The sequence below is a fragment of the Myotis myotis genome, unplaced genomic scaffold, assembly GCF_014108235.1.
Source record: "Myotis myotis isolate mMyoMyo1 unplaced genomic scaffold, mMyoMyo1.p scaffold_m19_p_10, whole genome shotgun sequence".
NCBI lineage: Eukaryota > Metazoa > Chordata > Mammalia > Chiroptera > Vespertilionidae > Myotis > Myotis myotis.
In genome coordinates, this window is record NW_023416314.1 from 54316466 (window position 1) to 54460644 (window position 144179).

Genomic DNA, 144179 nt, shown 5'->3' on the forward strand with positions numbered 1-144179 from the left:
GTACCTATATAATTACCTGTACTCCACCAGAGGGCGGGGACATCTGTTTTGTTCACTACATCTTTCATTGCCTAGTTCCTGACATGTAGTAGCTACTCAATGTATGTTTGTTGAATGAAAGATTGTTCTTCTTGGCAAAGAAGCTATAGAAGGGATTCCTGGTTTGGGCCCTTGTCACCTCTGAGACCAGACTTCGGATAAGACACACCCTTTCCTACCCTTAAATAATATGTTATCATGTGCAACAGGGATTTCCGATGTTCATTTCCTGCTTCAAACAGAAATTCACTCGAGGCTGTGATGCAAGAGGCAGCAGGAGTCTCCTCAGGGATCCTGTATGAACAGTATTTAATTGCACAATAGGATTGCAGAAGGAAGACTCACTGATGAAATGCTTGGTTTCCATAGCATCAAGCTTATTCTAGATACACCTGTAAGGGTGATTACTTTTCTGCAAGGGACTGTTCAGACATCCCACCTCCCTGAGTGCTATCTTACCTCTGGGACTCCTGTAGAACCTGGTGCTCTTCTCTCACTTGGCAGAAACAAATGGATAGGACATCAATAGCCAATAAAATGAACCTTGACCTATACTCCTCAAACCTTATACAAAAATAAACTCAAAATGGACCAGAGATCTAAATTTAAAATATAAAACCATAAACTTTCAGGAGAGGACATAGGAGAAAATCTTCGTGGTCTAAAATAACAATTCATTTAAAAAATTAACTGATTGGACTTTATTAAATTAAAAGTTTTTCTCAGTGAAAGACGTGGTTAGGTTAAGAGAATAAAATATGGACTAGGAAAACACATTTTCAAATTACATATCTGACAAAAGAGTTGTTTTCAGAACCAAGAACCCTTTAAGCTCAACTGTAATGAAACAATCCAATTAGGAAATGAGCAAAAGATTTAGACACATCACCAAAGAAGATATGCAGATGGCAAATAAACTTCAAAAGATGATAAACATCACTAGTTATCAAGAAAATGCAAAGTAAAACCACAACATGATACCACAATGCATCTATTAGAATGGCTAAAATAAAAAAATTAAAAAAAACATTGAAAAAACAAATGCTGGTGAGGATGTGGAGAAACTGGATCTTTCATATGTTCTTGGTGGGCATGTAAAATGGTACAGCCACTCTGGATACCTGTCTGGCAATTTCTTAGAAGTTAAACATATACTTGCTATATGACTCATGAATCTTAATCCTGGGCGTTTATTTCAGAGAAGTGAAAACTTACGTTCACAGCACAATTTTTTTCACACAAACTTATTTCACACAAAATGTTCACAGCACATGGTTCACCAAAAATGTCCTTTACACAAGGGCTTATAGCAGCTTTATTTGTAGTAGCCCCAAGGTGGAAATAACCCAAGTTCTCTTCAGTGGGTGAGAATTAAATAAACTGTGGTACATCCCGACCATGGACACTACCCAGAAATAAAAAAGAATGAATTATTGATACATGCCAACAACTTGGATGTGTCTCAAGGGCATGTGCCTTAAGTGCAAAAAGTGAATGTTAAAAGGTTGGATGCTGTATGATTTCATTTATGAAATGTTGCCAAATTGACAAAATTGTAGCGATGCAGAAGGAACCTTTAGTTTGTGCTAGGTGCCCTTAGTTTGCTCATTAATTCAGTGCATTTATTGAATGCCTTCAGTATACCAAGCACTGTGCCTGAGAAGAGAAGAGTAAACAAATGGCCTTTGTGATACAGTTTAGCTCAGAAGTGGTTAATTAACTAGTCCAAGATCACACACTGGTAAGTGATGAAATTGGATTCAAACCTATGGCCCTGATCTCAAAGAGAATGTTGCCTCCAGAGTTTTCTTTTTTAAATTTGTTTATTGATTAAGTTATTACATATGTCTCCTTATCCCCACGTTACCCCCTATCCCCCCCACTCATGCCCTACCCCCCTGTTGTCTGTGTCCATTAGGCCTCTAGAGTTTTTTAAGTGCCATGTGACCATCATATGTTTATGCTATTGGTTATGTCACTTAAAAATAAAACTATCTAGCCCTGGCTGGTTTGGCTCAGTGGATAGAGCGTCGGCCTGCGGACTGAAAGGTCCCAGGTTCGGTTCCGGTCAAGGGCATGTACCTTGTTTGTGGGCCCATCCCCAGTGGGAGGTGTGCGGGAGGCAGCTAATCAATGTTTCTCTCTCATTGATGTTTCTGGCTCTCTATCCCTCTCCCTTCCTCTCTGTGAAAAATCAATAAAATATATTTAAAAAATAAATAAATAAAACTATCTAGAAAGCAATTACTGGGAGGTGATTATTAATTAAACCTCTAGAGCAGTGGTTCTCAACCTTCCTAATGCCGCGACCCTTTAATACAGTTCCTCATGTTGTGGTGACCCCCCCAACCATAAAATTATTTTCGTTGCTACTTCATAACTGTAATTTTGCTGCTGTTATGAATCGTAATGTAAATATCTGATATGCAGGATGTATTTTCATTGTTACAAATTGAACATAATTAAAGCATAGTGATTAATCACAAAAACAATATGTAATTATATATGTGTTTTCCGATGGTCTTAGGAGACCCCTGTGAAAGGGTCGTTCGACCCCCAAAGGGGTCGCGACCCACAGGTTGAGAACCACTGCCCTAGAGGCTGTTTTGGCTCTGTTAGAAGACTTGATAAAGGCTTTCTGATTTTAAAAAGTATTGAGTTATTGAAAAATTATTCAGTATATCATCCTTTTTGTTGTTATGGACTCAATAACAAACACAGAGAGAAAGAAAATTTAAAAAAGAGAGAGAAAAGAAGGGTAAATTTTCTCTTTCTCCTCCCAGAAAGTTCATTCAAGTGTTCAGTTTTAAGACCTGGGCTCCCCCTGACAAGGATGGTTGTGGGAAGGTGACAACTTCTCTGTTTTAGCTCTAGGGTGGGGGAGTAAGGTACATGGGTCCATAAGAAAGGAGTTAGAGCCTTCAAAAGCACAAAAGCCTAGCCTGGGGAGCTGGGGTGACAGGACTGGGATAATGGAGGATTGAGAAGCCCCACCTCCTTCCATTCCCTGGAGGTAGAAGGGGGAGGAGGGCTATGGGGCTGCATGGTGGACTAGGCACAGAGCACCATGGCTTGGAGCCACGTGAAGGCCCAGCAGCCAAGTGTACCTGAGGTGGTGTGATCACCACCAACAGAGCCACCACCTTGAAATGGATGACATGCACTGGCTTGACCAGCAGCATCTGCGTGGTTGTCTGAGGATCTAGGCCCCTCCTCAGAATTTCTGGATTGTGCTGCCGGGAGTCCATTTGCCAGGAGCCGGTCCATGCTTGCTGTTTCAAGGGACCTGGCATATATGGCATACTGTTTTTAATATGTTTGCTCACCTTCTTGGCACTATGTGTTTTAACCAAGGTCTCTGAGAAAGGTTGTTTCCCCAGGTAGGGATTTTCCCCTGAAGTTAGGGAGGGAATAAAACCTCTTAACTAAGTGCCAGGTGGGTAATTAATCACTTTAACTATGAACAATCATGCTTAAGCTACATAATGGAGATAAGAAACGCCCTAACCTTTGTAATAGAGATTGATAGGATTGAATCAACTGGTATAAATACAGTTGTAACTAGACAGCAAGAGTCAGAACTTAGAACACAGAACTAAGAGAGACAGAACCTAGGCACAGAACCTACACAGAACCTACAGACAGAAGAACTTCGCTGGAGAGAACATGGCAAAAGATCCTGGACTGAACCTGACTACAGAAATTGGCAAGAGAACCTGACTAGAACCTGGTGACTGAACCTGGCTGGAGAACCTGGACAGAACCTGCCTGGAGAACCTACCAAGAGAACATGGACACAGAACCTGGCTGGAGATCCTGGCTAGAGATCCTGGCTAGGCTGCTGATGAACTGAACACTGTCTCCGTGTCATTCCTTCTTCGCCGACTCCATCCACACCTTTGGGGACCCCTGGACCCGCTGGGGTTGGACCCCAGCATTGTGCAAGGTCCACCTTCATGTACAATCACAGGGCATTGTACGCAGCAACCCTCAGAATGACCAAGATTGTATCTCCTGACTCTGCCAACCAGATAGGTGAGGGCTGAGCAAGATTTGTGTTGATTTAGAAAAATGTGAAAAATGATGTACTTCTGAGTCTTGTGGGTTACACTGATTTCTGTGTATGTGTAAATATGAGAGAGAAGAGAGGATGTGCCCTTCATGCATTTAACTAGCACTTGCTTTACATGCCACCTTGCAGGGACATGCTGACCAAATTTGAGCCCAAGTACCCTCCAGCATGTCCTCTATTTTAAACTGGTTTAAAACTCTGTGTTGAAGAATTCAGATGTGGTAGAGCGAGCAGGTGAATCCAGATCCAGGTCTAGCTGACTCCAAAGCCCATTGCTAGGCATGAGATTGAGGTTAATTCACCAAGTTCTGCCTGGAATGGGATTGAATGATCTCAGGGCTCTAATCTCAGAGAGATGCCTGCCATTGCTCTCAACAGCCACTGGAAGGGAAGGTGGAACCCAGTCTCATCTCTGCTCCTTTGCAGGTCCTGTGCTCCTGCCTGCCTGGTGACTGTTCCTTAAGCTGAGTCCCTGTGCCAGTCACAGCTAGACTGTGTGTGATGAGACCGCCATTTACTTTCATAAGTGACCCCCCGCCTTGACTGTTATCTCCAAGAGCTCCAACTCTTTTCTACTTGAGCTGCCACAAATTCCATCTCCCCAGAACATCCTTGCATAATTAATAACCCTATTTCCACAGGCAGGACTTCAACCTGTCAGGTGTTTTCTTTTTTTTTTCATGTCTGATCGCCTCAGCCTTTCCAGCACCAAAGCACAATGTATTGTAGAAAGGCATTGAAAAAAGAACAGATTTTTGTTTCCTTTTTTTTTTTTTAGCATAAGATTTTGAACAACTTTATTATAATTTTAGATTAGTTATTATGATTAAAAGTTAATTTTTAACAGATATTTCTGTAAGTCAAGAATGAGTAATTATTTATAAATAATTATAAGAATTATATTTATAAAAAATAAGGCTTGTGGTTTTAGTTATATGAGAAAGTTGAGCCCGTCTTCCTGCAAGGCGACTTCTGTCAGCACATGACTTAGCAATCACTGCAAGCTCTGTGAATGAAAGGAACTGAGGAGTTCAGAACTGTGCCTCTCGGGTTTGCATCCTGATTCTGCTCTGGCTTCCTCACAGTCCTCTCTGTTTGTATCACCTGGGAATGCCCATCTCTCCTCCCAAGCCCTGTTCTGTCCAAGTCCTGCCCCCCTTCTTATGGTAATTACTTGTGTTGAGATGTCTGAGTGCTGACATCACCTGACTCTTAGGATGGGCTGGAACCAAGGAGCCAAACTCATCATCACTATTAGGGTTTATAAATCCATAACCCAAACAGTTCAGATATCAGGAGAAGACAGATAGCATAGCCCCAATGACAATCATGTCATTTCCTTAATCCTGAAGTTCCTGTTTACCTTTCCAAAAATGATGCTGACTTTGTGATATTTTATAATTTTAAAAGTCATAGATACACTTACTTTTTAAAGTGAAGAAAGGTACAAAAAAGAGAGTAAAAATCAACCAGAATCTCACTGTATTCCTCCAGATATATCAGGAATAACTTTCTTTTTCTAGATATATGTAAAAGAAGTCTTTTTATGTGTTAGTATTAGGACTAGTATTTAGTGGGTTAAGCAAAAAAAAAAAAGTTGAAGTAAGAAATTATAATATTAAATGTATATTTTAAATCTTCAATTTTAACGGAAAATATATCAGTGTTTTGATATAGCCTTTTATGTCACTGCTGAAGGGAGTTCACCTTTAACTTTTTTATAGAGACACTATAACATTGTGTCTCGAAATTTTTGTTTTGGCTTTTTTGAAGAAGAAAGAAAACTAAAAATAAATAAATAAATAAATAAATGTTTGTGCAGCAGTCTGAGAGAAGAATCTTGAATTTTTAGGAACCTATGTTCCTATTCCCAATACAATAGCACTTACCCTATTTAAAAACTAAGTGAAATTAGTTTTTTAAAGTTGCTTTTTTCTGTTTTCACTCATTTATTTTCAATTTATACAATATTTAACCACGAAATTACAATAACAAGTCAATAGGAATAAAGAGGTTAGAGAACTTCATAACTGAATCCACTAAGCACATGAGCTATCTGGTGGGAGAGCAGTGAATGGGTGCAAAGGCCCCCAGCTCTCCATCCAGAAGCCTCAGTGGCTCAAGCATCAGCCCCGGATGTTTTCCAGGTGGAAGGGGAGAAGTGACTCAACTGGTGAGTCAGCTAAGTGGCTGGATGTTAATTAGGAGAGTTCACACTGTATAGAAACACACACACACACACACACACACACACACAGACTATAATGTATTTACAAAAGATGAGATCAGACTATACATACTATACATATGGCCTATTTTTTATTTATCATGTTTATTTACATAACAATAAATGTGGACAGACATCATCACTTCGATTGCATGGTGTTGTATTGTATAGATACCTAATCTCTTACTGAAACCTTTTGGACTTTGTTTTTTCTTTTTTTGCACTTGGTTATATTTTAATTCACTTGTTTGATTATTTCCTCAGGATAAATTTGTTGTAGGAATTGCTGAATTAAAGTGTACCCCTATTGTTAAGACTTTTGATACACATTGCTACCGACTCTCCAGAAAATGTGTACCAATTTATATACCTCTGGGAATGTAACCCCCAGATTTTCCTATTGGCCCCATAGCTGCTCCCTCCTCCCCAGGCTCCTGATGAGCAATAAGGGCTCTCGGGAGGAAAAGGTTTGAAGGATGAGATCTGGCTTCTCCATGGAGATGCCAAGTGAACTGAACAGTGGTACCAAGGTGGTAAATCCATTAGAGACAGAAAATACTGGAGGGGAGGGAAGAGGGGAGGGGACCACCTCTTCCTTTCTTAAAGTCTCAGGACAGCCTGGTGTGGCAGAGAGCCAAGAATGAGACCCCAGGAGACCTGGACAAGATAGACAGTTTGGTCAGTTATAGGTTCTGTGACCTCTAGGCTACTCATTTCACTTCTCTGAGCTCCAGTTTCTTCATCTATAAAATAGCATTATCATCTCAGCCTGCTTTGCATTACAATCAGCTAGACATGTTGCAGCCAGACTCTCAGCAGGGAATTGCTGCCTCAGCACGGAAGGGGCTGACCTTGGACTTCCGTGCTTATAACCTGGGTCTTGTTAACTTCTAAGAACAAGCCCTTGCTTGCTACTACAGTTGGTGTACTTGATAACCACATTGCCCATATTCTCAATTCCTATCAGACTGGGTCCAGAAGCAGCTAGAGACTAGACTGAAGGGTGAGGGGAACGGAAAGAGAGATAGTTGCTCCCTGAATACAAAGGTACGGTGTTGACATGATGGTTGTTAAAAATGTGACGGAAAGGCATTGAAGGAATCTGTGTGAAACTACACAGAGGGTGGAGCCTTTTAAAAATGCTTCTTCTTTTACAAACTGTAATGTCTTTGACTGTGCAGCCTCAATTTACACTCATGCCCCGGATGCAAGCTGACTCTTACTGCATCAGTGATGGTCACCAACAAGCCCATAACCCCCATCTCACCTGTCCACCTCGGTCCCTGACCCTGAGGTACTTGGCATGGGTGGGAGTCATCTTCCTTATCTCTCAATAATCCGGAAGTCCAGGGAGCAGTGCCTGCCTCCCCCTTTCTGCCTGCCCAGCTCTCTCCAGTGTCCTTTTGTCCCAATCTGATGGCACTGATGCAGGCAAGCAAGCCTGGGACCTGGCAAGTGCCCAGTCAGGGAATGGTGTGTCAGTGTCCTCTTTTTGTAGATACCAAAATAGCTATTGATTCTCTTAAGGTGGAGCAGAAACTACCCATTGCCTGCCCAGGAGCCTTTTCAGCTCCCTTTCTTTACTTTGCACAGGCAGAGATCCCATGTTATCAGGAGAGGAGCTCTAAGAGATGCATTTGGATTCATCAAAGTCAGACATAGAACCTCTTGCCCGTTGGCAGATGATGCCTTTAGGCAGGCAAGTGACCCAGTTCGGGCCATGGAAGCATACAATATGTGTGTAGGGAGCAGGGGCAGAAGGCTGAGCCTGCAAGGAGAGTGTCCTTTCCCTTCCCCCTTCTTCCTGTGTTAAACACTAGAAAACCTGGAAGTGAAAAAGCCCTTTAGTATCTATAAAGTGACAAGCTAGAGGATGAAAACCAACATAAGGATGGTGGGACAAAAAGAAATAGCCTGTGTCCTTGATGGCATGGTTGAGCATGCCCAATAGGACCTAATACAGCAACCACCAGCTCAATGCACTTCAGCTCACTTTTTCTGTTACTTGCACCCAAATGCAATCCCAACCAAATGTATGGGAACTTTGCTGCAGAGAGAAAAACCAGTCAAGAGCCCTGTGCACTTCCCTCTGGGGAGGTGAGCAAAGGGGATAGATAACCTTCTCTTCAAACATGGCTTTCTCCAAAAGCCAACCCTATCCTTATTCCCAAGCCTCCTCTTATCTTGCCCAAGTGGTCCGGAGGTGATGGCAGAACAGGGGATGAAGCTGGTTCAACTTGCCTGGTCTCTCTCAGTTGACCCTGGGGGTGTGGAGAAAGGTTAGCTTTAAACTTTGAAATCTTGGAGGTGAGTTTTAGGGAATTCACTTAAAGGCTTTTTTTGTAAAAGCTCATGAAACCTCTGTGGAGACAGGGATGACTTGTTCCTGTCCCTATCTAAGGGAAACTTGAAATGCATATGACAAAATGCACAGGAGTTGGGAAAAAGCACTTGCTGTCCTATCAGGGAAGACTTCCTAGAGGGGTGCATATTCAATAGTCCTTGAAGGGTTATAATTTGAACAGACAGAGCTGGTGGTGCTTGGTTACCTGAAGACTTGACTTCAGGCTGACACATACCACATGGCTGTTGTGAGTCAAAAAAACACTAGCACAAGATTTATGTGCCTCTTGCTGTTATTTTCAAGCTATCCTTGCGGATTTCCTACCTGTGTCTGTATACCTGCACGCCCTCCTACAGCCATCCATGAGCAGCATGCAGTAGGAAAAAACCGTGGGCTGGGAATGAGGAAACCTGCACCCTTTAAGTTCTGTGCTCAGGGCGGACATTGCTCATTGAACACAGCACTAGGAAATGGTACAGAGTAAATGCTCAGTGCGGTAGGAAGAAAAATAGCCCTTCAAAAGATAGTCTTGTCCCAATCCTTGGAATCTATGAATGTTGCCTTTTATGGCAAAAGTGGGGAGGGATGGGAATTTTTGCATATGTGATTAAGTTAAATAGTTTAAGGTGGGAAGATTATTCTGGATTATCTGTCTGTGCCCTAAATGCAATCATGTGCACACTTATAAAAGGAAGGCAGAGAGAGATTTTTTAAAAAAAATTAAATCTTTATTGTTCAGATTATTACATTTGTTCCTCTTTTTCCCCCCCATAACTCCCCTCCTCCTAGTTCCCACCCCACCCTCCGCCCTCACTCCCCACCCACTGTCCTCATCCATAGGTGCACGATTTTTGTCCAGTCTCTTCCTGCATCCCCCACACCCCTTTCCCCCTCAAGAATAGTCAGTCCATTCCCTTTCTATGTCCCTGATTCTATTATAATCACCAGTTCATTCTGTTCATCAGATTATTTATTCACTTGATTCTTAGATCCACTTGTTGATAGATGCATGTTTGTTGTTCATAATTTGTATCTTTACCTTTTTCTTCTTCTTCCTCTTCTTAAAGGATACCTTTCAGCATTTCATATAATACTGGTTTGGTGGTGATGAACTCCTTTAGCTTTTTCTTATCTGTGAAGCTCTTTATCTGACCTTCGATTCTGAATGATAGCTTTGTTGGATAAAGTAATCTTGGTTGTAGGTTCTTGGTATTTATCACTTTGAATATTTATTGCCCCTCCCTTCTGCCCTGCAAAGTTTCTGTTGAGAAATCAGCTGACAGTCGGTCGTATGGGTATTCCCTTGTAGGTAACTGAGTTTCTTTCTCTTGCTGTTTTTAAGATTCTCTCTTTGTCTTTTGCTCTTGGCATTTTAATGATGATGTGTCTTGGTGTGGTCCTCTTTGGATTCCTTTTGTTTGGGGTTCTCTGTGCTTCCTGGACTTATAAGTCTATTTCTTTCACCAGGTAGGGGAAGTTTTCTGTCATTATTTCTTCAAATAGGTTTTCAATATCTTGCTCTCTCTCTTCTTCTGGCACCCCTATAATTCGGATGTTGGTAAGCTTGAAGCTGTCCCAGAGGCTCCTTACACTATCTTCGTATTTTCGGATTCTTTTTTCATTTTGCTTTTCTGGTTGGGTGTTTTTTGCTTCTTCATATTTCAAATCTTTGACTTGATTCTTGCACTCCTCTGGTCTGCTGTTGGGAGTCTGTATAATATTCTTTATTTCAGTCAGTGTATGCTTAATTTCTAGTTAGTCCTTTATCACAACATCAAGGGTCTCATTAGATTTCTTGAGGATCTCACTATATTTATCGGCGGTCTCACCAGTCTTTTCGAGGGCCTTACTAAATTTATCGGCGGCTTCTAGACAGTTCTTGAGAGACCTTAAAATGTGGTTTTGAACTCTATATCCAGCATTTTGCTTTCCTCCATTTCTGTCATTTGTGTCCTGTTTCTTTGTCTCCACATTTTTTATGCTTTCTTGGTGCACCCCCTAGTGGTCTTTGTGCGCAGTCTTATTGTAGTTAAGCCTTGATTGTTGTAGGTAACACTGGGAGGGATTTGACCTCCAGGCCAACTGGCTGTGAGAATCTAAGGCAGAGAGAGATTTTATACATACCGAGCAGAAGATGGTATAAAGATAAAAAAGAAAGAGACTGGGAGATGGGTCCAGAAGCCAAGCAATGCTGGTGGCCACCAGAAGTTGGAATTGAAAAGGAATGAATTCTTTCCTAGAGTCTCTACAGTCAGTACAGCCTGGCCAACAACTTGATTTTGGCCCAGTGATACTGGTTTTGGGTTTCTGGCCTCAAGAACTATGGGAGAATTAATTTCTGTTGCTTTAAGATATCAAATTTATGTTACTTTGTTATAGAAACTACAGGAAATGAATACCTTAAGTAAGTGTTAATTTTCCCTCTCTTCACAATCTTGCTGAGCTCTGGAAAATACACGTGCACATGTATATATAAAAATGATACACATTTCCATATATATTATTTCACTGCTGATAAGAACTCCATTATGAGTAGAAATCTAATGCTTATGATTGCTTGCATATTTACTATACAAGAATGTTTATTCTATATGGGTGCTAATTAAAAATTAATCAGTCTGCTTCATTTCCTACTAGAACAGTTATTTGTCTGATGTTTTCTTCTGTCCAACTTCAGTATCCCATGGATGGGATAATAGCCTTTTGAACAAATGTGACCCTTTCATTCTAAGGAAATGTTTGCCTCCACATTCTAGGATTTTGTTATTGTTGTTGGTTGGTTGGTTTTGACGGTGTTAGGGCTACAGTTTTTCCTCCTTTGGGAAGAAGCTGATGAAGAAGCAGAAGTTCAGCCTGCCATAAAATCAGTACACAGGCAGAATTAGTATCCAAGGCCAGCAACCTGGGAGCAATAAATCATGTCACCTCAGCGCATTGCTCATGAAGCCTAAATTAGAAATAAAATCCATTATGAGAAATGAAATTCTTAATAATGAAATCTTATTCATGGATGGATGTGCGTTGGAGCGGTTATGAAATATGACTTGGGAGAGGTTTGGAATGTTAATATCTGAGGATTCAGAAGACAGCTGTCATAGATAATCACAATGCAAATATTAAATTGTGAGTCACCGTGCCACTTTTGTTTTGTATTTTAATATTCTACACACGCCACACTCAGGAGAAAACACCTGCTGCAAGAAGATGCAGAAAACATGGAGCAGTCAGAAAAATTATTGTCAAAAGATTTTCACCAGGCAGGACATCCCTGGTGGCCAGCCAGCAGTCTGGGTGCTCTGCTTGGGCTGAAGGCATTGAACCCAGCCCTTCCCCAGCCCATTTCACAGATGAGGAGCCTGAGGCCTAGAGAACCTAAGTTCAGTGGTCTGTAGCAAGTTAATGTGTAGTAGAAACCTTACTCCTAGGTTTCGCATTGACCATACTGCCTCCTGGGACACACACTGTTTACCTTGTCGAAGCCAGTGCCTCAGCTCCAGCCTTCCTTATGCACTTGCTGAATCAAGGTAATCTTTAACAAGCACTTATTGAGAGGGATTAAGAATCTGGCCATTTCATACTTGGCTGGGTAAGAAAAAAAGTACTGTTTAGAGCATGTTGATCTGGCTTATTAGGCCCTCTGCCAGTTACCTTTGGGAATCAAGGTCAAGTTGTGTTGGGGCACCAAAAAGCTAAGAATGAGCAGGACTTCAGTAGCCCTTTAGTTAAGCCATGGCTTAAATAAATTGTGGCCTAACATTATCTCTAGTCACTGCTGTCTTTATATACAGAAGCCTAAAGGAATCCCACTTGAGCTGATGCATCCTATACCTTCTTTACCACCCAACGACACCAAACTTCTCCCTCCTGAGCAAATGCAATATATTATCCAGCAAGGGAATGGGTATCCTGTTTTTGAGACTGGGGAGGTATAGCCAATGAAATCCATGCCAGCTGGGTACATAGGAGTCGCTTAGGAAGGACCATCTGTAGTCAATTCAGCAGTTGAGGCATATCTCAGCAAGTGACTAACATACTATTGTCCACTGTCCTCTCCGCACTTTGGGCCTTGGTGGCAGGCCTGGTGAGGGTGGTTATTTATAGCATAGGGTCTCTACCCTGCAACAGTTCCAGACTCCCCAGCACAGACCCTTGACTCAGAGTCATGGACTGAGGCAGACAAATAAATAGTAGATGAAGAATGAACAGCATTAGAAACATTTATTTGTTGATTCATTTATTCAACCAATCCTTTGGGAAAAATTCCTTCCCCTGGCTTTGTGTTTTCATGTGGAGGGAGGTTGGAGTAATACTTCTGGCTTCTCTCTACTCCTCCCTCTTCATTTCCTTCCCCCATCCCGAAGAGAGGAGGAGAGACTTATCTATCAAGAGAGTTTGGGAGCCAAGCTTTGCACACTCAGCTCAGCCTCTTGATCTTCCCTTTGGAAACTGCCTGCCTGCAAGGAGCACCCCTTCTACTCTAAACCAAGTGCCCAAACACTCCAATGCTTGCAGTGGTCCAGGACCACCAGGAATTGTGATTGGGTAATTCTCTCATGCATTAGATGATGTATTAGGTGATGTATTAGAAGCCCATTGGCCAGAAGACTTAAACCCCTTTCTCTAATAATAGTTTCTGTCACTAATAAAGCTGACATTTTTTATCTCTATGCATCTGACTTTTGTGTGTGTCACTCATAACGTGTTCTGAACTTGGGTGGAGGAAAAACAGGCGTCATTTATTGTCCACAACACATCCAGAAAACAATGAAGCACCTGCTTTGTATGTTCAATTGTGCAGGACACACATCCTTGACTCAGAGTCAGAGACTGACGGCAGAGGCAGACAGGTAGACAGGAGGTTGCAATACAGTGAGACAGGTGCATCGGAGAGTGCCGTGGTGCAGAGAATGGTATCATGAGAGCCCTTGCACGGTACAGCCAATCTTTCTCTTCTTCCTCAGCCTGTTCTTCCTCCTTCCTTTCTCTCTCCTTCTCTCACTAAAATCTCCTGAGTACCTATTGTTTACTAGGCACTGTCTTAGGTGTTATTGCGAGTTGGCTCTGGATTCCTGTGACCTCTCAGTGGGTCCTGGGCCATGGTTTGTGAAATAAGAAAAAGTCTATCTTTTCTTATTTCCTGAGTTTTTTTCCCCCCAACTGCTGAGTAACCCAGTTCCCGTCACTGTCTCCTAGTAGTCATTACCCTACCTTATCCTGGCCTCTCCCTCCAGGAAGTGCCTCAAGTCCCAGAACTACCTCTAGTTTAAGTCTGCCTCCTCCCAAATAGAAACTGCTGTCTTCTCAGGACCTCTCAGACAGACACACTGGAATTAAGTTAATTCTCTTGACAGTTCTTACCCTCTATTGTGGGTTGAATTGTGTCCACCCCAAAAGATATGTTGAACTCCTAACTCCTGGCACCTGTGAATATGGAAATAGAGTCTTAGAAGATGTAATCAACTTAAGATGAGAGTATATTGGATCAGGATGGGCCCTAATCCAATGACTGTTTTTATAAGAAGAGGGAGATTTGGACACCGAGAGATGCACACAGGGAGAATACCATGAAGGAGGTAGAGATTGGAGAGCGATGTGCCCACAAAGGAACAATAAGGATTGCCATCAACCACCAGAAGCTAGGAGGAGGCAAGGAGGGATCTTCCCCTAGAGCCTTCAGAGAGAGTGTGGCCCTGCCAACACCTTGATTTAGGATGGAGCCTGCAGAACTGTGAGAGAATAGATTTCTGTTCTTTTAAGTCACCCAGTTTGGTATTTTGTTACGGCAGCCTTAGGAAACTAACACATCCTGCTGAATGTGTTTACTTGTAAGTGCAAATGAATTTCTGATTCATAGCATTTCAGGTAATATAGGTATCCTTCCCTGTGAATTGTCCCCACCTACAGTGCTTGCTAAATCTCTTGGTGATCATGGCAAAATCAAGCCACTCCATCACAGATGACTGGTCACAGTAGATAAGTGACCGAGGGCCATCTAAGCCACTAATTAATAAGAGCCAAGTGGATTCTCTCTTTCAATAGTCTAAGTCAGTGGTCGGCAAACTGCGGCTTGCGAGCCACATGCGGCTCTTTGGCCCTTGAGTGTGGCTCTTCCACAAAATACCGACTTCTGCACATGGGTCACGAAGTTTCAATCGCACTGTACGTGCGTGTCCGCACGTGGGATTTTGTGAAAGAGCCACACTCAAGGGGCCAAAGAGCCACATGTGGCTCGTGAGCCGCAGTTTGCCGACCACTGGTTTAAGTGAAGAGGCACAGAAACAGTGACCTGCTTGTCAAACCTTACAAAGTCAAAGCTGGGTCTGTAAAATCTTACAAAGTCAAGGCTGGAGTCAATGGCATGTACATGCAGAAGTTGTAAGTAAGCAGAAAACACGAGTAAGCAGAAGACCCTGAATTAAAGAGAGAACAGGACAGATGCCCAGAGGCACAGAGACACAAAAGGGGAAATAGAGACAGACCATGGCTACCTTGTTTTTTTTAAAGGTGTCTCAGTGCTCAACTCCAGTCCCACAAAGAATTTTAGAGCAGGCAATAGGGAGACAGAGAAGGTCCAAAAAGTGGCAGAATTTGACCCTAACATTTTATTCAATGTTCTGCCACTCCTGCCATCTCACCTACTGCCATTGCTGACAATCTGCACCCACAGTGGTCAGATTTAGCAGGAACTCAGTGGCCTTAGGAATGACCTTAGTGCCTTTAGCTTGGGAAATCCAGATGTTGCCTGGATTCACCATCTATCCAAAGCACAGTGTGGGTTTTCTTCATTTAGAAACAGATGGCAGTTAACCAATTTGGCCTTCCATGGCCCTTTCTTCTATATTTTTGAACAACTTGCACGACAGCAAGCCAGCTTGGCTGGTTACCATGGACACCACTCTGTTGCTATAATTGGAGCTCGACAGGCAATAGCTAACAGCAGATTTAACCAGTGTCTTGTCCTCTGGTGAAGGCAAAGCTGAGGGCCATGCGGCTTTTCTCATCAACACAAATAGTATAGTGTGTAGGGCAGGGTGGTGGAGAGAGAACAATGATTCCTATTAAATGTCACAAACCAAAGTCCTCTTTGAAATTTGGAATACATTTTGGCCAGTGGAACCTTGGTCATTATATTTCCTATACAGTCATGAATATTCCAGAGTTGGGTTCTGATCAATGTTAAGGCCACGTTTCCCCTCCTATTTCAGTTTTTCTCAGTTGCCTTTGTACCTAGTAACGGCCAACATTTATACAGCACTTAGTGTATGCACACTACATACATTCTTCCACTTAATCCTGACAACTACTTTATGAAGTGGATTCTATTACTATTCCCATTTTACAGATGAGAGCCTGGAGGCTCAAAGTAGAAAGGTCTCTTTCTAAGTGTACACAGAAAGTGAGCTTCTAAAACTCACGTCCCACCTTGATTCCCTCAAGCGGGTAGGAATCTGAAAATACTTTTGGAAGAAATACCTGTATGAAGTTTTGAAAGACCCTGAACCTGCAGCTAGTTCCGAGGCCCTGAACTTGATTCTTGTCAGTAACAGCATTGGCAAGGCCACAGCCTTGCCACACAGGAGACAGTCCTGCCACTGTCATCAGAGACTCTGGGTCTGGGCTCTTCCATTCTCTAGCCTGATGCTCTGGGGTCGTGGTCGGCAAACTGCGGCTCACGGGCCACATGCAGCTCTTTGGACCCTTGAGTGTGGCTCTTCCACAAAATATCACAAAATACCACGTGCGGGCGCGCACATACAGTGCGATTGAAACTTTGTGGTCCATGCGCAGAAGTCGGTATTTTGTGGAAGAGCCACACTCAAGGGGGCAAAGAGCCGCATGTGGCTCACGAGCCGCAGTTTGCCAACCACTGTGCTAGCCGATAGGGGTATAAATAAAAATGAATAATGGAAGGTTGTTTATTCATTCAACAACTGAACATTGAGTGGCTCCATGGGCCAGGTACTGGCTATGCGTTGGGAGTTAATCTGTGTGTGAGACAGGGCCAGACTGCTTACGGTATACAGAGAAGACAGATATTCAAAACATGAATTAAATAATGTTTTATGGTGCTGTTAGAAGAATGACAGGTGATAGGGACACTTACCAGGGGTCCTAACCTGGTCTAGGAATCTAGGAAGGGTTTCCTGAGGAAATGATATTTAAGTGTCTTCTAGGAGCATAGAGGCCAGGGGGAGATGAGTATGTAAACCAATTAATACAGAGTTATGATAAATGGATGCAAAAGATAGAGAAAAGATTTTTTCAAAATGTATATTAGAGTCAAAGTAGATTTATTACCTAGTCTGGAGTATTGCTGTTGCAATTTGGACACATCCAGAAAACTTTCCGTAGGAGTTGGTATTTAAATGTGTGACTGCAAGCAGGTGACTAAGACTCAAAATAGCAACCAGCAAAATGTAGTAGGAATACTTCCTGCTTTTCCATCCCTCTCCTTCTGCTTCCTCCCCCACCCACCGCACACACCCATAAGAATCTGGTTAATCTGGCAGGTAAAATATAAAATAAAATATAGGAGGTGTGCACCATGATCTCTACACCCAGATCATATTAACTGTAGTTCTTAGAGTACCTAATTACCAGACCTTGGTGATTTGTATATAAAATGAAAAGAAAGACTCACACTTTTTAACTGTGAAGCTTTTCATAGATAGGAGATAAGAGATGGCACAAGACTTCTAAGCTATCTCTGACCCATCTTGCAACCGCCAGCTGTGAGAATCTGTGAGGCTGGTTAGAAATCTGAGGCTGCTTGAGGGCTGGTGTCCTAATCCTATCTGCACCACTAATTTACAGGGTGATCTTAGACAAGTCACTTCCCTCCTGGAGCCCGTTTCCCCATTTATAAACAGGAAATTGGAAAAGTCCTTTGTGCTAGTGTTATAAATTATGAAAAGGGCCTCTACCCTGCCTTATCCCCCCAGGCTAATGTGCTAATGTGGGTCCCTGTGTTATATTCTTGGTACTTTTTCTTGTTAGCACTTATCATTGTCTCTAGTTCTTTAAACACACACACACACACACACACACACACACACACACACACACACACACACACCCCTACTTCTATCAGTATTTGCCTCCCCAAAAGACTTGAAATGCAGAAACTGCAGAAGAATAGAAACTGTACTTACATGTTTTAGCCTGTGCCTGGCACATATTAGGAGCTCAATAAATATTTGTTGCCTGAAATGTTCCCAGCGAGCACTCATCCCCACCCCAGCCCTGCTAGCTGAGTACCAGAGAGCAGGGGGGTTTCCTAACTGGTATCTGAGAGAAGCTTTGTGCTGACAGATGTGTGGTGTGTGTGTGTGTGTGTGTGTGTGTGTGTGTGTGTGTGTGTGTGTTTTAACATTTCAAATGCTCATTTTGATTCCAATGCTGAAATAATTATAACCAAAGCCCCTGTTTCAAAAAAATGCCCCTGTCCTTTCCAGGGTCGTTGAAGAAACAAGGCCAGAACCAAAAGTTCAGTAAAAAAACACAGTCAGTTGCCATCCATAGTGTGACAGTAAGGATTAGCAAACCCTAATGTGGAATATTTTTTCAAAGCCAAGGATTGTGAAGCACTGTGAAGTCAGTACTTCTTAGAGTGATTTAGGGAGCTGAACTGCCTTAGATGTCCTTTTGTAAACCATTGCTTTAGCTGTATTCCTTCATTTGTTCATTTGTTTGGACAGCACTTCTTATAGGCTTTAGCACATGCCAGATCTTGAGATGGATGTGCACCAGGAGCCCATGGCCAAGTAGAGGAAAGACGACCTACCCGAGAAGACAAGGCTGACTCTAAGAGGTCAGTATTTGTGAGCCTGTTTGATTAAAGTATGTCACTTGCTGCTGGACAGTTAGCCCCAGGAAGCCAGGGAATAGGTGTTTTGTCTTGCTCAGTATTAAATCCCCAGTGCTGAATGGTGTTTGGTACATAGTAGGAACTCAATACTATACATTTGCAGAATTAGGAAAATCATGTCATTGAAAAGAGATTTAAAAAAAAAAATAGTGCTATGGGGATTGGAGAGGTAGAGCTTAGTCTCTGCTGGGGAAATTACATGATGGAAACTGAGCGGGACATTCCAGATTAGTGTTTTTGCTGCTACTCGGAGCCCCATAAGGAAACTGTCACAGAGAGGGAAAGTGATTTGCCCAGGATAACACAGTGTTATGGCCTACATTTTGCACTCCCAAAGTCATATGTTGAAACCTTAACACCCAGTACCTCAGAATATGACTATATTTGGAAGTAGGCTCTTTAAAGAGGTAAGTTAAAATGAGGTCTTATGGGAGGGCCCTAATCCATTATGACTTATCTTCTATAAAAGTCTAATATGCTCGACCAGTTGTTATGATGCACACTGAACACCAGGGGGCAGACAATCCGACCAGTAGGTTAGCTTGCTGCTGGGGTCTGGCTGATAGGGACTGGGTAAGATGGGCTGGGCACGCCCTGGAGCCAACCTCCCATGGCCCTTAATGGCCTCTAAAATATTTCTTCTAATTAATTTCCTTTCAATGTGCATGAATTCGTGCACTGGGCCTCCAGTGTGTATGTATGTGTGTGTGTGTGTGTATATATATATATATATATATATATATATATATATATATATATATATATATATATGTATATATACAAACATAATGCAAAACCTCCCCTTGGGAGTTCGACTGGGAGACCAGGAGTTCAATCGCTCACTATGACATGTGTTGACCACCAGGGGGCAATGAGGAACGAAGGAAGGCCCTGGCCAGCAGTTGTAAGGAAGGCCCTGATTGGCCCTGATCGCTGGCCAGGTGTAGGGACACTACCTGTTCATGAATTTCTCGCACCAGGCCTCTAGTGGTCTTATAAGAAGAGATTAGGACACAGATGCCATGCACAAAAGGAAGACCATGTGAAGACACAGAGAAAAGATGGGCATCTACAAGCCAAGGAAAGAGGCCCCAGAAGAAACCACCTGTGGAGACATGGTCTTGGACGTCTAGATTCCAGAATTGTGAGAAAATAAATTTCTGTTGTGAGCCACCCACAACAGTCTTCATTATGGCAAAGTTAAGTGAAGGCAAAGTTAGGACAAGAAGCTAGGTCTGCTGAATCTATATCTTAAACTCTTTGCAGGACACCACTTGGCTGGTCCCCTCAGTGCTCTCCCCCACATCCACTCATGTTGGGGACGCTGGCGATGATGATAAGAGCTAACCCATATAGTATAGTGCTTATCATATATTAGGAACCCTTCTGAGTCCAGATGAGAAACGGAAGCACAAAGAAATTGAGCAACTTGCCCAAGAGCATACAGATACTCTGTGCTGGAGCTGGGATTCAGGCTCACGCAATCTTCTCCAGGAACATGCTTCCATGTATCATGCTATTCTACTGTGGTATGTCTACAGGCCAAAGGCATTTTCAAAGATGAGAGGTAATGATGGCACTTCAGGCCTCACTGGGTTTGATTTCATATAGCCATTAGTTATGCATATCCTTATCCCAATCTGAAGTAGCTCAGGGGAGGCATAAAAGAAGCAGAGGGAAGTGTTAGGACTTACTTGTCCCAGAACCTTCTGATCTGTTAGGATATTAATGCGCAAGCATTGAAATACCAGATATCAAGCCTCCCTCAAGTTCAAAAACATCTTCTAATTCAGTCCTTGAAAATGAAATAACCAAACCACTTTAGTCAAAGCACTTTGCATTAAGAAAACTGGGTTTGAATCTTCTCTCACCGTTTATCAGCTGAGTGACTTGGGGGTTTATGATATCAGTCTGAACCTCAGTTGTTTTCTTCTGGGAGATGGGAAAAATAACACTCATCTTACAGATTAGACATAATGTATGTGAAAACACTGTCATGGGTGCCAATGCATAGGAAGTGATCAATAAACAGTGTTCTTATTAGCTAAGCAAAATGGCCAAACCAAAGACTCTCTCCTCTGTGAAGCCTTGCCTTATCCTAGCTTGACCAAATTAGTTGCTTGCTCCTCTGGCTCTTCCAGAAGTTGCCTGCACTTCCATTTGTCACTCAATTTGTCCTTCCTTGTATCATAGAAGTTGATGACACACCTATCCATGTGCTCCTCCACTCAATAAAATTATACTGAGCATTTTCCATATCCCTGGGCTGTGATGGGCCCTGGGAATTCAGAGATGGGTACCAATGGTTCCCACCCTAAAAGGGCATGATGATGGGCTTTTGGGACAACTCATGGTTGGTGTGCCCAATAGGCAGGGGTGTTATAATAAAAACAATAACACATTTTAACAATTTTATTTATTATAGTATTTATCATGGGAAAAACCAGCACTTCATTAGATTTCTAGACATTTATATTGTGATTTAGTATTGCTTTTATAGAATAAAAGAATCATAACACGTTCAGTTTTTTCCCCAATTTAACTCCTAAAGGTCTTAATCTAGTTTAGCCTAGCAACAGATATTTCAGAGAATAATGACAACGATTGTGTTAGTGCCCGGCTAGAAAAGCTCCGGTTTTCTGGGGACTGAGTGGGAGAGCCCCACTGCACCACTGGAGCTCCCCAAAGTCAGGGACCAAGGTTTAGCCTATCTTCATAGCTGTCCTTTGAGCTGAACAGATCTTAGATGCCAGCTCCTTCAGTGCAGACATTAAAGAGGCGTGGGGAGTGCAGGTGGCGGCCTCTTGCCCAATCCTCCTGTAGCCTGAGCTGTGGAATTCATCTATTTTCTGTGTTGAATAAAGAAAACAGAACCCCAGATGGTGGGAGCGACTTGCCGAAGGTCGCAGAAGTAGAGAGTGGCAAATGTTTTCAGTTAACATTTGTTGATTCCTTACTAGATTCAGGCATTGGCGGGGGACGGGGGCAGCGGGCTTTACCGGACGGGGCAGGCGGGGCGGGGACTCGGGCTGTGCGGGAGCTGGGATTCAAGTTCCGAATGCGGTCTTGACCTGGGGCTGGAACTTCACCGTGGACTGGGGGCGGGGCCTCCAGCTCCCGGTTCCCCACTCGCCTTCCCGGTGGCAGGAAAGTCCCGCCCCCAGGCGAGAGGAGAGCAGGGATTGGCTTTCCCCAGGCCGACTGACGGGGACAGGCGTGAGCGAGGGCTGCGGCGGAGGCGGGGCCGCGAGCAGGAAGTGGGATACGGGAGGCTCGCGGCGCGCTGGCCAGCGGGTTGCATCCGCCACTTCGCGGCGTCCCTACGGTCACTGGGGCGATGGAGGGGCCGGGCCTAGGCTCGCAGGTGAGTGCGGCCAGGGATGGCTGACCCGGGGGCCCGGCGAGGCGCGGCGCGGCGGCTGCGGGGAGGCGAGGGCGTGGGTTGAGGAAGCTCCCCGCGGGGCCTGGAAACCCCGAGGACGATGCTGGCGTTTCTCCGAGGAGACCGGGAGGAGGAGGCCAGGACAGAGGGTTGAGTGCCTTCGCCAAGCCTCCAGCCTCCTCGCTCGGGCCACAGCACCCCCGGGGACCGGTACTCCCCCGGTGCCTGGCCGGGGCCGCTGTGGGGCCTGGGAGGAGAGGGTGGCTGTTCCTGGGAGAGGTGTCAGGTGACACACCTGAGTTGGACCCGCCGGTCTTGACCTTGGGCCGGAGTCAGTGCGGTTCTGTTGATTTCCCTTTTGGCAGAGGCGCCGGGGCACCCGCCTTCGCACCACCCAGCCCTGCTGCAGCTCTGGTTCCCACACCCCTGCTTACTCCTTGGAAGAGACCGGGCTGCTCATTCAGGCTGGAGAAAGGGGCTGGGAGGGGAGGTGCGGGATAGCTGCCTGCAGAACCAGAGGACTCTCTAATGTGGAGGCACTACCAGCAGCCAGATGTGGTTCCAGAGAACAGAACGGGCCGCTGGGGGGCGTTACAGGAGGTACACGTTCGCTCCAAGAGAACAAGATTTTTTGTCCTTTTTTGAAAAAAAAAAAAAAAAAAAGGAAAATGGCCCTTTCCCAATGCATATTGTAGCTGGTCACAATATGTTGAATAAATGAAGCGTACCCAGATTCAGCCAACTTTTAGTGAGTGTTGAGCATGTGCCAAGTGCCTTTAAATGCATTATTTTATCCCAGAATGGACGCATCCTTGAGAAGATGGCAATCTCTAGATACAGATGAGAACACTGACGCTGTCTCCAGTTGGAGTGAGTTAGGCAGTGGATTTTCTGTTGTCAGCAGGGTTCAAGCAGTGTTGGTTGATTGGATTACTTGGCCTTTCAAAGAAGTCCAATCTAGAGAGCGTTTCTCATGCTCCCCCTGCCCCTTCCTTCTTCCAACAGTCTGATGTAGCTTTACGTGAGGAATAAGACGTGGGGAGTTGTCAAGGCGTTCTTAGTAGGTGTTCTTGGATTTTGACAGGCAAAAATAAAAAAGGTTCGCATGCAGACTGGATTTTCCAAAAGAGTGTAGAATTTTCACATGGGAGCTATGTCTAACCCCCCCCCCCCCCCCCAGAGTTTCAAGGAAAAGGTGAGAGGAGTAACCATCATATCTTAATTACTGCCACCCATTTACAAAAGCCTTTAAAGGGCTAAAAGTCCACTCCCTCTTGCTGAAGGGAAGGCAGCCCTGCCCCAGTTCCGTGAGAGATGGAAGGAGAGAGTGATTCAGAGGTTGAAATTAATGGGGCAAGGTAGAGATATCATTGTTGTTAATAATAATTGCTACTAAGTGTTTCCATAGTTGTGTAAAGATCTTACCTACATATGGTACTTTACAGTTTGCAAAATATTCCCCCATTCTTGACCTTCACTGTGACGCTGTGAGGTGGGGAGGGATCATGATTCTAGTTTTAGAGATTAGGCCTGAGGCTTAAAATATGGACGTCATCTGTGAAAAGTCTAATAGCCGCTAAGCAACAGAGCCAAGACTTCATTTGTTCTACTGGGAGTTAGGTACTGTTACAGGTGCAGAGATACATCAGAACAATACAGACAAAAACACTCCTGCTCTTGTTGAATTTGGTTCTGGTTCCACCTTGAGAACTGATGTTTTTTTTGGGGCAGAATTTGCCAGTACAATTTGCATACCTTGTTTTATTGCGCTTTGCTTCGTTGTGCTTCGCAGATACTGCTTTTTTACAAATTGAAGGTAAGGCCCTTCACCAGCAAAAAGATTATGACCTGTTGAAGTCTCAGATGGTGGTTAGCCTTTGTTAGCAATAAGGAGTTTTTAAATTAAGGTATGCACATTGTTTTTGTAGACGTAATGCCATTGCACACTTAATAGATTACACTATAGTGTGAACATAACTTTTATAGGCACTGGGAAACCAAAAAATGTGTGTGACTCTCTTTATTGAGATACTCACTTTATTGCAGGGGTCTGGAACTGAACCCCCAGTATCTCCAAGCTAGGCCTGTACCATCAGGCTCCCAGTTTCCTCTCTGACCTCATTTTTTATTACTTTCTTGCTTGCTCAATTAACCCCGGCCATACTGGCCTCAAGGCCTTGGTACTTACTATTTGCTCTATCTGGAATACTCTTTCCTCATACCCGCATGGCTTATTTCCACACCTCATTAAGGTCTTGACACAAATGTCACCTCCGTGTGGCAAGCCCTCCCCAGTATCACCACTACCAGCAACATTCCCTAGTTACCTTCCTTGCTTTTATCTCTTCTCAGCATTTAATACCATTTAACATACTTACTTGTCTTGTTTGTTGTCTCTCTCCCTCCACTGAATTAAGGGCTTTGAGGACAGAGATGTTTATCTGTTGTGTTCACTGCTGTGTACCTAGCGCTAGTGGGTACTCTGTAAATAATTGTCCAGTGAATGAACTTGGAAACTGAATTCTTGGTACTTCTGTTAATGTCTTGAGAAATTTTAAAGGTTATCAGTCAGATCTCTCTTTTTATTTTATTTGATAATCTTGCAGAACAGTGACCCTCATCAGAGTTTGCATACGGTTCTGTAGATTTTGGGTTTCTCTAAAATTAATGCCTATTGTAACTTTAAATGTATTTATTTACTATTTAGTAAAATGATTTGATTCGTGATATCTCATGGAAATATCATATGATCCCTTATATCTTAAAGATGTTCCTGTGACCTATTGCTGTGTAACAAGTCACCCTAAACCATAGTGGTGTAAACCAGCTATTGCCACGCTCATGGACTCTGTCAGGAATTTGGACATGGCATAGCAGGAATGGTTTGTTTCTGCTGCACCGTATCTGGGGCCTCTGCTAGAAAGACTCGTGAACTGGGATGACTCAGCACCGAGGGCTGGTGTTGTCTTCACTCACATGTCTGGCAGTTGATGCTGACTTTCAGCAGGGTCACCTACGTGTGGCTGGGCCTCTGCACAGCATGGTGGCTGGGTTCCAAGAGTGAGCATCTCAGGAGACAGGAGGAAGCTGCCGGTTTCTAAGGCCTGGGAATCACTTCTGAGAATTTAGTAGTGGAGTGTCACTGAGCTACCTCTGTGAGGAAGGACATGGAACCTCTCCTCCTGATGGAGAAGTATCAAAGAAGTTGGGGGCTTTGCTATAAAAATCACCACAGATGTGATTTTCATAATATCTTGTTATCCCCATGAAGGAGAGTAGTCAGCTAGCTACGCTCCTTTTTGTAAATCTTGTCTGTTGTGTTCACTGCCATATCCTGCATCTAGAACAGTACCTGGCACATACTAGGCATTCAGTTAATATCTGATGAATGAATGAATGGATTGTAGTAGGAATTGTGTCTTACTCGATTACCTAGTTACCTGTTCCTTAGTACTGTGATTGGTAGGTAGTAGGTGTTCTTTATATTTCCCTGAATGAATGATTAATGAATACTCAGTAATTTGCTGGCTTCCTGAGAATTTGCTTCATCTGTTCTGTTACCTTAATATTGTAGGTAGCCATGTAGCAGTTAAGCTTCCACTGCAAAAGGATGTTTGTTTGTGTGGTGAAGTCTTTACCAGTGCACATGTCATTAATGACTCTTGTAACAGTTCCTCTTACCATACAACATAGAGTTGGAAAGAACTTTATAGCTATATGACCTGCTCCTTCCATTTTACAAATGTAGAAGCTGAAGCCAAAAATGGGGTAATTAGCCACCATCATACAAGCCAACATGAAATCTGAGACTTTGACCTTGTTCTCAAGGAGTTTGCATTTTCAATGTAGTAAAAATGAAACAACTAGAGAATACCATAAAAATAATTTTTTGATAACTAGAGAGTAATCTCTAAGAAGGATTTCGTATCATGACATAAATAAACTGCTTTAATCTTTGTGATGGGTATATATGGTTGTTTTCCTTAAACATCTTTATGGGACTGCCTCTCGTTAGTTAACCTCCCCCAAAGCAGGTCATCTCCTTTCTCACCTGTAGCTCTTGTGGAAAATTTTGGGAAGGAGCAAATCTAGAGCAAAGGAGATAACTTAGAGCTGTCGTTTCTAAACTTTTTTGATCATGCACTGCTATCAGTAAAACAATTTTGAACTTGTACCCCTAGAATAAAACACTAATGTGAAAAGTAGGATCCAAAATTTTCATTTTTGTAAAATATCACTAATTTTGAGCTGAATGGAGTGATGAATGGAGCTTGCACTGCAAGCTGGCTGGGAGCTCAGGGATCCAGCTGCACAGTACAGATCATCCAGGCGCTGACTGCAATTTATCATCACTTGTTGGCAATGGATAACTCTAACCCCTATGCGATGGGGATGATTCTCTGTTATATGGTTGTCTGAGACTTAAACAGTTCAGTACCCCTCTATTTGATGTACATGGGGGCTTGGGACAGGGGTCAGTCACCAAATTCATATTGTCATGGAGCATGTTATTGTAAGATTTGACAATATATTTCTAAACTATATTCATTCATTAATAGGTCAACATATACACATGGTAAGGTTTTAAATTAAGGATAGTAAATATAAATTTGCTTCAAATCACCCTTTTTGGTAATTTTGAATATTTTTGGAGGGAAGCTGGCATTTTGTTTAGATTGTCTTTGTTTTTACTTTGTGTGACTAATGAAGATTACCTGCTCTGAAGAGAAGTGTCAGCTCTGCAGTACTCTTGTTTGTGTGTACTTATGCTGTTATTATCTTAATTCATGGCCTCTTTATAGTTTAACTCACTTGCTCATTTTGGGAGGGCAACTTAGTGCTCAAATCAGTAAAGCTTAAAGAGGCCAAATTTATAAAATTTTGCATCTTTCTCTTAAAAATAAAAATCAAAGGCATTGTAATAGAATAGAAACTTTAACATTTTTCCCATTATCTAATGGGTCAGTGCATATACAGCCTTGTGTACACTTGCCTCACTTTGGAGACCATTGACTGAAAGCAGGCTTTGAGTTTATATAATCATTTTTAGGTTTTACTCTGATCTGGATTTAGGGTCCCTCCCCTCCCCCCCAAGCAAAATGCTGTTCTCTAGTTTTTATCACCCATTTTTGCCATTTAATCACATATTGCCTTCCATATGTCTCTGATTTACCTGCACTATTAGACTTAAATTCCTGGAGGATAAATACCCATGGCTTCAGAAGGTGGGGGCCGTGTACATCATAAGTACACAATAATTAATTGTTGAATAAGTAAATAAATGCTCTTAATTGCCCATGTTCTTTACATTGACATGTGTAATCCTCCCTAAGTTCCTACATGAAAAATGAAGCTGATGTCCTTAATGCTTTAAGACATTATTAGAGGAAACAAATTTGTATCTTTAGAATGAGTCAATTTTCTGTGATGAAAAATCTGTATATAAACAAAGGGTTAATCTTCCTAACATACAAATGGAAAAAGATACACAGTCTACTAGAAAAACAGTAGACTGTGAAAAGGCAGTCCACCAAAGAGAAATTATGAGAGCTAGTCAACATAACAAACAAACTACCAAAACTCCGATTAGCTATGAGGGGCACACAAATGAAAAACAGGTGTCATATTTTAGCCATCAGATTGGCAGGAATGTACTGGATGTTAATTATAGGATTATTTGTAGAAGTGAAGACTGAAATCAACCTACAGAACTAACAATAGGGAAGTGGTTGAATAAATGATGCTAGATCTATACAGTTGAATAATATTCAACTATTACTGACCAGCATAGCTATACATAGTACATGGTTAAGTGAGACAAGCAAGTTGATGAATGCGATCCCATTGTTTTTAAAAAATAAATATTAAGAAAATGACAAAAGCATATATGTATATATACTGTATAATGGTAGATATGTTAGAGTACACAGTAGGTCCTCTGGTTATGTCGGAGATCCGTTCCTATGGTGCGACGTAAGGTGATTTTCTCTGTAAGTCGGAACCCACCTACATAAGCACCTACGTCACTCACATGGAGCACGTATACAGCAGTAATGAAGTGAAACAGTAAAAAAAATTTAAAAGAAAGATAACAATTCCTGACCTTTATTTGTGGTAAATAAATAATAAAAAACATAAAGCACATATGTACATACGTCGAAATGATGGAACTTTTCTTTTTTTATAAATAAATGGGAGATGGTGACATAACCACGAAACGACATACGTAACCTGAGGACTGCCTGTATACACAATGACAAAGGATACCCCAAATTAAATAATAGTATCTCTGGTAATGTAAGATTGGATTATTTGCAAATCACATATCTAACAGAGGACTTTTGTCTAGAATATATAATATAAAGAACTCTCAAAACTTTTTAAGAAAACAAATAGCTCAGTTAAAAAATGGCAATTTTCTTAACTTTTGTCTGAAAAAGTGTACATTTCATCCCTGTTTTGCAGAATATTTTTGCTGGTGTTTCCAGGCTTACAGTATTTTCCTTCAGCTCTTCAAAACTATTGTGCTTTTTTTTTGTCTTCTGGCTTGCACTTACTGATGAGAAGTCTGAATTCATTCTTATCTTTGTTTTTGAACATAATGTGTCTTTTTCCTTAGGTTGCTCTTAAGATTATGTCTTTATTTATTTAGTGATTTGATTATGATATACCTTGGTATGAGAATTTGAGGTTTATTCTGCTTGATTTTTTTTTTTTTTTGAGCTTCTAGGAGCTGTGGGTTTGTAGTTTTTCACTAAATTTGGCAGATTTTTGGCTATTGTTTAGTCAAATATTTTAAAATATCTCCCCCTCTTCTTGTGGGACTCAAGCTATACATGTTCAAGAACTTGATTCATTAGGGATCTCTTTAGTGTGTATCTGCCACAACTCCCAAAACAGGCATGGCGACCTTCCTATTTGTAATGTCAATAGCCATGACCTTCCACCTACTATAAGTATTAAGATCTATTTGTGTGCCTTTGCTTTGTCTTATGACAAAACATACATATACTTTGGAATTTTCTAATATTAAGCATCTAATCCTCGTGAAGAGAATGAAGATGAAAATCTTCCCTTGTATTCAACTCTAAGACTCAAAATATTTTAAATTTAATAACATAGATATTGGTGACAGTAGCAAATTCTTCATTATGTAATTGAATGTGACATTAATTCTCTTCCTGTGCTTTGTCAAATTACTCCTACTCTCCAGTGCAGGAATCACAGCCATGGCCCCCACCCTCCAGGATTTGGTCGACATGGAGTCTGTGCACATGAAAACAAAGAACTTGCCAAGGCAAGAGAAGCTCTTCCTCTTATAGAGGACTCTAGTAACTGTGACATTGTAAAAGCTACTCAGTAAGTCTTCCCAGTTCTTTGTTTTACCTTTATGTTCTGTTCAAGTATAATAATGTATGTGCAGTTCATGGCATCCAGTGTATACCCAGCTCACTTCCTACTCCATTGCTAGTATGTTTGTTATAGCAGCATCAGACCACTTAACGCAGTGCACCTTAGCTGTTTATTACCAGTCTGTCCCATTAGATTGTGAGCAGCTTCTTAGCAAAAGCATGTTTTTTTTTCATCTTTGTAGCCCCATGCTTTTGCACACAGTTCCTGCCTTGTATTAGGTGCCCAGTAAATGCTTTTATTGTCTTCTGGCTTGAATGAATGAATCATTTTAAGTGACACTAAAACTAGACCAGTGATGGCGAACCTATGACACGCATGCATGCGAACTCATTATTTTGGTTGACTTTTCTTTGTTAAATGGCATTTAAATATATAAAATAAATATCAAAAATATACATCTTTGTTTTACTATGGTTGCAAATATCAAAAAATTTCTATATGTGACATGGCACCAGAGTTAAGTTAGGGTTTTTCAAAATGCTGACACGCCGAGCTCAAAAGGTTCGCCATCACTGAACTAGACTCTGAGTCTGAAACACAAATCTGAGTCTTTTAAAATGTACTACAACCAAAATATATAGGTGGGATGGAAAAATACCAGCTCACACCTTTATGGATATTTTAAACATTTATTTATTGAGTACTTTCTGTGTACCTATTGTGTGCTAGAAGAAAGTCAGTAAAGTAGAATTAGGCTTCCTGACCACTTGAAACATATAGTGGGTTGTTTTGCGTGCACCAAAAATGAAATTATGTTTTGAAAGGAGATCCTTAAGATCTCTAGATATGGGTATTAAATCATTTCCAGCATGTTTATCCTCGTAAATCTCATTGATTATTAACATCCACCCATCTCTTGCCATTGAATATATTTTGAAATATTTTGTCCATCAAGCTACATTGATTTTTAATACATTTTCTTAATAATCAAATATAAATCTGACTATCAGAGCTTCTAATCAGCATGAAAAGAACTAATGTTGCCACACTAACTTGATATAATTGTTGTCAAAAGCAAGGATGTTTGGTGATTAATTAGCCTGTTTGGCCTTAATGTAGACTCATACAGTGGGGCCTTGACTTACGAGTTTAATTCGTTTCGTGACGGAGCTCATAACTCAAATTACTTGTATGTCAAATCTTAAAGTGAACGAGTGAGACACGTGATGCTGGGCTGATGTTGTGGCGTTCACTGTGACGTTCGCTGCGCCAACTAGCGGTGGGGTATCTGAAGCTGGCTCGTAACCCGAATTTTAGCTCGCAACTCAAAGCAAAAAATCGGCCGAGAGATGGCTCGTATCTCGAAAAACTCGTTAGTCTGGACACTCGTAAATCAAGGCCCCACTGTATATAATTTATGTTAAAAAATAATTGACAGTTATTTGGATATTCTAAATATTAATTTATATGAATTCTCGAGGCCCTGGGAACCACTACTTTACATGAATATTATTTGATATTGTTTATATTATTATATTTATATGAAGATGAGAATGTTCTTAAGATAAATATTAGCTTTAATTAGAATGGAAACATTTAAATGTTTCTCTGCTACTGGTAAATTTCTATAAGATAAATGTGAAAAATTAGGCTATGCACACAGGAAATTAAAAACTTACATTTTAACCCTGCCAGTGTGGCTCAGTGGTTGAACACCGACCTATGATCCAGGAAGTCACCGTTTGATTTCTGGTCAGGGCACATGCCTGGGTTGCGGGCTCAACCTCAGTCAATGATTTTCTCATATCATTGATGTTTCTATCTTGCCCTTACTCTCTGAAATAAAAATATATATATTTAAATAATCTCACATTTTATATCATTCCTAAACTTTCCTTTGAGGTCTTAGACCTTCTTAAGTCATTGTGGGAAGATCTTTAGATAGATGTGGGAAGGCAAAAAAACCCCCACAAAAAACAAAAGCGTGCGTGTGTGTGTGTGCGTCTATGTGTGTGTTTGTGTTTTCTAAACCACGAAAATCCTCACTAGTGTGTACTCTTATATTTCTCATGTAAAGGGACTATTTTTTCCCTTATGTTAAAGTTGACATTTAAAAGATGAAAATGTATGTATCATCAACAATTTACTTTTATTAATATTTTCATTTAGCATTGTAAGATAGTTATCTCTATCTTAAAAATGCCATAAAGACAGATAGATAGGGACACACACACATTTTGGTGAGGGAGAAATGATTTAATTTTACATCATGCTAAATGTGGTCTGTTGGGACTTAATATTTTTTGTTAAAAGAAATATTGCTAATGAATTATTGTAAAAGTTATTATGGTCTTAAAATATATACTTCTCTCCTGTTTCTCATTCTTATAGTCAATCAATTAAATAACTCTCTTAAACATTCCTCAGGTCCATCCCTCTCTTTAGGCTCTCATCACCTGTATTTATTGCAAGAGCCTCTAAACTGGTCTTTCAGTCTCTGCTTCACCCTCTGCAAATTAGTTTCCATACTGCCACTAATGCGATCTTCCTTAAAACTCAGAGTCTTAGAGCGTTCCTCTTTAAAGCTTGCAGTAGTTTCCCTTTGAACAATAGATGAATTACGAACTTCAAAGCATGGCATAGAAGGCCCAGGCAGTCTTTGTCTCTCCATTCTATCCTCATATTTTACCGTTCTCTTCCATATGCTTTATCCTTCCTCAGTGTTAAATTGCTTATATTTCTCTGAACATCTGTGCAGTCTCACATCTCTGATTGTTGTACATGCTGTTCCCTCTGCCTGAAATGCCCTCCCTTCAGCCTACAAAACATAGTTCATAAACCATGGTTCATCTCCTTCAGAATGTCTAATTTCTTCCTTTGCCATACATACCTTATGCTATGTTTACATTTTATTGTTGAATTTATCCCATCCCAAATTTTAGTCTCTCTCCTTAATTGGGAGGTCATTGCATGGGCTTGGTTTTTTGATTCAAGAATTGAGATTATAGTCAGGAATCAGCACCATACATTCCTGGCATATAGTGGAGAATCTAATGAAACTTATTGAAGGAGGGAAAATGTGAATGTTAAAGTTTATTTAAGAAAATCAAGTTCAACTCCAAATGGATGTTGTTTGGCTTTACAATATGGCCTCTTGATATGTATCTTTGTTAATGTATTTCTGTGTTGACTGAAAGATCAGATAAAACCTGGTAAAAGAAAGAAATTTTGATATTTGAAATTATTTTAATGGTATCAATTATGTCCTTTTTTTTCTTATTTGAGATACGGGATTTTTGAACGATGTAAAGAATTAGTAGAAGCAGGATATGATGTCAGGCAACCAGACAAAGAAAATGTGTCGCTTCTTCATTGGGCTGCTATTAACAACAGACTGGATCTTGTAAAGTAAGATGGGATATATGTGTATTAATTGTGTATTTATAATTCTAGACCTCTCCTTCATTTGTGTTTTCTTCAAGTGCAACTTTTAATGTTGAAGCATCCATAGTCCTTTATTGTAAATGAATATCTGAAACTGTGCCACACACATCAGTTATCCGAGCGTTGAAAAGGACCGTGGAGATCATCCAGTCCAGGGTTGTCACTGGCTCAGAAAGGAAAATTGAAGACAAAGCCACAGGGCCCATTATAAAGATAAAGTTCAGGCAATGTAATTGAACATTGTTTTTAAAAGAAAAAGTGTAAGATAAACTCTCTCAGGATAGAATAGAAAGTTTCATTCAGGTAGTATAGAAGAAACATTGAAATATTTTACATTGCTTAATAATGCCAGGGGGAATGGATGAATAGGGGAATAATTTAACCTTTTTTAAAAGCTAAATGTGCAATACATTTTTAAGTAGGCATGTATTGCATTGTAGAAAATACTTTCTCTTCGTAAAGCAATACTGCCTAACCATTATTTTTTATTTTATACCTTAGCATGTAAAATATATGTATGTATGTGAATTACATGTAATTTGTATTATATATATTAAATTTTGGAGATTTAAGAAAATAAAACTATACTAAAGTTTAAAATACACATACAGATAAACCCCTCTTCTGTGAAAATAAACTGATGTGTTGTTTGATAATGATATGCGAAGCTCAACTTTGAGATAATGAGACTAATTCCTGTAAACCACAGAAGAAAATGTCTCTTTGCCTTACAGATTCACTTATTCAATGTATCATATCTGTGTCTCCAAATAGAAAGCAAAACATTCAGAATGTCTAACTTTTCTAAAAGGATTTTGAATTATTTTTTGCTATTTTTAAAATTCATTCCCAGATAGTAATTCTAATCTTAAGCTGTTTAAAGGGATATAATTTCACTTTTTCTTTCAATTTAAGTAGCATATCTGTGTGATCCTGAACCTTTTACATATAAACCTTTAAGAGTGTTGTGGTAATTAGAATATGCAGAATAGTTATCACATGCTCAGTATGTAAGTAATAATGAATACTCATGACACCAGGAGTAATTACTTATATGCTATGAATATTTCACTAGGGTTCTGTTTGATGCTGTTGTGTGAATCTTTCAGACTTCTGTTGATCTGTGAGGTTTTAGGGAGGGTTCTTATAATTTCTGTTTTCCAATACATTTATTACTAAGAATAAAGTTTTCTTTCTCAATATGAATTTTAAGTTTTAAATCTGTTTATCTATGTCTGTTTTTAACAGGTTTTATATTTCAAAAGGTGCTGTGGTAGATCAGTTGGGTGGAGATTTAAATTCAACTCCTCTTCACTGGGCCATCAGGTAAAGGTTTTTTTGTACACTGACATTGCTATTCAAAGTCAAGTGACTTAAGTTTATTTTCTGAACATTAATGATCAGCATTTTCCACTAGAATTTTCTGGGATTCTCTTCTGTGCTATCCATTATGGTAGCCACTAGCCATATGTGAAATATGAAATGGGGCTAATGTAACTAAGGAATTGAATTTTAAATTTAATTTAAAATTTATTTTATTTAATTTTAACTAATATGAAATCAAATAGCCTCATGTAGCTATTAGCCATCATATTGGAAACTGCAGTTAGAGACCATTTGAAGGGCTTTCTTTCCTCCCCCCTTCATTAAACAAACAAACAAACAAAAAACAAATGTAGCTTTAAGGAGTTTCCAAAGACAGATGTTTTTTTGTGTTTAACTTGGGCCTCCAATGTGATGGTCAAACTCAAATGTGTGTCTTATACTTTCTTTTATGTAATCAAAATACATACATTTTGTACTTGATCACATGGTTAAAAGTGGTAGTTTAGTGAACTATAAATCAATTTTTTTTCTCTGGTAAATATTAGCTATCTGAAGCTGAAGTTAATAGGCCTGTCTAAATACCTAACAATTTCTTAATTTTTCATCTTAACTCCATTCTGTATGGTTGATGGGGTTGACATGAACCTGAAACTAAAGTGAATAATTGTTCATTTAAAGCAAGGTACTGAATCTTTTCTCCATAGCCAATAAATTTGAAGAATCTAGGGTGAACTCATCCACATGTAAGCTTCATGTGGAAAATGATCCATATTCAGGTGTAAAAATATCTAGTTCCTAAGAATAATATTATAGTATACCAGCAGTCTGAATGTTATATTGCAGGGTATCTGGCTCATGATTATTTTAAAGTAGCAACAGTGAAGTCTAACTGGTTTTAAAGTTTACATTTTTAGCATTAGTCATGTAATATTATTATTTATACATGGTAGCAACATAAGGTTTAAGGTAGATTGGGAGGTTATTAAGGTTATTACCTGCCCTCAGGAAGGACTGTCCAGATAGTTCTAAGTGTGGAACACCTAAGTAAAGGACATTTAGAAAATCTCCAGAGTTTTAAAAACCTTATTGTTAGGAAATACTTTTTATATCTAACTAAAATCTCTCATGTCTCAGGGATATCAATTTCTCCCTGAATTTTTTATTTTTATTTTTTGCTACAGAAATACAGTATACTTTTTATTCTTTATTTACAGACAAGGACATTTACCCATGGTCATATTATTACTGCAGTATGGTGCAGACCCCACCCTCATCGATGGAGAAGGATTCAGCAGCATCCACCTGGCAGTATTATTTCAACACATGCCCATTATAGCCTATCTCATCTCAAAGGGACAGGTATATCTTGAAACATATCTTATACTATAGCTATTATAAATTTGAAGAGATTGAGAAGATGATTAGTAGTCTGTTCTCATGTTTAAAGTATAAGTGAAAAATATCCAGATATTCAAATATTAGCCTCAGTAGGTCTAGCTGTTGAATATTCTTTTCTAGCTTCATTGGAGCAAAAAGGACAGGTCATTTAGCTCAGTAACATATAATAGATGTTTTTAAGCTTGTAAGCCAGTAATAGTTTTCCTTATGATTCTTGCAGAGATTTTCAAAAACATGACTTCAAAGCCTATATTTTTCTTCTGGCTGAATGTAGAAATGGTAATCAGATCACTGAATTAACCCATCATTGCTTTCATTGTTTGAGTCTAAATGGGAGACCAATTTGAATGTGTGCTTCTTATTGTTCTCTAAAGTAATTCCATGAAAAATGACTTGCCTTAAGAGGCATCCATTTATGGCACAGGTTAAATTATAGGTTATTGGCAGTGGGAGTGTCACTGTCAGCTATATTTGTCTGGGATATGCTTTCTCTTAGCAAAGTAGTTTATGTATTAGCAGACTCGCCTATAACAGGCGTGGACACATGTTTGCACAAATGCTGTGGAATGACTATGCTCTCTGTAAATGAGCACTTTCTCTCAGACTTAGCCAGTTGAAGTAGAATAATTATAACCTCCTTGGGCTCACTTTGGAAATATGTTTGAGGAGGAATCCTTCCTGCTTCTCTTTGGGTTCCTTCCCATGTTGTACTCCTCCAAGGCCCATAAGGATCTTCAATAATTGAGACTCTTTCTTTGGCTTGGTTGGAACTATTATTGTATACCTCGAACCTGGGCCCATTGTATTAAAAGGAGATATGATTTCTTTTTTCTTTTTTTTATATTCTAGAAAAATAGAAAAGAATTTTTCATGTGTTACCTTTTAAAACATAATATGATAAATAAAAGAAAATACAATCAGAAGATAGTTGTTCACTATTACTGTTAAGTGTTTAAGCAGAGACTGAATGACTTTGTGTAAAAGATGATAGTACCAGTGAATGTACTATCAGATAAGGTCTAAAACTAGATGACTTCTAGGGTCTTTGCTTCTAAAGTCTCTTATATTTGATGGTGATTATTATTTCTCTCTTTCCCTTAGCTCTCTTCCATTCATATTATATAACACTTTGAATCACATATTCAGATATACCTTTTAAAAATATTTCCTATAAATCAATGAACTTTTATCCTATGGCTGTGAAGCAGAACATTCTTTTATTAAATGATACTTGAACCCTCCTTATAAACACAGTGGTAGTGCTAATGCATTGAAGAGATACCTCTATTAAGAAAAAAAAGAGAATTTTGACTGTGTCTATAGTTAAGCTGATTGACCCTTCTTTTTGAACAGAGTGTGAATATGACAGATTTAAATGGGCAGACACCTCTCATGCTATCAGCTCACAAAGTACTTGGGTAAGTGAGTTTAATTGAATTGCCTCATTCTGATTCTTGCTTCTGACCATTTCTTTTTTTGTGTATATAATTTTAAGTATCTTAATCTATATGAAATGATAGTACATTCTGAAGAATAAAATAAGATTTTCCACCCTGTGATTGTGATATGGACTTTTTATGTAGTTATATTTAGAAAAGCACTATTGAAATAATTTTCTCTTTTCTGATAGCTTAGGGGAAGAGTTTGAAAGCTACTATAAGAAAACTAGAGGCGTGGTGCACAAAATTCATGCACGGGTAGGGTCCCTAGGCCTGGCCGGCTATCAGGGACAATCAGGGCCTTCCTTCCCTTGGCTGCTGGCTGCTGGCTGGGGCCTTCCTTTGTTCCGTGCCATGCCCTGCTGGTCAGTGCATGTCATAGCAAGCGTTTGAACTCCCGGTTGGTCAAACTCCTGAGGGGACAATTTGCATATTAGCCTTTTATTATATAGGATAATTTCTTTATAGAACAGATAGAGATTCCATAGCATATATTTATTATTTTTTAAATAAATCTTTATTGTTGAAAGTATTACATATGTCCCTTTTATTTTTCTCCATTGCCCTCTTCAACCCCTCTCCCCCAGAAGCCTTCACCACCCACTGTCTGTGTCTATGGGTTTTGCATATATGCATATGAGTTCATTGGTTGATTTCTTCCCCACCTCTGCCCTCCCCTGATAGCATATACTTATTAACATGACTTACGTTTCTTATTTTGCATTTTTTAAAAATGGCAATGGGGGGGGGAATTCAGGACATCTGTAATACTGTCAACAATAAAAATATATATATATGCATAAAAAAGACAAGTTTAAATGTTCTCATAATTTGAAATCTAGATGATAAATCTGCTTTGCAGAACACAATGAATGTTGAGGATCTCCAACACTGATGACTGCTCAGAAAATATTAATTGTAACTGACCTATGGAAATAGTGTATATGTTCACATCAAGTACTTGCATATTTAAGTTTTTCTGTGTATTTCTTTTATAAACACATGATTAATGACCAGCATATAGTCCATCTTCTGTGTTTCTTCTCTCAAATATATGCTTTAGTTTTCACTTTGTCAGTTGATTTCCAAGGTTATGCTCAATTTCTGATTTTGATTTTACTTTAGACTTTTCTCCTAGGAACAGAGTTAGTTCTGATGTCATTTCATTTTCATTCATAGAGTGGTGGGGTAGTGGTAGAATTTTATTAGAAAGCTTTTTGTCATCTTTGCCGATAACTCTGAAGTCAGATACAGTGTTTAAAGATCTCGGTAGAATAAGTTAAGTAGAATATTATTTTATTAAAAGAATCTCAAGTAGTCATGAAGGTCAGGGAGGTATTGATGATAAAACAATATTTATTGAATTCTGCCTTTTAGTCCATAACTTTCTAAGATAAACACATACTTTAGAATATTATTTATACCCAACTTTATTTAATAATAGGTTAGAAGGAAAATGTGAAGTTAGCTTTTGATTTATCTCCTCAAATATAGTATTGTACATTTAATTTTTAATTAGATGAATAACATAGAATTTTATATTGGCCAAAGTTAAATGTATAATTTAAAAGAAAATGTTAATAAAATAACAGCATGAAAGTAAAAGTTTGAAAAACAAAAGTAGTTATTTCATTGTATTGATGTGAATATTGTATTTTCTATATAGTCACACAATAGATATCTTTTTGAGGGGCATGTGCATCTCTTCTATTAGCAACTACAATAGAACTCTGTACAAAGAAGGTCCTTAGTTTTCAGAATTTTGATTTGTTAATTGATATATTAGCTTAAAAGATTGGTTATTTACATTTTCCCCTCAAATCATTCATCTCTCTAATACCCCTTGGTATTTTATTGTTTTGAAACAGGCCAGAACCAACTGGATTTCTTTTAAAGTTTAATCCTTCTCTCAATGTGGTTGATAAAATACACCAAAACACCCCACTTCACTGGGCAGTGGCAGCAGGAAATGTTACTGCAGTTGATAAACTTTTGGAAGCTGGTTCTAGCCTGGATATCCGAAATGTTAAGGTATGACCAGGTATTTATCTCCCTTAGTTTATTATATCTTCAGTTAGAAGATTGATAAATTAACATAAAGGTAAGCTCTACATATGACTTCAGTCATTACAGGATAGATGTAAATAATAATAGCTGGCTAACAAATATGTTAAGTCTATGAATCTGATGAGGTTTTTAAAAAATGCTCTACATTACTAATCATCAGAGACATGCAAATTAAAACCACAATGAGATATCACCTCACACCTGCCGTAATGGCTATCATCAATAAATCAACAAACAACAAGTGTTGGCAAGGATGTGGAGAAAAGGGAACTCTCTTGCATTCGTGTTGGGAATGCAGACTGGTACAGCCATTGTGGAAAACACTAGGGAGTTTCCTCAAATAATTAAAAAAATGGAACTGTTTTTTGACCCAGTGATCTCACTTTTGGGGATATATTTTAAGATCCCACTTCTGAGAATATAACCTAAGAATGTGAAACACTAATTCAAAAGAATAAATGTACCCCTCTGTTCATTGCAGTGTTATTTACAATAGCCAAGATCTGGAAACAGCCCAAGTGCCCATCTGTAGATGAATAGGTAAAAAAGCTGTGGTATATTTATACAATGGAATACGATGTAGCCATGGGAAAGAAGGAACTCTTACCTTTTGCAACAGCATGGATGGATCTAAAGATTATTAGGCTAAGTGAAACGAGCCAGTCAGAGAAAGACAAATAGCATATGATCTCACTTATATGTGGAATCTAATGAACAAAATAAACTGATGAACAAAATAGAAACAGAGGCATGGCCCTAGCCAGTTTGGCTCAGTGGATAGAGTGTCAGCCTGCAGACTGAAGGGCCCCAGATTTGGTTCTGGTCAAGGGCACATGCCTGGATTGTGGGCTCGATTCCCAGTGGGGAGCATGCAGGAGGCAGCCAACCAATGATTCTCTCTCATTGTTGATGTTTCTCTCTCTCCCCCTCCCTTCTTCTCTGAAATCAATAAAAATGTATATATATATATAAAAAGAAACAGAGGCATGGATATACATGGGACAGACTGATAGCTGTTAGGGAGAAGTAGGGTGGGGGAACTGGATAAAAGAAGGTGAAGGGATTAGCCAAAAAGTATGTATATATAACACAGAGACACAGGCAACAGGCTGGTGATAAGCAGGGGGGAGGTGGGGTGGAGACCAGGTGGAGATGGGCAAGGAGCGGGGGAATGGGGATGGAAAGAGACTTTGCTTGGGGCACACGATGCAGTGTGCTGATGATGTTTTATTGAGTTGTACATTTGAAACCTGTATGGTTTTGTGAACTATTGTCACCCCAATAAATTCAATTAAAAAAAAATGGAATCATACAATAAAAAAAAAAGTCTAGTACCCATGCTGTATAAAATATGTGATTGAGCCCTAGCCGGTTTGGATATTATAGAGCGTTGGCCTGGGGACTGAAGAGTCCCAGGTTCGATTCCGGTTAAGGGCATTCACCTTGGTTGCAGGCACATCCCCAGTAGGGGGTTTGCAGGAGGCAGCTGATCGATGCTTCTCTCTCATCGATGTTTCTAACTCTCTATCCCTCTCCCTTCCTCTCTGTAAAAAGTCAATAAAATATTTTTAAAAATGTGATTGAACTTTTTCTTTCTTTTTTTAGGGAGAAACACCTCTTGAGATGGCTCTACAAAGTAAAAATCGGCTCATTATTCATATGCTAAAAACAGAAGCCAAAATGAGAGCTAACAAAAAATTCAGACTTTGGACGTGGCTACAGAAATGTGAGGTAACTATACTTTCAGAATGATTCTAAATTAACTAACACCAGATTTCTATGGAGAGGGTCATCATGAATACTACACCTATTTTGCATTTAGGTATTTGAAGGAGAGAGAAATAAATAATGGTTTATTTATTTTAGTCTCCTTTGCCAACTCCTTTGCTTTTCCCCCACCTCATACAGTAGGGTGCCCCAGGACTTTGTCCTTGGACTTCTTTTATTTGTATTCATTCATTCCCTTAGTGATTTCATGCATTTACATGGCTTTGAATGCCATCTATATACAGTATTGGTAACTCCCAATGTTTTCACTAGTTCAGACCTTTCCAGACTCGTATCTCCCAGTTACCTGTATAACTTACCCAGTTCAGTGTCTGATAGGCATCTCCAATACAACATCCAAAACTGAAATCCTCATCTTCTCCCCACCCCTCCCTAACTATTCCATTCATAGCCTTCCACAGCTCTGTACATGGCAACTCCAGCTTTCCAATCACCTGTGTCTTTTCTCAGTCATAACATGTATCTAGGCCATTAGAAAAAGGTATAGGCTACTCTGCCCTCAGTTTATATCCATTAATGCCTACTCACCATTCCACCAATGGCATTTTGGTCTAGCCACCATTATCTTTCATATAAATTATTGCAGTTGTCTGACTCACCTCTAGTCTGTTCTCAACAGAGCAGCCAGATGAATCTTTTAAAATGTATGTCAGATCCTATCATTTATCTGCTCAGAATCCTACGTTTCTTCCTTTCTCTCAGAATAAAAGCCAAAGTCCTTACAAGGCTCCAAAGTCCTTACAAGGGCTGGAGCTTTTTATGTATTATAAAATTCTCTTAGTACATTTGTCTGTTTTCCCCTGCTAGAATTTAAACTTCATGAGAGAAAGACCTTAAATTCATTGATGTATCTGAGGTGCTTAGAATAGTGCCTACATACACAGGGTGGGGCAAAAGTAGATTTACAGTTGTGAATACACAAAACGCAGAGTTTAATTTTGTATTATTTATTAACTAGAGGCCTGGTGCACAAAAATTTGTGCACTCGGGTTGGGGGAGAGTCCCTCAGCCCGGCCTGTGCCCTCTGACAGTCTGGGGCCCCTCAGGGGATGACCACCTGCTGGCTTAGGCCTGCTTCCCGGGGGATCGGGCCTAAGCTGGCAGTCAGACATCCCTCTGGCAGCCCGGGAGCCCTCGGGGGATGTCCACTTGCCAGCGGGGAGCAGGCCTAAGCTGCAGTCGGACATCCTTAGCGCTGCTGAGGAGGCGGGAGAGGCTCCCACCACCACCGCTGTGCTGGTAGCCATCAGCCTGGCTTGTGGCTGAGCAGAGCTCCCCCTGTGGGAATGCACTGACCACCAGGGGGCAGCTCCTGCATTGAGTGTCTGCCCCCTGGTGGTCAGTGTGTGTCATAGTGACCAGTCATTCCCAGTGGTTCTGCTATTAGGGTCAATTTGCATATTACCCTTTTATTAAATAGAATTGTATTTTCCATATTACCCTTTTATTAAATAGGATTATTGTATTTTCCATACGAACAACTGTAAACCTACTTTTGCTCCACCCTGTATATGCTCTGGAATAATTGTTGAATAAATGAATAGTGTGGCTCATTTATGAGTGTTACATCTGGAGTTAAAATTTTGAGTTCCATATTTAATTCTTATTTCTGTTCTGAAGTTAAATTGCTTGTAGATTTTAAGTTTACCTTTTTTGTTTAAAAATTAAATTTGCTCATTTGGTGTTATGCAATCTAATTTGGAAAAATTTTAAAGATTTGATATCATTTGAAATTATCCATTCTTAGAATATGGCTCAGAGAAGTAAAAATTGAAGAAGATAGGGCAGAATATATTTTCTCTGTTTGCTGCCAAGGTCATGCATTGTAAAAATGTGGTGCCAGCTTCAGTGCAGGTAGCCAATCTGTTGGTTCATAGGCTTTCATTCTTTTGACTTTGCGAGGACATGTTTTAGTCTCTGGCCTCTGTGTGACATTGACACCAAGAATGACTCCAGTCTTGAAACTCCTCCCTGGCTTCTGGGGAACCTTTCTTTCTCCTGGTTCTCATCCTGCATTTCTGATCGCACTGGTCACTCTTTCTTAGTTACCTCCGAGGACTTAGCTTTTTCTCCTTAATTATTTGTGTTGGCCAAGATTCTGCCCCTTTGTACCTGCACACAGTCCTTGGGATGTTGTTCATTCATGACTTTACCCCCTATAGGCTGATAAGTCCAGGTTTCCTCCTGAGTGGTAGACCTGCTTTTCTGACTGCCTCCTGAATATCCACTAGGTGTCCACATTCATCTAAAATTCCACACGTTCTAAGCTAAACTCATCTTTTCTGAAAACTTGTTCCTTCTCACCCTCTTTATTAGGGAATGGCACCATCTGGTGCCCAGATTGGAACTCTTATATTCTCCTCATTAAATCTTGGGTGTATTGATTTTTGTGTGGCCTTTTTGTCTTGGTTTATGCTTTCTGGCATATAATATTGTTTGAAAGAAATTATTGCTTTTCTAAATGTCAGCTATCATGAACACTTTTCTAAACGACCACCATTTCTTGACGGAGAGGAAAGCAAAACAAAGTATGTGTAAGTAACATTTTATAAAATGTAAGGCTTTTGAAAGATTGTTTCCAAGATTTGTAATTTCTCAAACATCAGATTTATCAATCAGCAATTTTGAAGGAAAACTCTGTTCTGCTATTGTATTACTTGTTATTATATGTTTAAGAAGTAGCTCTGCTGATGAACTAATTATTATTAGATACTTAGGAGGTAAAATCCATAAAGTTCTAAAACTCTGAATCTCTTAATAGCTCTTCCTGCTGCTGATGCTTTCTGTGATTACCATGTGGGCTGTTGGATACATACTGGACTTCAATTCAGATTCTTGGCTTTTAAAAGGATGTCTTCTAATAACATTGCTTTTTCTGACATCTTTGTTTCCAAGGTGTGTATATTAGTCTTTGCAAGGCTGATTATTGCATTCCAATTTGATTGCTTATTTCTATTATTGACTAGCTGAAATTACAGGTTTTTATTGAGCTCTGTTACTTATCACATAGAAACATCCTCAGGGTTGCTGGGAAGGAAGGACTTTGGTAGCATGTGCTTGGACTGAAAGCTAATTGGTCAACACAATAATTTAATTGAATTGACAACTAGTTGAAAATAAATATCCTAGCTCACTTTTTGAAATGGTAATTTTGGTGAGTAATGGGGAGATTTTTTTAACTAATTTGCATCTTGAAGCATTTTTGCCTATTTTTCAGAAATTTTGCTTTTTTCTTTTCAAAATCTAAATTCATTTTGAACTAATTATTTTTGTTCTTAATGTTATTTGGTGGAAACAACCTAGTTAAATTACAGGAGGTTATAAAATAGTAACTATGGTGTGGTTCTATTTTTAGGAAAATATTTATACACTAGAGGCCCAATGCACGAAATTTGTGCAAGGGCCTTGGCCCCCTGTTGCCGCAGTGGCCGCCTCTGCCTCGTCCCCCGCCCACTGCCGCTTTGTCCGGAAGGAAGGATGTCTGGAAGGATGTCCGGTCTAATTAGCATATTATGCATTTATTATTATAGATGGTTCCATATAGTCATTGGTTAAGAGTCAGATTCATATAGCAGGCCAACCTTGAACAAGTTGCTTTACCTTTCTGTGCCTCAATTTTTCCGTGTATAAAATGAGGATAATAATTTTGACAATGCCTGTCTCATGGTCAACACACATTTAATGGTTAGAACCATGGCTGACACGCAATGCTGAATAATTTTGTCACACACTCATCTCTTTTTCCCTTTCCAGTTTCTCACGTTGAATAATGGCTATCATCCTTGGATTAATGCCATTCTCAATTCTTCCCTTCTCTTCACTTCCCACATCCAGCTCATTACCAAGTCCTTCTTGCTCAGCCTACATCGGGTCTGCTCTCTGCATCTCCACAACTGGCACCCTCGGTCAAACCTAACTGGCCTCCTGATTCCAACTCTTATTCTCCCCCCACCGCCCCCCCCCCCCGCCCAGCTCATCCCCACTTAGCAATCAGTATAGTCTTTTAAAAAGGCAGATTAGGTTCTGTCTTTTTTCCCTGCTTAAAGTCCTCCATGGGCTTTCCTTGTACTCAGAATAAAATCAAAACTCCTTGCCTAGGAGGTATTATGTGATTCATTTCCTCCCCTCTGACTTCATCTCCTTCCTTCATTGTCTCTACCCTTCTTTCTGGTTTTAGAACACATCAAACTCCTCTCACCCTGGGCCTTGGCTTTCACTTGGTCTCTGTCTGACATGTTCTGATTGCATAGCTGGAGATGTCTCATTCAGGCCCAAGTTCCAATACCACCTCCTTAGTGAGGCCTTCCCTGATACCCCATTTGTTTTCTTCATAGCACTTAACCACTGTTTCCTGGAATGCAAGGCCCATACAAGTAGGAAACCTCTCCTGAGTGAAAGAAAACTGTAATGATGACCCATAGGAAAAGACCTAAAAGTAAATAGTGTTGCTCTCTTCAGGGTGTGATTATAAGATTCCTCTGCTCTTCTTATGCCTGCCAGCATTTTCTGGAATAAGCATATGCTACTTTGTCATAAGAAAAAACAGAGTATTAGAGGAATCTTACCATTTAGGATTCTCTGTCACTCAAGAGCAGGACAGTTGGCTGGAAATGAATTAGAATTTAAACATAAAGTAAAAGCTCAAATTTCTGGAAAATAGTGAAGTTTCTAAATTGTCTGCTATTCAGAAAACTTATAACTTAGAAATAGTCATTCATTTTTCACTAAGTGGATTGACTCAGTCTCCAAACAAAATTTAAGCCAAATCACCAGGTATCATAATCATCACTTTTTTGTTTTTCCAGAGAGAAAGCAAGGGTAGTATTTACTGATTTTGGATGGGGGTATTTGAGATTTTGTTTATTTTAATAAAAACCCAAATTATAAAAAAGTATATGAAGACTTTTGTTTTTGATAACAGTGAGTTGAGGGCTTCATACGTCAGGCTTGACATATTAACACAATTCAAATGGGAGACAAATGCATATGGCCACTTTATCCATACTGCTTTTATTTCTCTCACAAATTGTAGAGCCCAATTTCGTGGAGGTAAGCAGCTGCAAACTTCTACTATTATTAGGCTCCAGGGGCAGTTGCTTATTGATCCAGGCTGCTATGTGATGCCTGTCAGAAGTAAACAGTCTTTTACAAATGAGATAGTTCACTGTACTTCTTAATTAGTTCAAACACATTTTTGCTGCACAATCTCAGTCAGGTCATGCCCTGGAGGTTACATGGGCTCCATATGGCCTATTCTGGCAGCATATTAGGTTTAGGATTTTAGTTCTCAAATATTTTATCATAATATCCTAATGATCTTGATAGCTTTTAAAAAACCCTTTTCATGCCTGTCATCAACTATTGTCTTTTCCTCCTATAAATTTAAAAACAGGTCCAGGTAAATGATATTCATGCATAGATTTACTATATTGAGTATGTAATGTGAAAGACAGATTTATTTATTTTTTTATTTTGAAACTACAATATTAACATTTGAGTAAGTTTTGTGTGGACTTCCAAGCTTCTTGTTATATCCAAGTGAGATGGTTGGTGTTCTGATGACTAGTGCCACTTTTAACCTTTATGTATCTTTTTATGTCCAGTGGCTGCTTCTCAAGTGTTGTGGGATGAAAGGGATGTATGTTTCAGAAATAGCCTGCAAGCCTCTAGAATAACGGTTCTCAACCTATGGGTCGCGACCATTGGAAAACACATATAGCATATCAGATATTTACATTACGATTCATAACAGTAGCAAAATTACAGTTATGTAGTGGCAACGAAAATAATTTTATGGTTGGGGGTCACCACAACATGAGGAACTGTATTAAAGGGTCGCGGCATTAGGAAGGTTGAGAACCACTGCTCTAGAAGAAAGCTTGTCAGATGGGAAGGTGAATCTCCAAGTATTTAAAATTTGCATTTTGGATTATTTGTACATATGATTGTGACCACCCCCAAAATAAATACAAATATGATATGTCGCAATAGAAATAAAAGAATCATTGAAAATATAAAGTGATTGGGGATGAAGTAATGTGTAAGTTAGCTGTAAGAACGAGAACATTTACTTCTTGAGAGCCCTTGTGCTTCAGTTTTCTCATGAGTAAAACGGTGGATGCTAATGCGTAGCTCATTACCTTGTGGAAAGTGGCACATGGTAAGCGGTAAGTGAAAGCTGTTGTTGGTATTTAAGGGAATCATTATCACTGTTACTATTTAATGGAATTTAGAACTAAAATTAATGTGAGTCATACTTGTTTTCACTAATACCTCCTGTTTATCTTTCTCTCTTTTAGGTTCTTGTTTGGGTATAAGTGCCTTGTGTACTTACCAACGGTCTTTCTGCTAAGTTCCATTTTTTGGATATTTGTGACTTGGTTCATCTTATTCTTCCCTCATATCCTTCAAGCTTAAATTCAAATGCCTATCTCTTTTTGCCTTTAAAAAATAGTAATGCCATTGTTAGAAATATAGATGTTAGACTAGAGCCAGGGAATGCATTTCACATTTGTATTCAGTTAGTGATTTTAGTTGAATATGTTTAGTGTTGAAAATCTACTCAACTTTGAAAATAATCTCAGAGCACACAATGGAAACAGTAGATGTCTAATTTTATTACTCATTGGAAGGAAACAGTAGAATGAAATATTATTTTATTTGGGTCCATAAAATATTATTGTATTGCATTGAGTTTCTCTTCAAGGTCAGATGGATCTTTTAACTTGGTCAGCGGTTATAGTTATTAATAAATCTTCTGGGTACCAAGGTGGCCTACATGGAGGGATTTGGGGGAAATGTGGCCTCCTCAGCAGTGGTCAATACAGTGTTATTAACCTAGGTGGTGATTCTTAGTCCACAATAAAAATAAGTATACATTGCTACCCAAAACATATGTGAAGCAAACATTTCAGAAAATGGTATTCCTAATATGTGTTTTACTCTGAAATTTTATCTTATCCTATTAGATTTCTTTTTAAAAAACATGCTGGTCACAGCCCACTTAATTCTTTCATGGCCTGCTAATGGATGGCAGCCCATGGTTTACAAACAACAACAACAAAACTCACCTAACAAGTAGGTTTATCACTTGAAGAGCAGGGCTCAGACCAAGTCCAGCATAGGGGTGTGCTGTGCTTTTAGGGTTGACCAAAATCTAGTCACCTAGAAGTAGGAACAGGGATTACTTCTTAGTTTATAGCTATTTATAGCTCCCAGTACAAGGGAGGCATTTCCTCCAATTTTCCATCTTCCTACTTTTTTGCAGGATCCCTTTTTCCCTTCCAAGGATTCTAGAAACCCATTATAAACTTGTTTTCCTTACAGGTAGGAGAAGAAGGAATGTGGTGAATAGAAATGTACCTTTAAGCATATTCCTTTAACTTCTATGTTATTTCTATTTCTGGTAATGGCATTTTAAAAAGAAAGAGTAGTACTTATGGGAGAGATTCATACACTCAAATTTAAGAATATTTTTTCATTTGTAAAGTGAGAGGCATATGAACTCTTAGAGTGTATACATCTACTTTCATTATAGCACGTTTCTACTTTAATGGTGCTTCTTATTTCTGAGCATTATTGCTAATATTTTTCAGATTCCTTTAACCTAAATGAATGGTACAGCATACCATGGAGTTCATTTGACTTTATTAATTTAACCTTTGTCTCATAATTACTGATTTGGGGGCAGCTTTTTAAGCACTAACCTTATTACCACCATTTAATGAAAGCTTGGATGATATCATTATGTGATATAAAAATAATTAAATTTACACGTAACCATCAAGTAACAGCACAGAGATCCCAAGGCTGGTAAATTCTCGGGTAATTGACATACTATTGAGAAGAGATGGCTGATTTTGTTTGTTTGTTCATTTGTTTAACAACCCATGTGGCATTGGAGTAAACAGTTTTACAATTGTGTTTCCTGATGAATTTTTAAAATTGTGAGCAACTACATTATTTCAATTTTTGCACAAAAAGTACTGTAGTTATTCTATACAATTATTTCAGGTTTATAGAATCAATATTAACAACAATGTAATTCCACTGTAGTTTAAAAACCTCAGTTGCAGAATTTGGTATGCAGCTGAGTTTAATTACAAACTGTTTACTGTTTGAAAAGATGCCATTACATCAAAAGAACTGATTTCCGTAGCCAGACAGAATGTTAAGATGTTGGAGTTGACGAGATGGGATATTTTACTCACATATTCAGCATAAAGCCATTTGATCCAGGCATCCATATGAGCCTGTTACTGGTGGGAGAATGTCAGTCAGTAGGTGGCACACTTCGCTGTCGGATCGGTGTTTTTCAAGCTGAATGGTAAATGCTGTTTGAACTGCCATGGGTATGAACTAAAGCGCTACCCTGTAAAGGCCCATCTGAGTGTTTAAACTAGTTTCGTCTCAGGTTGCCAAGTCTGGATTGTGTGGGGGCTTCTGCTTCTACAGCTGCCATATGGGAAGGGTCTGGGGTACTGTGGAAAGCGGACCATCTTTGGAATCAGCATGAATTTAAGTTTTGGCCCTTTTCCTTATTATGTACCATTGGGCAAGTTATTTAATTTCACTGAGTCTCAGTTTTTCTATAAATGGGATAATAGTGGGGTGGCTGCAAGGACTACTGTGCTATGATGTTTGTAAATTGCTGACCATGGTCCCCATTACGTAATTGGAATTCTGAAAATAATACCTATTATTATTATTAACTAGTCTTATAAGTAAAATCTGTGTAGAAGGCTGCATGTTGAAATTAATTTTAAGGGCAGCTCTAGGTTAGCTCCTCAGATGATCAGTTTATTTTGGCTCAGGAAATAATGGTTTTTATGAGACAGTATCAAGTGAAGGAGGTAAGATCATACTGATGAGTTGGGAAGTAAGATTAAAGACTAAAGATGAAAGATTCTGGCTATAGCTGAGTTAAGTTTAAGAGGCATGCCGAAACCGGTTTGGCTCAGTGGATGGGGCGTTGGCCTGCGGACTGAAGGGTCCCGGGTTCGATTCTGGTCAGGGGCATGTACCTGGGTTGCGGGCGCATCCCCAGTGGGAGATGTGCAGGAGGCAGCTGATTGATGTTTCTCTCTCATCGATGTTTCTGGCTCTCTGTCTCTCTCCCTTCCTCTCTGTAAAAAAAAATCAATAAAATATATTTAAAAAAAAAAAAAAAAAAAAGAGGCATAAACTCATGTGAAGTCCTGTACTGGGTTTCAGAGAATATGTATAAGCACGTGTGAAAATGACAGAGCTTCAGGTCAAGTGAACAAGAACCAGGGGCTTTGACTAAAAGCCGGGTGTGGGTAGTGATGCGCTGACACGGAAGCCAGCGTATCCTCCAATAGGGTTACGAGGCTTTGAGTGTCAAGGCAAAGGACAGCAGCAATCTCACTGTCCTCTGCACTGGTCAGCACACACCTGAAGTGTGTTTGTTCTGTTTTCAATTCTGTTCTTTTAAAAGAGACAAGGGCAGGCAGGAGCATAAACAGGAACTTGACCAGGAACAATGTTGTGTAAGGAACAGTGTTTTGTGAAGAATAATGTTGCTGCTTAGCCTGAGCACTGCCTTCGCATTTGGAAATCTATCATTTGGAAGCCAGTGCATTGTGTAGAATGGGCACTCACTGAGCATGAGGAATAGGCTTCTGTAGGGTAGATCTATAGTGTAGAGCTGAAGTATCTAAAGAATTCTTAAGGAAATAAAGCCAGTTAGTCCAAGTTGAGAAACTTATTGACTGCAGGAGTCACAAGCTAACTGGAAAGGTTGAGATGTCTACAAATAACTATAATTTGAGGTATAAGTGCCATAGAATAAGCATTCTTAGATTCCGATAAGAGGGAGAAGCCTCTGTAGGGAATGACCTACAAAGGGAAGGGGATGTAAGTTAGGTCTGGAAGGCGTTTAGAACCTGGACATGCTAAAAGTGTGGTTTTATAATTAGACGGGGAAGGGGGCGGTGGTGGAGAGGGGGGAGCATTTGAGGTCAGTGAAGCACACAAAGCAAGGGCGTGGAAGCAAGGAATGTTTGGCTTTTATGTGAGGAGATAGAGTGCAATTCACTTTACTTAGAGGGAGAGGAGTTGTAAGTTATTCAGAGCAGAAATTCAGTTAGTTTAATAAGAGGGATAATCATATGATTCATTGGTGTGTTTTTGGGAATGTGTCATATATGTTGATCACGATTTTCTGGGGCGGGGGGAGCAGAAGGATGGGATTCTTTAACAAAAGATCTGTCCTGTGGACTTTTAAATAGTGTTCTTAATTAAGTCTAAGTAAGCATATTTGTTAAAATTCATTTTCACACAATTTTCTGTACCCTATCTCTTTCTTAAAGCCAGGCCTATCTGCAGATTAACTAGTAAACTAAACCAATAAGATTCGTTCCTTCCTACCTGAACCAGATGTGGTTGTGCTGGTTTCTGTGAGTTATAGCAGAGTGATTCTGCTGTTTTGGGGTAAGGTCTGTGGTTCTTGCCTCTAACAAGCTCCCAGGTAAAGCCATTGCTGTGGGTCCATGGCTCACAATTTGAGCAGCAAGTGTTTAAGAGTCTTATTTTATGACCACCTTTTCTACTCTGAAGTTTGGCACCAGACGTCTTGGCAACACCCTGGAAGGCAAATACAGCTACTGTGTCAATAATGATTTAAATTGGGCAAGGACATTGGTTTATTACTGGCGTATTGGTTGATTACTGCACAAAATTTTACTGGAGCAAAATTTTAATTTTTATACAAAGATTTTGTAGTGAGGACTGTTCATTTATACTTGAAACAATTTTTATCTCAGTTTATATCATGTGCCTTTCCCAAATAATATTTGACTTATAATCACTTTGCAGGGAGAGCAGTTTCTTTTGTTTCTAAATTAACTCAGCCTAAATCAGTTATGACTAGGTATTAAACTTTGCAGTAGGAAGTTTTTGCAAGCATTTAATATATTAAAAAAATAGTTTTAGTTGAAATCTCTGAACCTAGTGGCTTTTTTCTTTGAATGATTTGGTTAGAATGATCAGAAAATATTTTTCTGGATGCTCTCAGGAGAGCCACATTATACCATTAGAGATTAATTTATTTGGATCTTGAATGTTTTTCATTCTTCAGGATGCTCTTCATGTATTGCAACTCTTCCTATCAATATTTCATGTGGTTTTCAACTATTTGACGAGGGATTAATTTGTCAACCATGACCAAATTCCCATAGGATTAGAACATAGGATGGGGCCAGCTATGGGGGCAGGATGTGTTACATAAAGGAAGATGAGGATAGAATGCAGAGAAGAGAGATTCTTAGGCACCAACGATGAAATTTGCTTGTGTCATAATTATGGGAGGTCCGATATGTTCCTTAACTTGGCTTTAACATCTGGCAGGCACTCCTTTCTATTTTGTTTTTATTTTCAGCATGATAGGCTTCCTCTATTTTTTCTATAAGACTTGGGCAACGGATCCAGGCTTCACTAAGGCTTCTGAAGAAGAAAGGAAAACGGTGAGCTTTCTTTGTAATGTTACTGATTTTAAAATAGGAGGGTGAATTTCATAGCCATGTTGGTTTCTGTCATGACTGTCTAGTGCCTGGCACCTAATAATATTAAATGTGGAATGTATGAATCAGCAAAATAATATCTCTCTACTGTCATACTTTTTCATTTGTTTATATGAAAATTAAAGAAATATATATTTTTAATTTCTTTAAAGTAATACCTCACCAAGACTTTTTCAGATGTAATTTCTGTTGGCAGATATGGTCTTCTGCTTTTTTATAGTAACGCTTAGATAATGATCATATAATTAAAGTCCCTCATTTAATGCATGGAGTAGGCAGGAGCTGGCGGGGGGCAGGAGGGTCCTCCTCCTTATTGACTAAGATATGAAGTTGTCAGATGACATGGCATGTCTTCCATTGCCTGTGAATGTTTAGAAATTGGGGAGAGTGTCATCTTTGTTACCTAAACCCCGTGTTCCTCAAAGACTGAGCTCTTGGTGCTTATAACCATCAGTTCTGTTGTATGCTGGTAGTTTTTGTTTCTTTTTAGGAGTGTCTGTGTTTATTTTTCTCCAACAGATTATAACTGGGAGGTCATTGCCATTGATGGAGAGAAGGGGGTATAATTTTTGTGCATTCTAATTTATTGGCTGTGGTTGAAAATACAGCCTTGAAAAAAATTACATTATTTCAGGCACAGAATGATGTGTTGGCAAATCTTCCAAATTGTTCTGCTAGCTACTTCAGTTTGGGGAGAGAGCTGTGATTATGGTATATGACCATGCATTATACATTCCCTAGTAAATGCAAATGTAAGGTCAAACTGCATATCTTTCAGAATATCATCACCCTCGCAGAGACTGGCTGTCTGGACTTCAGGACATTTTGTACATCGTGTCTTGTGAGTGAGCCTTTTCTTCATAATGTTTTCCCATAGTAAAAGCAAATTCTTGGTTACATTGCTCATGTAAACATTTATCAAATCTTTGCGGTATATTTCTACACCTTTGTTTCTACCAGGTTCTAATTTTGCATTACTGTCAGGACAATTTTCTGCCTTGAACATATGGGGAATGATGTTTATGATCTCTTGACGTTGCCTATGATTAAAAATCTCTTTGTATGTTTTGTTTGCTTTTTCCTGCCACAAAGCATATGTTAAAACTAACTTGGAGCCAGAGGCTCATGGTGACCCAAGAACCACTTAGTGAAACTTCTCATTTTGCAGTTTAGGTATTATAGCCTAAACGGAGAATTAACTTTCTCCAAATTATTGGCAGAGCCAGAAATGTACCGCATTTTACCTTCTCCTCAGTCCAGTGCCCACTGTGCTGTATGGTACTGCCTCATCCCATTAGTCAGTGCTGGTAGCCCTGGAATTCAGGTCCCCTTTACTGATGGCTTTGACAAAATGGACATGTAGTTGTAAATATTACAAAGGCATTCCAGAGCCTTTCTATGAATTGATGGTCTGATATTTAGGATGATTTGTGCCACTGCCTTTATGATTTAGGAATAAGATTTTGTTTGTGATTTGTTACCAGTTTGAGAGACTGATTTTTGCTTGGTCCTCTCTTAATTGCCCACTTAGGTAAGGAAGCCACTAAGGTCACTCCATTGCCCTGTGTGCAAATCCTGTGTGGCTCGATACGACCAACACTGCCTGTGGACTGGACGGTGCATAGGTGAAAATTTTTCAATTACCACATAAAGTTAAGCTTATATTTAGTTATGTGTGTGACTCATAGAAAAAGTAGAAGGGAATCCATTTTGCAGCTCTTGCTTGTCAGAGAATCTTCTCTAACTGCGGAACAATCGGTCGCCATGATACACACTGACCACCAGGGGGCAGATGCTCAATGCAAGAGCTGCCCCCTGGTGGTCAGTGCGCTTCCACAGGGGGAGTGCTGCTCAGCCAGAAGCCGGCTGTCAAGAAGCTATACCTGTATAAGCTTATCACATGGAAGAAAGGAAGAGACAGGGTATGATTTTCCCCAATTCCAGCCTGCTTCTCCCTCCAGCACAGTATAGGCCAGTGATGGCGAACCTTTTGAGCTCGGTGTGTCAGCATTTTGAAAAACCCTAACTTAACTCTGGTGCTGTGTCACATATAGAAATTTTTTGATATTTGCAACCATAGTAAAACAAAGATTTATATTTTTGATACTTATTTTATATATTTAAATGCCATTTAACAAAGAAAAATCAACCAAAAAATGAGTTCGCGTGTCACCTTTGACACGCGTGTCATAGGTTCGCCATCACTGGTATAGGCCATCCTAGAGCTGTATATGTTTAGTAAACTTTGTTGTATTAAAAACAAAAACAAAAAACCTCTTTTAAGTATTGAATAAATATTAGTTCAGTTAACATGGACAATTGACCATGACATGTTAGAGTGTTTGGTTTTGATTTAATGGTACTTAAAAGCACAGCAACAGCTTATTTCTTTACTTTTGTGAAGGCTGTGGACAGGAAGTGGTTAATAGGCTCTTGGTCTGGAACATAATTGTACGAAAATATTAAATATGTTGATTTTCTTTTTTATGTAGGTTTCGGCAACCATCGCTATTACATATTCTTCTTATTTTTCCTTTCCGTTGTGTGTAACTGGATTATATATGAATCTTTCATGTGTAAGTATAAATTTTTCTTACAGCAAGCTCATGTACCCACATCTACATACACTTTTCCTTGTGAACTCTTATATATCACGTTTGGGCTAGGTCACTATAAACTATACCCTAATAAAATCTAAATGGATGTTGGTAAGATTCTTGGCATTGGGAAGCTCCAGGAAATGCTACGAGAGGTTAGTTGTCAATACCTTTGAAAAGATTTTACTCTAAAATGATCTTGATAAATTAGAAAAGTGTTAAAAAATACAAATTTATTTAAGGCAAGTGCAGATTTATCACCCAGTGACAGGAGGAAAAATCAGCTGCTCAGGTACAAAAGCAAGTGGAGTGGTAAGTAAATAAAAGGAGGCAGGGGGAGATTGGAGGAAGACAGGTTGGGGGACTTGGAAGGTTGTCACATTGGAACAAAACTCAAAGCTCATTTCCTTTGATAAATCTCAGGTCACAACTTATAACTGTACCAATCATTGAAAGGTTGGAAATAATAACTTGGAAGAAAATATTAGATCACTTATTCTGCATTCCTAAGCAAGGAAAATGACTTTTTAGTAGCAGTGTAAAGGCCATCTCTGGGCATCTCATGTAGGGAGTGACGCCAGCTGTTCCAAGGTGATCAACTAAGAACAGCTTTTAAGTTGTAGCAAGAAGGATTTTGGTAGCTCCTAAGAATGCATGACTGCTTTTCAAACCTTGGAATACGTTACCTTACTGGAAAAACCTGTAGTGCTTGTGATTTATTTTGACTTTGTTATTGTAGTTTATTTTGACTCTGTTGTGTATTTATTGTGAAAACTTTGGGAGAGTTTGGCTCTAGAGCTTCTATTTCCATCCCCCCTTCTGTTGAGCATATATTTATGCTCAAGTCTTGTATTTTGCCAATAAAATACTAATTTGTTGCTTGAGCTAAAATCTGGAACGATTCAGGAAGACATTAGGAAAGTTTTTTCCTACTTTTTTTTCTTTTTCCTTTATCATCCCATGCTCTACCCCTCCCTAAGTCCTCCCTGCCCTCCTGGTTTTCTTTAGTTAAAATTTTTAGTTTTTGAAAGATAGTTGCTTCTACACTGTCCCCCAGCCTCCCAGCTCCCCTCCCCAGAAACATTCAGTATTATAAGTTCTGTTTGGTCTGGGGTTTCATTTTTAGAGGTTGCTAATATCTATGTGAAATGGTTTGTTTCTTGCCCTGCTATAGGCATGGAGAGGACTTCAATTACCTTGCCAGCCCCTTTCCCACCTGATATCACTTGGGAATGCTTTTGTGGCTCAATATAACTGTCACCATCTCAAATGGGTCTTATAGTCAGAAGGTTGTGATCCCTGATCTCAGTTCTTGCCAAAGGCCATCAGGGATCCTGCGCATTGGAATTTGAAACTTCTTAGATTATGTCCTGTGGTGTAGAAAATAAAAGATTTTTTTCAGTGCTTCTTTCTGTTGAAAGGGCTGCCCTTTGAAGGCCTGACATTAAAGCATGTTCCTGGAAAACCTTTTTAAGCTGGCCCATGGACCAGCATGTGCCTTGGACTTGATCCTAGGGAAAAGGAGCCAGATTTTACACCACTCTTGTCTCTCCCCCTTCTCTCTCTCCACTAAAAATAGTCCCCTTTGTTTGGTGTGTCTGTCCAGCATAAGACTGTATTGATAAGGACAGAAGTGATTTTCCATTACATTCATTCTTTCCAAGTTGTTTTCTTATGACATGCATTAGTTCTTCCCTCCTCTTTGTCTGTATCCTCTGGCTCTGAACGAATTTGTATATAATGTTTTGTTTCTTAGGAACAGTCTCACCTTTACATTCACTTACAACTAGCTGAACATATCTGGTTACTTTTATCCCATTTATATTTTGACAGTTTTTTTTTACAATGAATGAGGACATTGTATCTTTTATCATTTCACATACAGGAAAAATGAACTTAAAAAAAAAGTGCTCCATTTTTCTAATGCGTCCTCCCTGTCTTCCCACCTTTTTTGTTTACCATTAACACTCCTGTTGCTGTGCACCCTCTCTGTGTGATCCAGTTGCAGCTCCTTTTGGCTCTGTACAGGCACCATCCATTTCATCTTGTGAGGTCTGTTTTCAGGGTGGACAATAAGTAACTCAACGTGTCTGCATTGTACAAGTTACAGGGAGAAAGATCTTAGATTATTGCTAGAAAGAACATTCTAAGTATCCGAGCGATCTAAAGATGAAAAAAATTGACTTGGAACCACAATAGGAGTTCCCTCTCATTAGCCAGTGAATGTGTTAGTACATATTAAAGTGTTATATTGCATATCAGATAATGTACATGGCCACTTACAGCATATTAAATCTGAAATCAGTTCTATGGAATCTTTAGTTTGAGGTCATGCTGTGTTATCGAAATAATTCCCAGTGGAAGACCATAAGCTGAAAGAAAGTCAATACTCTTCCTACTCAGCTGTCTTTGCTGCCTGCTGGTGGAAATTACATTCTCTTATGTCATACCAGGTGCATGGGATGCTTCTTTCTGTGCCGTCCCAGTGAGAAGCTCTGAAGAGTATAATTTGCCTTGTTACCTTGATTATTGCTCTGTAATGATTGCTGTTAGAATGCTTCTGGCATATATCCATGAAAGATAGCTGGGACTTAAATGATACAAAAAAATATATAGATATTTGGGACAAAAATGGACAGTCGGTTGATAGTGAAGTCATGGACTCATATATCCTTCCTGTCCCAGGAGCTCTTAAGTATTGCTCTGGGAAATTGCCTAAAACTGCTGATCAAATTGTCAGAGGCATTTATGAAACCTCCGGGTACAAATCTACAGATTTCTCATTTCAAAAATAGTTTGCCCTTTATTAACAGTCATGGTGCCTGTAAAAGTCATTGGCTTTATATAACCTTAAAGGTCTGTTTCCTTGTTTCTCCTGCTTCCTACCTACATTCACCTCACTACTGTCTTAGCTATATGGGTTAGGGGTCAGTTTTCTGAAGACCACAGTGAAGTCCTCTTTTAATTGGCATATAAATAAATTCTCCTATGGGAGAAACTGAGCTGTGATCATATGAATCTTACTCTCTTTCTGTACTTTTCTTGGGGCATCTTTCTCGTGCATTTCCTCACCTGGCCTTTTTCCCTCTGCAGGATAAATTACGGTGCCAATGCAGAAGTACGCTCGGAAACTGCATGCTCTTAGCTTGTGTTCCAGTGGTATCTAGGTGCTTACAGGATTTCTTGTGCCCACAACAATGGCCTTAATAAGAGTTTATATTTAGTTCTGTGATGGCCCATATTTTGCTATAACATGGATAAGATAGAGAATTTTCTAAGACAAATATCTATTAAACTAGAGGCCCGGTGCACGAAATTTAGCCCCTGTGGGATCAAGCCTAAACTGGCAGTCGGACAGTCCTCTCACAGTCTGGGACTGCTGGCTCCCAACTGCTCATCTGCCTGCCTGCCTGCCTGATTGCCCCTAACTACTTCTGTCTGCCAGCCTGATCATCCCCTAACCACTCCCTTGCCAGCCTGATCGACGCCTAACTGCTCCCCTGCTGGCCTGATCACCCCCAACTGCCCTCCCCTGCCAGCCCAGTCGCCCCTAACAACCCTCCCCTGCTGGCCTGGTTCCCCCTAACTATTCTCCCCTGCAGGCCTGGTCTCCCCCAACTGCCCTCCTCTGCTGGTCTGATCTCCCACAACTGCCCTCACCTGCTGGCCATCTTGTGGCTGTGGGCGCTGCCATCTTTGAGGGTGTGGCAGCAATTAGCATATTCCCTCCTTATTGGCTGTGGGCGCTGCCATATTTGCAACAGTGTGAGGGTCAATTAGCATATTCCCTCTTTATTAGATAGGATATAATCATTCCTGAGTTCTTGAACAATTAACTTCTCTGGCCAGTGCATTTTATGCTGAATATGCTGATCTTAATGATGATTTCGTGGACCTTTTTTGCTTTTTTTTCTTCACTGCTGACTACCAATGCATTGTTATCATAGCCATAATTAACAGTGAGGTACCATTTTTCATCTGTGTTAGAAGAGCTGGCATTTGGGAGATAAAATCTTGAAGTCAGGTTCTGATCTGGGCCATTATGTCTTCCTTTCTTTTTTCCCTAAAAAACTTCAGTGGTTTTTAATCTTCCTGCATAATGATCAGCAATTTATTGTCTTTTTAAATAATGGGTTCCTTTTTGTGAATTCACAGATTGGTCAAATCATTGTGCCACAACATTCAGAGAAGATGGACTATGGACCTACCTCAATCAGATTGTGGCTTGTTCCCCTTGGGTTTTATATATCTTCCTGCTGGCAACTTTCCATTTCTCATGGTCATCATTTTTATTAGTAAATCAACTCTTTCAGGTATTTATTTCTCTTCTTATAATGCCTTTGGGTAATATTTCCAATAACCTGTATTAGGGTAGAAAGACTTTAATTTCAAATCAGAAGACTTCGTTTCTAGTGACTGTTACGTTCTCTGTGGGTGTAGGCATGTTATTTGACTCCTGAATTTCAGTTTCCTTGTCTGTGAAATGGGGATAATAATGCCTGTCTACTCTCACAGCAGGGTTTAAAGTTAGAATGATAAATTGTTAAGTGTTGGCCCTAGGAATTATCTAACCTATTATTTTACACAGGTACAGAGGTGAATTGAATTGTTCAAGGTCATCCAATGAGTAGGAAAATCTGAACGGGAAACTTAGGTCTTTTGACAGTCCCATTTAAGGGCTTTTTCCATCATGCAGTTAAAATGTATGGTGTTTGAAAGCATGGTATAAACCGTAAAGCATGCAAGCGTGAGGCGATTATTCTCCCTCACTTTTCCAAGCCTGTTATCATTATTATGCAGTGCTTCAGTGGATAGAAGTGGAGAAGAAATGAAATACACACCACTAACCAGTGGACATGGTAATTGCACTTCCAGAGAAGGTCATGGCCATTAGAAAGTCCCGGCTCCAGGGCAGTAGTCATCTTCAGCTTTCTATGGCGTTTCTATCACTTCCCTGCTGCCTGTCTTCCCCTGAGCAAAACCTGGTTCTCATTGTTGTTATGGCTGCCTGTGTGGAATGGACAGCCATGATCAGTCTGCGCCTCTGCGTCATTTACCGTAAGACTTGAGATAATTAGAGCATTATTCAATGAAAGCAAAATACATTCCACTTTTATGGGGAAGTAATCAATTCTACAATAATAATAATAAAGAAAATTTTAAAAGGGAAGATTGCTAAGGAAAGGAATTAAGCTAATAAAACTGACTGAACTGAAGTTTCTGAACATTCATCTTAAATTCCTGTCCCTCTGATATCTACAGACTCCGGTGCTAAGAATGGATATCAGCATCTGCGATTATTAACAGTAATTACTGTCATTTATAATACCTAATATTTATACTTGCTTTACATATTCCAAAGCACTTTCCCATCTGTTTCCTTACAAACATTTGAGATGCAGACTGTGCCAAAGTAGTATCTTCTCCATTATATGGAGGAGCAAACTAAACCTAAAGATGCTGAATGCCTTGCTTGTGGCCATAGGGCCAGCAAGAGGAGTTAGATGTAGAACCTAAGACTTGAGGCATCAATTCTAATTTTCTTCCTCCTTTTATGGACTCTTAGAATAAGTACAAGTACGTGAGACTATAATATTCTTAAATTTATAAACAAAAAAATGTTAATATATTTGTGTATATTTTCTAAGGCAGGAAAATGGACTCAATGCTTTGGACAGTTTTCAAGTATAGGAATTCAGAGCAAAGTTTTCTTAATAAACAAAACAGCTCAGTTATTCGAAGCCTTTCAGTTCCTGAGGGCTCTGGTGAGTTATGGTTATGACTGTGGCCAGTCATACTGAGACTGTCGATTGCTAGTTAGGACCATGGGCTCTGTTCTCACATTGACCGAGGTGTCAGTCCCAGTTCTGCCACTTTCTAAGCTGTGGGGCCTTGGACCAGTTGCTTCACCCCTGTAAGCCTCTGCACTAGGTATTTTAAATATATTATCTCAAACCCTTAAACAATCTAATGAAGATGATAATCTCTGTTTTAAAGATAAGGAACTTGATGTTTGGGTTTTTTGGGGGGATTAAATGAGATAACTCAGTAAATAGTAGTATTTTTTAAAATATATATTTTTATTGATTTCAGAGAGGAAAGAAGAGAGATAGAAGCATCAATTATGAGAGAGAATCATTGATAGGCTGCCTCCTGCACACCCCCCAGGGGGGATTGAGCCCACAACCTGGACATGTGCCCCGACTGTGAATCAACCAGTGACCTCCTGGTTCATAGATCAATGCTCAACCACTGAGCCACACCTGCTGGGCAATAGTAGTGTTTTTAATGACATGGGAGTTTTCAAGTTACCTTAATTCTTACCTCTCCCCAAATATAGGGATTTAAATATTCTTTACTTAAGATTATTAACTTTTTCACTTGGCTATTTTCAAAGAGATACTAAGAAGAATATGCAAGTTGAAATAATTGCATTGATACGGACCTTATATTATTTTATTTATCTAAAAGTTGCATGCTGAATTTATTGAGAATCTAAACATGGCCATAAGCCATGGCTTGAAGTAATTACTAAAGCAGTTATTTCATGACTCTCATTAAGTCAATGCACTGTGCTTTCCTGAAGGTTAATAAAATAAGACAATAAAAAAAAAAAGCCCAGCTACTAGATTTACATAGGAGAGTCTACTTAGGGCCGCTGAATCTTTGCCTTCACCTTGATCTTTGGTTAGAAGTCTAGGTGATACTGACTTGTTTTTTTTAGGGGGGGTGGTACTGCATGTTTTCCAGTTTCCCATGATGCACTGCTAAGAGTGATGGAGCCCTGATGTGGTATTTTTCATGTACCTCCCAACCTTTTTCAGATTGCTTTTCTGGGCCTGACCTCCCATGAGAGAACCAGCCTGCTGAAGCAGAGCAGGCATATGAAGCAGCCATTGTCCCTCAGGAGGACACCATACAAGTAAGTGATATCTGTTCTTTCCACTGAGTCCTAAGGAAGATGCTAGTCTAGCCATTGGTTGCCCAATCTAGTGTCACCACCCTTGGCCATGCTGCTGTCCTCTGACTTGCTATCTGGTAGAGTTGACCCTCTTTTTTCTTGGAAGCCTCAGTGACAGGAGATGAGTGGTAAGGTCATGAGCCCCAAGGTGGTAAGAATTTGGGATTTAGTCTATTGGACTCAGCACAAATAATAAGTGACTGTGAAGTTTTGCCAAGATGGAGAATCTCTGCAGTCAAGCCACATGGTCACAAGGTTGCATATTGCTGGCATGAAGTCAATGTGAGATAATTAAGCATGTGGCTGAGAAAGGCAGCCATAAGGCTATCTGTACAAAGCGTTAGATTGTGAACTTTGCCAAGATCTTCAACCTGGCTTTCTATCGCCAGTAATTATTTCAGCCCTATGTTTAAGGTGCCCACCTGTGTCAGGGAGAAGCCAGCTTTTGAGGTTGGGGTATGTTCTTCCTAGAGTGTTGGTTGTATAAAACCTGTCCTCAGTTGAAAATGAGAATGTTTGTATAGGAAGGTCGTCATCTTAAGATATGAAGGATCAGGCTTTGAAGCTTATCTCCCTGTCACATGTATAGGGGTCTTGGAGGCTGGGAATGCTGTGGAGGTGACCCAGAGTCCTCCAGGGATTTGAGCGCTCACTGCATATCTCATGAGCAGTCTATTTTAAAGCACATTTGTGGTACAAGATGAAGCTGTTAGGCTGTTAGACAAGGAAATCAGAGCCTGGGATGTGACTCTGATGTGTATTTAAAGAGGAAAGAAAATGACTTTATTGGGAAGAGGTGGCTAAAGTGATAGAGAGCGGAGAGCGGTGTTAAGCTGGTGATGATTGTTTCAGACTGGCAGTGATATTAATAAAGTCCCTTTCTTAGTGGTTTAACCAGAGGGATAAATACTAAAGTATGGAAGCCTTTGTGGTAGAGGTGGAATTTTCAGCTGAGCCTTGAAAGTTGTGGGGCGAGCATGATGGAGATGGAAGGAAGGGCTATGACTATATAAATAGTGTTTTGGAGGACTAGACAATCTCCAGGATGTAAAGTGAACTGGGAGGAATTGAGATGGGCATCATTTAGAGAGCTATATAGTTTAGAAAAAACCCATCTTGTTGATTGTTTTTTTTCTGGGCTTTGAGATAATCAAAGTGAATTAGGGCAGTGGGAAGGAAAGAAAGAAACTTACTGATGGCAGTGACCAGTCCCAGTGAGTGGGAGACCCAAAATGAAGCTATTTGGTTTCTGGGCAGAAGCCAAGGACTCTTGAAATTAGGGATTCAGTTCCAGAACTGGAACTAGCTTCTGTTTTAAGGTCCCATAAGCCCAGTAACTGATTCACTTCTGGATTCCTGTAGGAGCTCCAAAGGACATTATACATTGTACAATCTCAGTGAATGTTTATGGTGTGAATGAACGTTTGTCAAGAGCTACACAGGAAATGTAGTAAGACATGTTCTCTTCCTTTCTTGCAGCCTTGGGTTCACCCAGAACCTTGCAGATTTCTTTCAGTGTGGCTGCTTTGGCTTGGTGAAGCCCTATGCAGTAGATTGGACGTCACAATACACCATGGTCTTTCACCCAGCCAAGGAAAAAGTTCTTCGCTCAGTATGAAGCAAAGCAGCCCAAAGCTCTCTGATTTGTTTGTGTTTATGTTCACGCCCTGTGGTGTAAAAGTGAAGATTTAGAGTTCACCTAAGCCCAGAGGAAACACAGGTGGTTTTTAAAGCCATTTGGTGAAAACAGAAGTTGTCGATAAAGGCATTATACTTTTTTTAGAGTTAGCAAGAGCAGTCTTGGCAGACATCTAAAAAAAAAACTTTTATATTTTTTACAAATGCAAGTTACTTTTGGGGGGGATAATATTCACTAATTATGGATAAAAAGTGTTATTTTCAGATACTTTATTGGCTGTTTCAAAATAGTCTGTTCTTTAAACTTGTAATTTTTGATAAATTATTTGTCTTTGTTTTATCTATAAATATGTAAAAATATTTAAATATACTGTTTTGCTTTCACACTTAATAAAAAAAACTTTTGTAGTTCTTTTGTAGTTTCTGACACTTAACATTTCTCAAATCTTAAATTGAGGAAAGGTACGTATAAAACAAACTGATTCATGATTCTAGTCATGAGTTGAGATCACTGTTAACACCAATAAGCGAGATTTAATTTAGTTTTCCATCTTACTTAGAAAATTGAACATAAGAAGTCTTAAAGATGAATTATTTTCACTAAGTAACCTGAAAATATTAGACTGGTGTGATTATAATTGCTAATTTCCCTTGTCCTGGAGGAAATACTAACTGACTTTAATTCTTGGTATTGTATATTATACACCCTTGGATATGTCACTTTCCTGCTGAAAACCCTTCCATAGGTTCCCATTGCTCTTAGGGTAAAAGCTAAAATCTTCATGTAACTTCTGAGGCTCTGAATAAACAACAGAACATTATTTTGTTTACCGTACTCACTCTGCACCAAGCTTTGTACTCTAACCAGATTCGTTCTTTCTCCTACAGAGCCTTTGCAGGTAAGGAAATGATATCTAAAGAAGTTGTATCTTCTCCAAGGTTACATAGACATTAAGTGGGATGACCACTCTAGAGTCCCAGTCACTTAGAATACTGCCTGACACATATGTGTTCAATAACTATTTGAGTTAATCTGTGGAATAGCTTGTTGAATGAATTGAAGGGTTTTAAGCAGGACATGATGTGATCAAGAGTTGTATTTGAAGACCGATTCTCAACTTACCTTTTACCCCAAGAGCAATGGGAACCTATGGGAAGATATTTTTTTTTCAAGTTATAGCTTCTCTTCCTCTCTTATCAACCACTGCCAGGTAAGTCTTCTCAACTTGTGGTCCATAGACAGTTTACATCAGAATCAGGCTGGGCACAGGTCGGGGTGTGGCATCCAGGATCAAGTGTTCAGAGTTTAAATTCCTCATCTCAGACCTTCCAAATTACTGTCTGAGAAGTGAATTCTGGAATCCATATTTTCTCAAAGTTCCTTGGTGGTTCTTACGCGCACATGCTGTAGTTTGAGAACTATTTTTAATTAAGGAATCTTACTTTCCACCATTCTATTTTGGCTTTTCCCTCAAGTACACAGTGTGAAAGTTTAAAAAAAAAAAGTATGAGAATGAGTGTTTTATAGTTAGACACCTTGGTTCGACTCCTGGATCTACTAGTTACAAGCTACTTGTACTCTGGGCAAATGACTTAATATCCTCGTGCCTCAGTATTATGTGGATACTAATAGCATATACCTCCAAATGCTGTTGAGAGGATTAAATGTGTTAATACATGTAAAGTGGTTAGAATTATAACAGGCACATAGTAAATGATCAATAAATGCTGGCTATTTAGAAATCTTTGGGAAATAGACTGGAGAGAGACAGACAGACAGACAGACACTAACTTGTGGTAGTGGTAGGGAAATGCACCAAATTCACCCTCCTGTCCTCTCTGTTGCCTGTTCTGGGGCCAGAATTCTGAAAACTATCTCCTTGCCAGCTGACTTTCTATTAAATTCTGACAGTAAACTGGAAGAAAGAAATTATTCCATTGTACTTGCCGGCTATTCCTCTCAGTGTTGTTTGCACAATGGCCCTTCACCCTGACAGTGACAGCTGAAAATCAGTGTCTAGCTTACCCCCCACTCCCCAAAGCAGTCCTGTTATACCCCTTAGAAGCACCAGCAGTAACCAGGCAGGGCTCTCTCCTCAGAGGTCTGACTTAGTCCCTGGGAGACTTCTCCTCGAGGCATTCAAACTAGGATTCCTCCACCTGTTTTCTGTCTCCCCACCCCAGAGGTGGTAGACGCTTCCTGCAGTTACCTCTATGTTAGGTCAGTGTGTTCCTCCTTACATTTTCAAAAATATTAGCTGCTGTTTAGCCAATTCCCTCTATTATTTTATTTCTCTTAAAAAAACAACACACAACTGGTGTGGTTTCTGTTTTTCTGACTGGACCCAGACTGATAAAGTATGTTAGAGATAAGCTTTTAATAATGGTCCAGGCTAGAAGTATTGAAGGCACAGAAGCAATCCGGCAGGCCCAGATTACTGAGTGAATGTCGGGGAGAGGGAGAGGAATCACAGGTGACTTTGAGGTGTTGAACCCAGTGAATGAGAAGATGGCAGTGCTATTCTAAGATAAGGAAAACAGGCGGAGAGACTAGGGGATGAGTTTGGTGGTTGGTGCCTGCTGTTTGAGATACTTGCAGGCTATCCAGTGGAAAAGTCTAGAAGGCAGCCAGAAAGAGGCCAGCATCATCTGCACGGATGATGAGATTGTTACAAGGGAGAAGAAGAAAAATGGGATGAGAATGAAAAAGAGAGCTGCCCTCCTGAAATGAGAACATCAATTTGAAAAAGAGACCAAAGGTGACAACGCAAACAAACAAAAAAAATGTGTGAGAGAGAGGAGAAGGGCAGGAATGTGACCTTGTGGAGAAATATGGATTTGGAGAACTGGAGGAGGAAGAAAGGACTGGAGGAGGTTGGGTAAGAGGATAATCAAGAGAGTACAGCGTCATGGAATTCAAGAAGAATTAATTTCAAAGAGGAAACAGTCAGTGGTCAGGAACGAAGGAGAGTTTAGAAAAACAACTGAAGAAAGACAGAGAGTTTATGATTAGAAGGTGGCGTCGGGTGGGGAGATGCTAAGAACTAAGTGGACTCTGAAAGGAGAGGAGAAGGCCATAGCTTGGAGGTGAATAGAAAGGTTTTGTTTTAATTTTTTTTAAAGCTAAGAAACCTGATCATGTTATTTGGGGCCTAAGGAATGAGACTGTTAGATTATTTTGCCCTAACTTCATTTCTTTTCCCAAATGTTTGTATAGCCACATTAGAAATAGCACATTCGAATCGGTTTCACAAATATTGGGCAAAATCCTGATGCTTCTTCCTGTGATTTAAATGAACAGGATGGACACTGAGCAGTGAGATATACACATCTCAGGTGTAAGACATCCAGTGTTTCAGGTGGGTGTTAGTCAAAGGAGTTAATGCTATAATATACATCCCCTAAATCTCAGTGGCTTAACACAACAAGGCATATTTCTCCCTTTTACATTAGTCCATTTAGCTGTTAGCAGGTGTTCTTCCATGCAGGCACCCAGGCTCCTTCCCAACCTAGTGGCTCCACCATTGCCTAGGGCCTCAGTGCCCACTGGCCTTCTACATCCACAGGTCTAGAGAGAATGGAGACTCCCCCGGAGGCCTTGGAGGCCAGACTTCCGTTGGCCAACTGAGCCCCACATCCCAGTCTCTGGCAGGGGAGCATGGGAGATGTAATAGAACAGTGTGCCCTGAGGCAGAGGAGAAATAGGAAGACTGCTGATCCACAGTAATGTTCTGTCTTTGTTTTGTTTTGTTATTTTTCCAATACCAAGGCCCTTCACTCCAGTAGATAGTACTTGTAAACTCTTTTGAAATTCTTGCAGAATTTGCATTTAGTTCTGCCTGCACTCTTCCATTTCACTCACTCAACAAATGTTTGTTAAGTGCCTGCTATTTGTCCAGCACTGTGAAAGCAAGCCTGCCACATTCTAACAAAAAGACAGGTGAGAATTCACGGTTTCAAGTGCCATATTATATACTGGCTGTGGAAACAGAGCTGGATTAATTCTGAGGTTAGTTTAGCAGAGGTTTTGCAAAGGAGATGGCATTGGACCTGTGACTTGGAGTTCACCAGGCTAAGGAGTTGGATGAGAGGGTAAAGATGGAAGGGGTTCCATCTTCCAGGCAACAGGAACAGCATTGGCAAAATCATGATGGCGTGAGGCTACTTAGCATCTTTGGAAAGCTTCAAGTCTTCAGGTACAGGTGGAGCTTACTTATATGGAAGAGATTGTCTAAAGTCAGTTGAAGAGGTAAGTCCAAGACCAATTCATGAAAATTCTTATATGACATGCTGTTATGGGCCAAATTATTCCCATGCCCCCAAATTTATATGTTGAAGTTCTAACTCCACCTTGCTCCTTCCACGCTGACACCACTCCTCAGAATGTGATTGTGTTTGGATATAGGGTCTTTACGGAGGTAATTAGATTAAAATGAGGTCATTCAAGTGCTCCCTAATCCTACATGACTGGTGTTCTCAGAAGAAAAAACTATCAGGACACACAAATGCACATACACACGCACACAAGACTACAGGGAGAAGGTGGTCATCTACAAGCCAAGGAGAGAGGCCTCAGAAGAAATCAGCTCTGCCGACACCTTGGTCTCAGACTTCTAGCTGCCGAAACTGTGAAAAAGTCATTTCTGTTGTGTAAGTCACCCAACCCATGGTACTTTGTTATGGAAGCCTAGCAGACTGAAACACATACCAAAGAATAGGAATGGAGGGGTATGTTCTAGAGATGTTTTGGAGTCAGAATCAGGGAGGCTTAGAGAGTGAGGCAAGGAAGGGTGAGGGCGAGGGCAATGCTAAGGGTGACGGAAGTTTTTAGCTTCAGCCTGCAAGTCTCTAGTGTGGGGACTTCCTCCTGAAGGGCCAGCGTAGTGTACTGCTTTCAAAGGCAGGTTAAAGAGGACTGGATTTAGTTAGTTCAATTAATCACTGGTATTATTAATTATTGACAATGATGGGAATCTATAATAATAAAAGGGTAATATGCTAATTAGGCAAAACAGCTGAACCATCTTCTGGATGTCCTTCCAGACATCCTTTTGGATGAAGCAGGGGCTGCGAGGGCTGAGCCCCTTGCACGAATTTCATGCATCGGGCCTCTAGTCTCTTATAAAGCTCTGGCAAAAAAAAGTTAACAAGTTAAAACTACATGGTCCTGTGCTTGCTTCTGAAGAGAATGTAAAATGTATATCATCAGGCTGTTTTGATGGAATTGAATGACCCCAGTGAGAGTTCCTGGAAAGTGAAGCATACATCGATGTGAGAGAGTTATCGATAGTTTGTCTTCTGAACACTGCCGGACCAGGGATCAAACCCACAACCAAGGCATGTGCCCTGATTGGGCATTGAACCCATGAAGTTTTGGTTTATGAGCCAACACTCCAACCAAATGAGCCGCACTGGCTAGAGTTGCATTTTCTCTTTGAAAGTGGAATGGGAAACAACCTCTGCTAGCTATTTTTTCTTTCTGAACCATTCTATTAATGCCAATCAAATGCAGAAAGGGATCAGGTGTAATTGCATTTTAAGCATCAAAAAGTAAATAATAAATGTCGTGCAGGGCCTTGACCATGACAGCATGTAAGCAGCCCTGAATAACTGCTCATTTTAAAGAAAGCATTCTTGGGACTTGAGCATAGAAAAGCCTATGGTTCAGTTGAGTGCTTCATGATTTTTATCAATTTTTAAAAATATATTCTTATTGATTTTAGAGGGAGAGGGAGAGAGAGAAATATCTATAGGCTGCCTCCTGCACACCCTCTACTGGGGATCAAGCCCTCAACCTGGGCATGTGCCTTGACCAGGAATAGAACTGGTGACCATTTGGTGCATGGGACGACACTCAACCAACCAAGCCACAGTAGCCAGGGCTAGCAACAGATTTTTATTTCCATTTACTCCAAATAATTCAGAAGTGCATGTGGTGGGAGAAAAGCTTTGGTGGTGAAAAGCAGAGGCCGAAGACAGATACTTGAGCCACAGAGAACTTGCTGAGGAGGCAGACAGACATTTTTAATTGGCTGCATTTCATTCGCAGGGCTGGCAATTTGATGTAAGGGAAGTTTTAAGAAATTGCTAAACCCTCGGGAATTGTGCCAGAATAAAAGAAAATCATCCTCATATCATTTATGACACAGATGCCAATGCCACATTTCATTCCTTTTCTGAGTTTTCACAAAATGTGTAACATTGCCAAGCCTGTGATGGGACAAAAGGACCTCCTCTTCAGCAGTTTTGTTAGTTTTGATTCCCTTTTCAAATCTGCTGTCGAGTTGTCTGTTAGCTGAGACTACAGAAAGCTCAGCTGAAGATTCAGGAAGACTGCTCTCCTCTGGCCTGTGTGTCCTCCTCCTCGCTCCTTTCACATTGACACCAACATGTATTATGTTCTTTGCAGCTAGTTTGTCGAGCTACCTCTCTTTTTAAAAACTCTCCTCTATTTGAAAGAAAAGATCCAGAGACATACAAGTTACTGATAAAGTATTTATTGCCTCTCCTATCCCAGGAATCAGATTAAACTTTTAATAATTTGCTTCTAAAGGGTCTCTTCTAACTTTGGGTGAAGACTATGATCACGTCTGAAGAGAAGTCCTGTCCAACTACTGACGAGAGGATGTTTGGGAGGGTGTCCATCTGGGCAAAATCACTGGGAAATGTTTCAGGCCGATGAAAGATCAGAGAATGGTACACTTTTCACTCCTTCTTTTCCACTTGTTGTGTGAGACCTCCAAACCCAATACCTGTTGGGCCAAAATTTTTGGCATAGCAAACTGGGAACAAAAACAGGGTGGGGGAGAGAGAAGGGTTGGTTAGCACCATTATTTCAGTTCCTTGTCTGCCTACATTTTTCACCTGTAAGAAGCATCCTATATAATAAAAGCCTAATATGCAAATTGACCAAACAGCAGAACGACTGGTTGCTATGACACACACTGACGATCAGGGGGCAGATGTTCAATGCAGGAGCTTCCCTCAGCCCACAGGCCCCAGGCCAGCCAAGGCAGGTGCCAGTGTGGGCCCCCCAATCGCCCCACTGGTTGCCCCACAGAGAGAGTTGACTGGCAGCAGTGGGGGGCAGGGCCGGCGAGTGGGTGGCACCAGGCCAGCAAAGGTGGGTGCCAGTGGCCCCCCCCCCCAGATCACCCTGCTGGTTGCCCCACAGATTGGCCCTAATTGCCGGCCAGGCTTAGGGACCCTACCCATGCACGAATTTCATGCACCGAGCCTCTAGTCCTTTTAATAAATGTTTTTTTGTAAGATAATTTATAAGTAAAATGAATACTTTACTTTAGATCTTCTGATAAAAATTGCTTATACTTCTTTGCGCTTCACTATGCTCACAGACGTTTTCTCATTGGAGTTGACACAGTCTGGCCCCTGGCTGCCTGCCCAGCCCTGTCCCCTGCTGCTTCTTGCCTCTCCAGGCACAGAGAATGATGCCCCAAGTTTGGGGCCTTTGTGCTCACTGCTTCCTGTGCCTGGAATGCCCCCTCCCAAAGTCACACTCATCCTTCAAGACCAGAGGAAGCTTGTCCTCTAAGAAGCATCCCTAACATCCCACCCTGATCACTGGCCTCTCTGTATGTCACTGCCTTGTGTAGGTCTCTGCTGTGAGAGCTTTTTTCAGTTGACATGCAATTATTTGTCTACATGTTGATCTCCCTGCTGCTCACAGCAGCATTTTAGGGTTTTATGGCTTATGAATGCTGAGGACACTGTGTCCTCTCCTGCCAGGAGAAGCCAACCATTGTGTCTCTTCATGGGAAAAGCCTTGGCAACCTACAGTCTTGATTAGTAATGTCCTCCCTCTGCTCCCCTCTCAGTGTTCCCCTCACCCAACTCCAGCACAGCTCCTGGGGTCTGGAAGAGGCTCTGAGGTTGAGGACGCATTACCTTGGCCCTAATGCATCCCTCCCCTTTTGTAGCATCAGGGAAGAGCTATGCCTCTATTACCTCTGCGCAAGGCAAAGGGATCATGGAGGCAGCTAGGGGCAGAGCTGCGAGGACCAGAAGGAAAACCTACTTGTCAGTTCTATCTCTGTTAGTAAAGTGATATGCAATGTCAGCAGCAGTAATGTCAGGAAGGAAAGAGGGAAAGAGCAATGGAGGGAGGGAGGGAGAGGGAGAAAAGAGAGAGGAAGGAAGAAGGGAGGGAAGAAGGATATGTCTTGAACCAAAGAGAGGGCAAACTGAGTTCATCCTCCCCAGTCAATCCTACCTGCCACTCAGGTGGACAGAGAGCTTTTGGGTTTTCAGAAGAGAATGTGATGCTATTTGTCCCGGCCTGTGGTCTCTTCCTCCTCATCTTCTCTCCCCTGGGCACCACCCCTGAGCATTTGTAAGCATCATCCCCCACATGCTCCAATGGAGAGGACCAGGTCTGGGTCAGGCAGATTTCTTTTTTAGGTGGTCTTCCCATCCTGAGATCCCAACCCTGCTCAGGCTGAGCAGCCGTGCGTCCTGCAGACATGAGCCTTCTCCTCAGGACCCTCCTCAGGAAAACATCTCAAGAGAGTCTCCGGAACCACTCACCTTTGCAATAAAGTTCTCCATCTTTGTCAGTGACGTTCGTGGACTCTAGGCTCTTCCCACAGATGGCACAGCGAAAACAGGTCTTGTGCCAAGGCTGAGGAGCACAGGAGAGTTACATACTTAATGCGGGCACAGCACATCTGCTTCCATGTTCACTACCCTGACCAGCGCATCTAAAGGAGTGCCACTGCCTTGACCATTCCTGTACCTAATCAGCCTCCAGAATAATTTTTCCAGGGATTTGAAGAAAATGAGATGCTATGGACTTGGCCAGCAATTCTCAGAACCCCTAAAAAATAAACTTATCGTTGTGATTTCCATATGTATCCCTTCAGAACAGGCTAGAAGACCAAGAAACTAGAGAGGGGAGCTTGGATTTGGGACAGTGGGTAACATTTATATGGAATATAAAGTTAAAGAAGAAAAGTGAATAAGGCAATTATCCAGGTAACTCAACCTCATTTAACTCTCTATTTCCGGTCGGAAGAGTGCATGGCTTGGGTCATTCAGATCACCTGCCTTCTGCACATCTGCACGTCTACCAGGCATGGCCCAGGGGTTCTCATGTGTCTTCAAATGGCCACTCTGGGGCCATTTGATATTTGAAGTCAGTCAGTCACTGCTCTCCACGGCCCTTCCACCCCTCCCTCAGTGTAAGCAGGATGTTTTCCTTTCGTCAGGCCCAGATCCTTTGGTGCAGAGCCTGGGGTCAGGCCTGAAAGAGGAGCTTGTAGAGCGAGTGTGCTTTGCTGTGTCAGACATTTGATCACTCTCCCGATTGCCAGGACATTTGAGGGAGGTTGTGTCTTGCTGCTGTGAGATGTTTGCTCTGTCAGTGGTGAGGCCAGCAGCAGACTGAATTATGTAGTGGTGGCACCTTCTGGAAGCATTGGGACCCCGAAGGGCAGGGAGGCCTGAGCATGTTTATCTCTGGAGCTTCTACAGAGTGGCTCATAGCTAGTGGGCTAGTGTTGCACTGAAGTCACCAGTTCTGGTTTCCAAGGGCACTGCTGGGGACAGCCTCAGCCCGGGAAAGTGGGTGAGGATGGATGGCTCCTAAAGTGGTCCCTCAGAGCTGAAGGGAATGAAGGGTCTGGCTCCCACCCACAGTTCTACCTGCTTCTCTCATTCCTCCCAGCCAATCCAGTGGAGATGAGGAGTTCCCATTTGGCTCATGTAGAAACCCTTACCTTGCCCCCTCCCATCACCTTCTCCGCAGCATAGACTGACTTTCCGCACCGAGGGCACTTCTCTGATTCTCCGAACTTCGCAGTGAACTTGGAAGGGTTGCTGGTGGTGGCTGACCGTGCTTGCTTTGGGGACCTGATGGAAATAGACAAATGAAACATATTGCCCTCCCTTGAGCAAGTTACTTAACTTCTCTGTGCATCAGACTCCTCATCTAGAAAATGGGGATAGTCATAGTGCCTTCCTCACAGAGTTGTTGAGAGGGTTAAACGAGGTGACATGAGCAAAGCTTTTAGAACAGTGCCTGCCTGGTATGTATAAGGGCTCCTAAATGTTAGCTATGATTAGTTTAAACCTTTCTTTTCTATGGTAAAGCACTTAAGAAGTGTTCCATGTATGTTAGCTTTTATTATTGTCATTTTGTTGCTGTGTTGTTATTATTGCTGTGACTGTAGAGATTTTTCTGTTCCATCTGGAAGCCCATTGGTCTACTTTCCAAAATGAGTTGTGAAAATATTATAGGGCAAGATGGGATCTTGACAGTTAATACTAAACAAACCATAGTCCATTCCTTGTCCCCATGAGAGCAACGTACAAAATAGAGGCACAATAACAACCCCCGTGTTTCCATATCTTTTGGTGTTTTCTTGTCCACTTATCCCTTGAGTCTCACCATAACCTCTAAAGTGGGCAGGGCTAGTTGGAGGAAAGTGAGGGTGGAGGGGCCACTCATAAGCACCGGGACAGGGTCTCCAGACTCTTGTCCCTCTTTGTGCAGCATCATAAGAAAACCCTAACATAGAAGAGTGAGCCTTGGGTAGAGCATGGCAGAGAATTCACTTGGTATTGTCTTCTTTAAACAGAGTATTGGTTGGGATTGAGTAATGAGAGAAATTAAAATGACTCATCACACATCCTTGCACTTGCTCAGGCTCTACCGTGGGCTCTTCTCTTTGGAAGGGACCAGGTGGCTCTTCAGATGGTCTGACTGCTCTGTGGGGCAGGCCCTCCCTGGGGCACGGCCTTTCTGCCCAGTCCCACCGCAGAGCTGAGCCCGGCCACCAGCTGGCCAGACAGCAGCTGCAGGTGAGTGGCTGCCAGTCTATACTGAGTTCTGGGCTGGAGGTCAGCGTGGTCATCAGGACAGACTGGCAGATGGAGGAGGCACAGTGTGAGGTCCCAGCTCCCCTAGGATAATGGTGGGGGAAACCTCAGCACTGTGTTGGCAACAGGCAGCAGGGGGGACCCACAGGGTAGTTGTAATTGTTTACTCCTGAGCAGGGGTCCTCAAACTTTTTAAACAGGGGGCCAGTTCACTGTCCCTCAGACCGTTGGAAGGCTGGACTATAGTTTAAAAAAAAACTATGAACAAATTCCTATGCACACAGCAGCGGCAAAAACACCCAGCGGGCGGGATAAATGTTTTTGGAGGGCCGCATGTGGCCCGCGGGCTGTAGTTTGAGGACCCCTGCTTCTGAGACCCAGCGCCCCCCCCCCCCCCCCAGAACCACTCCTCCTGTGGACATTAGTCATCTTACAACCCAAGGGAAGAAATCTTTTAGTAACATACACACAGCAAACGGCCATTGCTTCCCTGCCATATTTATGTGACTTACACAGAAGAGCTCAAAGGGAAGAAATGAGACTCCATGCAGTTTTATAAAGGTCAAATAAAGAAGCATCTGTACTTTCTTGGTTTTCTCTTGACATGAAAACCAAGGGCCATGGTGTAAAAGTAATTGCCCTTTAGAAAGGCAGATAATTTAAAGAGTCTTTGGGGGAGATGGCCCATTATTAAAACTTGGTCAGACTGAGGATTCCTATGGTGGGCAAGTCAACAATAGTTCATTCTCCCACTTTCAGGAAACGTTGCTATGGGAACAGGATGAACTGTCCTGATAACTGGGGCTGTGCAGGCTGGGAGAAGCGCGGCAGCCACTCACTCTTGGAACTGGAGGCCCAGGTGTTCGCCTGTGTCGGTGCTGAGGCAGCCAGCGCCTTGTCCAAACCCGATCCCCTTGGGGCCATACTTGCGCCCATAGCAGGCCTTGCAGTAGATCTCCGAATCGTGAGCTGCGACCGTGGTGCTGTCCAGAGCCTTCCTACAGGCCACTGCCAAAGAGAGGAAGGTCCGGAGGTTGGGGTTAGGCTCCTCCCCACTTCCCTGCACCTCCAAAGCCATGCTCGGGGCCAAGAGACCGAGCAGAGGGGCCCTCGGCCAAGAACACTTTGATTCCTGACCGGTGCACCTGTCTTGGGGCACAGAGAGGGAAGCAGTGTGTTCAGTAGTGCCCAGCGAGAAAGAGGTGGAAGTGGAACCAGGCGTGTGGGCTTGGGTCAGCTAAGATTATTGTCCCTGAATCGGAAGAACCTGAATTCCGGAGTGACTTCCTAAATGAAATCAGGGAAGTATGTGTGTGAGTAGAAGGTAAGGGGCTGAGGCAGGAGAGGAACTTACTTTTTCTTAATCACATAAGAATTAGGATTGAGAAGTTTCTCTACTTATCATGGCCTTAGAAGGGCACTGCGACATTCAAGGAGACAGTTGACATGGAGGCTATTTCTGATCCAGTTCTGGAAGCCGAGAGGAGGCGAGGGGGGCAGTCCTGCCTCAGAGACCCTTAGGGCTTATCTTGGCTCAAGCCCCCTGGTCACCGTAATGTTATCTAATGTAAAGTGTCCCCCATAAGGAAAAGTGTACGAAGCAAACCCCCATTTTCCCAGAGAGAGGATTTATAGAAAGATTTATTTTGCCAATTTAAAAGAAAAACTTTTAAGGATATAAATGAAAGTGTCAAATCCCTACTTACAGTATTTAACAACATAATTCAATCACATGTTGATTTGGAGATGTTATTTTTTTTCCCTAATTGCACACAAATTTGGGAAACAATGGTATCCAGATTGTTTCTCTGCATCTTCAGCATCAGCAGTGTCTCTGAGACACCTGGCCCAGCCTCCCGGGCAGCTCATCTCCACTCTCCGCAGCCCCGTTTGCACCTGGTGAGAGGCTGTCACCTGGAAATTGTGTCTCAATCAGAAGTACCTGTTAACATGACATGAGGGCAGCTTTTAGAAATATGTAGGATTTCCACAAAGTAACAACAGGCTCGATTGCTTTGTAACAATGATCCTTCATGGTTGTTCATGGTGATGCTCAGTGATCATTAGAGGGAAGTCACAGCCCTAGGAATAAGAACTCACATACATTCAATTTACTTGCCTCCTTTTTAATTTTTAAACCAGTTCCATCAAATGACCTCTATAAGCAATTCAGCATTGGATGAGGTTGTTTCAGGCTCATATGCCTTCCTCAAATGGTATTTTATTTTAAAAAATGAATTGAATAAGAGAGTGTGTGTAGAAGATAAAGATATAGATGAGGTAGAACTGGCCAGAGGCTGGTGGCTGTGTGATTGGGGAAAGAGACATATGGAAGTTCATGAAACAATTATGTCAATGTTATGGGTATTAAAAATTCTGTTAAAATAATAAAATAATTGAGAGACTGTTTTATAGCATGGGAGACTTTATAAAGCTTTGAAAACAAGAAAAACCCTTATGAGGGATAATTTTGGGAGGAAAATGGTTTATATTTGGGCACATAAGGTGTATATCTGTCTCTGCCCTTGTTGCTCTCAGTTACCAATTAGAACAATTTCTTAAATATTTATAGATGTTCTAGATTCTGAGTTCCTTAAGGGCAAGACTTTCATGTTAATATCCCCAGAACATAGCATGGAGTCTGGCCCAGAATTAGTAGTCCTCTATAAACATTTGTTGAATGGGTAGATGGATGGATAGATGGATGGATGAATAGGTGGATGAATGCATGCATGCATGTGTAAATGAAGATGAGCGACTTGTCCACGATTATACAACTGAGCCATGCCTGGCCTCAGAGCTTTGACTCCTCCTCCAGTGCTCATTCCTGTCACTGCAGGACTGCTGATGCCCTGGCACACCCTGGCCCATTTGATACCACTCCTGTGCTTGACCCACTCTCAAGCACAGACACAGTGAGCTGTGCTATCCAGTACCCCAGACACTCGCCTGCCACATGAAGTACTATAACCGCAAAGTGCGCAGCGAATTTCAAACACTCAATACAGACAAAATAAGAATATAAAATAATTTGTTAATAATTTGTATATTGATTACACATAAATTATTATCCTATATAATAAAAGGCTAATATGCAAATCAACCAAAAGGGGGAATGACCAGTTGCTATGATGGGACACAGGATGCTCAACACAGGAGCTTCCCCCTGGTGGTCAGTGCGCTCCCCCAGGGGAGTAGGCCTAAGCCATCAGTCAGATATCCCCTGAGGGCTCCTGGACTGCAGGCCAGGCTGAGGAACACCCCCCCCCCCCAGTGCACGAATTTCATGCACTGGGCCTCTAGTTTTATATATATTAAGTAAAGTGTTTTACAATTGATTTCACCTGTTTCTTTGTACCTTTTACAAATATGGTTACTAGAAAATTTAAATTTACATATGTGGCTTATATTTATTTTGGACAGTGCTGGTAGGAAGTATTAAGATTTGTCTAGAAGTTGGGCAAACACTGGTGGGGACAGGCTTAGGTAGACTGTGCCTCTCTGAACCCCATTTCTGGGAATTATAGGGTCGCCTGTGAACTTACTTTTCGATGGTAATACTAAAAAGTGTGCTTCTCTCTCGGATCTTTCTGCCTACCACTTTAGGAATGTATACTGTTCAGATCCCCATCCATCCCACCTACGCGTTCTAAGGAAAACATCAAAGGGTGGAAAGGAATGCACCACCACATGCTCACATCCTTTCCACCACAGCTCCATTGAACAGGGACGTCCTCCTGCGGACCGGGAAACACAGACCCCCTACCGCGGGGACCTTCACTACCATTTTCTGTTCCCACTCAGGTATCAAAGTTGATCAAAGGAGAATAAAGGCCTAGAAAGCTGAATTTCCACATCAAGACCTCCAGCTTTCTTCTTATAACAACCTGTATGGTAGGTATGGCCACCTGTGTTTATAGATAGGGAGATTGAGGCCTGATGGAGAAATGACTTGCCCAGGGTCTCACAGTATATGACAGAACCCAGACTCAAACTCTAGTCATTTTTATTCCAATACTGGTGTTCTTTCCAATATTCCTCACTCCCACTCTTTGTTAAGAACACGAGCTGTTTTTGGACAAAAGCCATAGGGTTATGGGATAAACTCTCTTGAGCAGTGACTTTTGGATAACTGTAATAATAATGAATCTGATGGACGTGTCTGGTGACTTAAAAGAATTACCCATTGTTAAAAACTCAAAGCATCAGTAAATCTGCCAACCCAATCACTCGGAACAGTATTCTCCCCTGTTCTTCGATGATATTTATGTTTGCTGCGGGAGGTTAGAGAGAATGGAAACGCCTGCAGCAGATAAAACGTTACTGTTTCTGGCAGCTTAAGGACAGTGTCTCCTATCGCAACAGAGGGAGTCCACCCCTTGAAGTTCTGTTTGAAACAGTGTGACGCCTTGTGGTCACTGGGCTGCGGCAGGGAGGTGGGGGTGGGAGACTATGGGAGGAGGGGATCTGCCAAATATCCAGTAAAGCTGACCCTTAAGCCAGATCTACTGGAAGGAAGCAAAGAAGGTAAGTGGCCAAAACAGACTGTTCTCCCAAAATAGGGCTAGCTACTAAAAATTCCAGAATGCACTAATGTCAAAGTGTGATTTGACTAGGCAGTGGTTCTCAACCTTCTAATGCTGCGACCCTTTAATACAGTTCCTCATGTTGTGGTGACCCCCAACCATAAAATTATTTTCGTTGCTACTTCATAACTGTAATTTTGCTACTGTTATGAATCATAATGTAAATATCTGATATGCAGGATGTATTTTCATTGTTACAAATTGAACATAATTAAAGCATAGTGATTAATCACAAAAACAATATGTAATTATATATGTGTTTTCCGATGGTCTCAGGCAACCCCTGTGAAAGGGTCATTCGACCCCCCCCAAAGGGGTCGCGACCCACAGATTGAAAACCGCTGGACTAGAGGGAGTCAAAGATTCAGGTGCTATTCCTGGCTCTGCTATGGATGCTTACAGCCCAGACTCACAGGTGAGAAATGACTTATCCGAAGTCACAGGAGTCCAGCAGAGCCAGACTCCCAGGTGGACCACGAGATCTTAAAATTGCCCCAGCTTCAACATTTGTGAATCTGCGTCTGGCAGGTGATGCTAAAAATTCCCTTTGCAAGTGACTGGTGCTCAGGCCCAGAACCGCTTCCTTTTCTGACTCTTAAACAACTGGCACGTGCTCCCCTGTCTGACACAAGTCCTTTCTTAGGAAAAGCCAGTTGCAGCTGACTTCAGTGACAGCTGGCCAGTGGGAAAGACACCTAGAGCCAAATCCATCCTGTCCAGATAACCAATGGCCGTCTTTCTCTGCCAAGTCACACCTTGCAAATGTCACCACTGGGTTAAAGTTTTCACCACTGAGGCCAGCTTGCTCTGACTTTGAGCTGCAGGGAAATGGCCTCTGAGCTGGCAAGTGGCTGGAGAGAGGGTGCTCAGGCGAGCACCGTCCCTTCCTAAGGTGGGAGCCACAAAGTCCCAGGTGACACTGATGTTGCTAGTCCCGGGACCACTTTGAGAACCACGGATATATAAGTATCGGTGGCTAAATGTGAGCTTTGAAACGCCCCCTGCATGCCGAGGGGCCCTCGTGGTGTTCACCCAACTCACTGCAGTGGAAACAGGTCTTGTGGAAACTCCTTCCGTTGCACTGGATTTCTTCCGCGTGGTAGACTGTCTTTTCACAGGCTCCACATTTTGCACCGCCACCCAAATTCGGCATCTTGAAGACTTTCTGACCAAGGTCAAGTCTAACAAGATATAAAGCAAATACCCCAAATTTAGGCAGCCTCGGGAGTGAACCAATCATTGACAACGCAGTGGTCTGAAGATCAGGATACCGCCCCATTTTGTTTGTGGTTCATTCATTCATTCATTCATTCATTCATTCATTCATTCATTCAGTAGTTACTGTGTGCAAGTCATTGAATAAGGAAGGCTCTGAGCAAGTCATTTCCCTACATTGGGACTCAGTTTCCTCTTCTGTTAAATTTCAAAAGCACCTGCTCCTATGGACTTCTCAGTGTTCTTGGAGGGAATGGATGAGCTAATTTTGTGTCTATAAAATTATATACAAATATTGTCATAATTTTTTCCATCTAGGGTTTTAAGAAATATTCCATCAGAAGTGGCAATTCAAAAGAAGATGTGGCAATAACCTATTAAAGTGGCATTATTTTCTGACCTAGTCCAGTGCTTCTCCATTTACCTCGGATCTTGCTAATAATATGCAGATTCTGGTGGAAGAAGCAGGAAATTCTGCATTTCTAATGGACTCCAGGCAGTGCTAATGCTCCTAGTAGTGGACCACCCTTTGGGTAGCAAAGCCTTAGCTAATCTTGCTGATAAAAATATATAATCTATAATCTATCATCTATAAAATATCCTGTTCAGATTTATTCCTCCTATTAATTCCTTTTTAAGGAAATATCCCAGCCCAGGCAATAAGGTATATTGGCACTATCCTAGATCAGTGGTCTGGAAACCGACCTTCTGCTCTCGGGGCTACCCACACCTCGCTGTGCGCATCGAGAAGAACTGCGTAGCTTTTCTTACATCTGTCTTCCCAGCTATGCTATCAAGAGAGTCACTCTTTTCCTTGCTGCTTCATAGTGTTGTTTAGAGGACCAAGTGACATGATGTGCAGGAAGGTACATGACAGAGCTCCTAGGGCCAGGTGTGATCACAAGAGCCAGGTGAGGATGCTGTGTTCAGTGTGACAACACAGTGGTCTGAAGATGGTCTGAAAACCATCTGAAAACAGACCACTGAACCTGATGCTGCCCCACACCCTGTGAGCACATTCTGCTGCAAGGAGCTGCGGATACCCACAGCCCTGTGCCATCATTGTCTCCTCACTACAGAGTTAAGAGATACTAGGCAGCTCTAGACGGTTTGGCTCAATGGATAGAGCATCGGCCTGCTGACTGAAGGGTGCCCAGGTTTGATTCCGGTCAAGTGCATGTACCTCAGTTGTAGGCTGCTCCCCGGCTGGAGCCCTGGTCAGGGCTCATGCAGGAGGCAACCAATCAATGTGTTTCTCTCACACTGATATTTCTCTCTGTCTTTCCCTCTCTCTTACTCTTTCTAAAAATCAATGAAAAAATATCCTCAGGTGAGGATAAAAGAGAGAGAGCGAGAGCGAGAGCGAAAGAGAGAGAGAGAGACTAGGCAAGGAGGAGCATCAGAAAAATGGTTTTCTTTCTGTGTCTGTGGATAAGTATGAATCCAGTTTTCAGTTTCTCCAGAGCAAAACTAAAATAAATCATCCATACTCAGTGAAATTTCTGAAATCCTGCCAGCCCCAGGGGGGCTTGAATTTTCACTGGGATCCTTTGGTTTCTCGAAGCCTGGTGTGTCATCTTGTCATGACACCAAACACTATCAGCTCATTCCAAGTGGCTGCTTCTGACCTTCTCTTTCCCTCCTGGGGAGCTAGTCACCTTCTTATAATAGTTGGCCATTGCCACTAAGCCCTCCTGGTCACTGGTCAGGAATGTGTCTCCCAGACTCATAGCAAGGACAGGTTTTGCTAAGAAACAGAAGGTAAATAGCAAACAGACCACTGAACCTGATACTCAGACCAAAGGGAACATCCCTACCTGAATGTCCCTGCAAGGAGCTTTTCCCATTTACAAAAACAGAGTGAGGTTAGCCGGGAACATCCTATCCTTCCTCTCATAGAAGCAGGCTCTTTATTTCAGTATAATTGTAGAGAACTTTTTTTTTTTTAAAAGGAAACAATTAATGCTTCTATTTCTATAGTTCAAGTTGTTTGGTTAGTGGAAAGAATAATGAATTTTGAGTTGAAAGGCTTGGAAATCAAGTCGGTATTCATTCATTCATTCATTCATTCATTATGCATTTTCTACCTAACTATCATGTGTCAAGCACTGCATTAGGTACTAGTGAGGGATCCAAGGGAGGAAAACATAAAAATAATAAGAGAATCGTGTCCCCCAGAACTGAGAAGTCCACATTCTATTGAGGAAGGTAGGCACCAGAGAAGAGTCTTGTGAGACGTGCCATGCAGACTCGGAGGAAATGGCTACCCACGTTTAGCTTAGAAATGAGAGCAGTGGTGTTGAAGGATCACAGAGGATGTCACATCCAAATGGGGTTTTGAAGGGTGACTAAGAGTTCGTCAGAGAAAGAGGAAGAACACTTCAGGCAGAGAAAAGAGCACACAGAAAGGCATAGAGGCCTTAATATCCGCCCTCCCCCCGCCCCTCCCCCCAAGCCCAAACTGCTTATTTATTTTACTTCATTAAAATTTTAGGACTTTTATGATTGGAATAGATTTTCATGATTGACCAACGCCCTCATTTACAAACAAGGTGAGGCCTAAGTAAACATTTGGTAGTATTTTCTTAGCTAACCTCCTTTCCTTAGAGTCATCGTTCCCTTATTAAAGATGATATATTTTCTGGAAAAGAATAGAATCACATAATTTTGCCCATGTTCATTTTGATCCAGAGTTTCAATAGGATATAAAATAAAGGAGAAATGTCATATACCTCCAGGAATGTGACAGTGACACTTGTGAAATTAATGATGTGGAAATGTTCAAGGAAAAAAACCCGAGGTCAAATTTCTCACTTCAGATCTCCTCTGGAGATTTCATTGGCTGGTTCTGCAAGTTAATGGGAGAGAGATATGCCTCTTGGATGTATGAGAGGTGTGTTCTGCAATCGCCTACACGTGATACTTTTAAAAGTGAGGATAAGATTATAGATAATAACTTATTCACAAAGTAACCTATCCTAGTACAGGTTTTTTAAAAAAGTGATCATAAACATCTGACATACACATGTCGGGATTTGAAACCCAAAATAGAAATCCGTAAAGATTCGATTAAACAGGTGCCCAGTTTGATCTCTAAAGGTGGGATTGTAGCAGTGGAGGCCAAACACAGAAGACACTCCCGATTCTTTTCTTTCAATACTTCAAGGCCCAGAGATAAGGGTGTGGTAAAGCACCCTGAATTGGAGGACATGGATTCTATGCTTGACCTGGCGACCTTGAATTTGGGTGAAAAATGGCGATAATACCACCGCCTGCACGTTCCGTACAGGACCACTGTGAAGGTCGAGGAAAGGCGGGGTTTAAAGCATTGCAGCAGAATCCCTGCAGGGACATGTCCCGGGACCCCCGAGGATGCCGGACACCAGGCAGAAGAGTGCACCCTATCCGTACCGTTTCACTTGCAGGAGACTCTGCACGGCTCCTCTGGGCCATGTCTGAGTTGCCAGCGCTGCCACTCTCCCAGTTTGGGGCCATTATTCAGAAAAATGCGGGCAACTTGACCCACAGTCCTGGGGTCTCACAAGAGTTGTTCCGAAAACCGACCCGGTGACTGAGTGACGGGCAGGGGCGGGGCGCGTGCGCAGCGTGAATGCGAGATTCACGTCGTGGGTGACGCATCGCGAGATTTCATCCCTACTTAGAATGGGCGGTTTCGTCACGCAGCATAGAACGGCTTGCAATTGAAAACGTACGAATTGTTTACTTCTTGGAATTTTCCGTTTACTATGTTTGGGCCAAGGCTGACTGCCGGTGACCGGAACCACGGAAAATCAGAGCCTGGGGTAAGGGGGACTTTATGGAGAAGCTATTCACAGGCAGGGCGTCGTCGCGCCCTTTATAGCAGGGCCTGCATCAGCAGCAGCTGCTCAGTAAGTCACTGTGGTCTGAAAGCACATCTAGGCCCTTGGCTGCCGTGCATAACCTCCTTAGCCTCCTGCATTACTTTGGAATTCCTGTGTCTCAACACTCCCCTAGCCAGGCCCACAATGTGAGTTCACGCTGGCAAGACACCAAGGGATGGGCCATGGGCTTATCAGTGTTGCCCGGCACAGGCGAGTGCCATTAAGGGGTGGGACACCAAATATAGGCTTGCCTGTCACTCAGCCCCATTTGTCCCCTGGGTCACAGTCTCCATCCATGTCCTGGGCCTGGGGGGGTGGGGGAGGGGAGATGGCTGCGTTGTCACTGAGGAAGTTGCTCATGATTGAAACGGGGTGCAGTCTGAGATTGATGGGGATGAGATAGAAGGCAGGGCCCTGCTACGTCAGCTGGTGAGAGGGGGACTCCAGACTTTTGGGTCCCACGTCCCAGTGAGAGACAACTTGTGCAGACTTCTGAATGAATAACGCTGTGGCAGAGATCACGCTGGGAAGGTGCCGTAGTGGGGGCTGGGAAAGCCCTGGTGAGATGCAGATCAGAGTCCCAGATCTGTCTTGCCTCTTCGGAGCTATATGATGGGGAAAACCCTTCAACGCTCTGAACCTCAGTATCCTCTCTAAAACGGGCATCATAGTCCTGTCTGTCTCGGTCTTGCTGGTAGGACTGTAGCATTTCAAGTACCTCAAATAACTTTGTCAACTGTAGAGTATTATAAAATGTAAGAGCCCATTAGTTCAGTACTAACTCAAAGTGGCCATGCATCCATGTGAATTTTTAAAAGAAAAACCAACTGTGTATCTTAGGCACATTCTTCCTAATCCAGCACTTTGTTTCTTTGGCTTTTAAATACCAACTATGGCGTGGAAAGGTGATACCTTAGGGCAAAAGTGGGTGGGGTGGATAAAATGGGCCTCGAGTGATGATTCAGTTTCCTCTTTGTCCATTAAAGTACCTGGGATGGAATCTTAGGCCCTGACCGAGCAGGGACCTCAATCAAAAATGCCACTTTTAGCTCAGTGTTGGTTCATTTAGTCATCCTATTAGATGCCTGATCATCCCAGAGTGATTTAATTGTCTGCACTGGCTGAGACAAAGATTTTGGATCTTGGAAACTTTTATCTGGAACCTAAGAGATAATAATTATTGCTAATATAATAACACTAGAGGCCTGGTGCATAAAATTCATGCACTGGTAGGTTCCCTAGCAGCTGCTAGCTGCTGGCTAAATACTCCCTCCCTTCCCCTAGCCGGCCCTGCCTCCTGGTCGAACTCCCGGACAACTCCTAGTGGAGGGGACAGTTTGCATACTACACTTTTATTATATAGGATTATTATTGAAGCTAATGTGTGTCTGAGGACCTACCCTTGGGCCTGTGTCATATCTCATTTAATCTTCACAGCAGCCCTTCAAGCTAGGTAATATTACAAAATTTAGAGATGGGGAAATGGAGTCTGAGGGAAATTACATTGCCCAAGGTCACATGGCTACTTGAAACTGGGGTCTCTCTGACCCCAAAGCTATGTTCTTATATTAATGTTAACTATTACTTATTGTTAACCATGCATCAGTTGCCTTTATATAAACTATTTTTAGTGTAACTATCCTACAGAGCTAAGTTTGTTATTCCCATTTTGCAGATAAATAAAACAGACTTAGAGCATAAGTGACTTGTCTGAGGTCACACGGCTGGTAAATGGAAGAGCTTCAATTGAAACCTCAGCTAAGCTGGTTCTATGTCCCATGTCCCTGCTCACAACCCACTGGAGAGGGTCAAGACTCAGCACCTCCATTAACCAAACGTCCCAGACAATGGGCATTGGAATTTGTTAACCCATCGTCTCTCCATGGGACAGAGTACTCATGGGTGGGAGTAACAGGGAGACTGAATTCGGTTCAGTAACATAAAGGACTTTCTAAGAGCCATGCTATTCAAACATGGAAAGGACTCCTTTGGGGCTGAAGAGTTCTCTCTCACTATTTATATTACTTCGACTGGGGATGGATGTCCAAGTGCTGCAGTGTTGTGAGTCTCCTTCAAGGGTCCTTCAAGCCCAGAGACAGATTTAGGGATCTGAATGGCAACTGGAGCCTCACCTTACAGAAATGTTGCCCCAGTTGCATCCCCTCTCAAACACTGCCTCCTCTCTTGTCACTTAATCCAGGTAAGGGAGATGATGTGGCATAGTGGAACTCAGGCTTTGGAAAAACTGGCCAGATTTCTAATGACACAATCAGTGGTATTGGCTAATTGCATGACATCTCGATGAGCCCAGTGTCCTCATGCAAAGACAGGATAGGGAGGCTTGAATTAGAAGGTTCTTTTCAGGTGAAATAAAATAATAATAATAATAATAGCAAAGATAGCATATATAGATCCTTAATACATAGCAGGTGTTTAATAATTGGTGTTGCTATTATTATTTTTACCTCTATTTTTAAAAATTTTTTTTTATTGATTTTTAGAGAGAGGAAGAGAGAGAGAAACATCGACTTACTGTTTCACTTATTTATGCATTCACTGGTTGTTTCTTGTACATGCCCTGACTGAGGATTGAACCCACAACCTTGGTATATTGTATTGGGATGATGCTCTAACTAACTGAGCTACCCACCTAGGGTCTAAATCCATTTTCTTAAAATAAGCAATTTCTCCTTACTTCTGTTCTGTGGCCCTTCTGGTTCAGAGTGTGAAGCAATTCTGTTTCTCAGCCTTCAGAGTGTGCTGCACCCAGGAAGAGACACAGCCAGGCCAGGGAGAGAGGCAGCCCCCTTGGGGGATCAGGGTGCCTGGTGACCCAGGGCAGCACTTCCTTGCTTTGGCAGCTCTGTTGCCTAACACCAGCTGACCTCTCTGGTGACCTGTGCTTTGAAGGGAAGCAGCAGAGCCAAGCAGAGTCCCTCCCTGCGGCTCAGGGAGACAGTGCCCTTCAACTCCCACATGTAGGACACTCAAGGTCAATAGCTTTCTCCTAAGCTTCTTCCCTGTGAAAAGGCCCTTTAAAACGTAGACATAGTAGACATGCCTGCCTGTTACTCTTAGGGTGTAACATGGGGGTCATATTACATCTTTTCTGATATTATCTCTGAAGGAGGGCCAACTTTCACTCTCAGAAACTCACTTTGTTCTACTTTGACCTTTGTAATTTTTTAAAAAAATATGCTTTTATTGATTTTAGAAAGAGAGGAAGGGAGGAAGAGATAGAAACATTGATGGGAGTGAATCAACATTGATCAGCTGCCTCCTGCACATCCCCCAACGGGGATCAAGCGTGTAATCTGGGCATGTGCTCTGACTGGGAATCAAACCAGTGACCTTCTGGTTCATGGGATGACACTCAACTACTGAGCCACACCAGCCGCGCTGTAATTTGTTTTTAAAGACCCTGTAGCACTGGCTCTGTCACTTTCTAGCCGTGTGACCCTGAGTAATTACTTCACTGCCTTAAACTTGTTTCTTCCCCTGAAGAATGACTTCTTGCAGGACTCATTGTGCCAGTTCAATAAGCTACTATTGTTCCCCTGTCACAGTAAACATGGCAGTAAACAACCAGCAAATCATGATCAACCCTTTCCCGTGATGAGGACCTTATTGAGGCTCAGAAGAGTCTCCCGTCCTCCGTGGCCCTTAAGACAATCATGGTCTTCCTCCTTTTCTTCACTGCGATCAAGAACTAGTTTTTTACATTTGAAGGCATCACATTTCTCTTTGGCCATGAAGTCCCACCCTGGACACAGTATTCCCAGATATCTGAGCCCTACGCTTGTAACTGGAAGTCTGCCTGCTCGGGAGTTATATTTCCTGTGTATTATATTTCTATCCTGGGTCCTTCCTCTTGTAAAACAAATCAGTCATCTTCTAACTCCCGCTCAGCTTATTCACTCTGACCTCTGGACTTTTGTCATCACACTTGCACTTAGCAGGAAATCCTCCTGCAGCCCACGGGGTTTGGCCTGCGCCTTTTCTCAAAGGTCTCGAGTATTGTGCAGCTTTATTACGCTTTGCAAAGTACTTTCCTATACTTCATCGCATTGGAATCTAGCAAATCCCTTTGGTCTTACCTTAATTTTCCTGCTCAGAAAATGGAAACTCAGAGAAGTGATGTTCAGGCTGCCTCCCTGTTCTCTAATGAATGGCTTGCGCATGTGGGCCCCAGAGCAGCTGTCTGCCTGGGCTGCAGAGAACACCAAGTCCTGAGGGCCAGCTGTGCTCCCTGCCAGCAGCCAGGGCTCATTTTAATGACTGAGTTGATAAAAATGGAACCAAAGGCCCAGCCGGGGTGGCTCAGTGGTTGAGTGTCGACCTATGAGCCAGGAGGTCAGGGTTTGATTCCCAGTCAGGGCACATGCCCAGGTTGCGGCGGGCTTGATCCCCAGTAGGGGGTGTGCAGGAGGCAGCCGATCAATGATTCTCTTTCATTGTTGATATTTCTATTTTTCTCTCCCTCTTACTTCCTCTCTGAAATCAATAAAAAAAATATATTTTTTAAAAAATGGAACCAAATACAAGCCAGAAGAATCCCGTATATTTTCTGGGTCATAAAGCAGTTTTACATACACTGTGATGAATTGGATGTACCCAATCTTGAGATTCAGCCCCAAAAGTAAACCTAGGACACAGGCTCTTCCTACTTCCCCACCCTTCCTGCTGTTCCAGCCCACCCTTCCCTGCATTAGTGCTGCCTCTACCTCCCCAGACCTGGAACAGGACGTGGTCAATACAGGTTCATTAAATTTGCATTGAATTGCACTGCAGAGAGACAAAATTTCTTCTACTAGTTCACCAATTTCTCCTTGTTAGAGGAGTCACAGTCCCATCTCAGGGATGGGAACAGAAATTAGAGGTGGCGGCTTTGTTCTTTGGGTAGCGTCTCCGCTCAGACCATTGCTTAAAACCACTCCTCATTCTTAGTCACACTCATGCCTGTCATTCACTGGGATGTAAAAAAAAAAAGGGTGGGGGGGGGGCGGGAGGCGAGGAGAAGAAAAGAAAAAGTTCTTGACAGGAGCCTAGAGGAAACACTGGGAATCATCCCCTCACTCCTGGTTAGGAATTATCCTCCTACTAAATAGAGCCCTCAGTGGATTTTCAACATAGCAATACCTTTTTCAGATACTGTTTTGGTTAATTTAAAATTATTAAAAGCAAGTCTTTTGCTAAACATCCTTGGGATAGGAAAATCTATTTTAAACCAACAAATGTCACCGAGTATTTCCTATATGCAAGACAGAGCATGGTGAAGAATAAAAATCTCACTCACTCACTTACACCTTTGGAATAGCACAATTCCTTGTATTTGGAGCACTGGAAAGCTGGCTTCTGCTCTACTGTACCTATCACACCAGTTTATAACTGTGCAGTATTTTACATTCTAGAAAAAACGTCACTACATCCATACTGATCCTTGCAGAGGAGACCAAGACCCTGAGGACAGGAGCTTCTCAGAGTCACACATCCATTCATTATGTGGTTCTAGGACTAGAATTCAGGTCTTTAGGCTAAGATAATAGGAAACATTATTCCACCATGAAAATAGTTTTAGATAAAAAATAACACCTTACTCATTTATCTGTCTGTGAGGTTCTCTTAAGCCCCCAAATGTTAATTGCCCTTTTTAGGAATTTTCTAAACAACAGTTAGGTCCACACCAGAGTTGAGCATAACTGAATATCCTCACACAGGACCACCAGAGTGGCTGCTCATACTTGGGATGTGAAACACGTCCTTACTCTATGGGACCTTCCATAGTCCCAACCAGCCACCAAGCCGGGAGCCCACCTCCAGCCCAAACACTTGTTTTTCTCAACTTACCTGTCTGTTCGGTCTCTGTCCGCTCAACTGAGTAAGGAGGGGCTAATGTCCTTTTAAATATATGGAGGCCTTCGCCAGCCTTGGCCTGCAGAGGGAAGGGCGGGAGGGAGGCTGAGGGGAGACATGAGTAACACAACTGCTATCAGAGGCTGAAAATAGCCTGTGACCAAAGCCCTGCGTTTTGTTCCCCCCACACCAGCTGTGGGGCCCTTGGAGAACAATATTGCTTCTGTTTTCATTGCCAATCGCCTATGGCACCTAAGAGATCAATTTGTGGAGTGTAAATTTCTGATCAATTGGTTGGACCAGGAACAAACGCAAAGAAGGAATTTATGTCCAAAATCATTTTTCCAGGCTCCTACTCCTCTGACCTTTCTGGAAATCAATGCGAGGTACCTGCAAATGAATCATGAGCCATATCTGGGAGCCCTCTTGAACTCCAAGGCACAGGTCAGTACACTCGTGAAGAGAACTCAGAGCTAAAAATAAGAGTGATGGGTGTCTGAAACAATCCTTAGACACACTCTTCAAAGAAGCTTGGGGGGAAAGCTCAGTAATCATCAGGGTCCTGTTGCTCCATGGCCCACTATTCTAGGAAAAAAAGTTCTCTCTCAAAAGTTTTGAGTTACTTTGCACACCATCTTTTCTACTTAAGAATTTAACCCGACAGGCATCGTATTTATGACCAGTTTTTATAAGTCTCTGTAAATCCACATTTTCATTGGAGGTTTAATTTCTTTTTGCCTGGTATGCACATATTTTGGATCAAGCATCAAGGACTCACATGAATTGTAGAATTTGATAGTTGACAAGAAATTCAGAGATTTAATAAACTAATTCTTCACGTTATGGCTGAGGTAACCTACTTCCTCAAGGCCAGACAATAAGCCGTTGGCAGGTTCCAGATTGCAGTTCAGGTCATTTGTCTCTCAGGTGAAGGCACTTTCCACTAGTGTTGACCGGGATGTTGAGATTAGATGTAGGTAGTTCCTAATCAAAAGGTATATACGTAAAATTCGTATTAGTTCCTATCAGCCATATTAGCCCTTTAGTTATAGGCCCACAAAAAAAAATTGGTTGAGTTATAGACTATTTCACTGTAAAAAGGTTGTGTTAATTTCACAAATATGAACATAGTACAACCTATGAAATATCCTTGGTCTATGTTTTCATGCAAAAGTCTTCATCTTAGAAATGGGGAAATGGTGAATAGTCTAGAATGTTAAAGTTATAAGGGACTTTAGAAGTCTCCTAGAATAGCAGCTTTCAAATTTCAAGTGGTTTTTTAGAATGATAATACTTTTTTTCCCCATGTTAAATGGAACTTCAATATATAAAGCTGATAAAAGAGGAACTTACCTGCCAAAAATAGGTGGTCTATCCTATATAACAAAAGGGTAATATGCAAATTGACCCTAACAGCAGAACGACTGAAAATGACTGGTCACTATGACACACACTGACCACCAGGGGGCAGACATTCAATGCAGGAGCTGCTCCCACATGGGGAGCTCTGCTCAACCACAAGCCGGGCTGATGGCTGCCAGTACAGCGGTGGTGGTGGGAGCCTCTCCTGCCTCCTCAGCAGTGCTAAGGATGTCCGACTGCAGCTTAGGCCTGCACCTCGCTGGCAAGTGGACATTCCCCCAAGGGCTCCCGGGCTGCCAGAGGGATGTCTAACTTCCAGCTTAGGCCTGATCTCCTGGGGAGCGGGCCTAAGCCAGCAGGTGGACATCCCCCGAGGGGTCCCAGACTGTGAGAGGGCACAGGCCGGGCTGAGGGACCCCCCCGCCCCCGAGTGCACACATTTTTGTGCACCGGGCCTCTAGTTTATTATACATAATTTTAATAATAAACTAGAGGCCCGGTGCACAAAATTTGTGCATGGGTAGGGTCCCTAGGCCTGGCCAGCGATCAGGGTCGATGCGGATCTTCCGGCTGCCGGCCAGGACCTTCCTCCCCCTGGCTGACCTTCCTCCCTCCAGCTGCCGGCTGCTGGCCAGGGCCTTCCTTCTTTGGCTGCTGGCTGTCTGCCGGGGCCTTCCTTCATTCCGTGCTGCCCCCTGGTGGTCAGTGCACATCATAGTGAGCAGTCGAACTCCCAGTCCATAGAACTCCCGAGGGGACAATTTGCATATTAGCCTTTTATTATATAGGATTATTTCTGGAGCCAGGAAATTTGGGTTTGACTATAATGTCTCTGGCTCTTTTTTAAAAAAGCATTTCTAATTATATAGCACAGGAGAATATTTTTATTATGAAAGACTAAACAATAAGGATGTGTTTAGGGTAAAATGTGAAAATTTCCACCCATAATCCTACTTGCCTTCCTAGAGTTAATAACCGATAATATTTTGGGTTTTACTAACTTGAGTCATCTTTTAAAAGGGGATCTTAACTCATTCACATTTATAGCGATTTTGGATACATAAGGAATGATTCCTTTCATCTTATTTTGTTCTATTTTTATAATGTTTCCTTTTTCTTTTCTGGCCTTTTAATAATGGTTGTAATTGTGCCATATTTTTCTCTAATGAATTAGAAATTATTCTCTTCCTCTAATTTAAAAACTAATGTTATAATAAATATTTTTATTGGCATCTAGATTTAATTGGTAGTTATATTCTGTTTCTTCCATGAGATGAGAAACTTTTAAGAACCTTAACACACTCTTACCATCATCACGTTGCCCTCTTCCTTCATGTTGACCTTGGAAATACACACCTGCCCACCACCTTCCATGTGCAAATCATCTGAGATTTTAGTTCCAGGTTGTAATTCATTTTGTTCATTATGTATCAGTGGTTATTTGAACCTAATTATACATTTTACTGCTTTCTTTATCTTACATTTTAAATTCTGAGAGGGTGAGAAAGAATCCATTCTTTTATTATTAAATTTATTGGGGCAACATTGGTATGCATTCTTGATAAATCCATTGATAGAGTCTCTGTAAATGAACTAAATTCTCACATACTTGAAAAGGGTCTTTCTATTAGTTTACTAGAACTGCTGTAACAAACACCCTACACTAGGTGGCTTAAACATAAAAAATTAATTTTCTTACAATTCTGGAGGCTGGAAGTCCAAGATCAAGGTATCAACAGGGTTGGTTTCTTCTGAGGCTTGTCTCCTTGGCTTGTAGATGATCATATTCTCCACATGTTTTCATAAGTTCTTCCCTCGTGTGTGTCTATGTCCTAATTACCTCTTCTTATAAGGACACCAGTTACATTGGATTGTGACCCACTCATATGACTTCATTTTATTTTTAAAGGAAATGTCTTCAAATACAATCACATTCTGAGGTACTGGGGGTAGGACTTCAACATATGAATGTGGGGGAAACACAATTCAGCCCATAACAGCCTTAATTTTGCCTTACACGTGGATGCTAGTTCGACAGTCTCTAGAGTTGTTCTGTTCAGTACAACAGCCAGTAGTCACATGTGGCTATTTACATTGAAATTATGTAAAATTTAAAAAAATTAAAAATTCAGTTCCCAGTCACAGTTGCCATATTCCAAATGCCCACACATGGCTAGTGCCTACAAATTGAACGGCCTAGACAGAGCATGTTTCCATTACTGCAGACATACCCTTGAACAGTACTGCTGAGCGTCTTCATCTGACAAATGAAGCAAATCCCTTTGGACTCTATGAAGAGCAGATAATAGTAAGCATGTGATAGATACATAGCAGCGTGCTCAATCAATATTAGCTGAATGTTGACTCAGCAGTAAGTGAATTGTAAGATTAAGACTAGAATCCACTCTTCTCTGTCCCATTGTTCCCCCAGAACAACCATAAATGAGTAAGCCATTGAGAAATGTAGGACATGAAGAAGATTGGGCAAGAGAGTGAGGTGGAACAATGAGTACAATCTTAAACACATGCCTTAAAACATGACTTTTATACCCCAAGTCAGAATAAACATTATTCTACTTAATCCTCATGAAGCTTTGTAAGGAAGGTATTATACCCATTGTCTGAAGGAGAAATGAAATAAGTGCAGCTCTGGAAGGCTAAGTTACTTCTCTGAGGCCACACAGTGAGTCAACAGTAAGCCAGTGGCAATGTCAGGCCTCGAATCCACTACTTTCTCTTCATTCCCCTAAAATCACTAAAAACTGGTAAGTCATTTGGAAACACAGATCACTAAGGAGACAGAGAAATTTAAACTCAGATCGAACCCCTTTGACGAATGAACCACAATGGTGGTTCCCCAAATTGTTTGATCATGGTCCCCTCAGTAAACATGTTTGAACAATACACACACATACATGCATATGTACATATGTGTACATATATTTATAAATTATAAAAATTACTGTAATATATACATAATGAAATGTACTCAAAAGGATATACTAAAAATATAGAAATAATTATAATAAAAGTTTCAATTTATTTTCTCATACTCCAGTATTGTTTCACATGCTCCCTCAGGTGCTGGTCCCCTTAAACTTTGGAAACCACTGCTGTACACCATGCCATACAAAGAAGGAACAGGCTGTCGATCACAGAGGCCTGGGAATCTCAGCTTCTATCTGCTTGTCCAGCCACTCTGAAAGGAAACATGATTGGACCTTAATGTGTTCAATATCAGCCACGTTCTTAGCGTTACTAGGGCTCCTCTGTATTTCTGTGCACCATGAGCATGACATGTGTCTCTGGTTCTTATTGCAAAGACAGAATTAATTTAAGACTATCATTCAAAGGTTGCTCCTGGCCACATGTCCATCCATGAAAGGCAGAGAAATGGGTAAAGTCACAGTAAATGTATTAAGATGCTTTCCCCCCAAGAGATAAAAATAAATATTGCCATCTTCACTAAAATGAAGTGAAATTTGATGAAACAAATAGCTGAATTTACATGCATCATCCAGATTTTTAAAATTTTTCTTGTTTTTTTATGGCCATTCATCACTTGCTGATTATAGTGATAATGTGTTCTTTACATAATGCTTTCAGCTTAAAAGCATGACCACGTGTTTCCTCTCTCAGGTGTGATCTCTTTCCTCTCTCTGTCCCTCTATGTCTGTTTCCGTGTTTCTCTCAAGCAGGGGAGGATGTAGGGGTTATTATTCCCTTTTTATAGACAGAGAACCTGACTTGAGAGTGCAGGTTACACAGCTAATTAATGGTAAAGTCAGGGGTTGAACCAGGTTCTCTGCTCCAGAGGCAGTGCTCTGAGGGCAATTCCAACACATCTGGTTGGCGTCAGGAGAGAGGACAGTGTAGATCCCAGAACCACTGTAGGTCTGAGCACCTCCATAGCCAAAGTTCATCTTGCACTGAGAGATCAGCAGGGCTTTACATCGGTGGTCCTATGGGTTCAGTAGAAGCTGTTCCTACATTTGTTATTCAGCCAGTACAAAGCCTCTAGTCTAGGAGAAGCCCAAAGCAGTTCAAGCCCCCTGACCCGTGCAAGGCCAGCAAATTGGCAAATGCAATGAACTCACAGAGATTTAGAGTGGATCAATGAAATTGTTTTCTTAGAAGATATTTCCATGGGTTGAGTAGATTCCATGACAGTCCACCTGTGTCAGCAACAGATACTTCAACAGTTCTTTGAATCCAGCCCTCTTTAGCCCTGCTCCTCTTACTGCTCTGGTTCAAATATCTGCCTAGACGTTTTCTGAAGCCTTCCATGCAGTTTTCCCCACCTCTCTCCATGTCTCATGCTGCTACCAGAACCCTCTTTCCAAACACAGGTCTGATGATGGCACCCTTCAGCTTGAAGAGCACTGTTGACACCCCATTACTATAAGATCAGATTAAAAATCTTTGATACAGGCCAGGCTGTCGTGGTTCAGTTGCTTGGATCATCATCCTGTATACCAAAAGGTTGAAGGAGCAACCAACTGATCAATGTTTTTCTCTTCATATCTATGTTTCTCTCTCTCTCTCTCTCTCTCTCTCTCTCTCTCTCTCTCTCTCTCTCTCTCTCTCTCTCTCTCATCAATAAAAACGTATCTTTGGATGAGGATTAAAAACAAAAAACCTTTCACTTGGTGTTCAATTTTCTTCATCTTGCCCCAAATTAACTTTCCAATGCTTTCTCCCACCATCCCACTTTCCCTTATCCTATCTTTCAGCCTCTCCAGTCTAATCACTGTTCTCTAAAAATAGCGAGTAGTTTCATGCCTCTCTGCTTTGCTCATGATCCATCCTCTGCCTGGAATGTCCTTTGCCTCCTGAACCAGCCCCCTCTGGTGGAATCTTCTTCATCCTCCCATGAGCAGCTCAGATGCTGCCTCTTCAGTGCAGACCTCCACCCCCACCCCCACCAGGTAGAATGTGCCACTCTCTGTGCCAGGCCCCCAAACACTCCCTTCACACTTCTCATCACAAGGAACTGTGTCTGGTTCACATGTTATTTTGGCTCATGAGATGGTGAACGCTTAGGGAACAGAGAGCACCTGGATTATCTTTGTTCTTGGAGTTGGTACCTGGTTAGGCAAGCTGAAAATTTTGGGTTAAATTTATTCATATTACTGAGAGGTATGATATATTAAATTCCTATGAGATCTGAGTTAATCAGTAAAAGAGAAAGCACAGACTTAGCAAGAAGAAATTATTTAAGCGTATAGTCACTCTACCTAAACTGTTAAAGAATTGGATACATTTTTAGAACAGCTGGAAGATTTTTATTGGCTCTCCCAAAAAGTCTGTGCTGTGGCTAAAGCGGAAAGAGTTGGAATGGGTTGGAATGGACAGATATGGGTTTCTAGTCTTAGCTCTGTTATTAGCTTAGCTGTGTGCCTTTGACAAGTTGGCTCCCCTTTCTGATTCATTATTTACAAACGTTCATGCTGGGTAAAATGGCTTTTAAGTTGTCTTCTAATTCTAAAATTTGATGATTCTTCTTTTCTAGTTAGAAAAGCTAAGTCTTTATTTTTCTTTGAGTGTGAAGACCCCTTAGTAATAAGAGCAGACATTCTATCTTGTCATAAAAACACCTTTGTCCTACCATGGCCCCACTACATAAAATCTGAGTATTAGAAAAAGTACAAAATATTTTATGAAGTGAGAATTCATTAGAGAGGGAAACAAACAAACAAACAAACAAAAGAGCTGACAAAAAGCTCCTTACTATCAAAACATCAGGGCTCTGTCCCTTTAAAATTGAAAGGCTATACATTAGGCAAGGCGATAACCTCAGAAATAATAGTTGCCCTGTTGGGTTCATAAAGATAAAGAAGAGAATAAAGTGGAAAGGTCATACATGAAAACAGTTTGGAGAGGAAGGAGAGGTGCTTGGATGTTGAGTTTTAAGCTCAGGATTTTAGGGAAGGCATTCTTACAATATGTCACAGGTACAGAGAAAATTGGGAACGGAATCCTCAAGACGGTGAGTGGACCTGTGTCCCTGTGTTGCTGGCTCTTGCTGGGTGCTGTGGCAGTTTCCTTCTGCATAACAAGAAAGCACCTCCCCCCTCCAATATTCTGAAATGCTGTTTTATCCATTGAAAAAAGCTTTATTTTTTAGAGCAATTTCAGGTTAACAGCAACATTGAGTGGAAGGTACATAGAGTTTCCATACACCCTCTACACCCTCTGCCCCCACATGCAACAGCCTCCCCCAGTATCAGTTTCCTGTACCAGAGTGGCACATTCAATCAGTGAGCCTCCACGGATACCTCATTATCATCTAAATTCCATAGTTTACATCAGGGCTCGCTCACTCTTGATGGCTTTTTTTATTGTTGACAGTATTACAGATGTCCCACATCCCCCCCTACCCCTTGCTCATCTCTACCCAGCCCCTCCTTCCACCCCCTGGGCCCAGCCTCCATCACACTGTTGTCTGTGTCCATGGGCTATGCATATATTCTATGAATCTTGACAAATGTATAATGATATATATCGACAATGATAGTATCATACAGAATAGTTTCAATGCCCTAAAAATCCTCTGTGCTCTATCTATTCACCCTTCCTTCTCTCCTAACCTCTGAAAAATGGATCTTTTTATTGTATCCATAGTTTTGCCTTTTCCAGAATGTCATATAGTTAGAATCATATAGTATGTAACCTTTTCTGATTGGCTTCTTTCACTTAGTACTATGCATTTGAGGTTCTTTCATTTCTTTTCATAGCTTGATAGGTGATTTCTTTTTACTGCTGAATAATATTCCATTGTCTGGATGTACTGCAATTTAGTTAGTTATCTAAAACTAAGTGAACCATGAAGGACATCTTGGTTGCTTCCAAGCTTTGGCAGTTATGAATAAAACTTCAATAAACATCTGTGTATAGGTTTTTGTGTGAACATACGTTTTTAACTCCTTTGGGTGGATACTAAGAGTGGAATTACTGTATTGTTTGGTAGCAGCATGTTTAGTTTTGTAAAAAACCACCAAACTGATTTTCTTTTTTTTTTTAAATAAATCTTTATTGTTCAGATTATTACAGTTGTTCCCTTTTTTTCCCCCCATAGTTCCCCTCCACCCAGTTCCCACCCCACCCTCTGCCCTTACCCTGCCACTGTCCTCATCCATAGGTGTATGCTTTTTGTTGCCGGGTCAAAGGTCATACACATGGAAAATGTAGCTATTTCCATTCGCAATGTGTCCCTGTGTTCGGAAAGGTCTCTCACAACTTGTTCACGCTCTACTCAGAAAGGGTATGGAGACACATAACAGCTTTTTAAAATAATGTGTCCTCTTATGTTTAAAATGACGATTTCATTACCAAAAGTGAGGAGAAAGCAACACTACAGCTGCTCTCACCCCTCTCGCCCTTCGGGTGATAGTTGTGCTTGGGGCTGCGTGCTGGTTCGCGGGCCATCGACAAAGCCATCTGGGCGGCTTGTGTGGTTCCGCTGGCTTCCCAGGGGCCGTTGCAGCCTCGCAGGGACTGTCTCAGCCTCACAGGGTCCGTCTCAGCCTCACAGGGGCCGTCTCAGCCTCACTGGACCGTCTCAGCCTCACTGGGACCATCTCAGCCTCACAGGGACCGTCTCAGCCTACTGGGACCGTCTCAGCCTCACAGGGACCGTCTCAGCCTCGCAGGGGCCGTCTCAGCCTTGCAGGGACCATCTCAGCCTCGCAGGGGCCATCTCAGCCTCACTGGGACCGTCTCAGCCTCACAGGGACCGTCTCAGCCCCACTGGGACTGTCTCAGCCTCACAGGGAACGTCACAGCCTCACAGGGGCCGTTTCAGCCTCACTTGGACCGTTTCAGCCTCACAGGGACCGTCTCAGCCTCACTGGGACCTTTTCAGCCTACCAAACTGATTTTCAAAGTGGCTGTACCATTTTGTATTCCCACCAGCAATGAATGAGAATTCCTATTGCTCCACATTCCTGATAGCAAAAGGTGTGTAGTGGTATCTCATTGTTTTACTTTTCAGTTCCCTAATGACATATATATTGAACATCTTTTAATGTGATATTTGCTCTCTGTATATCTTCTTTGATGAGGTGTCTTTTCAGGACTTTTTCCTATTAAAAAATGTCTTTACTAATTTTAAAGAAAGAGAAAGAGAAAGAGAGGGAGAAAGGGAGGAGGGGAGAGAGAGAGAGAGAGAGAGAGAGAGAGAGAGAGAGAGAGAGAGAGAGGTGGATCGCTGACTCCTACATGCTCCCTACTGGGGATCAAGCCTGCAACCCTGCCTGGGAATCAAACCAGTGACCTTTTGGTGCACAGGATGATGCCCAACCAACTTAGCCACACCAGCCAGGGCTTGCCCATTTTTTAATTGAGTTGTTTATTTTCTTATTGTTGAGTTTAAGAGTTCTTTGTATATTTTAGATAACAGTCCTTTATCAAATGCCTTTTACAAATAATTCCTCCCAAGCTGTGGTTTGCCTTCTCATTCTTTTGACAGTGTCTTTTTGCAGAGCTGTTCTCATTTTTTATAGACCCATTCAAGCAAAATTCTACTTTTGAATTGCTTTAGCAGAAATTCCACTTATCCAGACATTTCTTTCTAGCCTGTAGAAATAGGCTTTGTTCCATTTGTATTTCCTTGACCTAGGAATTAATAGAAATAGAAGTTAGAAAAATCATCTGTGGTCAAATCTGAGTTATAACTTGCAATGTGTGTTTCAAATATCCATTGAGGGGATGTCTTGGGTTGGCAGACTTCAACCCAATTTCTTTTCCTTTTTTGTAACCTAGTTTGTTAAAACTACTTTTGCTACATCTGAAGCCATAGACCAAGGGATTCCAACTAATGTTCCATAAACCTGAAGGAGATAAAAAATTTTTTCTTGCTGAGTGTACATACTATGATGGCAATGTCTGTCCACTGGAATGTGAACTAAGTAGATGGCAAGATGCTTTGTGATTGAAAAACAATTTCCTGAGAGGATTAGCTGGAACCTAAGAAAGGTCTCCTGTTTACTGGAAGATGGGAGGATCTTGCCTCATGAGTGTTTAAGTGGTCAGTGTAGTAAGGAGCTCTAGTAACAGAATGCCATAGTGGTGGAGGGTGGCCAAGTATATGGTATGACAGCTGTGGATATTTTTATAGATGTGGATCCTTTTATAGATGCTGAAGATGGTATTGGTGGTTGTGTTACAGTTATTGTTGACTTGTTCGGTGATGTTTTAAGTATATGAATTCCTTCTAGTGAGTTCTCCCGAAATACTAGAATTTGAAAGTGTTGCAAGAACTCTCAGAGGCTATAGAGCCAGTACAGTTAGATTACAAAACTTGATAGTCATGAGACCCTGTAATTTTTTCAGTCTGCAAAGGAAGATTGCATTATGCCTTCTTTGCTGTGTGTGTGAAGGCAGATATCATGGGACTGATTTCAATAAACAAAAATTTTTCCTTATAGGTCCTATGCTAATTGAAACTTAAACATCATGTTTTATTTGGGAAATTGGGAAGGAATATTGACAATGAAGATCCTGTTCTGGGAAATGAATCATAAAAACATGCCATATGAGGAATAGCCCACGGAACCAGGCACATTTACTCAGAGAAAAATTGGTGATGGTGGGAATATGAAAATGTGTAGCAAATCTCCAAATATCTGATGAACTGTTATATATATAAGGAGCGAGAAAATTGGTTCCAAGAAAGGGAAAACCTCGGACCAATGAGGGTTGTCACTGCAGATGGGCTGATATTGTTTCAATGTAGAAGAAAATCTTTGAGCTATCTAATAACATAGTGAATCCCTTTTCACTTTGTGGCAATAAGAGAAAAATTACAGAATTTATAGAGCTCACTATGGAAAAGATTGGTCTAATGACTCCTGACTGCCTGAGGGCTGAGATGTTTAATATCATGGTAACCTGTAACCCATTCACAGCATGGGGAAGCTTTGTATTCATAGGACCAGTGGCCTCTGAAAAGATTAATTCCCCATCACAGAAAATCTTCAAGCAGAGTTTGCAAACAACTCAGATGAGATGTTATAATGGCAATTAATTTTTTAAATTTATGTACTTTTTATGTACAGTTTTATGAATTCTGAAAAATGCATGCACTCACATAACCACCACCACAATCAAGATACAGAACAATTCCACCATCTTCTCCAAATTACTTTGTATTAACCCTTTGTAGTTAAATCCACTCCAATCCCTAACCACTGTTAACCACTGATCTGTACTCTAACCCTATAGTTTTGCCTTTTCCAGAATGTTATGTAAATGGAATCACACAGTGTTCAGCCCTTTGAACCAAGTTTCTGTCACTTAGCATAGTGTATTTGAGATTCATCCATATGGTGAGTTATCTTCCATTGTATACATCTACCATAGGGCTCATCCTTCTCCACTTGAAAACTACTTGAGGGACTTCTAGTTTCCATTCTGGCATGTAAGGACCTTGGAGGTCATTATTCCATTCTAACAAGTAAAGGCTGAACAAATTGAATATCAACAACTTTTCTTAGAGCCATCAGAAAATTGAGATCACAGGATAAACTGCTGCTCCCCAAATTGGAGAGTTAAATAGGTGGAATCAGAGAATCACGATTTAGGAGCAGAAACTCATAAGTATAAACCTCCATGGGAACCAGTACCAGGTTTCTTTACCCAGTACATCATGTTCTTTAAGGATGTTAGAATTACCAGTCTAGGAATTTAAAACAACTATCATTAATATGCTAAGAGCGTTAATGGAAAAAGTAGACAATATGCAATAACAGGTAATGTAAACAGAGAAATAGAAATTCTAAAAAAGAATCAAGAAGAGATGTTGGAATTCTTTGGTTTATTCCCCCCCCCACCCCCTTTCAAAATTAGTGTGTTGCATGCTCTGGATCTAGTTTGTTCATTGGGGTTGGATATGGAGACTCAAAGATGAGGCAGTGGACAATGATGTGGTGAGTGGATGGTCGGAAGACAAGTACTGGAGGTGGCAAGAAAGGGAGGTGGTGGCAAGTCGGAAAGGGAGTGGGGAGAAGGGGAAGAGAGGAGAGGGAGGAGGGGGAGGAGGTAGGGCGAGGGAGGAGGAGGAGGGGGAGGGAGTGGAGGCGGAGGGCGGAGGGCGGAGGGAGGGCTTGAGGTGCGGGGGGGAGGGGGAGGGGGAGGGTGCTGGCTGCAGGGAGGCGGGGGATGGCGATGAGGATGGGAGGCGGGAGGGGGCGGAGGAGGAGGAGGAGTGCGGCGGTAGGGGCGGCGGCGGGGCGGGGGAGGAGGGGCGGATGGGAGGATGCGGCTTGGAGGAGTATTTTCGGACAGAATCCCAGGAAGAAGCATAACGACGAACAGAAGAAGAGGATAGACTGCCAGACTACTAAGCTAATCCGAAAATACCCTCACATAACTCCTCCCCCCTCCTCCTCCTCCTCCTCCCCTCCTCCTCCTCCTCCTCCTCCTCCTCCTCCTCCTCCTCCTCCTCCTCCTCCTCCCTCTTCTTCTTCTTTCTCTTCTTCTTTTTGTTAATCCTCACCTGAGCCATTGTTTTTTAGAGACAGTGGAAGGGAAGGAGAGAGAAACATCCATGTGAGAGAGAGATTTGATTGGTTGCCTCCCTCACATGCCCAGGGCCAGGGACCAAGCCTGCAATTGAGGTATGTGCCCTGGACCGGAATCGAACACAAAACCCTTTAGCTAACCTGGCACTGGCTTGAAGGCCCAAGTTACGGTCCAGGATGGAAGTTTGGGAACCTTTTGTTGAGATAATCTCCAAGGTGCTTTCCAAGCCGCAGAACCTCAGGCTCTATGTTATTTAGAACTAGAGGCCCAGTGCATGAAATTTGTGCACTTGGGGAGGGGGGATCCCTCAGGACGGCCTGCACCCTCTTTTTTTTTTTTTTTAATAATTTTTATTGCTTGAAGTATTACAAAGAGTATTACATATGTCTCCTTTTTTCCCCCCCTTGACATTCCCCCGGCCCCTACCCCCTAGTGTCTTGTGTCCATTGGTTATTCTTATATGCATGCATATAAGTCCTTCAGTTGATCTCTTAACCAACCCCCCAAAACCCTCCCCAGGCTTCCCACTGTAGTTTGACAGTCTGTTCAATGCTGCTCTGCCTCTGCATCTACCCCTGTTTATCAGTCTATACTGGCCCCCATTATCTGTCCCAACCTCACCGGAGCTGTCCCAGCCTCACCGGGGCCGTTTCGTCCTCACCAGGGCTGTCTTGACCTCACCGGGGCCGTCCCGACCTCACTGGAGCCGTCCTGACCTCACTGGGGCCGTTTTAACCTCACTGGAGCTGTTTCAACTTCACCAGGGCTGTCCCGACCTCACCAGGCCTGCACCCTCTTGCAGTCCAGGAGCCCTCAGGGAATGTTCAACTGACGGCTTAGGCCCTCTCCTCACTGGAGCAGGCCTAAGCCGTCAGTCGGACATCCTTAGTGCTACCGTGGATGCGGGAGAGGCTCCCATCATCGCTGCTGCGCTCGCCAGCCGTGAGCCCGACTTCTAGCTGAATGGTGCTCCCCCTGTGGGAGCACACTGACCACCAGGGGGCAGCTCTTGCATTGAGCATTTGCCCCCTAGTGGTTAGTGTGTGTAATAGCGACCGGTCATTCCACCATTCGGTCAATTTGCATATTCAGCTTTTATTATATAGGCTATCCCATTCATAAAGCTGCTTGTTAGTGAGGTGCCAGTTTGCTCACTTCCTTCAAATGTCTACCTGAAGCTCTCGATCACTTAGGTCATCTCAAATATTGTAACAGAGCAGCAAAAAGAAAATTGAGAACTGGTAGAAAAAGCCAAGATATTAAAACCAACAGGAGAATAAATGGACTCACAACCTGTAAGATTAGTTTTGTGGAAATTACAACTTCTTGCAATAATAACAGCAGCAGGTTCTAAATCTGCTTTATGTGGTGTTAGCCAGGAGGAATGCCATGGAGGCTCAAGTCTGAGAATTAGTGGTTTCATTAAGAGCCTCCTTTCCTCTGTAGGATTAGCCCTTTCCATATATTTGACAAAATTCTTTTGGTTGAGTACAGGCTCTGCTTATGTGCTACGAATTACTAGTGAGTTTAAATTTACCTGTCATAAAAGTTTATTTCTAAGGGACCTCAGAAATTATTTGAGCTCATTCTATAATGATCGAAGAAGAAACCAGCCCTGGGAGGTAAGTGCCTTATTTAGGGGTCAGAACTAGGATGAGCAGCCAGACTTTGACTTCCGGGCCATGCATTTTCTAGCTGAGCTGAGCCAGGTGGGATCTGGGATGCAGGGTCTCCTGGCCTGGTCACTGAGCTGGGTCAGATAGCTGTAGTGGAATGTGGCTGAGTTCCATGCAATGGAACTTTGTAAAGGGCACTTTGACTTAAAAAGGTTTTAGCCCCTGGATTTGCGGCTATAAAAATATCGGCAACCAAAATGGCCCCTAGTTTATAAAGTTCGAACTAGCTGACTCATCCTATTCCCTGGGCACTGGGTAGTAGATAGCCCCTGGCCACCACCGAACTCCCCCCACCCCATTTCTTTTCAAAAGTGCCACATGGTATTGTCAGGGTTTAATCAGGGAAGCAGACCATGATGAGTTATGCATAGGGGATTTGTTTGTTTGTTTGGTTGGTTCTGTTTTGTTAATCCTCACCCAAGGATATTTTTCCATTGATTTCCAGGGAGAGTGGAAGGGAGAGGTAGAGACAGAGACAGAGAAACATCAGACAGTGAGAGAGACACATTGATTGGTTGCCTCCCACACATGCCCCAACTAGGGCCAGGCATCGAGCCTGCAACTGAGGCATATGCCCTTGACCGGAATCAAACCTGGGACTCTTCAGTCCTTGGGCTGATGCTCTATATTCACTGAACCAAACCCGCTGGAGCAATAAGGGATTTCTTATAGAAATGAGACCTTGTGCGATTGATTGTAGGAGGAGCTGTGGAAGTGAAAGTTTGGAAGGCCGAGTTGGAGAATCAGAGCTGTCGCCAACCAGTCAATCCAAAAGGCTAAGCATTCTTCTTTTTGGCTAAGTCAAAAGCACAGCCACACACGAAGGGTTTTTTGTGTGAAAGGTCGTTCTGGCTTAAACGAGTTGAGTGTAATTCACTGTAGGCAGCCAGCCTGAAATAGAAATAGCTGTCCTGCCTTGGGAGTAATGCTCCCAAAGCTCTGTTCTCATTAGTCATGAACAGTCTGGAGTCAGCCTGTTTCACCCCATTCTGAAAACACGTGACTGCTGTCATGTGATGAAGCTCTGGCGTGCGGTGTTCTGGAACCAGCACGGGCTTTGTCACTAGACATACCGACAAGTACATGCTGGCTTTGCACACATACTGTGTGACTGCGACATGCTCCTTATGCCCCTTGTAAAACGGGGCCACTAGTAACCACCTCATAGTATTGTTTTGAAGTAGATATAATGAGGTGCTCAATAAAAATTATTCTTTTCATACCTCAAGTCTCACCCTTTCCCCTAATAGATCTAGGATTCGTCCTGTTTCTCAGGATATCTCCATGTAGAAATGCTCTTATTGTCTGAGTGTTGGATTTTGATAATGAATACAGGTGTTAATTTATATTCAGCATTCCTGGCATCTCATCAGGTCCCAGATTCCAATGGTCAACAAGTTTGGATTCCTGTGGACAATGAGAAAGACCACTGATGGGCAAGGAAAACACCTGGGAAGAAGCTCATTGCTTTCACCACACAGGGGAAAAACAGAGCGTTTCTTAAGTAGTTACAACGGTTAACTTGGAATGGTGTATAGAAGCAAGGGTGGTGCCTGTAGTTCCCCTGCAATCCTGCAGTTTTCCTAGGTCAGGACACAAGAGATTAATCATGAGAGTAGAGGGAAGAGGAAAGTTGAAGCTGATAAAAAAGAAGTTGGAGACAGCCCTAGCCAGTTTGGCTCAGTGGATAGAGCATCAGCCCATGGACTGAAGGTTCCCGGGTTTGATTCTGGTCAAGCGCATGTACCTCAGTTGCAGGCTTGATCCCTGGCCCTGGTCAGGGAGCGGGTGAGAGGCAACCAATTGATGTGTACATTTCTCTCTCTCCTCTCTCCCATTCTCTCTAAAAAAATCAATGGAAAAATATCCTTGGGTAAGGATAACAAACACACAAAAAGTTGGAGACAAAGAACCATAGAATCAGAACTTGAAAAATACAATATTCTAGAGCCATTCATTTCAGGAGGATATACACCTACACATTTAATAGCCCCCAAGGCATGACTCTGTCATAGGTGGCTTAAATTGTTTGTTGAATTTAACAAAACAGTAGTGCTCATGTTTTTCTTAAACATGAAGAAAAAGTTAAATTATATTCAAGGAACTCTATTTAAAAATCTGGGGAACTTATTTTATCATTTTAGAAAGATTTTAATCAATAGTCTCTAAAATAAAAATGTTTTCATTTAAGATAAACTTCTAGAAGATTCATACAGAGAATCTTTTATTGTCTAAAGTAGGGTAACAGGCATGATTTTTGCATAAAACAGTGCAGAGCATAGGGTAATAATTGAATAAATATTTTAAAACTAGAATTCAGTATTTACAGGACAAACCAGACTCTGAGCCTAACTCATGAACTCTGGAAGATTCTCTTGCAGCCTTTCAAAATTCAGTTAATTACTTGACTATTGGAGGACACTGATAATATATTCACTACCTATATTTTCCTGTGAATTGTTGACAATCATGACAAGTCCACATTTAGTTACTTATCCGACTGAGTAAGTAATTGACCTGAATGCATAGGAAATTGAGATGTAAAACCACTTCTTTAAAAGTTAAATAAAAGGTTATACTTTTTTTAAACATATAATAGTGACATGTTTCCTTCCAGCATATCTCCTATTTTAGGCCCTCAAGATTAGAAAACTACCAAGTGATGATAAATACTGTAAAGAATCTACAGTCCACCCATAGTCTTCTATATTATTAATAGGATTGCTCAGACAGCTTATCTGCTTAAGTTTTGGAAATCTCCTTATCCTTTATCTGTAGGAACACTAATCACTTGAAAAGGACAAGGCTGAGGAAACATGTTTTAAAGCTGGATTTAAAATATATATACGTGTGTGTGTGTGTGTGTGTGTGTATTTTCATCAAATTCTATTGCTCTAGTTTCCTAGATTCCTTGTGCCTTTTATTTCAACTATTTCCCTTCCAGGTATTTTAAATGGCACTTTGCATTCATTTGAACATAGGTGAGTTGCTTGCATTTTCTGGTGAGATAAGCATATCTGAAGGCTTTTTCTATTCACTTGTTGGCTGTATTTCTCCAGGACCAGGGAACAGAGAACTAACTGGTATGGGAACTGGGAAGCTTTGGCTTTGGGTTTCCCTCTGTGATTTGTAAGAGTCCTTTGGTTACTAGGCTCACAAATGATTGGCAACTTCAATCAAAGGAAATTTATTGGAAGGATACAAAGGCCCACAGAATGGGTAGAGGGCTGAAAATCAGGTTTGAACGTGGGAAAGTGCCAAGGCCTTTCCAGAGGCTGGGAACCAGGAACCCAAGCAACAAACTTTCAGGGGAACTGAAAAAGGTGAGATCATTGCTAGGATGAAATGAAACATCAGATTTCAGGGAAGTTGACCTAGCCTGGATGGCAAGCCCACCGTTGCTATAGAGATGAGGGACCTCCAGTTACAGCCCACTGTAATTCCTTAACTGGAAATCAGAAGGCAGTTTGAAGACAGAAATTGCATACCAGGCAATTAACTTTGTCCAGTACTGTGTTATGTGGCATCTTTAAAGTTGCTTCCAGCTTTAAAAATGGGCAGTGCTTCTCCCATGAAAGCCTTTGGAGTTACCACGTCCCCCTGATGTCTACATCTATGAATGCCTATGAAAGCAATGAACAATAATAAGACAAACTGGAAGAAGACAGTTATGAGCACCAGTGTGTTGTGTTCTCTATTGCTGCTTAACAGCATTACCACAAACTTAGCATCTTAAAGCAGCACACATTTATTAAATCACAGTTCCCATGCACCAAGAGTCCGGGGACAGCTTAGCTGGGTTCTCTGCTTAGGATCTCATCAGGCTGCAATGAAGGTGTAAGTTAGGGTTGTGGTCTCATCTGAGGCCCTACTGAAGAACCACTGGCAAGCTCACTCAGGCTGCTGGCAAAATTCATTTCCTTGTAGCTCTAGGTAGGACTGAGGATTTCAGTTTTTTTCTGGTTGTTGGCTGCAGGCTGCCCTCAGCTCAGAGGCTGCATACAGTTCCTTGCTATGTTGGGTTCCACAACATGGCTACTTGGATTCCTCAAAGCCAGCAAGGGAGAGGCTCCAGCAATACAGGCACTACAATCTTATGGAAGCACATGATTGTGTGTATGTAATCATGCCATCCCATCACCTTTACCGTGTCTATTGGTTAGAAGGGATTCATAGGTCCCACATATACTGTAGGGGAGAGGGTTGCACAGCGACATGAATACCAGGAGGTGGGTGTTGGAGCAAACCCATGAATCTGTCAGAGTGGCAGAACTGAGTGGGATAATCCCCAGAGCTGCTGTGGAGCCTAACGTACCTCTTTCTGTGCATCTGGTTTCCCTAAATGTCAATCCTGGGGAGGTATTTCTTGTGGAAAACTGATGAGGGGGGCAAACAACACCCAGGCCTCCAATCACTCCAGCTCAGCTATAGGGGAGGGGAGGGATGTAAACAGCTTCTAGCTGGTGTTTCCCTCAAAGTTGTCTGGCACAGTTGAATCTCATAGCCTCCACTGAACTATATCTTTTGTCTGTATTTACCATTTGGTAATTTTTTTTGTTTTTATTGCATGAAAATTCTTTCATTTATTCACACGTATATATTGTCTCCCTCAACTATACAGGGGTGGGCAAAAATAGGTTTACAGTTGTGAGTACACGAAAGTTTATTTTTATTTTTTCAATAAATCTTTATTGTCCAGATTATTACAGATGTTCCTCTTTTTTCCCCCCATAGCTCCCCTCCACCAAGTTCCCACCCCACCCCATGCCCTTACCCCCCGCCACTGTCCTCATCCATAGGTGTAAGATTTTTGTCCAATCTCTTCCTGCACCTCTCACAGCCCCTGAAAGTTTATTCTTATATTATTGTTATGACAACTGTAAACCTACTTTTGCCTACCCCTTGCATTTTATAAACAAACACCTAAAGGCAGGAGCCATTTCTTCTATCAGGAACCATTCACATGTCCTTCAAGTAGTGTAAAAGGCAGAGGCACTTTGGAATAGCTCATATTGGTTATCTAGTTGTATGAAGGAAGAGGGGATAATGTGAAAATCTCTCCCCTTTTAGCTGTATTTGGTTATGTAAAAAAAATATATACATATATATTTTATATAATATATACATATATACATATATATATATATTTATATATATATTTATATATATTTGAAAGGGGTGACCTTACAAATGCTCAGATTATCCTGATACAATGCATTTGGTTTCTACCAGAGTTGCTAGGCTTGCATATGGAGGCAGGCTGGTAATGGATAAAGAGGGCCATAGACATGGTTGAGTGTGACTCTGGACTTATTGCTTTAATTTCTGAGAGCCTCAGTGACCTCACAGTCCTAGCTCATAGAGGGAGTAGCTTTAAAAAATAAATAGCACAGTGCCCAGCATACAGTAAACATGTGGGAAATAGATATGATGATCCTTAAGACCTGACCTGGGAGGGCACATGTCAATTCTCAAGGTGCAATTTGTCCCATAACAAAGGAAGGGCAAGGAGATGCACACTCAGCACATTGTAACTCATGTTTTCTCTTGGAGCTCAAGGGATTTAGTGTAGAGCTTTGAGTGTGGAGGAAATCCGAAACTGCTGCTTTCCCCTTCCTGGAGCTGGGTCATTTGGAAAGTGTGGTAAGAGGACTGTATTGCAGCCCCTCCTCTGTAGACAGCAGGCCTGGAGTAGATGCTGGTGGTGCCAGGGCAGAGTAGCAAGCACCCCAGATCCCCCTTTCATTTCTAACCTCCCCGGGTAGGAAGGAAAGCACATGAGACTTAGCTTGGTGACCTTGACCAAGCAACAGCATCTCCGAAGCCATTTCACTTCTGTAAAAATGGAGCCAATGGAAGATCAAACGAGAGGCAAAATCTAGGAACATGTGGTAAACTTTGCGTTTCTAAGGGAACCCAGGAGGAATGATGCTCCACACCAAGAATTTGCCCTTGAGGTCTGTTAGATAAATTTTCATTTTCTTCCCATAGTGCCCTAATTGGTCAAATGAAAATGTTAAATACATTTTAGAAAAGCTTTAATTTCAACAATTTATGATTAAAAATACATTTATAAATAATTTTTCCATAGACTTGATTGAGGATTGTTGCAAACTTTACAAAAAGACAGACTGCAACAAAAACAGATTAAAGTTACAAAAAATATAGCTATAGTTCTATTTAAAAATACATTATACATCACAGCTTTTTCTTTGTGCAAAGTTTAAGAGAATGCTGTGTTAGGCATGTCACATATTCACTCAAAGGAAAGTAAACTTTAATACAGTTACTTTGCATAATGGTATAGGCACAGGTGAAATAATTCATTCTTTTCCCCTAGAAGTTAATATACCTTAGTTCAACATTTTACTTTTATTTTTTAGGATTAATGACGAATTCAGCTTAATACAAATATATATATATATATATATATATATATATATATATATATATATATATATGAAAATAAGTGTTTTTTTTTGAAATTAAGTAAACCCCCAACGTATTTACAGTATTTTCAGGGAATGTGTTCTCCAAACCAATCTGAGTACATTTTCTCTATTAAACAACTCTTTAGAAAATTAAATGAAGCCAAATTTGTCAATTAATGGACATCCTCCGTTGACACTTCCAGTTTTCGCTGTGGGACAAAGAGAGTTCCTATGGAGGTTTTATTAGCACCATCAAAATCCATGCAGGGTGAGCCCGTCGATTTCATTGGTCCACCTGGGGTACGGAAGAAACTTTCAGCCACTAATTGTGACCCTTTGGGTGTTACTGGAACAGGCTGATTGGAAAGAGAGGAATGGAATAAAGAAGTCAAACCCACACCACAGACAGGTATGCTCTAACTCTAGCAGCCTTATGAGACTGGACTAGAAGGCCATGTCACACGTGGGAGCCCAGCATACTTTGAAATCGGCTAGGTAAGCCTGGATGAGTTTTCCATTCTCAGCTATTGTTGTTAAGGCAAGAAAAAAAGCTCACAGTAACGCAATAATATGCATTATTTGCACACTTTTTCCAGGCTTGGAGAGCAGGCAGGCCTTCAGGCTCCTCACTCCCCCATCATTTCCCTCTCCAAAGAAGAAAAGCAAAAGCAAGTCTGACATTTGGGACTTAATAACCCCAGGGAAAAAATAAGTTAAATGGAAATACTCTCACCTGCTGTGCCCCTATCATAGCAAGGGACTGTCCATTCGGTTGGTTCTGGCCCAGGACTGGCGAGTTATACCGGGTGGCCCTTCCTTGCTGAGTGCCTGCATGTTCTGGTACGACACTAACAGCCTCTATTCTTGGGGACATGGGAAGAGTTGCGGGCCCGGAGCTGGCAGACACCTGCACACTGGGGGAGATGAGCCCCAAGTGCTGCAGGGTGAAGTTTACAATGGCTGAGCTTGGGTTCTGGACAGGAATGGGGTGGCTCGAACTGAGAGCCGGGCTGTTCCCTACAGGTATGGCTGCCACGGAAGTTGGTGAGACCATTAGCTTCAAAGGTGTTACATGAAAAGAGGGAAAATTAACAGCAGTGAGTTCAGATGATGTCACTGGAATAACACCTGGGAAGAAAAGGAGGGAAAATATCTTAAAAGCACAGGCATTTGTCCAAGAAGTTTACAAGGTTTAAGTGAACTTGAGACTGACCCATCTATAAAACCCTAATATGCAAATAGACTTAGGGGTGGAACAACTGAACCGGTTGCTATGACATGCGCTGACCACCAAGGTGGGCACACGCAGAACATGGTGGGCATCAGCTGCAGCAGGATGGTGGAGCAGGTGCGCGGGGGTGCCAGACCAAGGTGGGACATTGGTCGCTGTCATCGGGGTGAGCCTCTGGTGGTTACTGAAAATTCTTTGCTCCTGCGTGCCGCGGTCTCGCCCGGTGCTTGCACCCGCTGCCGGCCCTGATCACCCCTGAGGGCTTCTCCACCATGCCCTGCTCCTGAGGGGTGATTGGGGCAGCAGCCGCCCCTCACACCCACTGGTGGTGCCAGCCCTGCTCACACCCACTGCTGGCACCAGCCCCAATTGCTCTGTGTTGCCAGAGGGTGTGGCGCCATCAACACGTGAGAGCAGCAGAGGCGGGAGTGGGGCTGCCGGCAGACAAGGGACTGGGGGCTGCAACGGGAGGGGCCGGGCGGGGTTGCGGGAAATGGGCCAAGGCCTGTCCCTGTGCCCACTACAGCCTTGTGGCCCATAGTTCCTTTCAAAGTGCATGAATTCGTGCACTGGGCCCCTCGTGTTTGAATAAATGCTTGATGTACACTCACCTGCGATCGGGGAGCTGTAGATCCTGTGGTTTGGGGAAGGTGTACCTGAGTTTTCTTTACTAGACAAAAGGGACTCTGCCCCCAGGGATGAGCACTGGGTGAGAGGGATTAGATATCCTGATGGGAACAGTGTCTAGAAAACAAAGAGGAAGCGTTTATTTTAAACACAAATACTGGAAGAAAAATGGCCCTGTGCCTCTTCCAGGACTAATATACCTTGGTGGTTGTCTCATTAGACTGATGCTTTCAAACAGTGGGGCTACAGGCAGGACAGCTATACAGCTCCCTGAAGACAATATCCCTCCCTTCCATTCTAACACTTGGCCTGAGTCATACAAACCATGGATATTTTTTCCATTGATTTTAAAGACTGGAAGGGAGGCAGGGGAAGGAGAGAGAGAGAGAAACATCGTTGTGAGAGAGACATATTGATAGGTTGCCTCCTGCATGAGCCTTAACAAGAGCTGGGGATCAAACCTGCAACCCAGGTATAGGTCCTTGACCAGGAATCGAACCCGTGACCCTTCAGTGTGCAGGCTGGTGATCTAACCATTGAGCCCACCAGCCAGGGCACAAACCATGTGTTTCTTAAATGCCCTCTGTGGCCTTAAGTGTCATAACGCTACCATTGAGTCTGCTTAGAGTAGGATTCACCCAGCAGATCCCCTTCACGCTGACATTCTAATTCCTGCTCCGACTCCTTGGTATGATGTGGTGCTAACTGTGGGAACCAAGTTAATGCAGTTAGACACCATAGTGGCACTGTTATGTTATGATGGATTGTTCTTGAATTACATAGAATGGTATTTTCCAAAGAGTATTCTGAGGTACCCTAGTTTCAGGGGATGCAAGCAGTCACTGCTTGAATCATGCTCACGTATGTTTGGGAACTGCTGAATTCAACAAAGGAAAATGGTGTTTTAATTAGAGAATTTCTTTAATAGTGCATGCATTGTAAACCTCCAAGGCGGGGGCCTCCAGCCTGTAGCATTTCCCAGGCTATCTGGCAACTAAATTTTTGGTAGTATTGGAATTCAGAGAAAACACATTTTAAGAAATGTTGACTTAGAGAAGGGGGTTGCCAAATCATGGGCCAAAAGCCAGCCTCCTCTCTGTTTTTGTAAGTAAAATTGCATCGGAACACAGCCATGCCCATTCATTTACGCATTGTCTGTAGCTGCTTTCCTATTTTCTTTTTACCATGGCAGAGTGGAATAGGTACAACGGAGACATATGGTCTACAAAGTCAAAAATATTTACTATCTTGTCCTTTACAGAATGATGTTTACTGACCCCTGACTTAGAACAAAGGAATTATACATCTACAGATTTGTTTCTAATACTTTAGGTTCTAATGATTATCAAGAAAACGTGCTTATACTATTACAAACTAAAGAGCATGGCACTAGAATTCAAAAACTAAGGTAAAAAAAGAGAACGGATTAATTCACCTGAGAGACTCACTGCCATGCAGCAAAAGCTTTAGGCAATAACATTACAGACCAATGGAAATGGCCAAAGTGTTAGGCTGTGTGCATCCTCCCCGTGCCTGCTAGATCACTGTACCTGAGCAAACAGAGAAAGCCCAAGAAGCCTGCTTCAGTCTTACCCTGAGCAGGACTGGCAATAGCTAAAAGCAGCTCTTGTAAACAGGTGTGTGTGTGTGTGTGTGTGTGTGTGTGTGTGTGTCCTTTTATCTTCCTCCAGATCTTCCTCTGGACATTGTTAAAACAACAGTCTACACTTTGATCTAGCTGTTAATAGGTCCTGTCTTTTCCTTGGGAACCAGTCAGTTCAGAATCCACAATGCTAAAAGTGGACCACAAACTTTAAAATTCAGTTTCTTAGCTGCTTGGCACTGTTCATTCTCTTTACTGGTAGGTTCCTTGAAAGGGATAGAAATTTTTAACCCATGAAAATAGGGATTTTACAAATCCTCTTTGCTATTTTGCTATTGTTAATCATGCTTTCGTGGTACAAGTTGCTGGTTTAATTCTTTCAAGTCTTTAGCAAAACCTGTAGTACTCCATTAATAGTTATTTTTCAGTTTTCTGCAAACCACATTCATCATAACATCTTTTAGCCTACCATGCCAATTCCCTTTTTGAAAAAAAAATAAAAATTATTAAGTGAACAGGATGAATGAATTTGACATATTTCAACTTGCATGTTATGATCTCATCTAGCTTACATTAGCCCTCTTACCCCCTCTTCCTATTACACATTCTATTTTATTTTCACTGTAGTTCTTATTATTTACTGATATGTTTGTGTTATTTGTATACTGTCTTCTCTCCACCCTCAGAAGTGTAGAATCTTAGTAAATGTTTGCTGAATGAATTAACACACAAATTAATACATTTTCTTTGTTCTGCTCAGTTCATGCTAAAAAGAAATGGTCAAAATGAAGTCACAGAGATGAAAAAAGAAGCAGGGGGACATGGAAAATCTATCCACTGAAAACCCTAATCCTGAATAACTAAGTGAGCAACAGGAGACCATTATTAAATTACCCCATTGGCCCGAAGAGATTATGGACATCCCAAAAAAATCCATTCAGGCACAAGCCTTGTATTTTCTCCCTAGCATGGATATTAAATACAAGACGATACTATACTAAGAGATTTTGAACGGTTACCATGAGGCCATCCCAAGGGAAGACTTGACAAACTCTAAAGCCTCCTTAATAATAAGTTACAGATAATACCCTTCATCTTATAAGAATCACATCCCTTTACATATATCATCACGTAATAAATTCACCTAGCCTCACAAAAACTGTAATAGGGCCCTGGGCAAGTACCCAAAAGTAACCATCACCAAAAGAAGGTGCTGGGTTTGGTTTGGTTTGGACCACAGCACAGTGTTTTATACCCAGATGATCGGGAAAAACTGGTGGAACAAATTCGTTATAGATGTGGGAAAACAAGATGTAGAGAAATAAAATAACGCGAATTAGTAGCAGGGACAGAATGAGAGATTAACTTCTGCTTCCACATTGAGTGGTGCTCATTCTGTGATCGTGTCTTTCACATATAATTGTCCTAAGGGAGGAAAATGAGATAATGTATGTAAAAGTGCCTAATCTTTCTGACATCCAATAAATGTTAATTCCTTCTTGAACTAAACTCCACCTAGGGAAAAAATGATCTGGAACATCACAATCCCTAGAAACCAGTGTGTCAAATATACTTACAAGTTAATATTTTTCTACTTACACAAAATAGAAATTTTGGTTTACATTTTAGAAAGTAAAAACAGGGGGAACAATTTATCTTCTAGGCAACAGGTGCCAGTTACATGACATCAAACAAACATTAGGCACTGACTCAGAAAGTAGGAGTCACCGGAACCCCACGTATCCATCCATTCATTGGGGGTTACATCTGCTTATAAATTATTTAAGACTTTCATGACAGGTGTTTGCATTCCAGTGTGTGGTGGAGAAATGGACTTAAGGACAACCACCCGTGGTGCTTTAAAAAGACAGCAAATAATCCCTTCCTCCAAAGGCTAAAAATGTCCCTGCCATCGTCCCAGCCAGGGGATTAGCTGTCTGGGGCTTTGTTTGCATTACGGATGCTAAGGAACAGTTCCTTGTCTTCTGAGAGACTGCTCTTTGCTCTGGCAGATTTTACAAGCCACCAAATTCTCCTCTAATTAATTGGGAAGTCCCTAATACTTTGTACATTGCAAGGGTGTACTTACTGCGGAGACATTTTCAAATCCTTTCAGGTTCTCTTTAAATTTCTTTTTGGAACCACTGTCTTCGAGCATGCTTGCCCTCTTTGAGCCTCTCTCTCCAGCAGGTTCTGTGTCTTGGTTCTGTGCACCATGTCTCTCCGGCATGGGCAACAGGCTTCCGGGCCTGATGGAGACATTGGGCTTGGTGGCATCGTTGGCTGCTTTCTCAGTGGTGGCATCAGTGCAGTCTTTTGATCTCGTAGCTTCAGAAGAGGGGTTAGGGCAGACTGTCGGGCTCAGGCCTTGGGGCAGTGTCATGGTGTGGGTTTGGGCAGGCTGCAAGTAGATGGCATAGGACGTGCCCGAAGGGGCTTGAGGTAGGATCACGGGCACCGCTGATGACAATGGGCTGGGGAACAGAGGGACCACCCCCAGGGGCTGGATGAGGGGCGGTGCTGGGAGCTCCAGCTCAGCATTCACGGAGGAGTCCAGAGGGGCCACTGGTTTGCAGGGCCCAGATCTCACCAGCTGTGGTTTTGCTTTCTTTCTGGGTTCACTAAAAGACAAGATTTAAAACATGACATAAACACATTTTCTCTAAAATGTTCTACCACTTTAGATTGCCCCAGGTTGAAAGCCTTGCCTTTATGAAACCAGCAGATAGTTTCTGTAATATTTTGCTATGAGTTTCAGAAAAGACTGTCTCCCCAGTTTCCAAGGCTAGTGCCTTTTCTTACATAAAGTAAGTAATCCAATGGTGCAACTAAGTCATTCATCTCACCTACCTTGATTGTCAACCTACCTTGATTGCTCTTCTAACTGCATTTTGCAGATTGCTGCAAGCTGAGCCATTTTACTTGGAAAGGGTGCAGAATTCTGAGAACTCTCAGCTGGTAAAATAGAAAGAAGGGGGGTGGGTATTGGCCAAAGCGAAAGAATAAATGCTCACGCAGATGACAGGTCACTGAAGCCCAAGGAACACAAAAATGCATCTCCCCCCAAAGCACACAGCAGTTAAATGAAAACCCCCACAAACTACTTATCCTCTAATAATTGGAGTCTAATTCATGCATAAGTTAGGCTTCAAGGGGGGTTAAGCATATGGATATGGAAACAATTCTCCTACAAGTCCCATAGGGATCTAAAAAAAATCAGATAATAAGGAATTCTTCTGAGCAGAGCCCTGACATGATTGAAAACACACCTTTGCTGGTCTTGATAGGGCTACTTGGAGCAGAATTGATCTTTCTCCGGTCACTTTCTATGCTCTTTACCAGTTTGATAAGAGATGGGTGCCGCGTAAAGTTTGGCTTCCTGTGTGTGGAAAAGAGGTTTTTGGCACAGTTCTCTTTTGAAGGCTGCCTCACTTCCACGTCTGAGGTGGAGAAAGAAATGACGGGGTTCACACCTGAAAGAGAAAAGGGCGGGGTGTTAAAACGTGGGCGACTCTTCCTCTTGGGATGTAAGGCCAAAGCAGGTCTAACATGATTTTAGGAATTAAATGGCAGCAGTTGTAGATCACCAATCACATGCCAGACACTGTTATGGGTTTTTATCTAAACAAAACTTTGTTTATCCTAATAAATAAATTCTGAGATAAGATTTCATACTTAGCATTTCGAAAACCCATTGTAACATATAACCAGTGGTGTGCTATGGCATAATTATTGGGTTTTTTTTTCTTCTTATTGATATATAAAGAATTGTGCATCTTATAATCAGTGGTCTTTTATTTTTTTAATCCTCACCCCAGGATGTTTTTCATTGATTCTAGAGAGGAAGGGAGAGGGAGAGAGAAACATTGATAGGTTGCCTCCCACATGTGCCCCAGCTGGGGATTGAACCCACAACCTGGGTATGTGCCCTGACTGGGAATTGAACCCACGACCCTTCAGCGTATGAGAGGATGGCCCAAGCCACTGAGCAACATTGGCCAGAGCATCAGTGGAGTCTTAATCTGATGAAATACGGTGACCCTCACTGCTATGGACTGAATATGTGTGCGCCCTCCCACCCACCCAATTCATATGTCAAAACATAATGCTCAATATAATATTAGGAAGTAGGGCCTGTGGGAGGTGCTAAGGTCATGAGGGCAGAGCCTTCTTGAACAGGATTAGAACTCACGGAGCTCCTCTTCCCTCATGTGAGCTTACAATGAAAACTTTGATTTTGGACTTCCAAAACTGTGAGAAACAAATTTCTGTTGTTTATAAGCCACTCAGTCAATGGTATTGTTATAGCAGCCTGAACACACTAAGTAAGACACTCTCAACAACTCCACGAGGGAGGTACTTCTCAGGAAATGCACCCCCATTTCAGACCTTAACCAACTGAGGCATGGTCTCTCAGCTGGTGGAATGTGGGCCTGAGATACGAACTCCACCAGGGTGGCCCCAGAGCCTGCACTCCACATCCCTGGGCCAAAGGACCTCTCTCTGAGATTACATCCCACCTCACAGTAACCTCACAACGGCACCACGGTTCTCCCCATTTTGAGGTGAGGAAATGCAGCCTTGGAGGAGTAACGTGCCTAAGGCCACACAGCTAGTAAGTGGCAGAGCTGATACTGGACACTAAGTCTCCCTCTGCCTCCACAGCCCATGTTCTTGCCACTTTCTAACACTTCTGTACGGGAGCTTTGATGGAATGCATTGTCAGAATCCCAGAGTTGAAATGGAGACTAGGATACTGACCCCGGAACGAATTCATTATATATTCTCCATGTGGACAGGCTCTGTCATGGTCACTGAGAAGCATAAGAACGATAGCCATAGTATCTTATGTTTTGTGGTGCTTTCAACTTTTCCAAATCCTTTCCCATACAGATTCTACCTCCTGGGCCCGCGTGGGAGGTGGTTATAAACCTTGGATTGATGATGGAGCTAGTAGCCAGACCAGGAGTCCTCAAACTACGGCCCGTGGGCTACATGCAAATACAAATATTGTATTTGTTCCCGTTTTGTTTTTTTTACTTCAAAATAAGATATGTGCATTGTGCATAAGAATTTGTTCATAGTTTTTTTTTAAACTATAGTCCGGCCCTCCAACGGTCTGAGGGACAGTGAACTGGCCCCCTGTTTAAAAAGTTTGAGGACCCCTGAGCCAGACCTTCCTTATTGCACTCATCTTCTCATTTATCCTGTATATGTTCTTCCCATGTGGAGTATGGGTAGGCAGGGGGAGGGAGAACAATCTCTAAATATGTGTTAATTCAAAACAATGAAGCAAGGAATTTAAGAAAGCAGATACATACCACTGGGGTTAGGACTGATTTCTGGGCCTGTCCATTTAAAAGCTGGTTTTCGGCCTCTTTCTTCAGTGACATGAACTTTCTTGATGAGATCCAGGCTACTCAGAACATTAGCTATATCATACAACCTCCTAATTTTTGCTGGGGAGAAAAAAATTCATATACACCACTTAATAGAATAATAAAAGATCAAAGGGCTTTGCTTCTTAAGGATTTCATATATTCAAAGAGCCATTCGATCCTAACCGGCAATGTTAGGTAGAGAAAATATGATTCTTTTAAAGTTAGCCTAGTGGTACTGCTTTAGTTAAAACAAAAAAGTAGTTTTAAATATTGAAAAGACTAAGTGACTGCTGGTACTGAATTGTGAAGTGACAGAAGCGTGTGTTGAAAAAGGAAAACTGACTGAATGAGATCACCCTGTCAGGAACATGTCACAGCTTTTTTGATAAAAAGTCACCATTACTGGACCATCTTCTAATGAGGATTCAGGAGAATTTTATGAACAAAAGAAATAAAGCATTAATGATAAATGCATTGCTTCCCTGCTTGTGAGAGTTTATAACAATAGACTGATTTAATATCATAAGTGTGGAAAGTTCCATAGCTCATCAAAATTTGTAAATGGTAAGACTGTCCTTATGTAATATGCAAAGACTAGATTTATTAATTCTACAGATCTTATATATCTGAATGAGTTTTGTGAGAGATAGTCTGCTTTTACCTCCAGCTTGGTAGTACAAAATTATAATTGAGCCCCTTCTTTCTAGCCACGCCAGAGATTCTGAGTTCCCTGGGGAATTCAGCAAATTACACACCTGCAGTTCCTGGAATGGTTTCTAAGACTGTGACTAACCAGGGAAATGGAGAGCTGAAAACTGGCGACTTAGAAAAGCAGGCAGCTCATTTGTAGTATCAGGACGTGTTTTCTGAAATTGCAGATCTCCCAAGCCAATTGTCAGCATTATTGCCTTTCTCTCTACTTAGTTTTATCTTGATAGAGGCACTATCAACCCACGGATGTCTGAATATACTTTCACGAGACGAGTACAGCTCTTCAGGGATGGGAAGGGGTCTGTGTGACAGCCCCCATGTGTTCCCATAGCCTCTGCTGTTGCTTGAGGTGGCTCTTCCTCACCATACAGCTGGATCCCCAAAGTGTCCCATGCTCAGGCTAGCCTCATTCCCTACTTGGTGGTTTGCTAATGCCTCCAGGCGAGATGGGCGTGCAGCACACCCCTCCCTGTCTGCTAAGCACTTTTTTCCACACCCTTTCTGCCTTCCTGGAGGTTCCTACAAAGTCTGTTATAGATGTGAGGGTAGAACTCTGTGCCAGGAATCCAATCTATAATCCTATTCCAACTTTGAGCAAATATTCCGGCCAAAACCACTCTTTTAAACTGGCAAACTGACTGTGCAGCAGGTCACTTCTGGGGACAATTTTAGAAGAGTTATTTGTACTCTGACATATGAGAGACAGTGGAAATAGCAGAGACCTGAGTTCCAGTCCCACTTTACAATTTACTGCTCATTTAAACTTCAGACAACCACAGATTGTATACTAGTAAAATGCGACAGTGCTACAGTAGCAAATGAGGTAACTTTTAAGAAACTATTTATAAGTCAAAGTGTCAGACAAATAAGAGTAGTTATTTGCATATCTTTTGGATCCTACACATTAGTTAAAGCAGGATGGCCATGGCTTCTGGGGAGAAGTGAAGATACAAAAGCATAATTAGAGAAGACCTGTTTATATAGCAAATATATTTGGAAATCAGTTTGTAACCGAGGTTTTATTGTTTAAGAATAGGTCCAAAAGTCCATGGAGTCATGACACTTACTTTTAAACTTGCTTTTATCCAAATCTTCCACGTGGTCCTCCCCAATTAAGATCTTGGCAGCAGTTTCTAGGCTCACTATCTGAGGCGTAGACACCAGAAACAGCATCACAAACTTCTGGCTCATCACTCTTAAAGACTTGTCTTTGCGGCTGTTTACAGAGGCTTTGAAGAAGGATGAGGATTAGAGAATTAAAAGGCATAAAGGGACAAGTGACTTCTAAAAATACCACCACCAGACCAGACAGTTGACAACTGCAGCACTTTAACGTGAAAGGCAGCAGTAGCTTTAGAGCAGTTTCCTAAGGAACCTTCTCTTAAGGCTTTTTGAATATCAGCTCTCACCTGCCCGAAATTCCACTCCAGGGAGTTCGACAAAACACATGTCTGCGTGTCCGTTTTGGTCCTTGTTTGCCTTGGTGACATGATCCTCTGTACCGCAACTCTTACTGAAGTCAAACTCTTTTTCATATTCCTTCTTCTTCATCATCATGATCTGCTCGGCATATCTGTTTTCCTCCCCGACGCTTTTCAAAGTCCCCAGGGTTTTGTTGAGATTATGCCGCCCGTGCCAAGTGTACCTGTTTTTGGCCAGGCGGCTCACCATGTGTAAACTCTCTAGGACATTCACGATATCGTAAATGCGTCGGCGCTCAACATCTACAAAGAATGAGCAGCTGTATGTTACTAGGGTCAGATTTTGGAATGTGTACAGAATTGAATAACTTTTTTTCTTCCATGGTTATTTGTCAGTAGGTTCTGGATGTTACAACTTATTTACACTCAACAAGGGTGAAGATGAGAAAGACATGTCCCTACTCTCAAAGGGTACAAATTAATTGACATGAATTAGCAGTGCCATTTATTGAGGGTCTACTATGTGCCATACGGCTTTAAGAAATTTCTAGTCTAACCGAGTGAGGTAGGTCTTATCCTGCACATTTGAATGAGGAGGAAACAGAGGCTCAGGCTGGCTAAGTGGCTCACCCCAGGGCACAAAGCCAGTAAGTGGCAAAATCAAATCTTTTATACTCCAAATCCCACACTTTACAACCTGTTTTTTTCCGTTACCCCCCCCCCCCAAACACACACACACACACACACAGACACACGGTTGTCATGATAGGTATAAGGAGCTGAGATTTCTTACTGTTCCTGGAACCTGCCAGATATGCCTGTGCCTGAAGGCCTTGGTGCTGGGCTATTCCTCTGCCTGGAATGCCTCTCCCAGATGTCCTCATGGTTCCCCACCTCAGTTCTTTCAAGTCCTTGCTCAGATGTTACCTTGTCAAACTGAGGCCTGACCTGACCGCTTACTTTAAAATTGCAAAGCACACCCCTAGCACTCCTGCTCAATCCTTTTATCGTGGTCCACGTTTTCTTATTTCCATAGCATGTATGACCTTCTAACTAACATACGTTATAATTTCTCATTATGTCCTTTGAATAGTGTCTATTGCTCCCACTAGAATGTTGATTCCATGGGAGCAGGCATTTTTCCTTTCTGTTCACTGATGTTATCACAAGCGGCTACAACACTGCCCAGCACATAGTAGGTGACCAGTAGATGCCTGCTGAATTACAGAGGACATTCGACATAGCTACAATGATGTAGGTAAATAGATGACTATCAATGGCATAGTCTTAAAATGTGAAGTAAATTAACCTTTATAAACATGTATTAGAAGATCAAAACTTTATGGCGTAATAGCTATATATTAAAATATCCTGCATATCTCTTCAAAGTTTAAGATCCTTTCAGGATTGAAAAGGTGCTCCAAATTTGCCGTAGACCTCTTCTTAGCTATAACTAGATTTAGTCTTTAAAGAAAGGAGTAAAAGGGGGCAGGGGGACACAGTAATTTTGCCAAACGCTCAGAAAACGCATTGGTCCTCAGAATAGCGTTGAGCAGCAGGGAGCGCTAAAGCCCTGCTCCTCCCCACCCAAGCTGCTGCTCATCAGAAACTGTGCAGACACCATTCCGCAGCCTGGCTTTTCAACCACAGAGCCAAGAGAGAAGTTTCAAGTTGTAGCTGCTTTGAAATAAGTCATAAAACAATGTTGCCTTCCTTTAAAGCTGCAGAGCTTTTGAAATGCAGTCCCAAGCAATCTCCACTGTGATTTTTTGCTTGTTTTAAGACTCACTGACATTGGAAACTATATGCCTTTATTCCTGAATTAATAGGGCTTTAGAGATTCATAATTCTCTGTGGCCTTCTTTGTGTCACTACAAACACTGTCTAGATGAGCGTGGGTCTGAAGGAGTATGTCCACGTAGTCACTTTAACTATTCACCATTTCAGCGAGCTGTTTGCATACTTACTAAGTTCCTCAGCTACTTCGTCAAGACAGATGTCGTTATTCACAGCAGGGTTGGGATAGTTAGGATATCGTGCTAAGAACTTATGACACAATAATCCTAAGCTTTTCTCTTTTCGACTTGGTTGGGATTTTTCACATTCGTCTCCTGATAAGTGTTCCTACAAAGGAAGAGGTAAATATGTCTCAATCTGAAATCAAGTTTGACAGATATATTAGGGGCATCTGCATTCTATGACTAACACTGGTACGAGTGCTTTGTTTCAATAGCTGCAAAATTGGGGGCTCAAGAAGAGGGGAAGTATAAGGAGTGGAGCCAGTATAAGCTGTGTGGCAGATCTAAAAGGGAAGCTTTAGCTGCAAAAGTCAAAGATTTAGAATTCCCAGTGCTATAATGGAAGGGGTTCAAATCTTTCTGGTGCTTTGAAGGAGCTAATAGTCTGGGGATGGTGATGCATTATATTGCTGGCATTTCTTCAATGGCTACTCGTCTCCCCCCAAATCCCTTCAGTCCTCTGCAAACCTACGTGTAAACAATCTTTGGGCTTAGGTAATCCATTTCTGTTGCTGACCATCCCCCTTTTCTGATCTCTGTTGCGGATCTCGGGGCTCACGGCACTGATGAGCATTTTCAGGTTGGCTGTTGGTGTCCAGGGTTCTCCCTGGGAGGTTTCCTTGGGCTTGGTGGGTGTGGTTAAAGGGCCAAAGTCAGGCTGGATCTCTGCCAACACTATATTTGCTGCAGTGGATTCTTTCAGAGGTGTTTTCATCTGTCCCCTTTTATGTGGCTCAAAAAAGAGATTTTCCTGGTTTAAAACAATAATTAAATTCACTGTAAAACAGGATTTATCAGATAGCTTTTGACTTTAGAAATTATACAATAAATAGAATATTGCTACGGGAAAGAGTGCCAAAGGAGGTTGCAGAGTTGATTAAATTAGTAACGATATTGATACCTGTCCATTCTAAAAACTAAAACTCCCATTTTTTTTTATTTTGCAACAAAGCATGGATTTAATTTTTTTCATATCTTGTTCTAAGGATTAAAAAAATTCAGAACTTACATATTTTTAACTTTTTATGTTGAAATAATTTTAGCTTTAGAGTTAAGTTGCAAAGATAGCATAGAGAGTTTCTATACCTTTCACTCAGCTTCCCTTAACACAAGTGAAATTTTAATAAATAAAGGTTTCTGTTGCAGAAACAATGTCCCATTCATCTGTGTATCCAGCACAATGGCTGCATGCAGTAGGTGCTCAATAAAACAGCACTGATGTAGAAGTCAGAGAGCCAAGAAGACGAGGGCGAGGGCTAGCACGTGGTCAGACTTGCTGGTAAAAATCCAGTAGGGAGCAAAATCCAGAGTGCCAAAAAGTAGGATTTCTGACCAGAAAAGGCTGCCCTTAGAATATCTACCCCTTCACTTTACTGATGGAGAATAAAATTAGTTACTCAAAGTCACAAAGCTACTCTCTGGCAGTGGGGGAACTGCTACTGAGACATAAGAGGGTAAATTGACAGCAATTCAGAAATAAGACTAACTGAGACAATGTTTCTTCTACTTTTGGACACTGGGGACCTCACACATCCTTCCAATCTATTTTTAAAGAAAATGCTTGGAATGGCAATAAGCGAAAGAATAGGGAGACACACTAATTCCTCAGTGACTTTAGAAACAAAGATTAATGGGACTATTTTGTATGCCTGTGACTCCTTAGGATTTATCAAGTGCTTTTCCATTTGTATTTTCACCAAATCCTACAGTCCCATTCTGCAGAAGAGGACAGCCAGGCTTAGAGAAGCCACACCCGACATGAACCCTCAATCCAACTATGGCAGTCTTACATAAGGCCACGTAAGGGATCCAATGGGAAACCCTCCTGAACATGTGTAGGGAGAGGTGCTCACCCAGGAAAGAATTTTTCTAAAGGCTACTGTCCCTAGCCTCAGGCTATCAAAGTAACCGCCAAAACCGCCATTTTCTCAGTTGACTAATATATAAAACTTTTTGGAAATTTGCACATTTCTTTTTTTGTTAACTTAACGCCAGTCAAGACACTCCCGCTGACAATTCTTTTGCAATTTTACAAAAATGTTTTTTTCCCTCAGAGTGTTTGCAGACCGTATAGTTAAAGAAGCTGGTGATTTAGTAAAAAATTATCTTAATATATAACATATCTTACTTAAATAATATAATAAATAAAATATCTTAAAAGAGGTCCAAACTTAAATCATGTCAAATGACCTTTCTGAATTCCTTTCGTTCAAAAATTCTCAGAAATATCATAATAAACCTAACAAATTTTACTATTCTTAAAAATAACTTTTCTCTCTGCTTATCTCTTTGAGACTTAAGATTATTTTAACTCTGGGCAACTGTCTCCCTCTTCAAAAATTAAATTTCCCTTCCTTATGGATTTTTACAGAAGCCAACTAAAAGAGGATGTAGAATTATTGAGATATTGGATATTGAAAAATTATGAGTTAAATCGGGATAATTTCTTTAAAACAAAGGATAAATACTGAAGTTAAAAAGGTACCCTTTCGTTCTCCATCCTGTAAATTTCTCATACTTTTAGAGTCCCTTAAGAAATCAAAAATCTGAAGTTCCTCCAAATATCTTGATGGTTCAAGTGGTCCACACAATTTGATTAAAAAGTTTAATATCCTTAAAGAAAAAAGGAAATAGCAAAATTAAAGAAAAATAAAAGCGGGAGATCCACTGAAAATTCCTTCACGGACACCATAGGCTACGGAAACAAAGACTAACGAAAACTGACAATCTGCATTTCCATTTTATTCCAGACCAGAGATAGCCCCCTTGGGCAGGGAACTCCATCAAACGCCAGTAAAGTCTTCCAGCAAACGGATCCGCTGTAATGGGACTTCAAACAACCCACAGAATTCCCAGTGACAGCCCTCTCTCACCTTTAGAGAAGTCAGGCCGCTCTCGGAAGCCCTCCGAAGGAACTGGAGCAAGCTCAGGCACCCACCTAGCCACAGGTCAGGGCTGAGACTCAGCTCGCGAGCCCAGGTTCCGCTGAACTGACACGACCCCAAGAATCTGGTTAAAAGTCTGAATTTCGATGCTAGTATTTCTCCCTTCACACACACACACACACACACACACACACACACACACACACACACACACACACACAGGCTCAGCAGTAAAGTCTTGTAAAATAGCTTGATAGGCAACTTCCAAATTCAGTTCTTAATCTCCAAACACACTCTGGGCATTTAAAGAACGCCTTATGATTCAGGTTTTTATAAAGATTTTCCTAAAGATGCAAAGCGCTATGTACTAGCTATTCGGAGCGCCAGTTCGCGCCACGATGTTGAACCCCACCCTGGAGGACTGCCCTTGCTCAGTAAGGTAACCAGGTACCGTCCCGCTGGCGCCACACGCTTCGCACGCAGCGCTCTTTCCCCTCCACCAGGTCAATTGCCCCCTCCCCCCCCAGGCCCGGTTCGCGCGCCGCCCGCGGGGCAGTTTCCGGACAGCATCCTCGCGGTTTCCAGGGCAACGGTTGCCGACCACTCAGAGAGTCACCCGCGGGCCTGTGATTGGTTGGAGGTGCCAGGGGCGGGCCCGGACCTTCCGCCCTCGATTTAAAAATTTGGCGCGGAAAGCCGGACTGTGGCCGGCGCCGCCCCTTAGCAGCGCGGGGCTAGAGCGCGGGCAAACCCGCGCCCGGAACCTCGGCACCCCGCCCCTCCCCCTCGCTCGCCCCCTCCCCTCTGCGCGGGAGCTCAGCTCCTCCCTCCGCGGCCCCCGGCGGAGCGAGAGGCGGGAAACGGCCGCCGCTGCCGCAGCCCTTCCCAGCGCTCTCCCCGTGCCCGGCCGGCCGGGCGCTGCTCCCCTCGGCGTCCCGCTGACCTGTCAGTTCACCTCACGGTTGGAGCGGGCGGAATCTGAGCGGGGACTCCTCGGCACCTTTTCCCCACTCAGGCTCCAGAGCCCCGCGAGTCGGGCCGTCAGTCGGTCCTTGTGCCGCGCCGAGGTGGGTGCCAGAAGGCAACGCCGGAACCGGGACTGGCAGGCCGGCGGGAGAGCAGAGGTAGCGTGACCGTCCAGGAGCAGTCAAGCCCCCGATTTGAAATTAACCCGCTCCCCGCGCGAGCCCATCCCGCGGGCAGGGCGGGCCGCTCCCCTCCCCCACGCCCACTCTTCCCGGCCCCGGACATCGCGCGCCAATCCGAGCCTCCGGATCCGAACCGGCCGCGAATCACCGTCCAGGCGCCGCCCTCCGGTCCCGCCTCTACGACGGTGTTGGGGGAAAAGTTCAGCAACTTTTTTTTTCCTTTTAATTTGCAAGCACCCCCTCCCCTGACTCAGAGTTGGGGAATGAAGTTTGGCCCTGCAGGGGCCATCGGACGGGGACGCGCGCGCTCTGCGATCCCCTGCCCAGCCCCAGATCCATTCCCCTGCCTTCGGACCCCAGGCGGGACCATTCCCCCTGCCATCCCTGGCATGCATTATTGTGCCGTTCGCCATCTGCCCCATGCCCCGAAAAGAAATTGGTGTGTGGAGGGGGAGGCTTGGCCAACGGGGGCCGAACTCGATGGGCGCGGGGTGTTGGCCGAGCCGTGAGAACTCAGGTGTGTGAAGAGGAGGGTTAGGGTTGAACACCAGCCAGGCTTGCTGGGCGTCCGCCGTTCCCGCTCCTGGTCTCCCACCCGCTCCTCCCTTTCCCCTCCCTGTCGTCTTCCCTCTTTTCCCTGTTTCCCAGCCTCAGGAAACTTCAACATGAAATATTATATAGTTCTAGATTGATAGTAGGACTGGGAGACGCTGTAGTCCCCCACGGTTCGTTTTTCGGACGGGGAAACCGGAGCCCGGCGGCAGCGCGCCTTGCCTGCGCCCTAGTTGTCCTGCTCCTGTTATTTGCCCTAAAACGTTTCCCCTTTTGTGGGGTTCTGCGTTGGAGTTCCGGGGCCGCTGGCATTGCCCAACCACACCTAGATCAGGGCGCCCGTCTCTCGGCTGTTCCGTGCGAGGGCTTCCTCCTTTCTTGTAATCTCGTGTGTCAACTACAGCAAGTCCTGGGCTACGATTCCCCGGTCCCATCGTCTACTTTGTGTCTGTGAATCACCCGGTGCTGACTTGCGGCGCGGGACATTTTTACATTCCCGGATGCGATATAAGGGCCTGGATACTGTGATACTGAGGCTGCGGTCACCGTGCTACAGCGACCGGCCGCAGGCCCAGAGGCCGGGTGACAAGCAGTGGCTCTTCCCCCAGCAGAACTCGACCTCAGTGCGCAGGGTGATCGCCCGTAAGGTGCCTCTGTCCTCCCTTCGCTGCCAGCCTGGCACGGCCCATCCTGGCTCCTGGCAAGTGTTGTTGCTCAAGAAAGCGTTGGACCTGAAAGCGGGCTCTTGGGTTGCCTCCAGCTCTCGGAATTAAAATAAAGCGAGGGTCACAGCACCGAGCGGCGTTCTTCCTGAGCCCCGTACACCTTTTCTGGAGCAAGGTGCAGGTATAAACGCATCAGCCAAAGTGGGCAGTTGGTGCTTCTGCTCTAGCCACTATATGTTTCACAAATTGTGCTGCCCCTCCTCCCTCCTGGTACCCATAGGAGTGCTCCCGTTCAGCTTTGCCCCGCTCCCTTAAGTTTTTACGGCCCGGAGTCCTCTTTAGGTTTACTGCCCAGCCAAGAGAGAAGCAGCCGATCTATTCAGAGAGGATAGGTTGAAATCTGTTTTCTTACTTCCCCATCAAATGTGTTTTCCAGTTATTAGTTACATAATCCATGGGGATATTCATGCATTTGTTACTGGTCTTTTGTTCATTATGCTGTGTCATGTGTGTCACTGAAGTTAGACCAGTTTTTCAACTGTACCGCCGTACTTGCAGCTTATAGAACTTGGAGGGCTGAGATATTATGAAACACGTTCAGCACTAAACAATGAAAAAAGATATCAGAGGTAAAGGGGGCGATGGGCATCATTTGAGGTGTCTAGATTCAAAGGTACCTTTCAGGATTTCTAAATCATGCCCATTTTCATCATCACCAGAGCCTCACACACCGTGTGTGAAAAGATCAGGCCCCTCTCCCACTGACAGGGTGGCTGAGGGGCTAAGGAAGGAGTTGCTCTGGCGAGTGGGCTCCTAACCTTTCCTTCTTGCCCTCTTGCCACCGCCACCTCCCCCTCCCCAACCCCCAGTGATCCCATCACCAGCTCCATTTCCTGACCCCGTAGGGCAATGCGGGGTTGTGCTGTTTCTGTAGTACATGTAGGTACAGTCACCACAAAACAGCTGTCTAGAGCTTTAAATTTCACAAATCCCTGTATGCTGGGTTAGATCACAGGTGCTCACGACTGTATCTCAGCCCTCCCCAGTCCTTTTGCCTAGTTGGTTACTCTGCTCAAAAGTTGTGTTGGGTCTAATCTGGGCAGAGTTTAAAGAGGGTTGATATGACGGGATGCAGGAGATGGGAGGGTCTGAGAGCTGGCTCCTGCTGACTGTGGAGCTGACTTGGTCAGAGCCTGCTGATGGCTACAGCTGGGCTGTATGTCAAGTCCCCTCCAACTCTCCTGTGACTTCCCATGGGGAACTCCACTCAACTGATGAGCCCTGGATGGTTATTTGCAGCCCTGGATTCAGTGACAGCAGTAACAGTTGCTGCCATTTATTGAGTAATTACTGTATCTAAATGTTGAAGATTCTTTGGAGATAATAGAACACAAAATACTGAGGACCCTTTTATAGAATTGGAGTCTGAATCCTGTCCTCATTGTCTTACTGCAGCATCTGATTTTAAAATTGTCATAGAGCTGAGGATCATGTAGGCACTTACCAGTAGATTGGAAGAACCAATTTTTCTGGGTTCCAGAATAATAAAAAACTATACACACAGGGAGTGGGGGCGGGACTTACTACATGAAAAAGTCCCAGTCAGTGCTGGAATCTGATAACCTCCCTGATCAGTGATTGCTATCCTTTGGTTGCAATCCTTTGAAGCATAACTGTGCTGACCCCCTCAGGCAGATCCCCAGGTCCTGTCCTATGACCCTGTATGTGCATCTCTGTTACAGACACCTCTCCTGCACCACTGTGTGCTCCTGGAGGGCAGGGAGAGGAACTTCTTTATTTCTCTACTCCCCACTCCACCCCAGTGTTTAACTGGGTGTCTGGCCCAGACCAGGGGCTTGATAAATGTTACTTGATGGAATAAGGTTCTAGTCTTGAGTGCCATATCACCAAGCCCAGAAGATACCTTGTCTTTTTTATTTAATTTAATTAATTATTTTAAAATAAATCTTTATTGTTGAAAGTATTACATATGTCCCCTTTTTCCCCTCATTGACCCCCTTCAGCCCGCCCCCATCCCCCCTCATCCCTGCCCAGGCCTTCAGCACGCCATTGTCTGTGTCCATGGGTGATGCATATACCTTGTCTTTTAACCTCTATCTTCAGGATCAAGTTCAATGTCTGGCCCATACTTGGTACTCTGTAGTGTCAGAAAAAATGATCTCATAATTAACAACCCTATAAAATGTTTTTTTGTTTGTTTGTTTGTTTTTTACCTTAGCTAAGTACTGTTTCCAACTCCCTTTTAGTCATGACTGTTTTATCTGTTCATTCACTATACATAGTACCCTGAATGCCTCCTGTGTCCCCAAGCACTAATTTGAATTAGATGCTTAGTATATAAAGGTGAGCGGAAGAGACAAAGTCCTTGCCCTTTTGGAATTTACAGTCAAGCAGTGTCTGGTACAAAGTGTTGCTTGCTATTATTATTACTGTTATCTTATTTTTTCCCTGTAAATGTGAGAATTCTTTACCACTCAATTTAGCAAAAATCTTTTTTTAAAAATTTTATGTATTTTTCTTTCCTAGAAAATTTTTTTCCTTTAGCCCAGGTGTATGGGTCACTTGCTCTGAGCCTAGGGTATGTGCTGGGCACCAGCTACAGGACATGGGGGCATTCCTTGGATCACTTACCACCTCTCTCCTTCTCTCTCTGTTCCAGAGACATGGACTTCATTTGGACAAGTTGTCTACTTTTCTGCGTCTTTCAAACTGCTGCTTCAGAGTCACTGGGGGAAGCCTGGTTTCTCTTGGAATCATCACTGAAGTCAGCCTAAGAGGGTTAGCTAAACCTCAGCCAGCTCTCAGTTGGAGTAGGGACCCAGGAAGACAGACAGGCTCCTGATTAGCCAAGTCAGGCTCCGGTGGGGGTGGGGCATCTCCCCACAGGGTTACAGACCTTCACTAAGCCCTCTAACAAGCCACTTCTTCCTCAAACAGGTCCTTCAACTCCTTGGCACTTGTAAATTCCCTTAAAGTCATGGTTTCCAGGATCTGGTTCTACCTAATATACCTCATGATACCAGATATATTATGGTTGCATTTGACTGCTCCCTCTACCGCTTTTGCAGGTTGCATTTTGTTGCCTAAATAACAGTGCCCCCAAAGCTGGGGTGGTTTATTGGTCTCCCTGCCACTGCATCTGCTGCTCTCAAGCATTTCAGACAGGCCTGTCCCACCCCTGGCCCAGGGCTGTGCAGCTGTGTCAACAGGCCTTTGAAGTTCACACACACCAGCTTACTGGTCAGCAGCCCCTGGGATCATCTCTACCACCTTTGTCACAGGAAATCAGGAAAGACGTGTGGAAAGCTGGCATTGCCTGAGAGATGGGAAGGAAAATGATGGGGTTCTTGATGAAATAGAGGAGAAATGTACCCAAATTCATGGTCCAATTCCATCAGTAGGATCTGGAATTGTTCCTCATGGATCTATCCCCTTCTGGCTCAAATCAATACAGTGAATTGGTTTGTCTTTCATTGGACCCAAATATGTGCCAAGCAGTGTTTCTGTGGGGCTTAACACAGCGACCGTGTGCTGGTGATGCTGGTCGTTCTGCAAGATCTGGAAAGAGCTTCTGAATCATCAAAACATGAATAAACAATGTTTAGGAGAATGTGAGTGTAGGTTATTTATTTAGTATTCTCTCTTTGGGGGCATTGATGTTTTTGTTTTTAGCATTTACTGTGACCTCCCTACGGTGCAGGCATTTTGCCAGCGCTCTACATTATTATCAATGTACTCTCGTTTAATCTTCACCACATTCCTGAGAAGTATGTTTTTATCTGTTTTGTAAACGAGGAAAGCTCTGGGAGGTTAAAACGGGCTGAGGGTAACCCAGCTAGTAAACAACATAGCAGGGACCCCTCACTCTCTGACACTCAAGCTCATATTCAGAACTTCTGCTCTGTGCTGCCTACGGGCATAGCTTTGTTTGGATAATGTGCTGGGGAACTAGGAATCAGATCTTTGGTGACTAGCAAGCCTGTGCACATCCTCTTGGTCATTGAGTCCCATCAGTTTTTCCTTTCCAACGTCCCTTACATTCTTGGCATTCTTACCCTTGTTATTGCACACTTGGACCATTGCAGTAGCCTTCTGCTCACATTGTCACCAGTCTTCCTTTTTCACCCTTTTCTGCTTCTCCTGCCAGATTCATCGTCCTTTAACACTGCTTTGTCCTAAAATGTTTAATTTAAGATGGAATCTCTCTGGCTCACAGGATAAAGTCAATATTCAGGGCTTGACATCAAGACCATCCCCTCCCCGGCCCTTCCCCACACTAGCCATGATTGGCCTCAAACTTGCTTTCCAGCCTTACCCAATACTTCATGCAATCACTTCATGTTGCCTTGGATTTTCTAACTTCAGCATCATTGCCCATGAAGTATCCTCTGCCTAGAATGTTGCACATCTTTTCACCTAGCCTCCCCTCTGTTAAAACTTTATCCTGGTCTAGCTGAGATGGCCTGTCTTCAAAGAAGCTTTCTTTAGTTGCTTAGCAGGAATGATGCCCCTTGAATGTTTTGTAATTAAACAGTACATCTCACATGTTGCTTCACTGTAGTTATTTGTGTCAGTATTTCCTCCTTAATCCTAATATGAGGATGGAATCTGTGTGTAAGTATGAGTGTGTGTGTGTGTGTGTGTGTGTGTGTGTGTGTGTTCCACTATGGTCATTCCCATTAGCCTAGTACTGTGTACATAGTAGACCCTTACTTGGTTCATGAATGAAATAATAAATGGGAAAACCAGATAGTAATAAATAAGATTTATTGAGTGTTTACTATGTGCCAGACAGTATTCTTTGTGCTTTTGTAGGCAACTATTCCAAGATATAGGTGATAGTATTGCCTCCAAGACAGACGAGGAAACCAGGGCACTGTAAGCTGAACTAACTTGTCAAAGTTAGTGGACCCAGGATTCAAATCCAAGCAGCCTGCCTCCAGAGCCTAGCTATTCACTGTGGCTAACTCTCCAGGACTCTTTTTACCTTTCCATGGAAGGCTAATAGGTGGCCTCTCACAAGAGCTAGTTCATGGGCTTATAGATTTATCATTTGTGGCAGGTTCAGGAGAGCCTGAGAATGGTTAGGACCCAGTAGTTCTTCTCTAAGCTGGAACACAGAGCTTTGCCCATTTTGGTAATGTGCACTGGGCAAATTGGCGAGCCAATGTAGCCAGCCCTGAGTGCTGGCGTTCCCCAGGCGACGGGTGCTATGTAAAAACAGCGCATGTTTTCCATGTCCTGTGAAACATAGTAACTTTGTTCACAGTAGTCAGACTATGGGCCTGGGATGCCTATAATATCCCACTTTAGGCGTGAGATGATTACTCATTAATAATCCTGCTTGGTCTTGTGTACAAACACATCTCATAATTAACTGTTATGTTTTTCTTAACTTGACGACTCAGTCTGTGTACCAGAGTGACTGCAAACCCACATTTATCTACTTTAGCAAACATTTGCATGTGCAGCAATTAGATTCACATATTGTGTGATCAGCATCCTTTGCTAATTGCATAATTTTTCTGCATTTAATCATCAAATGGCCTCCTCCTCCTCCTCCTCGTCCTCCTCCTCCTCCTCCTTGTCTACCTGGTTTGCTGCTGGTTGTGAGCTGCATGTGGAATATCAGGCCGAGGCACCTACAATCACAGACCCAAAGATATTCTAGGGCTGGAGGGATTTTTTCCGTATTTATAGGTCAAGAAATGAAGGCCCATGGAAGTAAAGGGACTCACCTCTCACCTATCCAAATGGCTCAGTGAGTTCCTGAAAGATTGAGTACATCTGCCAAGAATATCTCCCAAGCCATTCCAGTGTAGAAATTCCATGAATAATTCAAGGCGGTCTTGACAATTAGTGTGGAGCCTGAGTCTGGGCTCAAGATTAGGCTGGGCCTAAAAGAAATCAGATTATAGGCAAGGAAGAATCTTGAGATGTTCCGAAGTTTTAACTCTTAGCAGTTGTTTACCAGCTTCAGGCTGCTTATTGCCAGCAGATGTTTCATGATAAGGAAGGCTGGCGAAACTCTTCCCTTCCTTCTGCCTCTTTTTGTAAAATTCTTTATTCCTCTACAGAGCTAGGTTAGAAGAGAGTAGAAGCAATTAGGGATTAGCATAGAAAGAATCAGAATATTAAGAGCTAAATGGAACTCAAAGATCTGCTCTACTCAGCTTGTTTTATAATGAAATGCAGAGGGCCATATCTAAGGTCAGGGGTCTGGGACTTGAGTCCGAGTCCTTCCCGCAGTCCAGGTTTTTCTCACTACAGTGCTCTGCTAATGAAGAGACCAAGAGGACCCCGTGTGTTTTTACTCCTCGCACTCCCTCCCTCCCTTGCACCTTTACATAGAGTACTAAGCCAGGAATGGAGGGATGCAGAGCTCAGACCTTGATCTTGGCTGGGATGAAAGGGTGAGGGAAGGGGACCCATCCACATGAAGAAGATACCAGCTCCCCATTGTGGAGATTTTGAACTTAGAGAGGATTTAAGAGAAGGCAATGAAGCCCATCACAGTACTGGCCCACAGTAGGAACTCCACTGATATTTGCAGGATGAATGTGTATGCTGGCAAGGGGATGAGGGTGGGGTGATGAGGTTAGACAGATTAGAGCTGGCCAACTGTTGCTACCTGCAGTTTCTTTGCTTGGAAGGCAGAGGAAATCATGAGACCTGTCATAATGGACTTTATCTCTTCATCTGCCCAGGAAAAAAGATCTGCTCATCAATGTGGAAGCACTAGGAGTCATGGGGCTGGATGATACAGTCCAGTGGTATGCTCAAAGAGGAGAACGGCTGTTAACCTCTGCCACATCTCTGGAGCTGGGACACCTTCCTGCTGCTGCCGACAGGGTTAGGATTGCCTTGCTCTGAGCCTTCAGCAGCCAGGGCAGACCTCTATGGTGGCACTGGACACCCTCTTTCAGATATGCCCTCTGTATCTTCTAGCTCCTGACACTTATCTAGGGACTGGTTTGCTCAGTAAACGTGTATTGAATGAATGAATGGATGGATTGTACAATGTTGAAATGTATGGCTGTCATCTAGTCGGTAGGGAGAGAACAAATGGAATGGCCAAATAATGCTAAAATATTTTAATTGCCTATATAGATGGACCAGAGCAATAAGGTTAGATTGACCTAGTGCAAATGTAACACAAAGTTGACATTTAGTTTTAAAAAAATCGATTGTCCAAAGAGTGTGTAATACTTGAAGGGGTGCAGTCCATGTTTTTTAAAAAAGCCAGGAGGGGGTAGGTTTCAGTGGGCTATAAGTTCAATGTGAAGCTAAGATTGTGATGCAACTGCTAAAACGGGGTTGGATTCCATAAGTTGAAGCCGGGTCCAGATCAGTGCAGGTGACATTCCCTGTAGTGTTTGGGCTTGCTCAGGTCACAGCCAGGGCGTGATGTTCATTTGGGGTTCTATTAATAGCCACACCTTAACTTGGTTGGGCCCAGTGCTTTAGTTTACAAAGTGTTTTCCCAGGCATTATCTTGTTACACTGCCCTAATTAAGATGGTTTATATACTGGCAAGGGCGAGCCAACTTGCTTAAGGTCACCTCGCTGGCGAGTGGCAGAGCCCAGCCTTCTGACCCTTGTCTGTATTCTTTCTGCTGCATCATGTCCCTTTATGTGGATCAGAGCCCCCGCTGCGCAGCCTCTAAAAGCAAGGCCAGCACGACTCTTGTCAAGTGCTGTCAACAGTGGACACGCTCAGATAGGCACCTCGCCATCAGGCAGCCCGACAGTGATGCCTCAGAAATGACTTTTCCTAACTCAGGAGGGCTTTGACAGGCCAGCTCACACCCGTACGCACAATGACCCAGATCTGACACAGATTAAGATATACGTTACCAACCCCCCCCCCCCCCCCCACCAAATTTCCCTCGTGTCAACACTGACAACAGAAAACATCAAACATCACCTCCCCTCTGAGGGAGCCCAGGAAAGGACAAATCTCCATGCTCAGCTCCCTTGGAAAGGATTTATGAGCTGGGGTGTAAAGGAGGAAGAGGAAGGGAAAATAGCTAACATCTGTCAGGTGCCTATTAAATGTCTGGCTCAAGACATTCCACATTTATTTGACTTTCCTGTTCTTAACACAGTACCTGTCTACAGCCTCACTGCTCAACTTGGTCACCATTTGACTCCTCTACTCCCCAGTGTTGGGTTGTCATAATAATCCCTCACATGCACCTGGTCTCCCCCAATGGTTATCTTATTCACTTAAAAAAAAAAGCCTGTGAAGAAAGGAAAAAACTGCATGATCTCATTTGTACGTGGAATCTAAAAAGGTCGAATACATAGAAGCAGAGTGTCAAACAGTGGTTACCAAGTGGAAATGGGAAGATGTTGGTCAAAGGGTACAAAGTTGTAATTATGTAAAGTGAATAAGTCTAGAGAATGATGGATACTCTTAATAACACTGTACCGAATACTGGAAATATGCTAAGAGAGTAGAATTCAGGTGCTCTCGTCACAGGAAGGTAACTATGTGAGGAGATGCTATGTTACTTAGCTTGACCAGTAAGATTTTCACTGTGTGAATGTATACCAAGTCATCATTTTTATTAAGAACAAGAAAATAAGAGATGGGAAGGGCAGAGGTTATTTCCTCATTTCATAATGACACACAAGAATGCCTTTCCATCCTTTTGTCCATTTATACATTCATCTCTTCATTTATTCATTCAACGACTGTTAATCTACCAATATGATAGGATCTGTGTAATGCCCTAGGGAAGCAGAAATGTCTGGGAAGCTCTTGAGAGAGAGAATATAAACTTATAATAAAAGGAGATTTCATATTTGTGCCTCATGTAGGAAAGCCACGCTCTTAAATAGGGTAGTGGGGTGTCATTGCATACCATGACCAGTAGGTGATGCTCTGGACCCCAGGAGCTCAAGAGCCCTTTTCCGCATTTCATGCCAAGTTTTAATTTTATATTCATTACTGTACTTAAAATCAAATTCTAAGTCATATCATTGAAAGGCTGTATTCAATTTGATTTTAATTCCATTTATTTGCCTTTAATTGCACCATGTTCTTCTAAAAGTGGTTAAATTAAATCTAGTTGTGTCAGGGCTTTCTGGGTAAGTGAAAGACATGTCCAGGAAATTCAGACTCCCAAGTAAATTAGCATCTCCAGTGACTGGTATTAGGTCCTGGATTCCTTTCTTAGGAAATGCTCATGAAAAGTGAATGCTATTGGGAAAAGATTTGGAAGGTTACACTTTAAAACAGGGGTCCTCAAACTACGGCCCACGGGCCATATGCAAATACAAATATTGTATTTGTTCCCGTTTTGTTTTGTTTTTACTTCAAAATAAGATATGTGCAGTGTGCATAGGGATTTGTTCATAGTTTTTTTTTTAAACTATAGTCTGGCCCTCCAACGGTCTGAGGGACAGTGAACTGGCCCCCTATTTAAAAAGTTTGAGGACCCCTGCTTTAAAATGTCAGGATATCTCCCAGTGGTGGGAATACAGATGGTTTATTTTCATGCTTGTCTGTATTTTATTCATTTTTTACAATGAGCATGTATTAATTTTATTGCTTGTTTTTAGTTTTTTATTGAAGTATAATCTACAAGTGGAAAAATATGCAAATCTTAAGCAAACAACTTGGATTTATATATTTATACACATGTGTAGCACAGATTAAGATATGTTACCAAAACCCCCCAAATTTCCCTCGTGTCCCTTCCCAGTAACCGTCCCACCTTCCTCCACTGACCCTCTAGGAACCACTATTCTAACACATAGATTACTTTTGCTTAGTTTTGAACTTCATATGTATGGAATATATAAAAACTGACCAGTCTGTTTTGTTGTTGTTGTGTAGCAAAAGCCTGTTCTTCAATAGTGTATAGTATTCCATTCTGAATATATTGCAGTTATATATTTTTATAGTTGAAAAAAATACTAAAATTGATTTAATATAGACATAGAAACTGCTTCTCATGCTGGAGGCCAAGAAGACATTTCAACTGCAAGTTAATCCTCAAGTGCATGGACTTAGACAGACATGCAGGCATTGGTTTGGGCACAGAAGCTCGGGGTCTTTGAGAGAGGACGGGAGTCAGCTACTTGTTGGACATTGGGTGAGGCTAGTTCTGACTCTCCCACTGGTGTGCCCTTGGGGCAAGTCTCAGTTTCCTTGTCTGTAAAATGTGTAGTGGTACCAGATTGAGAAGGAAAAAAACAGAACATCCAATTAAACTTGAATTTCAAATAACCATGGAACAGAAGCGAGAGAGAGGGAAGGGCAGGAGACAAGTCAGAGAGGGAGAAGGGACTTTGATCTCCTGGCCTTCCCCAGAACCATGGGTTCAGCACACACTTGAGAAGGGCTTAGTCCTTGGTGGGACCTTCCTCCCTGAGGACAGACCCTTGCATCTGTGAGGGGACCAAAGCCTGTGCCTGGCTCTGTGATGCTCCCCGTCCCCAAATCCACGGGGAGGGGCCTTGAACTCTCCTTGCTGCTGTTCTCAGCCTGAAACACACAGTGGTTCTCACTTGTCAAGCCCCCACTCTGGGGCTCAGATGGATGATCTGCACTTTTCCAAAGGTGCTTGTGAAATCAAGTCTAGATTTGTGTCACCTGTCTCCCTTTCAATGTCTGTGACCATTTTAGGTTCTTAATAGTTATTCCTCATTTTTTGTATGGATTCTGTATTAGTAGATTCACCTAGTTGCTAAAATGTATTTGTAACCTCCAACTCAATACTCACTGGCTCTCGTGGTCCTTCACTGCCGTGTGCAGAGTTCCTGTCAGGCCTGTTCCCAGCTGTGGTGCAGTGAGGCAACGCTCTGCCTTGTCTCAGTTGGACTCTAAGTAAGTGTCCTTTTGAGGTCTTCTTAGGGCCATTTCCCCCCCCCCCCCCCTTTTTTTTTTTTTTTTTTTTTGCGTTTTCGTGCTTGTGTGTGTGTGTGATTTTGCTGTTTAAAGCAGCGGTCGCCAACCCGTGGTCCGCAGACCACTGGTGGTCCGTGAGATCCGAAAGGTTGGCGACCACTGGTTAAAAGTGTCCCCAAATGTACTGAAAATGCTGTCTAGTGTTTCTAAGCACAAGAAGGCAGTGAGGTGCCTTACAGAGAAAATATGTGTGTTTGACAAGCTTCATTCAGGCCTGAGTTATAGTTTTGTTGACCATGAGTTCAATGTTAATGAATCAATAATATACATCAGGTAAAGGAAGGTGTCTGTAAACAGAAACACACGTAAAACAAGGTATGTATTGACTGATGGACAAAAATGTTGTGACCAGAGGCTCACAGTAATCTAACCCTGTATTTCCCCTGGGAGCAGTGGTTCCGTATTCGCTAATTCAGTATTCATGGTGACTTTATAAAAACATAACTATGAGAATAACAAGAATTCACTGCATGAGACCAGTTGTCTTCTAGGCACCACATGAACTGGTTGCCCATTATCTTCTCTCTCATGACTGTATCCCCTCCAGCACTTTTTTTTTCTTCCATTTTTATAACATTCCAGCAGGCTTGGACCTTGGGGCCTTTGCATTGCTGTTACCTGGAACACCTTTCCCCCGGGCGTTGTGCAGTTCACGTTAAAGGCCATCATCTCAGAGAGGCCCTCTCCGCCACCTTACCCCCTTTGTCCTGCTTATTTGTCTTCATGACACTCCTTGGTATTATATCATATGTATTTCTGTCTACGGGGAGTTTTCCCTGTTTGTTCATTGCTGTCTGCTCAGTGCCTTGCACAATGACTGGTGTAGATGAGGTGCAAATTGAATATATTTTTTGAATTAATTAATGCTTCTTGAAGCTGTTACCTCTCTGTGGCTTCTAGGTGTGCCACATTCACAGAAGCAGTGATCCTGGCCTTGCTTGCTGGCGCCTGCAGGGCATCAGGATTGGTACTTTTTTTGGTTCACTGGGACCCTAGGAGAGAGGAAGCCTGTTTGGCAAGAGGCAGCCTCATCCCCAGAAACCTCTGCCCAAATCAGTATGTCCTGATCTGGGTATGAAGATCTTTCCCACCTCCCCAGCGACCCTCTTTATTATAGTCTCAGTATTCAGTTATGATTCCTATTAATCACATGCAATAACCCTCCCAATTATTAAATTATACAGACATGCATTCCCTCAGCCAAATGCTAATTATTTACTAAGATAGATTAACATATAGAAAAGCCTCAGTTCTATGAAGGCTGGAACTTAGATAATGAGTTTCTCAAGCATAAGAAGCCCAGACAGGCTTTTTTTGGGTGAAATAAATACACTGATTACTGCGAAGCTCATCCGTGCTGGCATCATGCCATTTGCTATTTTTTTTTTTTAATAAACACAGCTCGAGTTGTTTATCAGTTTTCCATATGATTTAGTGAGGCATCCCTTTGCAATTAACAGCCGTGGTAGGAGTGGGAGTGGGAATGGGGAGAACATGTTCTTACCAGCCTCCCCGTTCCGGAGTGCCAAAGTTGCTCATTTGGGGCTCTCTTTGTGATTTAACGTGCCTGCCAATCAGCAGGCCTGGTGTTGACAATAAACTTCACTTGGAAAGACATCTCCAGGACACCAGCCTTAGCAGGGTGGGGAGCCAATCAAGAGGAAACAACCATGCAAATCTAAACTCTCCAGAGCCACCCAGCCAATGTTTTTATAAAGTCACCACGAATACTGAATTGAGCATCGACCTATGAACCAGGAGGTCTTTGTTCAGATCCCCAGTCAGAGCACATGCCTGGGTTGCAGGCTCCATCCCCAGTCTGGGGTGTGCAGGAGGCAGCCAACCAATGATTCTCATCATTGATGTTTCTATCTTTCCCTCTCTTTTCCTCTCTGAAATCAATAAAAATATATTAAAACAAAGCAAAACAAAACTCTCCAGAGCCCCTGCCACAACCTGGTGAGAGAATCAAGGTCTGCCTTCCATAACGTTCTCTGCTGGGCAGTGGGCCCTCTTGCCACAGGTCTACCAGAGGAATCCCCCGGTTATTAAGCATCTCCAGAATGGCCTCATGGACACATGTTTGGGAAACAGGATTTATCAGTAATTATGCCTAAAAACTCTTATTTTTCATGGTACTCACTAAGCCACTCAGTCTCCTAAATTATTTTAGCTAGTGATTAAGGGACTATGTCATGTTCACCAAGAGACTCTTGGATCATTCATTCATTCGACAAGCATGTGCTCTATAGTATAGTACTGAGAGCTCATGGAGCTTACAGCTTACCTTATTCATTCATTTGAAAATATATATTGCACATCTACTATATGTTAGGCACCGGGGTGGCGGGTGAACTAGGCAGAGAAGGTTCCTGTGTCACGGAGCTTGCCTTCAGGATCGGGGTGAAGGTGCATGGCTCCTGGTAGTCCCAGCTTTGTATAATTCCCAACTCTTGAGTGTGGGCTGGACATAGTGACTCACCACTAAGAAATAGGTGCAGTCAACGTGATGGGATGTCACTTCTGGTTAGTTTGCAAAAGCATTCCATCTTGCTCACTCGCCCCCTCTTGCCCTCTTGCTCTCTCGGATGAGGCAGCTGTCACGTAGCGAGAGGCTCGGTGGAGAGACCTACATGGCAAGAACTGAGGGTGACCTCTGACTCAGAGTCCTGAGACTGTGTCCTCAAACCATCCTGCCAACAACCACATGAATGAGCTGAGAAGCACGTCCTCCCAGTTGAGCCTTGAGGACACCGCAGCCCAGATCGCAGCCTGTGAGACTCAGAGTGGTGGGGACACGGCTAGCTCCCCCGGGTTCCTGACCCACAGGAATCATGAGATAGTAAATGTTGTTTTTAAGCTGCTACGTTTTGGGACAATTTGTTAAGGATAACAGTATGGGGAGGGGGTTGGAACCCAGTACATGAAGGAAAGCAGCTAGTGAACAAGGCAGTGCAGAGCAGGGATGAAGGGCGGCATGTGAAGTGGCAGGTGAAGGTGCTTGGTGAGAAATGGCATCTCAGGGTGGGACGGACCCTAATGGTCCTTTGGTCAGTGGCCTGCGTGAAGCTTCAGTGCACTCGGCATGACCCTCCCAAGGGCCACCCATCCTTGGGCCAGATTCCTCCAGTGATGGGAAATTCACATCTTTGGGTGTGAAAAGTCTTTGCTGCTGGGCTGAGCTCTGCATCCCTTTGGTTTATCTCCCTGGTCCTGGCTCTTCCTTGTGAGAAGAAGGAAGGCCACGTGCATGCTCTGGCCTTTTGAGCCCTGATCTAAACCATTGTCCAGACCTTCCCTGTTTGCCCTCTGATTCCCTGGTCTGGCTTTTCTTTCCTTCCTGACCCTTGTCTTCACCTGTTTTGATACTGCCTTTGGCCTTTATGATTTGACTTTCTTCCCAACTCCCCTTCTTCTACCCCCTAGGTCTCTCTCTCCACAGCCTCTACTTGTCCTTCCTGTGATCTTGGTGTCCCTGTAGCTTTAGTTAGAATTTCTGTAACCATGGAGTTGGTTGACTGACTCCAAGTATGTCATGCCCGCCCTCTTATTAACATGGCAAGTCTTTCTCTTGGCTGAAAGCGGCTCCTTGGCACTCCATCTGCACCCCAGTGCCTCTCTCCCTCTTTCCTCCTCCCCCAGCCTCAATTAGCACCTCTGCAGAGGGCTTCCTGGAGGGTGGCTCCTGTCTAGCCAGCTACCTGCTGGACATTTGCCTCTGACTATTCTTTCAGTCTCTTGAGCTTAGCATGCCTTTCTGCCTGGCCTACAGCCACCCACTGAGCACTCACACTGGGTCTGTGCCCCTTCCAGCCAGCGTCCCCCGCCTCTCCCCTCCCTATCTGATGGGCCAAAGCCTGCTTTGCCTTCTGGTATCCCAGGCTATGGGCACAGGGACATCCTGGACTCTTTCGCTTAAGTCCACTTTTCATACCAAATCTGTCATCTAGTCTGCCAAATTTTCATTCCTGGGCCTGTGTGTGTGTGTGTGTGTGTGTGTGTGTGTGTGTGTGTGTGTGTATGTGAATAGAAAATCATAAACAAGCGGTTTTTCTCTTTTTCTGGCAGAATTTATTTTTATTTATTTTATTTTTCAATTACAGTTTGCATTCAATACTATTCTGTATTAGTTTCAGACATACAGCATAGTGGTTAGTCAATCATGTA

The 144179-nt window shown here is 42.3% G+C and overlaps 3 protein-coding genes and 1 long non-coding RNA gene across 15 annotated transcripts; 2 read left to right on the forward strand and 2 right to left on the reverse strand.

Annotated features, from left to right (window-relative positions):
- Window positions 1-3854: 3854 nt before the first annotated feature.
- LOC118664918 lies at window positions 3855-4959 on the forward strand. The gene is made up of 2 exons (XR_004970452.1): window positions 3855-4074; window positions 4538-4959. It is a non-coding gene; the product is annotated as an uncharacterized LOC118664918 (long non-coding RNA).
- A 16810-nt stretch (window positions 4960-21769) lies between these two features.
- Window positions 21770-63891, forward strand: ZDHHC13 (zinc finger DHHC-type palmitoyltransferase 13). Of its 7 annotated transcripts, XR_004970451.1 has the most exons (19): window positions 21807-21914; window positions 22732-22802; window positions 29146-29291; window positions 32571-32693; window positions 33978-34055; window positions 35270-35414; window positions 36807-36871; window positions 38761-38923; window positions 40565-40690; window positions 43509-43642; window positions 47047-47147; window positions 52106-52230; window positions 53066-53128; window positions 53819-53912; window positions 54780-54863; window positions 59040-59197; window positions 60147-60190; window positions 61709-61806; window positions 63325-63341. XR_004970451.1 is itself a non-coding variant. In XM_036325635.1 (18 exons), exons 2-18 carry the CDS (start codon window positions 22773-22775, stop codon window positions 63461-63463), a joined length of 1872 nt encoding a protein of 623 aa, XP_036181528.1. In that variant the 5' UTR covers window positions 21808-21914; window positions 22732-22772; the 3' UTR covers window positions 63464-63891. The 7 variants fall into 7 exon arrangements, 6 of the variants coding, with proteins under 6 accessions (XP_036181529.1, XP_036181532.1, XP_036181533.1 ...); XM_036325635.1 differs by lacking the exon at window positions 60147-60190 and having other exon boundaries at window positions 21808-21914; window positions 63325-63891; XM_036325636.1 differs by lacking the exons at window positions 22732-22802; window positions 60147-60190 and having other exon boundaries at window positions 21770-21914; window positions 63325-63891.
- A 6073-nt stretch (window positions 63892-69964) lies between these two features.
- On the reverse strand, window positions 69965-89983 carry CSRP3 (cysteine and glycine rich protein 3). The gene is made up of 6 exons (XM_036325641.1): window positions 89831-89983; window positions 79947-80086; window positions 75159-75327; window positions 73218-73350; window positions 72028-72121; window positions 69965-70265 (listed from the first exon to the last, which is right to left on the reverse strand). The coding sequence occupies exons 2-6, from the start codon at window positions 80056-80058 to the stop codon at window positions 70189-70191; spliced, it is 585 nt and encodes a 194-aa protein (XP_036181534.1). The 5' UTR covers window positions 80059-80086; window positions 89831-89983; the 3' UTR covers window positions 69965-70188.
- Window positions 89984-110418: 20435 nt separating this feature from the next.
- On the reverse strand, window positions 110419-127870 carry E2F8 (E2F transcription factor 8). Of its 6 annotated transcripts, none has more exons than XM_036325642.1 (14): window positions 127649-127870; window positions 126694-126810; window positions 126306-126433; window positions 124293-124571; window positions 123770-123926; window positions 121791-122105; window positions 121449-121610; window positions 119611-119748; window positions 117559-117762; window positions 117157-117244; window positions 116379-116910; window positions 112671-112803; window positions 111562-111956; window positions 110419-111184 (listed from the first exon to the last, which is right to left on the reverse strand). In XM_036325642.1, exons 3-14 carry the CDS (start codon window positions 126318-126320, stop codon window positions 111002-111004), a joined length of 2601 nt encoding a protein of 866 aa, XP_036181535.1. In that variant the 5' UTR covers window positions 126321-126433; window positions 126694-126810; window positions 127649-127870; the 3' UTR covers window positions 110419-111001. The 6 variants fall into 6 exon arrangements, 5 of the variants coding, with proteins under 5 accessions (XP_036181535.1, XP_036181538.1, XP_036181537.1 ...); XR_004970453.1 differs by having other exon boundaries at window positions 111043-111184; window positions 111562-111885; XM_036325645.1 differs by lacking the exon at window positions 126694-126810 and having other exon boundaries at window positions 127661-127870.
- Window positions 127871-144179: the final 16309 nt, after the last annotated feature.

Bases quoted from the DNA above. Each gene is read 5' to 3' on its own strand.
- ZDHHC13 (XM_036325635.1), top strand. From the start codon at position 22,773: ATGAGAACACTGACGCTGTCTCCAGTTGGA. The intron at 22,803-29,145 runs GTGAGTTAGGCA...CCTACTCTCCAG, and splicing joins TGACGCTGTCTCCAGTTGGA to TGCAGGAATCACAGCCATGG. The intron at 52,231-53,065 runs GTGAGCTTTCTT...CATATCTTTCAG, and splicing joins CTGAAGAAGAAAGGAAAACG to AATATCATCACCCTCGCAGA.
- CSRP3 (XM_036325641.1), bottom strand. From the start codon at position 80,058: ATGCCGAATTTGGGTGGCGGTGCAAAATGTGGAGCCTGTGAAAAGACA. The intron at 75,328-79,946 runs GTGAGTTGGGTG...TCTCTTTGGCAG, and splicing joins CAAGACCTGTTTCCACTGCA to TGGCCTGTAGGAAGGCTCTG. The intron at 70,266-72,027 runs GTGAGTGGTTCC...TTTTGTTCCCAG, and splicing joins TGGAGAACTTTATTGCAAAG to TTTGCTATGCCAAAAATTTT.
- E2F8 (XM_036325645.1), bottom strand. The intron at 122,106-123,769 runs GTAAGTATGCAA...CATTCTTTGTAG, and splicing joins CGAAGTAGCTGAGGAACTTA to ATGTTGAGCGCCGACGCATT. The intron at 111,185-111,561 runs GTGAGAGTATTT...CTTTCCAATCAG, and splicing joins CTATGATAGGGGCACAGCAG to CCTGTTCCAGTAACACCCAA.